The sequence below is a fragment of the Anomaloglossus baeobatrachus genome, chromosome 8 (genome assembly GCF_048569485.1).
Source record: "Anomaloglossus baeobatrachus isolate aAnoBae1 chromosome 8, aAnoBae1.hap1, whole genome shotgun sequence".
Lineage (NCBI taxonomy): Eukaryota > Metazoa > Chordata > Amphibia > Anura > Aromobatidae > Anomaloglossus > Anomaloglossus baeobatrachus.
Window position 1 is genome coordinate 106,700,514 of NC_134360.1, and position 144,179 is coordinate 106,844,692.

Below are 144,179 nucleotides of genomic sequence, written 5' to 3' on the forward strand. Positions count from 1 at the left end.
CTTAATCCTTAATCCCAAATCATTCAAACATAAAGCATTATCACCATTACCTGGGGTGGTAACCGTTTCAGATTTTTCAGTCCCTGCAAAATGCACACGCAGTCTCAACAGACGAAAATGTTTTTTTAAATCAATGTCCAAACCGAAGAAGTCAAAGTCCGTAGTGGGGCAAAATGATAATCCTTTTGAAAGTACTTGTAGCTGAATAGGTGTCAGATTTTTAGATGAGATGTTGAGGACTAGTGGAGCTAGAAATGGACATAGAGGCACCTGAAGCTCTTCCATCCACCGTCAACTGGGATACAAAGCGACAAACGCAATACCGACGGATCCAGGAGTATGTGGAGAGGAAACTGCGCCAGAGCCGAGAAAAACAGGAGCAGCGCTTCAACAAGCGGGCTCCGGCTGCCCCCTTTGAACCTGGGGATATGGTACTGAAGCGCAAGAGAAGGATGCATAAGCTCGACGATCAATGGGAAAGGACCCCATATGTCATACAGCCTACTAGATGGGAGAACGAGAAGACCTATCTGATCAGTCGCGACCAGGGGAAGACCACGGCTACCGTTTCCAGGGACCACCTGAAGAGATGCCCGGATCCCTTGAGACTGGTAGATGAGGCTCCGGTTCCCGTGCCGAGCTGGGAAAAGAGGAAAGAGGTGATTCATACCGTGTTGGGTGACTTCCCAGCGGACTGGCCTATGCAGAATGGTGCGGTGATTGTTCCCGTGATAATGTTCCCACAACCTGTGGAAGAAATGGAGATGGAGACGCCTGCCAGCGAGCTACCTGAACAAGCGCCCAGGGATGCACCTATACCACTCCCCTGTAGGACTCTACCCGCTATACCTAACACACGGGAAGAGGAACTGGCCGTCCCCTCTGTCCCATTGCCTCCCCCTGACAATGCCGGGCCCAGGAGGTCCACACGCCAAAACCTAGGTAGGCCCCCGCTTAGGTACAGAGAGACTGCCATCTAGGGGTACAACATGTTGATTGTGTAAATTGCTGAATGAGTGAGCACTAATCATCCGAGACTTTCACCTGATTGAGATGAAAAGTTAAAGGTAGCGGATACTGGCTGCCAAGTTGAAGAGTCCCCGTTGGGACGATACTGCCCGTCCCCGTTGGGACTTTGTTTTGCCCCGTTTTCTTGAAAAATAGACAAGGCCAAGAACTTGCAGTACACCCAAAAACTATTGGGTTTGTAAATAATCCCTTTCACGACCTCCAGAGAGGCAGACTGGAGGATGGACATGCGGGAAAATGATGGCCGAGGCCCCGTCAACACTGCAACCGGTGGTGATTCTCCGGGTCAGGGGTCCCCTGGACGTGGGGCATCTGAGAGACAAACGGGTGTGAAACACTGTACCTGTCCCGTAAAACAACACCTGGGCCCGTTCCTGGACTGGGGAAAAGGGGTGCTGCCCCTTTCTTAGGGGCAGCATCAAGGCTAGGTTTGTTTGGGTGGGCAAACAGAAGGACCCGGTCCTGTTCCCGTATTAATAAAAATGTTTGGTTATTGCAACGTTTAAGAATATGCCTCCCGTAAGGGAAGATTTCAAATCTGCTTAAAATTGTACAAAGTTTATTATACTTGTAACCTGTTTAAATCTTTTCCAGTTAAAGCAACAAAAATAAACCGATGGTGGACGGGCAGCCCGCGGATGGTCTGCATTAAACCAAGGGGGAATGTGATGCCCTGGACTAGCCAGGTTGTCACGGGTAGTCCCATACACACACACGTCACCCCTTAAGAAGGTGACAGCAGCCAAACTACAAAACCTTGTCACCACCCTCCGGGTTTGATGTTCACACCAGGGGGGCGGAGCCAGGTAGTTGGCTCCGCCTACCAAGGAGTTCGCAGGCCCTGAGGCGGCAAAAACAGAAGTGTAGTCTAGTCTTGACAGTGAAGTGGAGTGGAGTGAAGTTCAAGGGCAGACCTGTGCCTAGGTCTGCCATAGTCTACACCAGGTGTCTGGGTTGGAGCCCAGTCACCTTAGGCAAGGAGGCAGACGGTGGTGGCCGCCTGCAGGAGCTGGGATTACAGCTGGTGGAACCGTAGGGATCAGTGACGGGCGGTGGCCCGCCGGTACCAAACCGGGGAACCGGTTGGAAACCGGAGCACCAGGAGGGCTACTCAGACCCAGTACGAGGCCCAGAAACAACCGGGCTGAGTCAAATCAACTGACTGAGGACTGGACTTAAGGACCTTTCCCACCTAAGACCGGATTGAAGACAACAGCCCAACCATTAGGGTAAAGCCACCGCCCAGGCATAGAGACCCGAGGGGCCAGCGCCCGCAGGCAAAAAGGGCTCTCCCAGCACATACCAAGCCGGGGAGCGGACTACCGCTGCTTAGCCATAGGAGTCGACGTTTTCTACATAAGTAAGGTGCAGGAGAAAGGCGGAAACCACCAACCTGATAAGGGGAAAACTGCAGCCGGCTGCGGGCACCGTTCACCATCCCGTTTGGTTTACCAGAGACAACAGCGTGTTTGTAATAGTGAGTACAACAGTGCCTTCGGGCCACGCACTGCGCCGCACCACACCGACACGCCAGCATCATCCATTCCCCTGCCTCAGCACCTTCCCTCGGGCCCCCGGGACCATCATCCCCCTACCCACGGAGAGGTCAACACCAAGCTGCGCAACACCGTCCCCGGGAGCCTAGTCAACGGCAGCGGTGGTGTCCATCCATTCACCACATCCCGTGGTTGGCATCACAAACTCAATCGCCTACAAACAACCGCGGCCCCGGCTGTGAACCTCCCCACTGAAGTCCCTACGTGTAGCGCCAAACCCCCCTTTTCAGAGCGACGTGATCCCTGGGTCCGTGAGGTGCTTGAGCCCCCCACCGACGAGCACGGAACTAAGTGGCTCGGCAGCCGCCCGAGCCCCGGGGTGGTACACAAGCATTCCAGAAACTTAAGGATGAAGTGGAGATTAAGTACTGGTCTGTAGTTAGCAAGGCAGTCCTGGTCGAGGGATGTTTTTTTAAGTAGTGGGAGTATGCTGACATGTTTGAAGGAGGGGAAGACACCAGATGAGAGAGAGAGATTGAATATTGTAGTTAGATGGGTGTTGACGGGTGGGGAAAGGGACTGAAGGAGATGTGAGGTGATAGGGTCACTGGAACAGGTAGTAGGGCGAAAAGTTGAAAGTAGCCGGGTGACTTCATCCTCTGTGACCAAATTGAAGACCGAAAGAAAGGTGGATTGAAGTGTAGGAGGGAGGAGAATGCATGATTTTATGCGACTGGGAGGAAATGTCCTGTCGTATGTGGTCAATTAATTCTTTAAAACAAGTGACCAGGTCATGAGTTTGGAGGGAGTACAAAGTGCCAAAGAGTCGTTTGGCATTGTTGGCTAGTGAGGTAATGAGGGTGTGAAAGTAAGCTTGTTTGGAGAGGTGAAATGTTTTTAACATAAACTTACAGTAGATGAAATCTTCGGGCAGGTGAGATCTTCTCCACAGACATGTAGCATACCTGGGGCAGCGCTGGAGAAAATGGGATTGCACCTTGTGCCAGGGTTGACGCTATCGGTGCCAAGTTATTCTTTACGTAGGAAGTGCAGCTTCATCAAGGGCATTTTTCAGTGTTTCATTATAATGATTTAGGGCAGAGTAAGGACATGAGACGGAGGACATTGGGGCCAAAGAAGACTGAAAATTCTTTATAAGTTTATGGGTGTTGATAGCACTTATGTTCCTGTAGGTGTGGTGGTTGGGGGTGTCCTTTATGGGTTGAGAGTGCACGACTGAGAATGAAAGAAGGTTGTGATAAGAGAGTGGAAGAGGGGAGTTTGTAAAATCATGGATGGAGCAGAGACGGGAGAAGACAAGGTCCAGCATATTTCCATCTTATAAGTTGTGATAGGCCGACAGAGGAGGTTAAAGATAAAATATGAGAGGCAGATAAGGAGAGGGGATCATCAATAGGGATGTTAAAGTCCCCCATGATGAGAGTGGGGAGGTCACAGGCTAGAAAGTGTGGAAGTCTCTCCAGCTCACATGTTTAATTTGTCAGCATGAACCTCAAATCAAAGGCGGTCCATGGAGGAATAAGTGATCTTCCTGTCCTAGAAGCAGTAGGTCTAATAGTAGAATAAAAGAATATCCAGCATCCATTTCCCATTTAAAATTCAGGCTTTATTTCTTCTGTATTAAAAACCGACATACATGTTAAACGCGTAGGCACGTTTTGAACAATAATGCTCTTAGACTTGGCTACTGTTCGAAACGCATAGGAACGTTTCACCTTTTAACATTTATGATGGTTTGTAATATAGAAGAAATAAAGCCTGAATTTTAAATGGGAAATGGATGCTGGATATCCTTTTATGCTACTATTGGATATAATAAATGCAGTATGGAGCACAAAAGGAATAGGAGCATGTTGGCAAGTGTGGGTTACATGACTTACCCGTTTCTTGCCCTGTTTAACTGCCATGTATAACTGCTGCATGCCATTTCTAAGCTGGGCACTTATTAGATGGGCATTGGTGCAAACACCTCAACTACCTCTGAATATATAGTAAAATGTGTGCTTAGATCTGGCCCAGTTGCACTCGTTAATTAATCAATCAAACTAACTTCAGACACCAGGAGGCAATGACATGCAACATAAACAAATATTTGCAGGGCAGCAGGGATCATAAAAATTAGTGAACCCCACAGATGAACTCAACACGCTCCTGCACAAGTTAAGTAACATGACATTTTATATTTATGATATTACATAACTATTATACTACAACATTGGGTTATATGTGACGCCCTGGACTGGCCAGGTAGTCACAGTTAGGCCCCCGCACAACACCCTTCCCCTAAAAAGGGTACCATCAGCCAACCTAAAACCCTGAGTTACCCCTCTCAGGTTCTGACGTTCACACCAGGTGGGGGGAGCCAGGCGGTTGGCTCCGCCCACCTAGGAGATTGGAGGACCATGAGGCGGGAAAAACAGAGGAGTTCCCGGTGGGGAGTGAAAGGGAGAGGAAGGAGAGGAGTAGGGAGAGTGACAGAGGAGAAGAGAATGTCTGTCAGGGGTCCGGGTCGTAGCCCAGACACCCTTTGGCCAGGAGGGAGACGGTGGTGGCCTCCTGCAGGAGCTGGGATTACAGCCGGTGGAACCGTAGGGACCAAGGGTGGGCAGTGGCCCGCCGGTACAAACCGGGGAACCGATTGGAAACCAGAGCACTCAGACCCAGTACGAGGCCCAGAAACAACTGGGCTGAGTCAAATCAACTGATTGAGGACTGGACTTGAGGTCCCTTCCCATCCCAGGCCTGACTGAAGACAACAGCCCACCCCAACAAGGATAGAAAGCCACCGCCAAGGCATAGAGATCCAAAGGGCCAGCGTCTGCAGGCAAACGGGTTCCTCAGCCCACATCCAGCTGGGGAGCGGACTACCGTCGCTGAAGCGTAGGCAGTCAAACACATGCACAAAAGGTGCAGGAGAAAGGAGGCAACCACCCGCCCGAGAAAAAGGGGAGAAATGCAGCTGGCTGCGGGCACCGTCCACCATTTTGTTGGTTTACCAGAGACTCCAGCGTATCTGTGATAGTGAATACCCCAGTGCCCTCGGGCCGAGCATCGTGCCGCCCCGCATCAACACTGCCCTACACCAACAATTTACAGCGACCCCTCAGGCCCCGGGACCATCACCCCCTACCCACAGAGGGGTTAACACCAAGCTGCGTAACACCGTCCCCGGGAGCCTAGTCAACGGCAGCGGTGGTGTCCATCCATCCACCCCAACCCGTGGGTGGCATCACAAACTCAAATCCCCTAAAAATAACCATGGCTCCGGCCATGGACCTCCCCACCGAAGTCCCTACGTGTAGCGCCAACACCTTTTCAGAGCGACGTGACTCCCGGGTCCGTGAGGAGCTCGAGCCACCCACCGACGAGCAGGGATCCGAGCGGCTCGGCAGCCGGCCGAGCCCCGGGGCTGTACATATACACAGCAGATGAGATGAATGGATGAATATACCAGAGCAAGTCAGCAGGGGGAAGCTTACATACAGCACAAGAAGTTAGATACACCCAAATTAGATGATTGGATGAATATACATGTGAAAAAGAAAAAAGTATTAGATTCTTGCCATGTATATGCCATGTACAAGTGCTGCATGCTACTTCTAAGCTGGGCACCTATTAAATGTTCATTACTGCAAACCCCCATATTGATTGAGATGCACTTGTAAGTCTATTGTGTATGGCAAGCTTTAGGGTACGCTCACACGAGCGTGAAAATCGGACGAGTGCAATGCGAGAAATTCTCGCATTGCACTCTGACCAATGTTAGGCAATAAGGTTGAGCTGTTGGTCAGCTTTTCTCGCATCCAGATTCTGGATGCGAGAAAAGCGGCAGCATGCTGCGTTTTGCTGCTACCGCTGTATCTCTCGCACCTATTCAAGTGAATGGATGCGAGAGATACATCGGACTGCACTCGGGTGTTATCCCAGTGCAGTGCGATATACGCACAGGCTGACAGTGGAGGAGATGGGGGGATTAACCCCTCCCTCTCCTCGGCAGCGCCCGCACTCAGCTTCACAGCTGTGACCCGATCGCAAGATCGGGTTACAGTCGCATGACACTCGGCTCAGGCTCGCAGCAGAGCCTGAGCCAGGGGATATTAGCATATCGCATCCGATGCTCTCGCATCGGATGCCATACGCTCATGTGAGTCCAGCCTCACAGAAAGATTCTGGCGGTATGACACAGTGATTATCTGTATATAAGGCCCCTTTCACACGTCAGTGATTCTGGTACGTTTGTGCTTTTTTTTAAACGTACCAGAATCACTGACATACGCAGACCCATTATAATGAATGGGTCTGCTCACACATCAGTGATGTTTCTCTGACCATGTCTCTGTGCAGCGTTCACGCATGTCCGTGATTGCCGCACGGAGACATGTCCATTTTTTTCTGGCATCACTGATGTCCCACGGACCACGCAGTGGTGTGATCCGTGAGACACGTGCCAGAAAAAAAACGTGCTTTTCAAATAAAAATCATTTTTACTCACCCGGCTTCAGCGGCGCTCTCTGCAGCCCGTGCAGTCTGCTGCTTCTGAGCCGGCTCATTACTGTCGCGCATATTCATGATGCACGACACAGCCGACCCGGAAGCAGCTGCTGCGGGGGTCAGCGCCGGCCGGCTGCTGCACCACGGGAGCGATCAGCACCATGGAGAGCGGGAGCGCGCACAGGTGAGTTAATCTCTAAGTGCAATCACGGGCCACGGAGAACAGAGCCCGTTTTGCACTTAGACAACCCACGTGTGCCGTGATTCACGGCACACGGAGGGACATGTGCGTGTTTTACACGCCAGTGAAAAACGTCAGTGTTTTTCACTGACGTGTGAAACGGGCCTAACGGTGTAGAAACACCAATAGTTAGAGGATGAAATCCATACCACACAGGGCCACTAATAAGTATTAGATATTAAATATGAAAATCAATAAATATATTCTCAAAGTGTGGGGATATAGGATCAATAGGACCATTCGGAATTAAAGTACTATGCCAAAAAAGAAGAAAAAACCGAACTAAAGGGTCACTGAATATTATATCTTTATTAATACATGATTAACATGCACACATAATAAAAAACACAGCTATTGACTGGAAAAAGGGGCGTCAAAAAACCTGCATAGCATGTATAAATCATATACAATATGGTACAAAATATATGAGGCAAAGGGGTTAGTGTAAAAGGATTCAAAAAGGATGAATAAATAAATAAGTAAACACAATACACAACTAAAGTGTCAAGTGCTAGGAAGTTGTGGCCAGAGGTCATGCCACAAGAATTAGAGTGAAATCAGCTGATGATTCAGCTGATAGCAGCCAGCAGGGTACGTTTTTTTGACGCTGCATTTTTGTGCGGTTTTGGCCGATAAAAACGCACAAAAACGCACCTGCGTCGAAAAAAGCGTCAAAAAACGCATGCGTTTTTACCGCGATTTGGTGCGTTTTTGGCTGCGTTTTGCTGCGTTTTTGATCTCTGCGTTTTGCTGCATTTTTCTAATGCATTGCATGGGCGGAAAACGCAGAGAAACGCAGGAAAGAATTGACATGTCCATTTTTTTTTCAAGCTCAAAAACGCAGCTTAAAAAAAAAGTTGTGTGCGGACAGCAAAAATGAAAACTCATAGACTTTGCTGGGGAAGCAAAGTCATGCAGTTTTGAGGCCAAAAACGCACCCGAAAAACGTGCAAAAACGCACTGTGCACACATAGCCTAACCATCATGGTAAAAATCCACAAGACACTAAACCAGAAGCCTCAAAAGCAGGTAGGAGACAAAGAGGAGACAGCTCAAGACAGTGTCAACCAGTAGGAAAAAAAATGGTCTTGATGAGGGGGTGTGTTGGAGTCGGACTCTTGACAGTCACATGAATTTTAAAGACTCAGTAGCTGGCACCTTATTGAGCCACAGGACAAATCTTCCTGGATTAAGCTTTCTTGCTTAAGGAACCGCACAGTTTATCATGAATTACACAAACTCTGGCATCTTTCCCCAAGTCATCCTCAGCTCTGCACATATTGCAACTTTTATAAACGCAAACGTAAACAACTTCATTGGCACAAGTTGCGAATTTTGCTGCGATTTTTACTACAATCAAATCTGCAGCATGTGCACATAGCCTTAGAAGTCCCTGATAATTCAAACTGTGTGAAACGCGCAGCAGGTTGGCCGGTCATCAGGAGTCCCCCTTTACTTCAAAGAGTACATTGTTATAAGTTCTATTAGAGCAGTACTTTCAATCAGATTTATGACCAAACAATTACAAATAAACTTGAGAGTGGCAACGCACATGGTTACACTGACTGTGCCTCAAAAGTAAGTAAAACAAGATACAAAACAAAAATAAGTTGTTGTAGATTAAATATTATGCCTTAATGTAGTTTATCACCAAAATCCACATCCAAATAAAATTGTGGATTCTTCCAGGGAAGAACAAAATTATCTGTAATAAATAAAATGTATTTCATTTTTTGTCTTCAACATTGATTGATTCGAAAATAATAATTTCTTGGATGTATTTGCTTATTCTAATTTATTAGCTGTGAATACTTCATTAATCTTCAAGGCACAATTAATACATGGATGTCAGGTTTTCAAAATGACTGCAACAGAAAAGAGAAGTTTCAGCTCCTTTACATGTGCCATCCTGTTTGTAAAGGGACCACAATTGACTCAAAACCATAAAAAGTTGTCTAAGGCTATGTGCGCACGCTGCGTTCTTTGGACGCTGCATTTTTGTGCGTTTTTGGCCGCTAAAAACGCACAAAAACGCACCTGCGTCGAAAAAACGCATCAAAAAATGCATGCGTTTTTACTGCGATTTGGTGCGTTTTTGGCTGCGTTTTGCTGCGTTTTTGATCTCTGCGTTTTGCTGTGTTTTACCAATGCATTGCATGGGCGGAAAACACAGAAAAACGCAGGAAAGAATTGACATGTCCATTTTTTTTTTCAAGCTCAAAAACGCAGCTTAAAAAAACAGTTGTCTGCGGACAGCAAAAATGAAAACTCATAGGCTATGTCCGCACGTTGCTTTTTACCTGCTTTTTTGCTGCTTTTTCAACTGCAGCGTTTAATGCCAAAATGGTTGTGTTCTGCTTTTCAAGCAAAGTCTATGGGAATTTGGGTTTCTTGTCCGCACTATGCAGTTCAAACTGCAGCCTTTTTGTTGCAGAACTTTGGTCAAAAACTCAGCTTTGCAGTGCAAAACCCAAATGGCAAAAACAATTGTTTTTTCCATTTGGGTTTTGCACTGCAAAGCTGAGTTTTTGACCAAAGTTCTGCAACAAAAAGGCTGCAGTTTGAACTGCATAGTGCGGACAAGAAACCCAAATTCCCATAGACTTTGCTTGAAAAGCAGAACACAACCATTTTGGCATTAAACGCTGCAGTTGAAAAAGCAGCAAAAAAGCAGGTAAAAAGCAACGTGCGGACATAGCCATAGACTTTGCTGAGGAAGCAAAGTCATGCAGTTTTGAGGCCAAAAACGCACCCAAAAAACGCACAAAAACGCACTGTGCACACATAGCCTAAATGTTCTAAAACTTAAATAGACAGCATCATTTTGAAAGCATAAGGCTAGGTTCACACACTGCGTTTTTTTGACGCTGCGTTTTTGTGCGCTTTTGTGCACCCGCGGCAAAAAAACGGGGCAAAAAACGCGCGCGTTTTTGCCGCGATTTGGTACGTTGTTTTGCTGCGTTTTTGCTCACTGCGTCTTTATGTGTTTTTTATCAGTTAACAAAAAAAAAAGGTCTGATGTCATTTCCTTCTTCCATATGTTCTTTATTCTCAACTAGTGTATGCAGGAGAGCAGACAGCTGCAGAACTACAAGGCTCAGCATGCTCCATCCAGGACTGTATGCTGGAGGGAGAGTCAGGGGGAGCAGACCTACAAGGCTCAGCATACTCCATCCACTAGTGGATGCAGGAGAGCAGACAGCAGCTGCAGAACTACAAGGCTCAGCATCCTCCATTCAATAGTGTATGCAGGAGAGCAGACAACAGCTGTCGAACTACAAAGCTCAGCATCCTCCTTCCAGGACTGTATTCAGGATTTCTTTGCCCCCCCAAACAAAAACAATGACGTAAGCTTCGCCATATTTTTGTATGCTAGCCGGGTACAGCAGGCAGGTACGGGCTGCTCCCAACCCCCAGCTGCCTATTTGTACCCGGCTGGGAACCAAAAATATAGAGAAGCCCTTTTTTTTTTTAATTATTTCATGAATTTCATGAAATAATTAAAAAAAAAAATGACGTGAGCTTCGCCATATTTTTGTGTCCAGCCGGGTACAACTAGGCAGCTGGGGATTGGAATCCACAGTGCAGGGTGCCCATGCTTTCTGGTCACCCCTGCTGCGAATTGCAGTCCGCAGCCACCCCAGAAAATGGCGCTTTCATAGAAGCGCCATCTTCTGGCGCTGTATCCAACTCTTCCAGCTGCCCTGGTGACGGTGGCTCGCTGGGTAATAATGGGGTTAGGGCTAGCTGTGTATTATCAGCTGGCCCTAAACCCGAAATTCATGGTGTCACGCCAATATTAGACATGGCCACCATGAATTTCTAGTAAAGATAAAAAAAAACACACAGAAAAATATTTTTATTAGAAATAAAACACAACACAATTAGTGACTCCATCTTTATTGAAATAAAGAACCCCCCTCCGCAGTAATCCAAGATCATCTGATCAGTATGCTGGAAGGCAAAGCGATCAGATGATGTCAGGTTCCAGGATGTGAATCACACGACACAGCAGCTGATTGTATAAAAGCCATTTATACAATCAGGTGATGCATCGGTGCAAAAAAAATAAAATACTCACTTATGTGCTAATTACCGGCAGCTCCTGGAGCAAATCTGATCACGTCCGATCGCTGCAGGAGCTGCCGGTAATCAGGGATGAAGTCTCCTGACGGCATCCGCTGATAGGTTAAACTGGCCGGGCGCCCGCGTCACCCCGAGACTTACGATCAGCTGATGCGTCAGGTGACTGCATCAGGCGATCCATTGCCAGGTCCTGCAGGCATACGTACCCGGGGAAACTGCACACAGCTGGAGCGGCGATACCGTGAGAGGAGCTGGGAGCGGGCATGGCACCGGGAGTCTGCAGACAGGTGAGTATGACTTTTTTTTTTCTACTGTTCACTTTTGTTTTTACAGCTGCCTCCACCTCCCGCCCAGACATGACGCCGCGCGGGAGCTGACATGCACAGGACTGGAGGTGGACGCAGCGGTGACGGTACAGGGAGGATTCACGCTTCTGTGTTTACTGACAAAAGGAATCCTCTTCCTGTACATGTCACTTTACTACCCACCTCCTGCATTTATAGCTGCGTTTTTGGTCTTAGAAATGCACCAAAACGCAACAAAATGCAGCTATAATAACAATTTGCGTCTCTCATTGTGTCTTTCAACATCCCATTGCACTCAATGGATGAAAAACGCGGTGAAAAATGCGGGAATAATTGACATGCTGCGTTTTTGTGGTCCCCACAAAAACGCAGCTGAAAAAAAACACTGTGTGCAGACAGCAAAAATGAAAACTCATAGACTTTGCTGGGGGAAGCAAAGTCATGCAGTTTTCTGGGCAAAAATGCACCCGAAAAATGCGCAAAAACGCCGCAAAAAACGCACTGTGTGAACTTACCCTAAGGGTATGTGCGCAATAGGCGTTTTTTTCACGCTGCGTTTTTATGTGCGTTTTTGTCTTAAAAAACGCACCCATGGCAAAAAAACGCGTGCGTTTATACCGCGTTTTGGTGCGTTATTTGCTGCGTTTTTGCTCACTGCATTTTTAATCAGTGAACAAATGCTATTAAAGATTGTTGATGAGAAAAAAAAAAAAAGGTCTGATGTCATTTCCTTCTTCAATATACTCTTCATTGTATGCAGGAGAGCAGACAGCTGCAGAACTAGTGTATGCAGGAGAGCAGACAGCAGCTGCAGAACTACAAGGCTCAGCATCCTCCATCCAGGACTGTATGCAGGAGTTTTTTGCCCCCAAAAAAAAAAAATGACATAGGCTTTGCTATATTTTTGTATGCTAGCCAGGTACAGCGGACAGGTACGGGCTGCCCCCAACCCCCAGCTGCCTATTTGTACCCGGCTGGGAACCAAAAATATAGTGAAGCCCTTTTTTTTTTTATTTCATGAATTTCATGAAATAATTAAAAAAAAATTACATAGGCTTCGCTATATTTTTCTATGCTAGCCAGGTACAGCAGGCAGGTACGGGCTGCCCCCAACCCCCAGCTGCCTATTTGTACCCGGCTGGGAACCAAAAATATAGGGAAGCCCTTTTTTTTTTTTTTATTTCATGAATTTCATGAAATAATTAAAAAAAAAATGACGTAGGCTTCGCCCAATTTTTAAGTCCAGCCAGGTACAACTAGGCAGCTGGGGATTGGAATCCACAGTGCAGGGTGCCCATGCTTTCTGGGCACCCCCGCTGCGAATTGCAGTCCGCAGCCGCCCCAGAAAATGGCGCTTTCATAGAAGAGCCATCTTCTGGCGCTGTATCCAACTCTTCCAGCTGCCCTGGTGACGGTGGCTCGCTGGGTAATAATGGGGTTAGGGCTAGCTTTATATTATCAGCTGGCCCTAAGCCCGAAATTCATGGTGTCACGCCAATATTAGACATGGCCACCATGAATTTCTAGTAAAGATATAAAAAAAACACAACACACAGAAAAATATTTTTATTAGAAATAAAACACAACACAATTAGTGACTCCATCTTTATTGAAATAAAGAACCCTCCTCCGCAGTAATCCTGGGTCAAGGGTCCCGCGCCGTCCAATCCGGATCCAATATCATCTGATCGGTTTGCTGGAAGGCAAAGCGATCAGATGATGTGTCAGGATCAAGGACGTGAATCACATGACACAGCAGCTGATTGTATAAAAGCCGATTATACAATCAGCCGATGCATCAGTAGAAAAAAAAAAAATACTGAGTCACGTCCGTGTTGATTACCGGCAGCTCCTGGAGCGATCGGATGAGAGTCTGATCCTGTCCCATCACAGCAGGAGCTGCCGGTAATCAGCTGATGAAGTCTCCTGACGGCAGGATCAGCTGATAAGTTAAGCCGGCTGGGCGCTAAAAAGCCGGCGACACCACGAGAATTACGATCAGCTGATGCGTCAGGTGACTGCATCAGGTGATCCATCGCCAGGTCCTGCAGACTTCGTACGTGCCTGAGTGCACACAGCCGAAGCGGCGGTACAGGGACAGGAGCTGGGAGCGGACATGGCACCGGGAGTCTGCAGACAGGTGAGTATGACATTTTTTTTTTCTACTGTTCACTTTTGTTTTCGCCGCTGCCTCCACCTCCCACCCAGCCATGACGCCGCACGGGAGCTGACATGCACAGGACTGGAGGTGGAAGCGGCGGTGACAGTACCGGGAGGATTCATGCTTCTGTGTTTACCAACAGAAGGAATCCTCTTCCTGTACACGTCACTGTAGTACCCACCCCTTGCGTTTATAGCTGCCTTTTTAGTCATAGAAATGCAGCTATATGCGTTTCCCATTGCGTTTTTCAACATCTCATTGAACTCAATGGGTGAAAAAAGCAGTGAAAAACACAGAAATAATTGACATGCTGCGTTTTTGTGGTCACCACAAAAACGCAGCTACAAAAAACGCTGTGTGCAGACAGCAAAAATTAAAACTCATAGACATTGCTGGGGAAGCAATGTCACTGCGTTTTCAGCGCAAAAACGTGGTAAAAAAACGGTGCTAAAAACGCAGCAAAAACATCTAGTGCGCACAAGGCCTAAAGCAGCCGTCTCCCTATTCCTGTGTTTCTTTTGTTCTCTAAATTACTTTAGATAAAGTAGGGGGTTTGCTAAGGATTTAAAAGATTTGAGAAGGTTACCCATATGACCCCATGATCTTTCCACATAAAATAGCTTAGACTACACAGACTGTATGATCGTAGACATTAAACTACTGCACACTAAACTACAGATGAGGATGTACTAAAAAGACTGAACAAAAGGAATCAATTTAAAGAAGGAATATAACAACTTATTTGTCCAAAAATAGAGACAAGTAGAATACGATTCCTGGGCATCTTAGTCATATCTGCTATCATGCAGTCAGTGCAGACTAATAATAAGGTGTCATATAAAGAAGGTAAGACAGAACGAAAAGGGCTATGACTTTCTGAGTACAGTGGATCAATATTAGTCAAATTTATGCAAAGGAAAGTCTTTAATTGTAGACGTGAATCACAGACACAGAAAATGAGGCAACAATGAGATTGATGTTTCCGCTAGTATGGTCTTGTTCACAAAGAATGTGCTGAAGCTGGCACTCCAGTGCCTTAGTTGAAGTGAAGAGTGCCTGGAGTCATATGACAAGGCTCATTAAAGGGTCCATTTTGACTTTCGGATCGCTACTTCCAATAGGTGATACTAAAGTTAGGCTATGTGCCCACAGGGAAAGTGTCCTGCGGGTATATCCGCAGGAGCTCCCAGAAATCCGCAGCACAACTTTGTCTGTTTTCATGCTGCGGATGTATTGTGGAATGTCCTGCAGATATGCTGCGGCCATTCTGCATTGAGGATACAGTACCATGTGCCTGCACCAGCATGAAATAGACTAAAGGCGGCGTTACACGCTACGATATATCTAACAATATGTCGTCGGGGTCACGGAATTCGTGACACATATCCGGCATCGTTAGAGATGTCGTAGCGTGTGACACGTCCGAACGACTGTTAACGAGCAAAAATACTCACCTTATCATTGCTCGTTGACACGTCGTTCATTTTCATAATGTCGTTTCTCCTTCTGTGCGCCAGTTGTTCGTCGTTCCTGAGGCAGCACACTTCGCTACGTGTGACACCCCGGGAACGACGAACACAGCTTACCTGCGTCCCGACGGCAATGAGGAAGGAAGGAGGTGGGCGGGATGTTCCGGCCACTCATCTCCGCCCCTCCGCTTCTATTTATACGGCGTGACGTCGCTGTGACGCCGAACGTCCCTCCACCTTCAGGAAGAGGATGTTCGCCGCCCACAGGGACGTCGTTAGGGAGGTAAGTATGTGTGACAGGTGTTAACGACATTGTGCGCCACGGGCAATGAATTGCCCGTGACGCACAAACGACGAGGATGGGTGCGATCGCACGATATATCATAGCGTGTAACGCAGCCTTTAAGGCCGCTTTACACGCTACGATTTATCTAATGATCTGATGAGCGACGTGACACGCCCAGAACGTAGTTACGATTTGCCGAGATCGCAAGGTTGTTTATTAGCGGTCACACGTAACAATTGCACAAGCGACGCAAAATCGTTCAGCGATATATCGTGTGACCAAGGCGGTCGTGTGGATGTTGTTCGTCGTTTGCAGGGTGTCAAACGTACCAATATGTGTGCTGCAATCCAAACAACGAACAATATTTTGAAAATGAATGACGTGTTAGCGATCAACGATTTTCAACCTATTTGCGACCGTTCGGAGTCGCAGGTAGGTGTCACACGCAACGACGTCGCTAACGATGCCGGATGTGCGTCACGGAAACCGTGACCCTGCCGACATATTGTCAGATAAATCGTAGCGTATAATGCTGCCTTTAAGGCCAGGAGATGGTGTAAAACATGCGACTCCAGAATTGTTGAAAACTATTTTAACCCCTTCACCCCCGGCCACTAAAACACCCTAATGACCGGGCCATTTTTTTGCAATTCTGACCAGTGTCACTTTGACAGGTTATAACTCTGGAACGCTTCAACGGATCCTGGCGATTCTGAGATTGTTTTTTCATGACATATTGTACTTCATGTCAGTGGTAAATTTAGGCCGATATTTTTTGCGTTTATTTGTGAAAATTTAGGAAATTGTGTGAAAATTTTGAAAATTTCGCAATTTTCAAACTTTGAAAATGTATGCCCATAAATCTGAGAGATGTGTCACACAAAATAGTTACGAAATAACATTTCCCACTTGTCTACTTTACATCAGCGCAATTTTCGAAAGAAATGTTTTTTTTCGGTAGGAAGTTAGAAGGGGTCAAAGTTCATCAGCAATTTCTAATTTTTCCCATTTACAAAATATTTTTTTAAGGGACCACATCACATTTGAAGTGACTTTGAGAGGCCGAGGTGACAGAAAATACCCAAAAGTGACCCCATTCTAAAAACTGCACCCCTCACACTGCTCAAAACCACATCCAAGAAGTTTATTAACCCTTTAGGTGCTTCACAGGAACCAAAGCAATGTGGAAGGAAAAAAAGAAAATTTTACTTTTTAACACAAAAATGTTACTTTAGCCATAAAATTTTCATTTTTACAAGGGAGAAAAGAGAAAGTGCACCCTACAATTTATTGTGCATTTTCTCCTGAGTACGCTGATACCCCATATGGGGTAAAAATCAATTGTTTGGGTGCACGGCAGAGGTCAAAAGGCAAGGAGCGCCATTTGAATTTTTGAATGCAAAATTAGCTGCACTCATTAGCGGACGCCATGTCAGGTTTGAAGACCCCCTGAGGTGCCTAAGCAATGGAGCTCCCCCACAAGTGACCCCATTTTGAAAACTAGAGCCCTCAAATAATTTTTCTATATGTTTGGTGAGCACTTTGAACACCTGGGGGCTTCACAAAAGTTTATAAAGTTGAGCTGTGAAAATATTTTTTTTTTTTTTACCACAAAACTGTTGCTTCAACTAGGTAGCTTTTTTTTTTCCACAAGGGTATCAGGAAAAAATACACCATTTTTTCCTGAGTACGACGATACCTCATATGTGGTGGAAAGTAATTGTTTGGGCGCATGGCGGGGCTCAGAAGAGAAGGAGCACCATTTGACAGCAAAATTTGTTTGAATCATTAGCGGATACCATGTCACGTTTGGAGACCCCCTGAGGTGCCTAAACAGTGGAGCTCCCCCACAAGTGACCCCATTTTGGAAACTAGACCCCTCAAGGAGTTTATCTAGATGTTTGGTGAGCCCCAAGGGGCTCCACAGAAGTTGATAATGTTGAGCCATGAATACAATTTTCTTTTGTTTTACCACAGAACTGTTACTTGAACCAGGTAGCTTTTTTTCACAAGGGTATCAGGAAAAAATGCACCATAAAACGTATTGTGCAATTTCTCCTGAGTACGCAGATACCTCACATGTGGTGGAAAGTAATTGTTGGGCGCATGGCATGGCTCAGAAGAGAAGGGCACCATTTGACAGCAAAATTGGTTGGAATCATTAGCGGACGCCATGTCACGTTTTTAGACCCCCCCTATGGTGCCTAAACAGTGGAGCTACCCCACAAATTACCCCATTTTGGAACTAGACCCCTCAAGGAATTTATCTAGATGTTTAGTGAGCCCCTTGTATCCCCAGGGGCTCCACTGAAAGTTGATAACGTTGAACCGTGAAAATTATTTATTTATTTTTTAATTTTTGCAGCAACAAGGTAGCTTTTTTTTTTTCTTTTTACAACGGTATCAGGAAAAAATGCACCATAAAACGTATTGTGCAATTTTTCCCGAGTACGCAGATACCTCATATGTGGTGGAAATCAATTGTTTGGGCGCATGGCGGGGCTCAGAAGACAAGGAACGCCATTTGACTTTTCAAACGCACAGACGCAGTGCACTGATCGGCCGCTGCAGGAGGCACGGTCGGATGAGATACAAAAAGCGCTGGGGATACGGAAAAAAAAAAGTCACGCCAAAAATTGAGCAGGGATGCTGATCCGCGCTCAGCGGGATGCACGGACAGATGCGATACTTTTTTTTCCGTATCCCCGACGCTTTTTGTATCGCATCAGTCCATGCGTCCCGCCGAGCGCTGATCAGGGATGCACATAACGGATTGGCATCCCTGCTCAATTTTTGGCGTGACAAAAAGCATCGGGGATACGGAAAAAAAAGTCACGCCAAAAATTGAGCAGGGATGCCGATCCGTTATGTGCATCCCTGATCAGCGCTCGGCGGGACACATGAACTGATGCGATACAAAAAGCGTCGGGGATACGGAAAAAAAAGTATCGCATCAGTCCGTGCGTCCCGCCGAGCGCTGATCAGGGATGCAGATAACGGATCGGCATCCCTGCTCAATTTTTGGCGTGACTTTTTTTTCCGTATCCCCGATGCTTTTTGTCACGCCAAAAATTGAGCAGGGATGCCAATCCGTTATGTGCATCCCTGATCAGCGCTCGGCGGGACGCACGGACTGATGCGATACAAAAAGCGTCGGGGATACGGGAAAAAAAAAGTCCCGCCGAAAACTGACCACGGATGCAGATACGTTATCTGCATCCCTGATCAGAGCTCGGCGGGACGCACGAGGTGTAAAAATGGACAGGGGATAGAGGAAAAAAAAAGTTATACTCACAGTACCCAGATGTCACGCTCCCCGGGTCCCCTGGCCAGCTCCCCGGCTCCCCTGCCACGCTTCCCGGGTCCCCTGTCCAGCTCCCCGGCTCCCCTGCCACGCTCCCCGGCTTCCCTGGCTCGCTCCCCGGCTCCTCTGTCCGGCGTCCCCCGCTCCACAGCCTCCAGGCCTCCTCACCTAGGATCCCCAGGCGTCCCGGTCCCCGCTCCCAGCGTCCGCTGTCAGCTTCGCTCCAGCCCGGTTCCTCTGCCTCCTGTTCGCCGCTCCCTGCCCTGGCTTCTGGCACCCGGGCCTCGCGCATGCGCATTAGGGCGCGCGTGCGGTCATTGACCCTTTCTTAAAGGGCCAGCGTCCACAGACAGGATATTGAACACACAGGTACAGGGTATAAAGGGGTTTAATGTCCAAGTGGGCGGGGCCTGTTCTTCGTGTTTCCTAAGCTAGGAGTCAGGTCTCCTTGTGTCTTGCGGTATACTCACCTCTCTCTCTTCTAGAGCCGCTCCTGCCTCGCCATCCGGTCCTGCCGATTCCCGAACCCCGCACGCTGATCATCTGCCATCCCGTCAGTCCGTACCATCTTTGATCCCTGTGGTGACCCGTCCTCTCGCTCCATCAGTTCCGGACTCTGCCTGATAACATCTTGGCCTCCGAACCTGAGCTCCGTCACCCGGACTACCATCTGTGACTCCGTGGTCCCAGGGACTTCTACATTCCACTATTTTGCACGGACTATCCTGCTACCTGTAGTGCTCCGGCTACCGGACCCCTTGCCTTCAGTGAGGAGTTCGGCCCAGTGGATCCACCTCCTGGGTCTGCCCGTCCACCTGGCCCTAACAGTAAGAACAGGCCATGGATCCCGCCGAAGCACTAGCGGCCTTACAGGAGGAACTCACACGCCAGCGTGAGACCCAGACCCGCATGCTAAACTTCATGTCTTCTGTGGACGCCCGCCTGAACACGCTACAAGCGTCGGTTACATCTTCGGCATCTCGAGCTTCCACTGGACAATCCACGGCCCCAGCTCCCGTGGCAGCCTCCTCGGATGCTTCCAGGCTTCGTCTGGCCTCACCACCCCGGTACGCCGGAGATCCCAAGACCTGCAGGGGATTCATAAACCAATGCTCCCTCCATTTCAAGCTGCTGCCGCATTTGTTTGCCTCCGACCAAGCCAAGGTCGCGTTCATGATGTCCCATCTTGAGGGTGAGGCACTGGCGTGGATGAACCCCTTGTGGGAGAAGGAGGACCCTGTGACCACTAACATCCAGGAGTTCCTGCAGGCATTTCGTGGCACCTTTGATGAGCCCGGACGCGCCTCCGCGTCTGCCTCATCTCTCCTCCGGTTACGTTAGGGGACTCTGACGGTGGGTCAATATGCCATCCGTTTTCGCACCTTGGCTTCGGAACTCGGGTGGAACAATGAGGCTCTAACTGCCGCCTTCTGGGAAGGTCTCTCGGGTCGAATTAAAGATGAGCTGGCTGGTCGTGACGTGCCGTCCACCTTGGATGCCCTGATTGCCCTAGCAACTCGAGTGGACATTCGCTTCCAGGAACGATCCAAAGAGGTGTCCCGTGAGAGACGTCCGATACGGCATTCCTCTCCTCCGTAGAAGCCCGCCGTACTTCAGTCAACGGCATCTGGTGTCTCCATCCACGAGCCCATGCAGATCGACCGTTTGCGGCAGTCTGAACAACGCCGAGCAGAACGGCTCGCCAAGGGCCTCTGCTTCTACTGCGGAGAGGGCACACACCTTCTACGCTCCTGTCCAGAGAGGCCGGGAAACTCCAAAGCCTAGGGTTGGTAGGAGAGGCCACCCTAGGTGCTGGGACTCTCTCAGACCCGGTTACGTGGACTGTTCAAGTGACAACGGGAGAGACGCGGTTCACGGCCGAGGCGTACCTCGATTCCGGGGCAGCAGGCAATTTCATCCAGCAGGCTACGGTGGACAAGTACCAGGTGCCTGTTACTCCACTCGACAAACCCCTCGTGATTGCCTCTGTGGATGGGAGACCCCTCTCTGACACCATTTCGTGGATCACCAAGCCGGTGGAACTGCGTATCGGTGCCCTGCACACCGAGAACATCGCTCTCTACGTCCTCCCACACATGTCCCATCAAATCCTGCTGGGACTCCCCTGGTTACGGACACACGAATCATCAGTCAGCTGGGGCACTGGTGAAATCACCCGATGGGGCTCCTCTTGCCACGAGAACTGTCTGAAGACCATACAACCCATCCGACGACCTCCGGTTCCAGAGTCCCTACCAGGACTGCCCTCGGCCTATTGGTCCTTCGCGGACGTCTTTGACAAAAAGGAATCAGAGGTACTTCCGCCACATTGTCCTTACGATTGTGCCATCGACCTGCTCCCGGGAACTACACCACCTCGAGGACAGATATATCCGCTGTCTCCTGCCGAAACAAGGGCCATGTCTACCTACATCACAGAGAACCTGGCAAGGGGATTCATTCGGAGATCCTCCTCTCCTGCTGGAGCAGGCTTCTTCTTCGTTAAGAAGAAAGAAGGGGACCTACGCCCATGCATAGACTACCGGGGATTGAACCAAATCACCGTGAAAAATAAGTACCCCCTGCCGCTCATCCCCGAATTGTTTGATCGGCTTAGAGGAGCTCGTGTGTTCACCAAGTTGGATCTTCGGGGTGCCTACAACCTGGTCCGCATCCGCTCAGGGGACGAATGGAAGACCGCGTTCAATACTCGCGATGGGCACTATGAATACTGTGTGATGCCCTTCGGCCTGTGTAACGCACCAGCAGTCTTTCAAGAATTGGTGAACGACGTGTTCCGAGACCTTCTCTACGTCTGTGTGGTGGTGTATCTTGATGACATCCTGGTCTTTTCTCCGGACCTCCAGACCCACAGAGAGAACGTGCAGCTGGTACTACAAAGACTGAGGGAGAATCGTCTGTACGCCAAGTACGAGAAGTGTGTCTTCGAGCAGTCTTCTCTTCCCTTCCTGGGTTACGTAATCTCCGATACCGGCCTGCAGATGGATCCGGAGAAGGTCTCTGCCATTCTCAACTGGCCCCCTCCTTCTGGACTGAAGGCAATCCAACGCTTTCTGGGATTCGCAAACTATTACCGTCAGTTCATCCCTCACTTCTCTGCTCTGACTGCACCTCTCTCCGCCTTGACCAAGAAGGTGGCTAATCCAAAGGACTGGTCACCTGCGGCCGACGCCGCGTTTGGCTCCCTGAAGCGGGCATTTGCTTCCTCCCCTGTGCTCCACCGTCCGGAGTTAAACCGACAGTTCACCTTGGAGGTGGATGCCTCCTCCTCGGGAGCCGGAGCAGTGCTCATGCAGAAGTCCTCCTCCGGGAAGATGGTTACTTGCGGTTTCTTCTCCAAGAGCTTCTCTGCGCCTGAACGCAACTACACCATCGGTGACCGAGAGCTATTGGCAGTCAAACTGGCTCTGGAGGAATGGCGCTACCTTCTGGAGGGAGCAGTGTATCCCGTGATCATATACACGGACCACAAGAACCTGGAATACCTGCAGTCTGCTCAGCGACTGAACCCACGGCAAGCCAGGTGGTCCTTGTTCTTTGCCAGGTTCGATTTCCAGCTCCATTTCCGACCCGCGGACAAGAATGTACGCGCAGATGCCTTGTCCAGGTCATTCATGCCCATGGAGCAGGAGGAGGAGACATCCCAGCCCATCATCTGCCCTAGTAAAATCATTCCGGTGGCTCCTGTCACCCTGGCCCAGATACCGCCCGGGAAGACCTATGTCTCTGAAACCGACAGACAAAAAGTGTTGCACTGGGGCCATGCCTCGAAAACAGCCGGCGATGCTGGTCAGAAAAGAACATGGAGTACGATTGTACGTCATTACTGGTGGCCATCCCTTCGTACTGACGTCGCTTCTTTTGTCTCAGCCTGCTCCTCTTGTGCCAGGAACAAGACGCCCAAACATCTGCCATATGGCCGTCTTCTGCCTCTGCCTATACCCTCTGTTCCGTGGCAACACATTGCAATGGACTTTATTACGGACTTACCCCTGTCCTCCGGACACACAGTCATATGGGTCGTGGTGGATCGGTTCTCCAAAATGGCTCATTTCGTCCCTATGGCTGGACTGCCTTCAGCCCAGGAACTCGCTGACGCCTACATACAGCACATCTTCCGGTTGCACGGCTTTCCATCACACATTGTGTCCGACAGAGGAACTCAGTTTACCTCCCGCTTCTGGAGGGCTCTCTGCAAACATCTGGGAGTGACTCTGGACTTTTCTTCAGCCTACCATCCTCAGTCGAATGGCCAAGTGGAACGAGTCAATCAGATCTTGACCTCCTTCTTACGTCACTACGTCAACGCCCATCACGACGACTGGTCCACGCTTCTTCCTTGGGCTGAATTCTCCCATAACCACCACGTCAGTGAGTCCTCCTCCAGCTCACCCTTCCATGTCGTTTACGGACTTCAGCCTTCCGTCCCATTACCTGTATCCTCTTCCTCGGATGTCCCTGCTGCTGATGCTGTAGCACGTGACTTTGCAACAATTTGGAACTCTGTCAAGGCGTCCCTTGGACGTGCTTCCCTTTGGATGAAGAGACACGCAGACAAGAGACGTCTGGATCCCCCGTGTTTCTCTCCAGGAGATCTGGTCTGGCTTGCCTCCAAGTATGTCCGATTGAAGCTACCATCTTACAAGCTGGGTCCTCGCTACATCGGGCCGTTTAAAGTCCTCAGCAAAATAAATGAGGTCTCCTATAAGCTGCAGCTCCCGGCCACGATGAGGATACCCAACTCCTTCCATGTCTCCCTGCTCAAGCCGGTTGTACTTGGTCCCTTCTCCGCTGCTGCCAGTTCGGCTCCTCCTCCTATTGCCGATGACGACATCTATTCGGTAAGGGATATCGTGGCCATGAAAACCGTACGGGGCCGGCAGTTGTTCTTGGTGGAGTGGGCAGGGTATGGTCCTGAGGATAGGTCCTGGGAACCCCGGGAGAATGTGGGTACTCCTCTGATACGTGCCTTCCTGTCCCGCTTGCGGGGAGGGGGGCGTGGGGCGGGGTACTGTCACGCTCCCCGGGTCCCCTGGCCAGCTCCCCGGCTCCCCTGCCACGCTCCCCGGGTCCCCTGTCCAGCTCCCCGGCTCCCCTGCCACGCTCCCTGGCTTCCCTGGCTCGCTCCCCGGCTCCTCTGTCTGGCGTCCCCCGCTCCACAGCCTCCAGGCCTCCTCACCTAGGATCCCCAGGCGTCCCGGTCCCCGCTCCCAGCGTCCGCTGTCAGCTTCGCTCCAGCCCGGCTCCTCTGCCTCCTGTTCACCGCTCCCTGCCCTGGCTTCTGGCACCCGGGCCTCGCGCATGCGCATTAGGGCGCGCGTGCGGTCATTGACCCTTTCTTAAAGGGCCAGCGTCCACAGACAGGATATTGAACACACAGGTACAGGGTATAAAGGGGTTTAATGTCCAAGTGGGCGGGGCCTGTTCTTCGTGTTTCCTAAGCTAGGAGTCAGGTCTCCTTGTGTCTTGCGGTATACTCACCTCTCTCTCTTCTAGAGCCGCTCCTGCCTCGCCATCCGGTCCTGCCAATTCCCGAACCCCGCACGCTGATCATCTGCCATCCCGTCAGTCCGTACCATCTTTGATCCCTGTGGTGACCCGTCCTCTCGCTCCATGAGTTCCGGACTCTGCCTGATAACATCTTGGCCTCCGAACCTGAGCTCCGTCACCCGGACTACCATCTGTGACTCCGTGGTCCCAGGGACTTCTACATTCCACTATTTTGCACGGACTATCCTGCTACCTGTAGTGCTCCGGCTACCGGACCCCTTGCCTTCAGTGAGGAGTTCGGCCCAGTGGATCCACCTCCTGGGTCTGCCCGTCCACCTGGCCCTAACACCAGAGGATTAGCAGGAGGAACAGCTTTACAGCAGCAGCAGGCAGGAAGTTGGACAGCTCAGCAGAAGACCCAGGAAGAAGGACCCAGCGATGGAGGCAGATGTGATCGGCCGGTGAAGACAGGTAAGAGGACGTCGGGGGGACAGCAGAGGTCGGGGGGACAGCAGAGGGACAGGGGGAGAGGAGAGGGGGAGAGCAGAGGGGGACGGGGAGAGCAGAGGGGGAGAGCAGAGGAGGAGGGAGATACCGGAGGAGCTGCAGAATAGAGATGGCGGGGGGCAGATCGAGATGTCGGGGAGGGGGCAGATCGGGATGTCGGGGGGCAGATCGGGATGTCGGGGGGGCAGATCGGGATGTCGGGGGGGCAGATCGCAGGGGGGCACGGGCAGGGGCCATTACGGGAGCGCGCAGGAGCAATCACAAGAGCGCGCAGGGGCTGCAAGGAGAGCAGAGGAGGAAGGAGATACCAGAGGAGCTGCAGAATAGAGATGGCGGGGGGCAGATCGGGATGTCGGGGGGCAGATCGGGATGTCGGGGGGGGCAGATCGCAGGGGGGCACGGGCAGGGGCCATTACGGGAGCGCGCAGGAGCAATCACAAGAGCGCGCAGGGGCTGCAAGGAGAGCAGAGGAGGAGGGAGATACCGGAGGAGCTGCAGAATAGAGATGGCGGGGGGCAGATCGGGATGTCGGGGGGGGCAGATTGGGATGTCGGGGGGGGGCAGATCGGGATGTCGGGAGGGCAGATCGCAGGGGGGCACGAGCAGGGGCCATTACGGAAGCGCGCAGGAGCAATCACAAGAGCGCGCAGGGGCTGCAAGGTGAGCACAATACTCACCGCTCCTGCTCCTGCTCCGTGACGTGACAGCAGCGGCAGCAGCAGAGGTGGCGTGGTACCACTAGTACCAGCCAGTGCTGCACGCTGCAGACATGTTGGGGGAGGGTCCCCAGACCAGCACAGGCCTGGGGAGGGCGGCCACCGGCAGATCAGACCGCCCCACTGCACACTGATTGGAGCGATTGCGCGTCATAGCACGATCACTCCAATCAGTGCTGCAGGGGCTGGGGGCGGCATGTTTGAGATCCACCTATGATCTGCTGTACCTGTTACAGCACATCATAGCCGGATTTCATAGTATCGCACTAATTCCGGCATTATTTTTACCGAAATCAGTGCGAAAGATGTGGTTGGCGGTTCAGATTTGAACAGCCAATCACATCGATCGTCAATGGGGGGTGGCGATGCCACCCCCCCTGGGGTGAAGCAAAGGTCTCCTGCTGTAAGAAACAGCAGGGGACATCATTTGAAAGCCGTTGCTATGGCCACGGCAATCAAATGAACTTTAGGCCGTAAAATTACGTCCCTGGTCGTTAAGTCACGTTAAAATAGGACGTAATTTTACTGCCCGCGGTCGTGAAGGGGTTTAAACCTGGCATTACACATGGACACATTATTTTTGTGAGGCAAAATAATGGTACTCCAAATAACTAATAAAAAATATAAATCTGATAAAATTAAATTTATTTACACATGTGGCTGTTGTGTTATTTACAAAATTATACATTTGTATTAATCATAGCATAAAGATATTTTGTGTTAAGTAGATGATCCAAATTTTTAGGAAATAAAGATGTATATGTTAAGCCAGATCAGATACCCACACTTTGCACTGACGAGGGGCAATCAACCCGAAACATCGTGTCTGCAAATTGGGATTCTGCATATATATATTCTGGCATATATCCTAGGTCACATGATAAGGCTTGTTAAAAGGTCAATTTTGACTTTTAGGATTGCTACTTCCAATAGGTGGCGCCAGAGTTTGTCTCCTTTCCTGGAGAGACAATTTGAGTAATTCCCAGAGGGGCATTGCAGCTATAAGTCCCCTTACCACTGACAGCCAGACTGGTTTGTCAGGTCTCCATAAGGAGAATAGTCTTCCCCCGTGGTCCCCACATAGCTTCTCATAAGCCAGATCAGATACCCACACTTTGCACTGATGAGGGGCAATTACCCCAAAACACTGTGTCTGCAAATTGGGATTCTGATCTGGCATATATCCTAGGTCATATGAAAAGGCTTGTTAAAAGGCCAATTTTGACTTTTAGGATTGCTACTTCCAATAGGTGGCGCTAGAGTTTGTCTCGTTTCCTGGAGAGACAATTATGTTAATATTAGCACATATGTAAGAGATGAGTTGAGCCAATTATGTTGCTACAAAGTATGTCCCAAAAATAACCATATAATAGAAGGACAATATAGAAATAAACAGATAACTCGGCCTTAATACTCTCTACAGTGTCAGTGTGGTTCTTTCCCTTGTATGTACATGGGTACAAGCGCAACGTCTGAGGACGTCTCACACTAAATGACAATAACAATTTCTTGGCAGGAAAAATGCTGCATAAAATATATGTGTTTTTGAAGAATATTGCCCATTCATTAGTATGAGAGAAATTCTCATAGACATCCATTTTAGCTCATGCCATATCATGCTGCATCCATCCATACATATATTTTATTTTTTTTTTGCAGAGGTCAAAAAACAAGACATTACGTTTTTGAGTTAGTTAAAAATTCAGATACTGACGGATCCGGCATTCGCCTGATTCAACCTTACAGAATAATAATTTAATAAGCAAAAGCTAGACCTTAACCTGATCGCTGCTGGATCTGGTAGTAGCTCACAAACCAAATTTGTGCCTGATTGCAAAAAACACATGTGTGACACCACTTTAAGTCTTCAGACCGTAAGGCTATGTGCACAAAATGCGTTTTTGTGTGACCACAAAGATGCAGCGTTTGAGCGTTTTTGGCCACGAAAAAACGCACAAAAATGCACCTGTGGTAAAAAACGCATAAAAAACGCACAAAAACGCACCTGTGGTAAAAAACGCATAAAAAACGCATGCGTTTTTTGCTGCTTTTTGTTGCTGCTTTTTTTTCCAATACATTGCATGGGTGAAAAACGCTGTGTTGCATCTTTGTATTCACCACAAAAACGCACTAAAACAAAACTGCACTGTGCGGACAGCAAAAATGAAAACTCACAGACTTTGCTGGGGAAGCAAAGTCATGCAGTTTTTAGACCAAAAATGCATCTGAAAAACGAGCAAAAATGATGCGAAAAACACACCGTGTGCACATAGCCTAATCATGGGACCTGCATCAAGCAAAGGTGAGACCCCAAATGATCATGAAGTAAGATTTTGTGTGTAACGCATGACAAAGCTTGTCATAAATTAGAAAACCTTTGGCATCACACTTCCATTCCTCACCAGAATTGGGACTTTATGGAATCAGTGTCAAGATATTAAAATAAATACACTATGGTTGCTTTCACACATTTTGATGCCAGGAGCTAGTTTTATATAAGGCATCACTATCTGTGGCAAACCTAGATTAGTGGCCCAAAATCCTTTAAAGGGGTTGTCGGGCCTAGTGCTATAAATTTGCAGTCAGTCTATGTGACTAACTATGTTCTTGTAAAGCCAAACATCACACACTGCTCACTGTAAAGATTTCCAAAACCTGCACCAGGATCGACCTGCGTGTGCCCACAAGAATAGGATTTCCAAATTCCTGGGCTCATTCTGACTAGACATGTCTGCTCTCGCTCAAAACACGTACTGAGTAGAGTTGAGCGCGGTTTGTGGTTCTCCAGTTCGCGGTTCGAGTGATTTTGGGGGCTGTTCTAGATCGAACTAGAACTCGAGCTTTTTGCTAAAGCTCGATAGTTCTAGTTACGTTCGAGAACGGTTCTAGCAGCAAAAAGCCAAGCTAATTACTAGCTGGCTTTCCGCTGTAATAGTGTAAGTCACTCTGTGACTCACACTATTATGAAATTTCAGCGTGTAGTGTGCGGAAACAGCGCATTCAGATCACTGCTGCTGGGATAATGGCGATTGCCATTTTTTTTTTTCCTTGTCTTCCTTCCCTAAGCGCGCGCGTGTAGTGGGGCGGGCCAGCATGTCAGCCAATCCCAGACACACACACAGCTAAGTGGACTTTTAGCCAGAGAAGCAACGGCATGTGTGATAGGATGTCCATGTCACATGTCCCTGCATTATAAATACGGGCATCTGCCCGTCTGGACGCCATTATCTGCCTTCTGCGTCTGGGTGTCAGTCACCGCTGGCATAGCTCCTGTCTCCGATACTGCTGTGTACGCTCTATAAAGAATAGGGATAGAAGTTTCTATTAGCCCTTGTAAGGGCTAATACCAGCAGGCTCAGAGCCATAGGTGACAGTCAGGTCCGTGAAAACAGATTTTAACAGCTACACAAGATAACAGCGTCTGTGTAGCTAAGGTCAGGGATTTCCTGGCTGCATTTCCCCATTAAGAGGGATAGAAAGTGAGGCTTCCTTTCCTCTACCCAGACCCAAAACCCTGCCACTGTACCCTCCTGCCCTTTGCACACTCAAGCTCATTGTTACTAAGCCATTATACTAGCAAACACCGAGTAAACTTAGTGGCATCCTAAAAGTGGCTGTTGGACTTCCATTAGTGTCCCACTAGTGCAAATCTATTTGCAGAACCTCTGCATTGCACACTCAAACTCATTGTTACTAAGCCATTATACTAGCAAACACTGAGTAAACTTAGTGGCATCCTAAAAGTGGCAGTTGGACTTCCATTAGTGTCCCACTAGTGCAAAGCTATTTGCAGCACCTCTGCATTGCACACTCAAACTCATTGTTACTAAGCCATTATACTAGCAAACACTGAGTAAACTTAGTGGCATCCTAAAAGTGGCAGTTGGACTTCCATTAGTTCCCCACTAGTGCAAATCTATTTGCAGCACCTCTGCATTGCACACTCAAACTCATTGTTACTAAGCCACTATACTAGCAAACACTGAGTAAACTTTGTGGCATCGTAAAAGTGGCTGTTGGACTTCCATTAGTGTCCCACTAGTGCAAATCTATTTGCAGCACCTCTGCATTGCACACTCAAACTCATTGTTACTAAGCCATTATACTAGCAAACACTGAGTAAACTTAGTGGCATCCTAAAAGTAGCTGTTGTACTCCATTAGTGCCCCACTGGTGCAAAGCTATTTACAGCACCACTGCATTGCACACTCCTGCTCTGTTTTTAATAAGCTATAATAATAGCAAAAAATGCTGCCAGTTAGTGGCATCCAAAAAGTGGCTGTTGTACTCCATTTGTGCCCCAATGGTGCCAAGCTATTTCTAACACCTCTGCATGACACCCTCCTGCTCTGTTTTTTATAAGCTTCATAGTTTCATAGTTTCATAGTTTTAAGGTTGAAGGGAGACTCTAAAGGGGGCTTTACACGCTGCGTCATCGCTAATGCGGAGTCGTTGGGGTCACGGAATTTGTGATGCACATCCGGCCGCATTAGCGATGCCGTTGCGTGTGACACCGATAAGCGATTTTGCATCGTTGCAAAAACGTGCAAAATCGCTAATCGGCGACATGGGGGTCCATTCTTAAAAATCGTTACTGCAGCAGTAACGAAGTTGTTCCTCGTTCCTGCGGCAGCACACATCGCTGCGTGTGACGCCGCAGGAACGAGGAAGCTCCCCTTACCTGCCTCCCGGCTGCTATGCAGAAGGAAGAAGGTGGGTGGGATGTTACGTCCCGCTCATCTCCGCCCCTCCGCTGCTATTGGGCGTTTCAGTGACGTCGCTGTGACGCCGCACGGACCGCCCCCTTAGAAAGGAGGCGGTTCGCTGGTCACAGCGACGTCGCCGGACAGGTATGTATGTGTGACGGCTCTGGGCGATGTTGTGCGGCACGGGCAGCGATATGCCCGTGTCGCGCAACAGATGGGGGCGGGTACGCACGCTGGCGATATCGGGACCGATATTGCAGTGTGTAAAGTAGCCTTAAGTCCATCTAGTTCAACCCGTAGCCTAACATGTTGATCCAGAGGAAGGCAAAAAAAACCCCCAATGTGTCAAACAGCTCCAATGGCGAAAAAAATTCCTTCCTGACTCCACATACGGCAATCAGACTAGTTCCCTGGATCAACACCCTGTCATAAAATCTAATATACATACTGGTAATATTATATTTTTCAAGAAAGGCATCCAGGCTCTGCTTAAATGTTAGTAGTGAATCACTCATTACAACACCATGCGGCAGAGAGTTCCATAGTCTCACTGCTTGTACAGTAAAGAATACAGTAAAGAATCCTCGTCTGTGACCATGATTAAACCTTTTTTCCACAAGACGTAGCGGATGCTCCCGTGTTCCAGTCGCAGGCCTAGGTGTAAAGAGATCTTTGGAAAGGTCTCTGTACTGTCCCCTCATATGTTAATACATTGTGATTAGATCCCCCCTAAGCCTTTGTTTTTCCAAACTAAATAACCCCAAGTTTAATAACCTGTCTTGGTATTGCAGCCCACCAATTCCTCTAATAATCTTGGTCGCTCTTCTATCTACCTGTAAGATTATGCTATTTATAACCTTCTATACTTTTTCTATCAAGAAAAGCATCCTGTTACGGTTGCTGTGGCTCTGGAGACTATGTCCGGATTTCTTGCTACTGCACATGTGCAAGCGCTGGAGACTAAGTCCTATCTTGGAGCCATTGCACATGTGCGGGTGACATCATCGCTGTCACGAGGTCACATGTCTCTGACACCTTATAAGCTGATTGGCCACTGGTCATGTGCTTGTGACACGTGGTCACATGTCTCTGACACCTTCTATGCCGATTGGTCGCTGGTCATGTGCTTGTGACGCTTTGCTCGGTGATAGGCCAGCGTGACGTCATTGCTGTCATTCTGGCAGCGGATTGGCTCTGGTGTCCTCCATCTTGGATGAGGCACAGAGTCTATATAAGACCCTGACACACGCCGGCCGGTGCTCAGTCCTCTTGGTTCATGCATGAGGGTAGACGCCCTGTGCACGTCCCTCTAGGCATCTCTCTGTCTATGTTAGGTGAGCGCTACCGGCAGGGTAGCGTTCTTATACCTTACAGCTTCGGCTGCAGTCCGTATCCTTACCTGTTAGTGGAGCGGACATAGGCAGGTGCCTGAGGCACATGGTCCGGCTGGGCCTTGTGATTCTACTCGTAGGTGGACGTTGCCGCTAGGGTAACGTTCCTTGACTCGCCCACCCCAGGGCTATGGGACACCCGGTGCCGGGCCGGACTAGTCCGGGGGTCGTCAGTGGTGGCGGGGCCCGACTCCGTGGCCCTGGTGTGTGTCAGTTAAAATGGCTGGTGACTTGGGAGTAATTAAAGTTTTTATTTCGTGACGCCACCTGTGGTTTGCGGCTATTAAGCCGCCGCTGCTGTGTGAGGCCTCCGGGGTGATGTTATGGCAGCAATGGTGGTACTGCTCCCCACAGGTGGAGCGGTGCCCCGGGGACACTGTTGGTGCTCGTGAGAGTCTATGGTGTTGTGTGGATGACACGGTGCAGGGCCGACAGGCAACGAAAGAAACAGGCACAAACAACAGTCTCTTTGCCTTCTCCTCTTTTACTTAACAACCGGTTAGTCCTGGGAGACCGTTACAGGTGGTAGAGGGCTCCGGCCGGCCTGGAAGTAACTGAGATGTCGTTTTGGCCAGATGAGTATGAGGCCTACTCCTGTTCTTTTCCTTACTGTGATAGGACCCTGCTCTGTGAATTTAGCAATGGCCCTCTTGCTGCTGGAACCGGTGGTACGTCCCTTTCCCCCTGTGGTAGGCCGCCCAGGCCCTCTCTGGTGCTTCTCTGCTGGAGTCCACACCGGGCCCTGTTGATGCAGCTGTACCTTCGGGCTGTTTATGGGCCAGGTGCTTGCAGCTCTCCTGCCCTTCGGATTCGGCTACCAGGGAGTATTTTAGGCCCTGGTGGCCACAGACTCCGATGTCCGAGTCTCTTCTGTGCCTCTCTGCTCCTCCTGCTTCACTGGGCCAAGCTGCTCCAGCTCTCGGCCCCAGTTCCACAGGACAGCACTACTCTCTGTCTGCTTGCTATGACTTCTCTCTACAGACTGACCACTAACTCCTCCCTCAGGTCAAGCTTAAGGAATGTGTGACGCCCTGGGCAAGCCAGGGGTCACAGGTCACAACACCACCACACCCCACACCCCAGGTAGGCACATCACAGCTAAACTACAAATCCTTGTTGCCTTCCTCCAGGGGCTGATGACTCACACCAGGGGGTGGGCCAGGCGGTTGGCTCCGCCCACCGAGGAGATCACAGCTCTGGAGGCGGGAGAAACCAGGCAGTCAGCTCAGGGACGAGCTTGAGTAAACAACAGCTAAGTGAAAGTGAAGGAAGCAAAGTGGAAAAGGAGGAAAGCAAGTGAGGTGACAGTAAAGAAAGAAAGCCTGAAGGGTCCAGCTTTGTGTAGGGCCAGGACAGCAAGGTCAGCGACGGCGGTGACTGTCTGGAGGGGGACCGTTTGGAAGTTCCTGGAAGGACCCCGTTGGCTGTGTGCCCGGTGGTCTGGAGCAGTGTTCCGAAGGACAGTCAGCACCAGGGCAGGGGCCTCTCGGACCCCGGCAAGGCTAGGAGTCGCCAAATTTGCCAAATCCGTCAGTGAAGGGGACGTAGATCCCCCAACAACCAAGTCCCGATTGAAGGCAACAGCTCAACCGTTACAGGGGAGACACCGCCACCGCCAGGGCACCAGTTTCCCCCGGGCCAGCGCCTGCGGGCAAAGCGTAGGGCTCCTCCGGCCCAGATTGAAGCCGGGGAGCGGGTAACCGGAGGGAATCCACCGCTACCACAAGTCAACCAAAGGTGCAAGGAAGAGGGACATCACCGTCACCTACCGGGAGTGCAGGTGCAGCCGTCCGTGGGACCGTCCTACCAGCCGTTTGGTTTACCGTAAAACTGTGTCCACGTCTCAGGCTGAGTGAGTACCACAGTGCCGCAAGGCACAGCGCTGCCCCCGCGTCCCTGCGCCCACCAGGCCCTGCACCTCCCAAACCATCACCGGGCCCCGGGATCACCAACCCCTACCCACGGAGGGGCAACACAACACCTGGCTGCTCCGCATCACCATCCCCGGGACCCCCGTATTGAGCAGCGGTGGTGAAATCACCACAACCGTGGGTGGCGTCACGGACAATAATCATCCCCACACCCAACAACCCCCTTTCACTCACGGGCGAGGAGTGCCGCTCGAGAAACCCCCGGGATCCGGCCTACGGCTCGAGCCACCACTGAGCAGCGGCCGCCGGACCCGAGCAGAAGGGGGCGAGCGTAGTGTGCTGACACCCTCCTCCCCGCCCGCGACAACTTGGCGTCACGAACAGGATCTTACCGCTCTGCCGTCTGGTAGAGGTGCGCCTTGTTACCGCCGGAGGCATCCGGCAGAAAAATTTCAGAAGCCGCCATCTTTGGCGCGAAAAGTTCCCGCTCGAGCGTCTTCTCGAGCAGTAGAGGCGCGAAGGCCAAAACCCCGCCCCGGGAGAGGAGGGGCCGGAAAGAGCTAAGGGGGACGCGATGGCGGCTGGACGCATGTAGTAGCGGCTATAAAAGCAGGGACGCCAGGACCCTGCAAGCATACCGTTCCTGGAAGAAAGAGAGAAAGACACCATGTGGATGCCGTCCCGAAACACCGTGGCCTCCGCGCCGGGAACCGCAGCGTGGGTGGAAATCCGGACCGCGCAGCTCCATCTAAGGCTGCAGGTCAAGATGCAGCTCCTCTTGGAGGAGTGGGAGACCGACATGGCGGACGTTATAGCCACCGTGCGGAGACGCGAGGCGGAAGCGGAGGAAGGGAGGGTGAGTGACCCACGCCCCTATGTCCCGGAGGGACCGGTCGCTGCGGCTGAGGGACCCGGTCCAAGCCCTCTCCCCCCGTTGCCTCCCTCGCCACCCGTCTCGGGGGCCGTGACCCCGCCACTAGGCCCGCTACCACCGCAATCGGTAGCGATACCCAGCCCGTCCGCCCCAGCGGACCGACCTGTAGCCGGAGCCCGTAGCAAACCGGAGGTGTTGCCATGGAAGGCCCCGAAGATCGCGCCAGAGGCAGTCCCCGAGCAGTTTCCCGAGCCGGAGCCGATGACCCGCTCCGAGCCGAAAGCCCAGCTGCGGAAAGCCCCTGTGCCCATCCCCCACACCTCGGCTGAGGTAGCGCCGGGTTGTTGCTGCAAGGCAGCGCCCAAGGCCACGACACCGCGGTATACGCCGCCCACCTTCCTGACAGTGGGTAACGTTCTGGATGTCCCGCGGGGCCCGACCCGTGCGCCGGCGCTGGCAGCAGCGCCGTATTGGGATAGGGAGCCGACATCGCTGGGCCTGGAGATCGCGGAGAGGGAGAGAAGGAAAGCCGAGCTGGTGGCCCGAGCCATTCGGGAGAAAGAAAATCTTCGGCAAGCGACCTTCCGTGTCCGGGGCCCGTTGTACGAAGGGCAGGTGAGGCGGTTTGATGTCCGCCAGGGCTACGGATTTATATATGAACCGGGCCTGGAGGCCGAAGTGTTTGTAGCCCGGCGGGATGTGAATGCCCATCTGCCCAAGGAGCATCCTGGCCGTAATCTCATGCCGGGGGACATGGTGCGGTACACCCGACACTGCGGAGAGAGGGGGTGGTTTGCCCTGGATGTGAAGCTCAGGGGCAGCAACGAGAGCAGGGTGAGCTCTGCACCCCCTCCCTCGGATGAAGCAGCAGAAGGACTGGAGTAGGGCAGCGGATGCCCGTCGCACCGTCCCCGTTGGGACCACCATTCTGTTGTTGTTTAAAAGTTGAAAATGAAAAAAATGATTGATCCAAGAAGAAGTTACCTGATTGTCTGTAGTGATTGCAACCGGCTGGAGCCGGCACCGTTGTCCCTGTGAGGACCGTTTAAAATTGCATGGGAACTATCCATGGACAAGCCCGTGAACTTGCAGGGCAACCACAAACGTTAGTGGCTTGTAAATAAGTTGTTTACCGTTACCGTTTTCCGCAATGCCGCCTCCGGAGAGGCAGGTTGGAGGGAGGGCCCTCAGCAGAGCAGGCTGGGGCCCAGCCACCAAAGGAACCGGTGGCTACCCTCTGGAGGGAAGGACAGATCCCGCTCGGGTAACTTGTGCTGGACTGTGGGTCAAGGGGTGCTGCCTGGGCTTTAGGGGCAGCATCAGGGCCAGGTTGCTTGGGTGGGAGAGAGCGGAAACTGTAACCGTAAACCGTTATGCAACGTTTAAGCAATGTGCCTCCCGTCTTGGGAAGAGTTATTATTAAAAATGTATATATGTTAATTTCCAAATGTTATCTTTTTCAGAAAAATAAAACCGATGTAGGACGGCAGCCCGCGGACGGTCTGCATTTTGCTAAGGGGGAATGTGACGCCCTGGGCAAGCCAGGGGTCACAGGTCACAACACCACCACACCCCACACCCCAGGTAGGCACATCACAGCTAAACTACAAATCCTTGTTGCCTTCCTCCAGGGGCTGATGATTCACACCAGGGGGTGGGCCAGGCGGTTGGCTCCGCCCACCGAGGAGATCACAGCTCTGGAGGCGGGAGAAACCAGGCAGTCAGCTCAGGGACGAGCTTGAGTAAACAACAGCTAAGTGAAAGTGAAGGAAGCAAAGTGGAAAAGGAGGAAAGCAAGTGAGGTGACAGTAAAGAAAGAAAGCCTGAAGGGTCCAGCTTTGTGTAGGGCCAGGACAGCAAGGTCAGCGACGGCGGTGACTGTCTGGAGGGGGACCGTTTGGAAGTTCCTGGAAGGACCCTGTTGGCTGTGTGCCCGGTGGTCTGGAGCAGTGTTCCGAAGGACAGTCAGCACCAGGGCAGGGGCCTCTCGGACACCGGCAAGGCTAGGAGTCGCCAAATTTGCCAAATCCGTCAGTGAAGGGGACGTAGATCCCCCAACAACCAAGTCCCGATTGAAGGCAACAGCTCAACCGTTACAGGGGAGACACCGCCACCGCCAGGGCACCAGTTTCCCCCGGGCCAGCGCCTGCGGGCAAAGCGTAGGGCTCCTCCGGCCCAGATTGAAGCCGGGGAGCGGGTAACCGGAGGGAATCCACCGCTACCACAAGTCAACCAAAGGTGCAAGGAAGAGGGACATCACCGTCACCTACCGGGAGTGCAGGTGCAGCCGTCCGTGGGACCGTCCTACCAGCCGTTTGGTTTACCGTAAAACTGTGTCCACGTCTCAGGCTGAGTGAGTACCACAGTGCCGCAAGGCAGAGCGCTGCCCCCGCGTCCCTGCGCCCACCAGGCCCTGCACCTCCCAAACCATCACCGGGCCCCGGGATCACCAACCCCTACCCACGGAGGGGCAACACAACACCTGGCTGCTCCGCATCACCATCCCCGGGACCCCCGTATTGAGCAGCGGTGGTGAAATCACCACAACCGTGGGTGGCGTCACGGACAATAATCATCCCCACACCCAACAACCCCCTTTCACTCACGGGCGAGGAGTGCCGCTCGAGAAACCCCCGGGATCCGGCCTACGGCTCGAGCCACCACTGAGCAGCGGCCGCCGGACCCGAGCAGAAGGGGGTGAGCGTAGTGTGCTGACACCCTCCTCCCTGCCCGCGACAAATGCTCCCTGGAATTCCAGGTTCAGAGCTCCCCCTGCTGGCCCGAGGGAGGAACTGCGTTGTATGTTAAACTTACTGGCCAATAGACCTCCCAATTACCTCCAGGCTCAGCATTAACCCTTTGAAGGGGCAATGCTGTTGTGGCGGCCAGGTCCTGGGGCGCCACATCCTTATACTGCGTCTGGCAGTTGTTCGTATCCTCGCACACTAGGGGAGCGAACAGAGGTAGGAGCTTTGTGCGGCTTATGCTGCTGTCCGTCTCTTTTTCACCACTAGAAGAGTGGACCTAGGCAGGTGCCATATCTAGTGGTTCGTGTCCTCGCACACTAGTGGAGCGAACGCAGGTAGGAGCTTTGTGCGGCTTACGCTGCTGTCCGTCTCCTGGCACCACTAGAGGAACGGACCTAGGTAGGTGCCATTTCCCACACACTGCTTTTGTCTCTGTGATCTTTAACAGAGATCATTCCACACACCCTCCAAGTAAGGGAGGAATTGCTTTATTTTCTAATTATATTCCACTGTGAGTTTAACAGAGGTATTGCACTCTGCACTTGTGCTATTATTTTTTACAGTGGCACACTTATATACCCCTTATCCTCTGCCATAGTCTGCAGCAGAGTCTTTGCACGGTGGACCCTGACTGTCTGACATTCCTTTAGGTTTTATTATCAGACAGCCCCCCATAACATTAGGACTGAGCCAAAGGTCTGGCAGTTATGGCAGCATATCAGCAGTTACACCGTTACATACAAGTACTTGAGTCGCGGCTCAAGAGTATAGAGGATAAACCTCAGACCATGGTGACATCTGGACATGATCCTCGACTTGCTCTGCCAAACAGATATTCTGGCGATGCCAGATCATGTCGTGGTTTCATTAGTCAGTGTCAGATACACCTAGAGGTCAACTCTTCTCGCTTCTCTATGGAGAGGTCCAGAGTAGGCTTTATCATCTCCTTACTTCAGGACAAAGCCTTAGAATGGGCGACTCCCTTATGGGAGCGCTCTGATGTGGTTACTCTGAGACATCAAGACTTTCTTGATGCTCTTAAAGCGGTATTCATGGGTCCGCAGGTTACCCATGATGCGGCCCTGAGACTCTTAGATCTATCTCAGGGTTCGTTATCCACTAGTTCTTATGCCATTGCTTTTAGAACTCTGGTGGCAGAACTAGATTGGCCAGAGAAGGTGTTGATTCCTATCTTCTGGAGAGGGTTGGCAGGCTGTCAAGGATGCCCTTGCTACTCGTGAGGTTCCTGCTTCTCTGGAGAACTTGATTACAGTAGCAACGAGGATCGATGTACGCCATAAGGAACGTAGACTCGAGGTCTCTTCCTCACGCCCTAAGCATCGGGCTATTCCAGTTGTTGAGGGTCCACTACCATCTTCCTCAGCATTTGAAACATCTCCCACTCCTATGGAGTTAGGTCATACGTCCTCCAGACTATGCAAGTCTGGTCCTCCTATATGTTACGTATGTCGTCAGGCTGGGCCCTATGCCAAAAGGTGTTCTAGTCGTCAGGGAAACTCCCAGGCCTAGTAACCATTAGAGGGGGGTTACTAGAGACATCTTCTGCACCCTCTAAGTGTAGTTTCCCAGGTCAGCTCTCATTCTCTGAGAATACATGGCCTATTATGGCTTTTGTGGATTCCGGAGCTGACGGGACTTTTGTGTCCTCAGGATTTGTAAAAAGACACAATATTCCCTCTATCATGTTAGAGGCGCCTATTCCTGTCCATGTTGTTAATGGGACTATGTTGTCTGACTCCATTACATTGAGCATACAAATCAGAGTGAAGAGGGGGTTAATGCCGCGCATCAGCCAAAATGAAGATGTAGCACGTTGATGTTATAAACGTATTCTTTTATTCCATCGGTCTACGCGTTTCGAGGATACACCTCTTCTTCAGGACCAGTGCATCAACATAGTTACTATGTTGATGCACTGGTCCTGAAGAAGAGGTGTATCCTCGAAACGCGTAGACCGATGGAATAAAAGAATACGTTTATAACATCAACGTGCTACATCTTCATTTTGGCTGATGCGCGGCATTAACCCCCTCTTCACTCTGATTTGTATGCACATCCTTGTGGGGCTGCAGCAGACGCCTTCATCCTATGCTCTATCAGTGGTTGTGACTATCTCACAACCTTTTCAGGTGAGTGTATTTTTCCTGATCTACCTCACTGATCTGTTGGTATTACACTATCAGCGCTCCTTATTTTTCAGTCCATTACATTGAGGACAGTTCCCTTGCGCCTTTCCCTCAGGGTCATATAGAGGAGATTTCTTTTTTTGTTTTGCCTGAGGGTATAGACAACGTCCTTCTGGGTCTCCCATTGCTTCGGACTCATGCTCCTCACATTGACTGGGAGTCCGACAGCATTAATAGTTGGGGTTCGAAATGTCAGTCCCGATGTCTTCCCTTACCACCTAAGGTCGTTACGGTTGCATCAACTGATCTCTCTCCCATACCTACACCCTATTTGGATTTCGCTGACGTGTTCTCCAAACAGGGTGCTGAGGTACTTCCACCTCATAGGCCTTATGACTGTGCCATAGACCTTATCCCAGGTTCGGTTCCACCTAAGGGCAGGGTTTACCCCCTGTCGATACCTGAGTCGGAGGCCATGTCGACCTATATAAGAGAGAGTTTAGAGAAGGGGTTCATGCGTAAGTCTGTCTCTCCCGCGGGAGCTGGGTTTTTCTTTGTTCGGAAGAAAGAGGGTGATTTGCGTCCCTGCATAGATTACAGGGGTCTCAACGCAATCACAATAAAGAACAAATACCCGTTACCTTTAATTTCGGAGCTCTTTGACAGACTGAGGGGAGCTCAGGTTTTTACGAAGTTGGATCTGCGGGGTGCGTATAACTTGGTACGAATTCGAGAGGGTGACGAATGGAAGACCGCTTTTAACACCCGAGACGGTCACTATGAATACCTCGTCATGCCTTTTGGTTTATGTAATGCACCTGCAGTATTTCAGGACTTCGTAAATGATGTGTTCAGGGATTTACTGTTATCCTTCGTCGTGGTGTATCTGGACGACATCCTGATTTTTTCTCCTGATCTGGAGACTCATCGTCAGGATGTCATTCGTGTCCTTTCCCGTTTAAGGGAGCACTCTTTGTTTGCTAAACTCGAAAAATGTGTATTCCAGCAGTCATCCTTGCCTTTTTTGGGCTACATTATCTCACAAGAGGGTCTGGCTATGGATCCTGCGAAGCTCTCTGCTGTCCTGGAATAGTCCGAACCTCATTCCTTGAAGGCGGTGCAACGCTTCTTAGGATTCATAAATTATTACAGGCAGTTCATACCCCATTTCTCTACTTTGGTGGCCCCTTTGGTGGCCTTGAGTAAGAAAGGTGCTAATCCAAAAGTCTGGTCTACTGAGACATCCCAGGCTTTTGAGGCAGTAAAAAGACACTTTTCAACTGCTCCCGTTCTTCAAAGACCCGATGAGAATAAGCCCTTCCTCTTGGAGGTTGATGCCTCTTCAGTGGGTGCTGGTGCGGTCTTGTATCAAAAGAACGGTGCAGGTAGAAAAAGGCCGTGTTTCTTCTTTGCTAAAACCTTTTCACCGGCAGAGAGAAACTATACCATTGGGGATAGGGAACTGCTCACCCTGAGATTAGCCTTGGAGGAGTGGCATCACTTGCTGGAAGGAGCGAAACATCCTTTCCAGGTCTATACAGACCATAAGAATCTGACGTACTTACAAACCGCTCAACGTCTGAATCCTTGCCAAGCCCGCTGGTCCTTGTTTTTCTCCCGCTTTCACTTCTCCATCAACTATCTGTCTGGGAGTAAGAATAACAAGGCAGATGCTCTGTCTCGGTCTATGGTTTCTACCCAGGAAGAGATTGACGAACCTCGTCTTATCCTTCCCTCCAGGGTTTTTCATACGCTCTCCCCTGTGACGTTAGACCAAATCCCACCGGGCAAGACCTTTGTGCCGCCTGATCGACAGAATGATATACTGTCGTGGGCCCACACCTCAAAGGTGGGTGGGCATTTTGGTATTAGGCGGACACGAGAGTTACTGGAGAGGTGGTATTGGTGGCCACACTTAGCCAGCCACGTCAAGAGATATGTCGGTTCCTGCTACTCGTGTGCTCGCAACCGTCCATTAAGGCAGAGACCGGCTGGGCTCTTGAATCCTTTACCAGTGCCAGATAGACCATGGGAGGTGGTAGGCATGGACTTTGTGGGTGATCTTCCGTGTTCACAGGGACATAGATTTGTGTGGGTCATTACGGACCATTTCTCCCGGATGGTTCATCTCGTACCGTTATCGAGAATCCCGTCTTCAAGGGTACTAGCCAAACTATTCCTCAAGCATGTCTTTAGGCTTCACGGGATGCCAGATCGTATCATTTGTGATAGAGGCCCGCAATTTGCTTCCCGTTTCTGGCGAGATCTTTGTAGCCTTATGCAAATTGAGTTGAATCTCTCTTTGGCATACCATCCAGAGTCCAATGGTTTGGTTGAGCGTACCAATCAATCCATGATTATATACCTTCGACACTTTGTTGCTGAGAACCACGATAACTGGTCCTCCCTCCTACCCTGGGCAGAATTTGCCCTTAACAATTCGCTGGCTGAGGCCACTGGGCAGACACCATTCGTACTCAATAATGGGCAACACCCTAGGGTACCGGTACCGTTTCCCGCTGCTGCACCTTCTCCTCTTGTGGCCGACTGGGTAACTAATGCCAGAGAGGTTTGGGATCGGACTCAAGAGTCGATCCAAGCAGCTAAGGACCGTATGAAGACGGTGTCCGATCGGTTTCGTCGCCCGGCTCCTGTCTTTTCTCCAGGGGATTTTGTGTGGCTCTCTGCAAAACACGTGAAACTTAGAGTGAGCTCTCTCAAATTTGCTCCTCGCTTCCTGGGTCCTTATGAGGTTCTTCGACAGGTAAATCCTGTAGTCTACCAATTGAAGTTACCAGTCCATCTTAGGATCCATGACAAATTCCATGTTTCACTGCTAAAGCCGGCTATTTTGCCTCACGCTCGTGAAGTGCACTCTCCTGCCTCTGATTCCTCTCGCTCTAGCTATGAGGTATGAGCCATAGTTGGTTCTAAGATGGTTAGAGGGCGCAGGTTCTTCTTGATAGATTGGGAGGGCTATGGCCCGGAACATCGCTCTTGGGAGCATGAGGAGGCTGTCCATGCTCCCGACTTAGTTGCCGATTACCTGCGTCGCCGGGAGGGGGACCCTTGAGGGGGAGGTACTGTTATGGTTGCTGTGGCTCTGGAGACTATGTCCGAATTTCTTGCTACTGCACATGTGCAAGCGCTGGAGACTAAGTCCTATCTTGGAGCCATTGCACATGTGCGGGTGACATCATCGCTGACACGAGGTCACATGTCTCTGACACCTTCTAAGCTGATTGGCCACTGGTCATGTGCTTGTGACACGTGGTCACATGTCTCTGACACCTTCTATGCCGATTGGTCACTGGTCATGTGCTTGTGACGCTTTGCTCGGTGATAGGCCAGCGTGACGTCATTGCTGTCATTCTGGCAGCGGATTGGGTCTGGTGTCCTCCATCTTGGATGAGGCACAGAGTCTATATAAGACCCTGACGCACGCCGGCCGGCGCTCAGTCCTCTTGGTTCATGCATGAGGGTAGACGCCCTGTGCACGTCCCTCTAGGCATCTCTCTGTCTATGTTAGGTGAGCGCTACCGGCAGGGTAGCGTTCTTATACCTTACAGCTTCGGCTGCAGTCTGTATCCTTACCTGTTAGTGGAGTGGACATAGGCAGATGCCTGAGGCACATGGTCCGGCTGGGCCTTGTGATTCTACTCGTAGGTGGACGTTGCCGCTAGGGTAACGTTCCTTATACTGCGTCTGGCAGTTGTTCGTATCCTCGCACACTAGGGGAGCGAACAGAGGTAGGAGCTTTGTGCGACTTATGCTGGTGTCCGTCTCTTTTGCACCACTAGAAGAGCGGACCTAGGCAGGTGCCATATCTAGTGGTTCGTGTCCTCGCACACTAGTGGAGCGAACGCAGGTAGGAGCTTTGTGCGGCTTACGCTACTGTCCGTCTCTTTTGCACCACTAGAAGAGCGGACCTAGGCAGGTGCCATATCTAGTGGTTCGTGTCCTCGCACACTAGTGGAGCGAACACAGGTAGGAGCTTTGTGCGGCTTACGCTGCTGTCCGTCTCCTGGCACCACTAGAGGAACGGACCTAGGTAGGTGCCATTTCCCACTCACTGCTTTTGTCTCTGTGATCTTTAACAGAGATCATTCCACACACGCTCCAAGTAAGGGAGGAATTGCTTTATTTTCTAATTATATTCCTTTGTGAGTTTAACAGAGATATTGCACTCTGCACTTGTGCTATTATTTTTTACAGTGGCACACTTATATACCCCTTATCCTCTGCCATAGTCTGCAGCAGAGTCTTTGCACGGTGGACCCTGACTGTCTGACATTCCTTTAGGTATATTATCAGACAGCCCCCCGTAACACATCCATTCCTCTCTTAAATTCATTCAGTGAGTTGGCCATCACCACTTCCTCAGGAAGAGAGTTCCAGAGCCTCACTGCTCTTACCGTGAAGAACCCTCTTCTATGCTAATGTAGGAATTTTCTTTCCTCCAATCGAAGAGAATGCCTCCTTGTTCTTGTCATAGTCCTTGGTACAAACAGATCATGGGAGAGATTTCTATATGGCCCTCTGATATATTTGTACATATTTATTAGGTCTCCCCTAAGTCTTCTCTTTTCTAGAGTAAATAGACCTAATTTTGATAACCTTTCTGTGTATTGTAATGCACCCACTCCATTTATTATTTTAGTAGCCCGACCTCTGAACCCTTTTAAGTTCAGTAATGTCTTTCTTGAGCACCGGTGCCCACACTTGCACACAATACTCCAAGTGTGGTCTGACGAGTGATTTGTACAGAGGGGGAATGATGTTTTCATCTCGTGCCCCCAGACCTCTTCTAATGCATCCCATCACCCTATTTGCTTTGGTGGCTGCTGCCTGACACTGGGCACTCCAATTTAGCTTCTTATTGACTAAGATGCCTAAGTCTTTTTCCATGTCTGATTTCCCCAGCAGTTTCCCATTTAGTAGGTAATCGTAGCATCTGTTTCTCCTTCCCATGTGCATAACCTTACACTTATCTGTGTTAAACCTCATTTGCCATTTTTCAGCCCAATTCTCCAATTTACTCAAATCCATCTGTAGTTGCAAACTGTCCTCCTTTGTGTTAACTACCTTACATAGTTTTGTATCATCTGCAAATACTGATATTTTACTCTGTAAACCATCCACCAGATCATTAATAAATATATTAAATAGTAGGGGGCCCAATACAGACCCCTGCGGCACCCCACTAGTAACCCTGGCCCAATCTGAATATGCGCCATTAATAACCACTCTTTGTTTTCTATCACTAAGCCAGCTACCTACCCATCTATACACATTTTTCCCGAGCCCAAGCTTTCTCATTTTACTTAGCAGTCTTTTATGTGGGACAGTGTCAAATGCTTTACCGAAGTCGAGATAAATGACATCCAATGATTCTCCTCAGTCCATGTGAGAGCTTACATCCTCATAGAAGCTGATCAGGTTAGTTTGACAGGAGCGATCCTTCATAAATCCATGTTGATATGGAGTTAAACAATTATTAACATTGAGACATTCCATAATAGTATCCCTTAAAAACCCTTCAAACATTTTACCCACTACAGATGTTAAGCTTACCGGCCTATAGTTTCCAGGTTCCCTTTTACACCCTTTTTTGAATATTGGTACCATATTTGCTAGCCGCCAATCCAGTGGAACAGACCCAGTTTCTATAGAGTCTTTAAATATAAGGAATAGAGGCCTGTCTATCACATTACTTAACTCCCTTAATACCCGAGGGTGAATGCCATCAGGCCCTGGTGATTTGTCAATTTTAATGTTACTAAGTCGGTTCTGCACTTCTTCATGGGTTAGGCAGGTCATACTTAATGAAGCGTTTACATTATCACTCTGCATTTCCCGTGGCATATGCTTTTCCTGTGTGAACACAGTTGAGAAAAAAGTATTTAAAACATTTGCTTTTCCCACATCGCTTTCTATGATTTTACCCTCATTGTTCTTTAAAGGGCCAACACCATCAATTTTAATATTTTTTCTGTTTATATAATTAAAGAATAGTTTGGGATTTATTTTTCTTTCCTTAGCAATGAGTCTCTCAGTTTCTACTTTTGCTAAATGTATTTGTTTTTTACACATTTTATTTTTTTCTCTATATCTTTTTAATGCTTCTTCGCCGCCTTCTTGTTTTAGCTTTGTAAATGCCTTTTTCTTATTATTCAGTGCCCCTTTTACATCCTTATTTAGCCACCTTGGTTTTCCCCTGTTCCTAGCCCTTTTATTTCCGTATGGTATGGCTAGCTCGCAGTGGGTGTTTAATACCGATTTAAAAATGTCCCACTTATTTTCTGTGCTCCCATTTTTGAGGACATTGTCCCAATCAATTTGGCAAAGGTCTTCTCTAAGCTGATCAAACTTTGCTTTCCTGAAATTCAGCGTTTTTGTAACCCCCCTCCAAGGCACCTTACTGAAGGACAAGTGGAATTGTGTTATATTGTGGTCACTATTCCCTAGGTGCCCATCCACTCGTACGTCTGTTATTCTATTTGGCCTGTTGCTTAAAATTAAGTCTAGAAGGGCTGCCCCTCTAGTTGGGCCCGACACAAGTTGGGACAGATAATTATCCTTAGTTACTGACAGAAGCCGGTTTCCTTTCAGAGATACACAGGTTTCAGTTTCCCAGTCTATATCGGGGTAGTTGAAGTCCCCCATAATAATCACCTCATTGTGCTTTGCTGCTTTGTCTATTTGTTTCAATAATACATTTTCAGTAGTTTCTGTTATATTTGGAGCCTTATAACAAACCTCTATGAGGATTTTATTAGTTTTCCCTCCTTGTATCTCCACCCATAGAGACTCCACCTCTTCATATCCTTCTTGGATATCTTCTCTTAGTCTGGGCTTTAAACTGGACTTTATATATAGACAGACTCCACCCCCTTTCCTTTTTTTACGATCCCTCCTAAACAATTCATATCCTTGCAGGTTAGCCGCCCAGTCATAACTGTCATCAAGCTATAATAATAGCAAAAAATGCTGCCAGTTAGTGGCATCCAAAAAGTGGCTGTTGTACTCCATTTGTGCCCCAATGGTGCCAAGCTATTTCTAACACCTCTGCATGACACCCTCCTGCTCTGTTTTTAATAAGCTATAATAATAGCAAAAAATGCTGCCAGTCAGTGGCATCCAAAAAGTGGCTGTTGTACTGCATTTGTGCCCCAATGGTGCCAAGCTATTTCTAGCCCCTCTGCATGACACCCTCCTGCTCTGTTTTTAATAAGCTATAATAATAGCAAAAAATGCTGCCAGTTAGTGGCATCCAAAAAGTGGCTGTTGTACTCCATTTGTGCCCCAATGGTGCCAAGCTATTTCTAACACCTCTGCATGACACCCTCCTGCACATTTTGCAACGCTATTTTTATAGCAAACTCATGGAATTCCTTGCTGCATTTCACCATTAGGAGGGATAGAAAGTGAGGCTTCCTTTGCTGTCCTGGTACACACAGAACACGGCCACTGTACCCACCTGCCCACTTTTGCCACACTATTTAATTTGCCCAAAGAGCTGACACTTTTTCTGCCATCCTAAAATTGTCTGGAATACTAAGTTATTGTTCCTTTGCTGCCAAGCAAGGTACAACACATGTGCGTTTTACACTCCTTTCCATTTGTGGAACGCAATAATTAACTGCAGGTAGTCCAGCCAATCTTTCACGAAGGTGCAGGCGTGGATATAATGTTGCCTTCATCCAATGGTGGTTCTCTCGATGTCTGACAGCTCAACAATACCATCTGTTTCCACTTCCAAAACAAGTGACGACCTGGCAATCACACTCCCGCTTACGGGTAAAGGGGTGGAAGTTCATCGTGAAAAAGCATGTGTGACTGCTGTCCCCACAGTCACAGAAGATGAAGAGCACGCAGATGCACTTGATGGGGCAGGCGGTAGTTGCACAGCCCCGCTAGGCCGCATTGTAGCACAGTGAAATTCCCTTTGCGACTTATGCTTCATTTTAAGTCTTGTATTTGGTGGGATCGACAGTATGCAGCAAAACCACGCAACATGAAAAGCACTGTTTGCAGTTGGGTTCATAAATGATTCTTTCACTTTCCCAAAACAAACAATAAGAACCATGCATTAAATGAAATAATAGAACAATCTAATAAGTTGCCTACTGCTTGCTAAGCCCTCTGCGTAGCAGCAGTAATTGTGTGTTTGTGCGTGTGTGTGTGTGTGTGTGTGTGCGAAGAAAACTAGATAGTGGCGCATCACAAGAGCTTCCCAGTTAGCTACCTAAACATAGACAAAACACATCACCCACCCTGAATACCATTGTTAGCTGAAGCCTCACAGATAAGGCAGATGATAACAGTGTGAATGCAAACCACACAGCTCTGCAGCACAGTCATGTAAATATTGAAAAGCAACATTCAATGCAAACATGTGTCGCTGTCCCTCTATGATTTAAACTGTACATGACAATTTGACAGTGCAGAGGTAGCAAGTATGATTGTCTATATAGTCATCCTACCCAGAACAGATATGTGTTTTCATAATAAAACAAAGTGTTGCGTGCACGCATTACTGTCTGGGCACAGCCTACTGTACCCGGGTAATGTGATGTCCAGTTGCCATAAATACAGACTTTACCTATCCAGTGGCGTAACTACCGCGGTCGCAGCGGTCGCGATCGCGACCGGGCCCGGGCGGTTTGGGGCCCGCGGGGACCCAGCAGATCAGCAGCCAGCTCCTCTCAGTGAGAGACAAGCTGCGCTGATCTATCACAGTGCACGCGCCCACTATATGACCCGCTGCCGCCCCCGACACCGGGCCCTCCTGCCCGATGTCAGCGGCGGCACCGGGGCCCCCCTCCCCCGTCACCGCGCACAGTAATAATGAAGCAAAGAGCGGCCGGCGCCGCTCTGCATCATCATTCTGCCCCTGTGCCTGTGCGGTGACGTCACTCCTGTGCGACTGCTGTGCTGAGTGCACAGAGCGCAGGGAGGGAGGACGCCGCCGACCGCAGCACCGGGAGGACGAGCAGCAGTGGAAGGAGGAGAGCAGGGACTCGGGAGTACAGCATCAGTGGAACAAGGAGACGTCAGGACAGAGCAGCAGTGGAAGGAGGAGAGCGGTGAGTACTTGGTTTTTTTTTTTATATATATATATGAGTACACGGTGGTCAGAGGCCTGGAGTGGGGAGGCTGCATTATACTGTGCATGGAGGCCTGGGGTGGGGAGGCTGCATCTGTACATGGAGGCCTGGGGTGGGGAGGCTGCCTGATACTGTACAAGGAGGCCTGGGGTGGGGAGGCTGCCTGATACTGTACAAGGAGGCCTGGGGTGGGGAGGCTGCATGATACTGTACATGGAGGCCTGGGGTGGGGAGGCTGCCTGATACTGTACATGGAGGCCTGGGGTGGGGAGGCTGCATGATACTGTACATGGAGGCCTGGGGTGGGGAGGCTGCCTGATACTGTACAAGGAGGCCTGGGGTGGGGAGGCTGCCTGATACTGTACATGGAGGCCTGGGGTGGGGAGGCTGCCTGATACTGTACATGGAGGCCTGGGGTGGGGAGGCTGCATGATACTGTACATGGAGGCCTGGGGTGGGGAGGCTGCCTGATACTGTACAAGGAGGCCTGGGGTGGGGAGGCTGCATGATACTGTGCATGGAGGCCTGGGGAGGCTGCATTATACTGTACATGGAGGCCTGGGGAGACTCCATTATACTGTACATGGAGGCCTGGGGAGGCTGGCAGCATTATTATACATGGAGGCCTGGGGAGGCTGGCTGCATTATTATACATGGAGGCCTGGGGAGGCTGGCTGCATTATTATACATGGAGGTCTGGGGAGGCTGGCTGCATTATTATACATGGAGGCCTGGGGAGGCTGGCTGCATTATTATACATGGAGGCCTGGGGAGGCTGGCTGCATTATTATACATGGAGGCCTGGGGAGGCTGGCTGCATTATTATACATGGAGGCCTGGGGAGGCTGGCTGCATTATTATACATGGAGGCCTGGGGAGGCTGGCTGCTATATTATACATGGAGGCCTGGGAGGCTGGCTGCTATATTATACATGGAGGCCTGGAGAGGTTGGCTGCATTATTATATATGGAGGCCTGGTGAGGCTGCATAATAAACATGAAGGACACCTTATACATTGAATATAGAGGTGTAATATACATAGAGGTCTATGAGGCTGCATTATACTGGAGGTCTATAGGGCTGCATTAAAATGGAGGTGGGGGGGGCTGTATAATACAAAATGAAGGGACACCTTATACATGGAATATAGGGGTGAATTATACATGGAGGAGTATGGGGCTGCATAATACCATCTGAAGTTTTATGGGGTTGTGTTATAATACATATAGGACTATGGGGGCTGCATTATAATATATGGAGGACTATGGAGGCTACCTTATACATGGACTATGGAAGTGCATTATAAAACATGGAGGACTATGTGGTGCAGTATAATATATGGAGAACTATGGGGTGAATTTTAATACATGGAGAACTATGGGAAATGCATTATAATTGAAGGGCTACTTTATACATGGAGGATTATGGGGGTGCATTATAATATATGGAGGGCTATGTATCTGCATTCTAATATATGAAGGGTTATGTGAGACCCTTTATACAATTATTTGGAAGGCTATGTGGGGGCTGTTATAGTATTTTGAGAACTTTATACAGGGGGGACAAAGATACAAGTATGGGATGGAAATGTTTTGTGCTGAGGGAAAAAGGCTCTTTCCCTCAGCAGCCAACTTTCCCATGCTCTGCTATACATCTCTCAGCACCCAGCTTTCCCATGTTCTGCTATACATCTCTCAGCACCCAGCTTTCCCATGTTCTGATATACATCTCTCAGCACCCAGCTTTCTCATGCTCTGATATACATCTCTCAGCACCCAGCTTTCCCATGTTCTGATATACATCTCTCAGCACCCAGCTTTCCCATGCTCTGCTATACATCTCTCAGCACCCAGCTTTCCCATGTTCTGATATACATCTCTCAGCACCCAGCTTTCCCATGCTCTGCTGTACATCTCTCAGCACCCAGCTTTCCCATGCTCTGCTATACATCTCTCAGCACCCAGCTTTCCCATGCTCTGCTGTACATCTCTCAGTACCCAGCTTTCCCATGCTCTGCTATACATCTCTCAGCACCCAGCTTTCCCATGCTCTGATATACATCTCTCAGCACCCAGCTTTCCCATGTTCTGATATACATCTCTCAGCACCCAGCTTTCCCATGCTCTGCTATACATCTCTCAGCACCCAGCTTTCCCATGTTCTGATATACATCTCTCAGCACCCAGCTTTCCCATGTTCTGATATACATCTCTCAGCACCCAGCTTTCTCATGCTCTGATATGGGAAAGCTGGGTGCTGAGGACAAGATAAATATCAGAACATAGGAAAGCTGGGTGCTGATAGAGGGATTTCAGGGTGCTGTGGGTGAGAGCCAAGTGTCAGCGTCATTATCCTGTACCCCGAGTGTCAGTATCATTATCCCTTACCCCATACCTCCCAACCGTCCCGGATACAGCGGGACTTTCACGCTTTACGTTGTTTGTCCCGTTGCCACGATCGGGACGGCCGGCTCCCGGGCTCCGCCCACCCACTCTCTCTCCGCCTCCCTGCTTTTCCCTCCTACCATCCCAGTAGACGTGGCATAACAGAGAGGAGCGCTGCCTGTGCTGCTGCTGGTACAGTAAAATCTCCCCAGCGCTGATTTCCCTCCCTCCCCCCCCCTCACCCCCGGCCGGAGCCTCTCTGTGCGGTCGGCCGGCCGCCTGTCTGTGCGGTCGGCCGGCCGCCTTTCTGTGCGGGCGCCCCCCGGCCGCCTGTCTGTGCGGGCGCCCCCCGGCCGCCTGTCTGTGCGGGCGCCCCCCGGCCGCCTGTCTGTGCGGGCGCCCCCCGGCCGCCTGTCTGTGCGGGCGCTCCCCTGCCGCCTGTCTGTGCGGGCGCCCCCCTGCCGCCTGTCTGTGCGGGCGCCCCCCTGCCGCCTGTCTGTGAAGGCGACCGGCCACCTCACTGTGTGGGCGACCGGCCGCCTCACTGTGGCTCCCTGCGTGTCCATGCTGGAGGCCCGCCGGCTGCCTGCGTGTCCATGCTGGAGGCCCGCCGGCTGCCTGCGTGTCCATGCTGGAGGCCCGCCGGCTGCCTGCGTGTCCATGCTGGAGGCCCGCCGGCTGCCTGCGTGTCCATGCTGAATGGGTGTGGATGGGGAGTGGATATGGGCGTGACTGTGAAATGGGTGTGGTTAGGGGGCGTGGCCTAAAAATTTGCCGCGGCGCGCGTAGCGCGCCGCAAACTTTGTCCTTCTTTTCCTTCTTTAAAAGTTGGGAGGTATGCCTTACCCCAAGTGTCTGTGTATGTGGAGGGGGGGCCCAGGTCTAAACTTTGCACCGGGGCCCATCCAACTCTAGTTACGCCACTGCTCCTATCATGGTTAACAGTATAGACAGCACCGGAAGAATGTTGGTCTGTGGCACAGGATGCTGCTCACTGGCGTTACGGTACTCCTCACAAAACTCCAAAATGACTCCCCTCACAATTGAATGAAGTGTTTCCGCGGTTGCTCCTTCCTGTGTGCCGATTTACCCCAGCCGAAGCCTAACTCCAGTGTTTCGCCAACTGAGTATGCTCTGCCTGACTGTGTCATTCCTGAGGCAAAGTCTTAATTTTGGGCTACAGCGCATGCTCGTTTGGACTGTGCCTGAGTCATTCTGCGACCTGCGGCTCAACACACTTACACAGGGCCCTGGTGCTTGACTCACTCTCGGGAGGCCACTAAAACTAACTGCACCCAACATCAGCCCCAGGTGTCCCCTTACACTGCAGTGGCAGTTCCCACTGACAGCAATACCGAGAGTGGCGTCACGAAAATACATATAAAGAAGCAACCTACGTTTTACCAGACTCTTCCTCCACGTGGAGTCCCTGAAGGTAATGCACCAACACAACACCTGTGGGACTTCACACTGACTGAGAAAAGCCTCTTTGCACAGGTACTTGCACTCCGTGCCGGGTTTAAGTCCTGTGTTGTGCCTAGACAGCATGCTGAAGCTGATAGTCTTTTTTTCAGAAACTGTATTTCATGCTACTGAGCATGTTCAGGCACTTACTGCATCAGAGGCTAGGTCGGGTAATGAACTCTTTGGCCCTGCCCCTGATGTGGGGAGCCCATATAGACCACAGGGCATCAGGTGTCCTGACAATTTGGCCAGGCCACACCCAACAGGCTTGCAGAGGGCCGCCCCTATGACTTGTCATCTCATTGTTGTTGGTGAGACGATGACTGTTGAGGTGTTTTGGTTGTGGCAGCCATGAGGTCATCATTCAAGTGGCGGTTCAAAATAGGATGCTAGTTATGCCACTCATGACGTGTCACTCTGCTTTTGTCTCCAGGAGGTGCATTGTGGTCCACCCTGGTTTCGGGCGGACCCAGGTTATAAAAGGGGCTGGAGCCAAGAAGAAGGTGCCCAGTCTTCTATTATGCTCCTGTGGCGCCCCTGACCTGGTCAGGCACCACAGAGTATTGCACCCATGCGGGAACAATGCTTCCAGGTAATCTCCAAAGGCCAGGATGAGGTGCACACACAAACATATAGTGACCAGGCCTCCCACATCACCAGAGGGGACCCTTGGGTAGCCAGAAGGGGTTAACTTTCAATTCCCGGCTGGGGGTGTGTTCAGGGGCTAGTTGCTAGGAAGCAGGGCAGAGAGAGAGAGGAAGGAGGGAAGTCTAGAGGAAGAAGTTGAAGTGTGTGGAAGGGAGCAGAGGAGCTCTCGTGTCAGACAGGTCCTGAGGAGTGCAGTAGCTGAAAGCGGGGGAGAAAGGAGTACCGTGGGTCGGCCTGAAAATCATCCAGAGAGAAGGGTGGCTGAGTACGGAGATCCCGGTATCCGAGCACACAAGGGGAACTAGATCCCCAGTACAGGCAGCAGATCATCCAGAGCTGCTTAACCTACAGGTGGGGGGGGTACTTCATGCCCTCACCACGACTACACAGAGCTTGAGCCAAGCAGCAATCACCAGGCCCATAAGGGGACAGGGCCAGAAGCCATCCCACCAAGGCCACGCTGCCGGCAGACGAGCCAGAGAGAGAGGGGAGCAGGGTGGTAACAGCTTCCCTGGAGGGGTCCTACCACGCTTCAAGCAAAGGATCCTCCTAAAACAGAAAGAGTGCAAGGAAGGCGAGTGGACAGCTACCCTCAGAACGGCCTCCTGGAATTCCTGGTTCAACCTGGTTATCACAGTGTCGCCCGGGCATCTCACCGTGACCTCCAAACAGTGAGTAAACACGTTGAAAGACTTCTTGGACTGTGTTTGAGTCATTCTGCGACCTGTGGTCCCACACACATACACCGGGGCCTGGGGCTTGCCTCACTCTCAGGGGGCTAATATACTGACTGCACCCACCATCAGCCCCAGGCATCCCTTAATCTGCAGTGGCGGTCCCCGCTGACCGCAATACTGAGAGTGGCGTCACGACAATCCCAAATAGAAGATTTCCTACCTGTGACCAGACTGTTCCATCCACGTGGAGTCCCTGAAGGTAATGCACAGACCCATACTAGCGGGGCTTCACACTCCGAAAGAGCACACCTGCATGTGTTGAACCCATTGCGGCTTTAGGCCAGAGGTGGGCAGGGATAGGTCATCGATGCAGGCCGCCACCACAGTTGGTAACGCAGAACGTTTAAGAACAGCTCCTGTCTTATAAGTCCTGCTAGTGCAGCCCAGTGGCATAAACAGGCCTGCTGCTGCTGATACGCCTGCTGTCCACAGGTGTGTCCCCTACGCACACGGACTGCATAACCAATGGTCCCTGTGTTGTTAACAGGGAGTTCCGGGGCTGGGTGGTCGTGTGGACCCTGTCACGCTAACAGGGCTCCAAGTCTCCAGATACGAGTTGCGTCTAACTCGGTTCAGGCTACTATTTGTTTGAGAGTCAACCTGCTCTGTATCCTCCACCTAACCTTCCAGCTGCCAACCTCTCCTTTTCCATCTGTGAACACGGTGGACACCGAATGGTGATTGGGATATCTACCTTTCTCTTTCTTTTCTTCTTAATATTTTTGATATAGTGGTAACATAGTATATACCACCTTATCCAAATCTGCCAGTCCCACCATACCAGATGTTGTTTCTTCAGCAAATGTTAATGTTGCTTAACCACCAAACCCACGGACACAAACTTTTTTACCCTTTCCAACACACCTGTTCCCCTTTCCACCAACATCTGTCCTTTTTCAACTCAGTTTGTACTCAACGCCGTCTCAGCACAGCAGCCATCCCTTGGTCCCTCAGATGTGGACAAGTAAGACCATTTCCTCCTATCGATGAAAAAGCGTTGAGATTCACTCTGTGCACCACTGGTGTTTAGTGGAAAAGCAGATGTACGATTGCGTACCACCTTCTGCTGATACTCCTGCATACGTGCGTCCCTTTCTATGGCAAGAGTTATTTCGCAAAATTTTGTGTTGTACCAGGGATCTAACAGTGTGGCAACCCAGTAGTCAGCATGACTTGGAATTCGTACAATCCGAGGGTCATGTTGTAGGTAGTGCAGCAAGAAGGCGCTCATGTGTCTTGAGCATCAAGGAGGACCAAGTCCTTGGTGTGTTGGTGGCGGAGAGGTGAGAATCGTGCCTCCTTCCTCTGCCCTCTCCCCACAACCTCGCACAACCAAAATGTGAGCAAGCTCTCACAAATCTGATGAGTCTTCCATGCCCATCGCCAGTTCGTCCTCCATTTCTTCCTGGGCCTCCTGCACCTTCCTCAACTGTTTTGCTGATACTATGCTCCCTTGATAATCCCTCTCCCCCACCGTACCATGACTGCCGTCAAGGTGCCGCTGACCGTCTGGACTTTGTAGATCTTGTTATCCTTTCCGCATATGACTCCTCCAGTACTTCCTCCCTTCCTCTTGGACCAACACCTGACTCCGAATAATACTTACAGTGTGTTCCATCATGTAGATGACCAAAATTGTCACGCTGAGAATGTCATCGCCAGTGTTAAACATCTGCGTCGACATTTGTAAACTGTGTAGAACGGTGCATATGTCCTTGATCTGACACCACTCCAGCAGCGTGATCTGCACCACCTCTGGATCAAGTTAGCCCAGGGTATACGTCATAACGTATTTCAGCTGGGCTCTGCGGTGCTGCCACAGACGCGCTGCAACATGTGCAGATTAAAATTCCTCCGTGTCGGAACATCGCATTTCTAACGTTTAACCGCCAGACCTTAAGACTTCAGGAGCGATGAAAGTTGTTGAGCTACTGGGTGCGAATGATGGAAGTGAGCACATAGTGAGTGTGCCCGCTGTACAAGGCCATGTAGGCCGGGATGTTGTTTTAAAAATTACTGGAGAATCAGATTAAACACGTGAGCCATACAAGTCACGTGTGTCACATGGGCCTGCCGAAGGCACGCTGCCATGTTTGCATTATTGCCGCACACGGCTGTTAAGTCACCACCGTAGTCCGCTACGTCAATTTGTACTCCTGTCGCAAGGTGACAACGTGCTCCTTTCATGCATAGTGCTGATGATGGAAGAGGAGTCAACGCCAGCGGCGCAGGTGGACACAGGTTATGCTCACCCACTGGGATGCGTTACCTTGACAGATGCAGAACCACAGGCTGAATGCAGGTGGTGGGTATCTCACAGATGAAGTACCATCATTCAGGTACAACCAATGGGAAGACACAATACCCTTTTTAGGCCCCTCCTGTCTGAAGACCACTGCCAGACATAGCTATGAACCTCTGGTTACTGTTACCCCCAGTTTAGTTTTATGAGTTTGTGTGCTTGTTACCTGACTACTTTTCCTGCTTGCTGTTTAGGTACCTCGTTGGCCGATTTGCATTTCACCTCTGCTTGTTTTCTGATTAAGCCCTGTCCCTCCCATTCTGTTCCTCTTCCTCAATTAATGTTTTGACCCTGCATGACTACTATTCTCTGGAACTGCAGCCTTCCACAGGTATTGATCAACTTGGGCCCTGTGTCATTCAACATCACTGCATAGGGATTAAAGGGTTTCAGGGTTCTGGGGGTCCAGCTTGGTGAGTTGGTTCCCTCTAGCCTATCCTTTACAGCTCGTCTGAGTGTGTCGATCCAGGCAGGTGTTACACCGTGCCCTCGACAGAAGGACATGTAGGCCGGGATAGTGTTTTAAAAATTGCTGGAGATTCGGATTCAACACGTGAGCCATACAAGGCACGTGTGTCACATTGCCCTGAAGAAGGGCCGCAGACTGTTTAGCATCATTGTCGCACCCGGCATTCTTTGGCTGCTGGTTGAGTGGAGACAACCATTGATGAAACTCGGTCTCACTCTACAGAGCTAACCGTCCACAACTCCTCAGCGGTGTCTCACATTTCCCCTACATTTCAAAGTAAACATTTGACCGCCTGATGGCCTTGAGCTCTGCTGCCAGCATAGTAAGGAGGTGTGTGGGATTCCTTGGGCGCAGTTACAAGGAAGGGTGGCCTGACCACACAGGGTTTGGGCTGAGGTGCAGGAACAACACGAGGTTGATGAGGCAGAAGCAGTGGAGGAACTTGTACATACAGAGGAAGGATTGAAACACACAACTCGTGGGGACGGAAAGACTTGTACAGCAGACACTTCTCCATCTATCACCATAGTTACCCAGTGCCCAGTCAGCGACATGTAACGCCCCTGTCCATGCTTACTGTTCCAAGTATCTGTGGTGAAATGCACTCTGTCACACACAGAGTTTCTTAAGGAAGCGGTGATGTTGTGTGCGACCTGCTGTGTTAGCGCGGGCACCCCTTTCTTGGAGAAGGAGTGGCAAATGGCCATCGGCTCTTGGGGCACTGCAATGGGCATAAGGTCTCTAAAATCTTCGGTGACAAAAGGGTGTAAAGGCAGCCTTTCTGTAGCCAACAAGTTTGAGATGCCGAAACTAAACCTCTTAGGCATGTCATGCACTTCGAAAATCATGTAAAAAACAGCGAGGGGACCAACCACAGTCTCCCTCGTTGCCACTAATTGGGCCACACACACCCCACTTGACTGTCATCAGTTGATCCAACTTTTCAAAATGAAAAAGATGCTTTGCATGAAGCACTCTCAAAAACACGCGTGCCTTTTGCGTCCCCTGGCTGACCCAGGGGAAGAAAAGTCCTCTGAGAGCCATGTCCACATTATCAGTGGACAGACGCGTGTGCTTATCTGTCAGCAGACCCCCAGCAGCACTGAAGACAGGTTCCGAGAGAACGCTGGCTGCAGGACACAACAAGATCCCCAAGGCGTACGTGGCAAGCTCAGGCAATTTATCCAGATTGGAAGCCTAAAATGAGCAGGGCTCAAGTTGTACAGTAATGGCATCGATGTTTCCTTGCATATACTGATATATCTTTGTCTCCTCCTCTTTTTCCTTGTCCAGCTATTTTGTTTTCGCATATGTCCTTGTCACTTTCCCATGTGTTTGTGTTGTGTTGTGAGTTGTTTGTCACCTTTTGGACACCTTTGAGGGTGTTTTCTAGGAGTTTTTATGTTTGTGATTGCCTCCCATTGTTTCCTATGCGGTTCGAGTGGTTCGCCAAACCGGTTCGCCAAACCGAACTCGAACGAGACCTCCGTTCGGCGAACCGAACTCGAGCTGAACCGCGACCGGTTCGCTCATCTCTAGTACTGAGCAATGCTGCAACCATTTAGTTGGCACATGCCAGCATGACTGCAAATCACATCCTTGTAGTCAACCACCTGAAGCTCACGTCACAGGCACATAAAATCCTTACAGTGAGCAGTGTGTGTGATGTGAAGAGTCTCAAGTTTATTGTCACATAGACTGACGCAGATTTCTTGTCTAAGGCTGGACAACACCTTTAATTCTAAAACATTTCAGTAACGTATTCAAATAAGTAGAAAGTAGCAAGTTGCTCACTTTGATTAAAGTGTTTTTGATTGTTAAAGGCAGGCACACTACAATATTTAGATCTGCCCTGCTCAGGACAGATAAACGTGCACCTGCGCAGGACCTGAATGCCGGCGAGTATGGATGATGTAGGACGCGTCATGCACCCCGGCTTCAAAAGGACGACAGAGGCAGGGACAAAGATGGCCGAAAGAGGAGGCGCAGGCACGGGAGGACAAAGTAGCCCATTTGAGCCACATCCACCGCAGCAACCATTTAGGTGAGTATTATAAAGTGTTTATGTTCTACTCAGCGGCCTGGGCTCTTACAGTGCTGGCCAAAAGTATTGGCACCCCTGCAATTCTGTCAGATAATACTCAGTTTATTCTTGAAAATGATTGCAATCACAAATTCTTTGGTATTATTATCTTCATTTAATTTGTCTTCAATGAAAAAAAAATTTAAAAAATTGTCATAAAGCCAAATTGGATATAATTCCACACCAAACATAAAAAAGGGGTGGACAAAAGTATTGGCACTGTTAGAAAAATCATGTGATGCTTCTCTAATTTGTGTAATTAACAGCACCTGTAACTTACCTGTGGCACCTAACAGGTGTTGGAAATAACTAAATCACACTTGCAGCCAGTTGACATGGATTAAAGTTGACTCAACCTCTGTCCTGTGTCCTTGTGTGTACCACATTGAGCATGGAGAAAAGAAAGAAGACCAAAGAACTGTCTGAGGACTTGAGAATCCAAATTGTGAGGAAGCATGAGCAATCTCAAGGCTACAAGTCCATCTCCAAAGACCTGAAGGTTCCTGTGTCTACAGTGCGCAGTGTCATCAAGAAGTTTAAAACCCATGGCACTGTGGCTAACCTCCCTAGATGTGGAAGGAAAAGAAAAATTGACGAGAGATTTCAACGCAAGATTGTGCGGATGGTGGATAAAGAACCTCGACTAACATCCAAACAAGTTCAAGCTTCCCTGCAGTCCGAGGGTACAACAGTATCAACCCGTACTATCCGTCGGCGTCTGAATGAAAAGGGACTGTATGGTAGGATACCCAGGAAGACCCCACTTTTTACCCCGAGACATAAAAAAGCCAGGCTGGAGTTTGCCAAAACTTACCTGAGAAAGCCTAAAAAGTTATGGAAGAATGTTCTCTGGTCAGATGAGACAAAAGTAGAGCTTTTTGGGAAAAGCCTTCAACATAGAGTTTACAGGAAAAAAAAAGAGGCATTCAAAGAAAAGAACACGGTCCCTACAGTCAAACATGGCGGAGGTTCCCTGATGTTTTGGGGTTGCTTTGCTGCCTTTGGCACTGGACTGCTTGACCGTGTGCATGGCATTATGAAGTCTGAAGACTACCAACAAATTTTGCAGCATAATCTAGGGCCCAGTGTATGAAAGCTGGGTCTCCCTCAGAGGTCATGGGTCTTCCAGCAGGACAATGACCCAAAACACACTTCAAAAAGCACTAGAAAATGGTTTGAGAGAAAGCACTGGAGACTACTAAAGTGGCCAGCAATGAGTTCAGATCTGAATCCCATAGAACACCTGTGGAGAGATCTCAAAATGGCAGTTTGGAGAAGACACCCTTCACATCTCAGGGACCTGGAGCAGTTTGCCAAAGAAGAATGGTTTAAAATTCCAGGAGAGCATTGTAAGAAACTCATTGATGGTTACCGGAAGCGGTTGTTCAGTTATTTTGGCTAAAGGTTGTGCAACCAAGTATTAGGCTAAAGGCTACTTTACACACTGCGATATCGGTCCCGATATCGCTAGTGTGGGTACCCGCCCCCATCTGTTGCGCGACACGGGCATATCGCTGCCCGTGCCGCACAACATCGCCCAGACCCGTCACACATACTTACCTGTCCGGTGACGTCGCTGTGACCGGCGAACCGCCTCCTTTCTAAGGGGGCGGTCCGTGCAGCGTCACAGCGACGTCACTGAAACGTCACTGAACCGCCGCCCAATAGCAGCGGAGGGGCGGAGATGAGCGGGACGTAACATCCTGCCCACCTCCTTCCTTCCTCATAGCGGCCGGGAGGCTGGTAGGGAGAGCTTCCTCGCTCCTGCGGCGTCACACGCAGCGATGTGTGCTGCTGCAGGAGCGACGAACAACCTCGTTACTGCTGCAGTAACGATAATTGGGAATGGACCCCCGTGTCGCCGATTAGCGATTTTCCACGGTTTTGCAACGATGCAAAATCGCTTATCGATGTCACACGCAACGGCATCGCTAATGCGGCCGGATGTGCGTCACAAAATCCGTGACCCCAACGACTCCGCATTAGCGATGTCGTAGCGTGTAAAGCCCGCTTTAGGGTGCCAATACTTTTGTCTGGCCCATTTTTGGAGTTTTGTGTGAAATGATCAATGATTTAATTTTTGTTTCATTCTCTCTTGTGTTTTTTCATTGGAAGCAAAATAAATGAAGATAATAATACCAAAGAATTTGTGATTGCAATCATTTTTAAGAAGAAACTGAGTATTATCTGACAGAATTGCAGGGGTGCCAATACTTTTGGCCAGCACTGTATATACAGCATGTTAGAATGCTGTATGTAAGAGCCCACTGGTGATGGCCGCAGCTTATAGGGCAAAAAACTCGTGACAGGTTCCCTTTAACTACTCCAGACAGCAAAAAAAAAAAAAAGTGACTTTTATGTAGATTTATTTTGTGCTTGTGCTATAAGACCAGTGGCAAAAGGTAATTTAATCCTGTAAAAAACAACAGTTAAGCAGGGTTTACACGCTGCAACATCGCTAGCATCGGCTAGCAATGTCGCGTGGGATAGCACCCGCCTCCGTCGGTGGCATGATATGTGGTGATCGCTGCCGTAGCGAACATTATCGCTACAGCAGCGTCACACGCACATACCTGTGCAGCGACGTTGCTGTGACGGCCAAACAATCTTTCCCTCAAGGGGGAGGTGCGTTCGGCGTCATAGCGACGTCACCGCAACGTCACTAAGCGGCCGCCCAATAGAAGCGGAGGGGCGGAGATGAGCGAGACAAAACATCCCGCCCACCTCCTTCCCAGTCGAGGCAGGTAAGGAGATGTTTGTCGCTCCTGCGGTGTCACACACAGCGATGTCGTGCCGCAGGAGCGACAAACAACATCGTACCTGTTGCAGCAACGATATTAACCCCTTAACGACCGCGGGCCGTAAAATTACGTCCTTGCGGTCATAATGTTACTGCCCGCGGTCTGCCGGCGGCAGCATGCCGCGATCGGCACACATCTCAGCTGATTTTCACAGCTGAGATGTGTGCCTGCTAGGCACGAGCAGAATCGTTATCTGCTCGTGCCGTTTAACCCCTTATATAGCGCTGTCAATATGTGACAGCACCATTATAAGCGCGATCGCGGTAAACATTTACTTACCGCCCGATACCGGAAGTCACGTGACGCAATCACGTGACTCCCGATAGTTGTCATGGTAGCACAGGGTCATGTGATGACTCCTGTACTACACCTGACTTGCTTTCACTTTCGCTGTGCCAGCGGCACAGCAAAAGAGAAAGAGAGCGTATCTGCTGTTTACAGCCTTGTAGCTGTGATCAGCAGATACTGCAGAGCGATCAGATTGCTGATCGCAATAGCCCCCTAGGGGGACTAGTAAAATATAAAAAAAAAAGTTAAAAAAAAGTTTTAAAAAATTAAAAAAAAACAAAAAAACCTAAAAGTTCAAATCACCCCCTATTCGCCCCATTGAAAATTAAAGGGTTAAAAAAATAAAAAAATATACACACATTTGGTATTGCCGCGTTCAGAAACGCCCGATCTATCAAAATATAAAATCAATTAATCTGATCAGTACACGGCGTAGCGGAAAAAAAAATTCCAAACGCCAAAACAATGTTTTTTTGTCGCCACAACTTTTGCGCAAAATGCAATAAGAGGCGATCAAAACGTAGCATCTGCGCAAAAATGGTACCGTTAAAAACGTCAGCTCGAGACGCAAAAAATAAGCTGTCATTGAGCCATAGATCCCGAAAAATGAGAACGCTACGGGTCACGGAATATGGCGTAAAACGTGCGCCCCTTTTTTCGGACAAACGTCCGATTTTTTTTAACCCCTTATATAAAAGTAAACCTATACATGTTTGGTGTCTACGAACTCGCACTGACCTGAGGCATCAGACCCACACATCAGTTTTACCATATAGTGAACACAGTGAATAAAATATCTCAAAAACCATAGTGCTATGGAGCTTTTTTTGCAATTTTTCTGCATTTGGAATTTTTTTGCCGTTTTCTAGCACACTATATGGTAAAACTGATGGTTTCATTTAAAAGTACAGCTCGTTCCGCAAAAAATGAGCCCTCACATGACCATATTGACTGAAAAATAAAAAAGTTACGTCTCTCAGAAAAAGAATGGCAAAAAAAAAAAACGGAAAGCGAAAAATCGGCCGGTCGTGAAGGGGTTAAGGAAATGAGCGACGTGTCAACGAGCAACGATTTTTCACGTTTTTGTGCTCGTTAATCGTCACTCATTTGTGTTACACGCTGCAATGTCGGTAACGGCGCCGGATATGCGTCACTACAGACGTTACCCCGACGATATTTTGTTACCGATATCGCAGCGTGTAAATGTGGCACCCCTAGGAGTATTAGCCACAATAAAACCATCATTAGTTACTCAATACAAGCACTAGAGCAGACACCGCACTACCACCTCTGGCCAGAAGGGGGAGCTCAAGAGACTCCCCTAGATATATTCTGATCTGAGGTAAAATTGACAGTTTAGTTTTTCAGTTGGAGCCAGGACGCTCAGAGGAGTAGTTACAGAGAAATTGCTCTGAGGTCCTTAGGAGAGACTGACAATTTCCAGGCCCAAGCCATTGGTCTGAGGAGAAGGAGACAGAGAAGAGGAACATTTCAGGAACCGGGTAGCCATTAATCTCTACCCCTGAAAAGGCGCAAATACGGACACCGGATCCGTGGCTGCATTAGTTTTACACAATACAGCAACCAGGAAAAGTGAAGGCGATTCAAGCTTCATCAGGGTCAGACACAGCAGCATCCAGAGAGTTCAGCGGTACTCCCGGAAGGGGTAAGCAGAGGAAAAGGACTCAAGATGCCTGTTGAAATAGGACCCGGGAGGGACAGTTTGGGCCGGCAGCTAGTTCACACAGAGCAGCAGGCCACACACAGATAGCGCAAAGAAGGAGGCCAAGGACCCGGCAGGGCAGAGTAACTTAGTCCTCCTGATACAGACTCTGGGACTTGTTGTTATGCAGTTTTTGTTAAAGTAAACCGGTTAAACGTTGCCTGCGCCTCAGTCTCTCATTTGGGCAGTAGCCACCTATCCAGGATTGGGACCATCGAAGCTGAAAAAACCTATTGCTGATCAAGTAAGTGTCTGCGCCCCTAAAGTCTCCTCACAATACCATTATCTATAACCACCATTGACTTTTACCTCACCTGCCTGGGACCCACAGCCCTACCCGGAAAGGGCTTTCCACCTCAGCTGCCCCACATCATCATCCCCGGCCAGCTACTGGCAGCGGTGGCCATAAATAGCCACATTTATTCCGGGTGGCGTGACGAAAAACTCTTATAAACTTTTATTTATCCCTTGTAAATACCCCCCCATTGCACTGTGCATCGCCTGAGACCACAGCCCGGGTCGAGCCACCCGTGACATCCCCTCAAGAAATAGACCCTGATCCGGTGCTGGGTACCCCGGTCTCCAGGGCGTCACAAATTGGCGTCACGAACAGGATCTACCGTGCCAAGCTAAACTGGGTATTGTGTGCCGTGATTTCCAGTAAAATTGGTCAAAAACTGTGTGAAAAAGATCAAAAATTGACTTTATTAAAGAAAATTTATTTTCCCCATTGAAAACCATTGATATTGACTTTTTCCCATTGAAAGACATGGGGACAAAATGGCCGCCATCCTCTGAGGTAATCACCTTATAACTGCCTGTGTTATTTGAACTGCGCCACAGCCTGAGCTCTGACTAAAGAAAAAAAAAAAACAAAACAAATCCTGCTGCACCACAGAACTATTGTGCGCCATCCCGACGGGAGCAGAGGACCGGAAGGGTCCAGATTAACTAAGGGGGCGCAACATGTCGCACCACGGAGATGCTGATGCACCAGGTGATGCGACCGCAGCAGAAGGACAAAATATGAATAGAGCGTCTGGCAGCCCAGCGGTGCAAGGAGCAGCGCCCATCATGCCATGTCTGATGCCCTATACTCCGGGTGCCCCGTGGCTACCACACTATGAAGGTAAGCCAAATACTCTTGATAACTTTAATGAGAAGCTGCAAGCCTACTTCAACATGTACCCTGCCCTGACAGAGATTCAGCGTGTTGGTCATCTTATGGGACAATTAGCTGGCAGTGCCCTGCGGGAAGTCACAGCCTGGCCAGTAGATGCAAAAGACACTGTTGAACATGTAATAGCCGGATTGAAAGCAGCTTTTGAAATCACTGCCAGCAGTAAGGCTAAAACAAGATTCTTTAATTGTAAACAGAAATCCAATGAGAGCGTGAGAGACTTTGCTTTAAATCTACAGGAGGCGCTGAAAGCACTTACATTAGCAGAACCTGTTTTTACCACCGGAGCAGATAAGTTATTGAAAGATCAATTTATTGAGGGACTCTTAACCCCTTCTCACAGGGGGCATTTAAGCATGCTGGCCTTTAAGGATCCCGAACTGACATTTGCTCAATTAAAGGAAAGTGCCATTCGTCTCCAGCAGGCAGAGGCGCCCCGGGATCTGGATTTCTCTCAAACTATTGCAGAGGCACCTCAGCAGCAGGGAGTGCCAGTGACCTCAGCCATGTCAGGGGCTATTGCTAAATCTCTGGAGCCTATTACCAATGAGGCTCTCCTTCAAAAGCTTGCTGCCCTGACAGACACCGTTGCTTCAATGGCTAAAATCATTCAGGAGTTGCGTGGATCCCAGACTGCACCCAAGATCGAGTTGGCGACCAGCAAAGAGGACGTTCCATGGATGAGGCCCAGGAGATACTCACCGTGGAGAGGACGAAACAGCGACCGCTACCAGCCGGATGGACAGCCCATTTGCCATCGTTGCAAGGAGCCAGGCCACTTTGCCCGGGAATGTGCTTTAAACAAGGATCCCCTGGGAAGGCGGGTCGCTTCGCAGGAATGAACTTTCAAGGTCCAACACCCTGGCATGACAAGTACGTAGGAGGGCGTCCCGTTATCCCTATCGTGCTGGACGGTATTCCCCTCAACGCCCTGCTGGACACCGGTTCTCAAATATCATCGATTCCGCATATCCTTTATAAGAGGTACTGGGCTGATACAGACATTGATAAAGGACCATCTAACGTTGCATTGAGTATATGGGCTAGTAATGGTGAGATAATACCGCAAGTAGGTTTTAGGGAAATGACTGTCAAAATTGGTAGAGTAGAATTACAGAAGCGAGGTATTATTGTTGTTGATGTTGACCGGCGAGATCGTGAACCAACTATATTGATAGGAATGAATGTAATAGAAAATTGTTTTTCCGAGGTCCTTACTGTCTTACAGCAACTCGCCAAGACTGCTAGATGTGACCAGCAAAGAATTCTACAGAGAGAGATAAAAGCTTTGGTGTTAAAGCAACAGTTAGAAGTTGCAGGTGGAGAAATTGGCAGTGTGAGGGTAAGTGATCCAACCCCTATTGTAATTCCGCCTAAAACCGAAATGTTGGTATGGTGCAGAGCCGCAATAGGCATAAAAGGGCGAGATTATCAGGCTTTGGTAGAACCCGTGTACACTGATAGTAGGTTCACTATACTGACAGCCAGGGGAGTAGTCGAGGTACACCGGGGAAGGGTGCCAATACGTCTTTTAAATTGTGGAGAAGAAGAGGTCACTTTACCGAGGTATGCTACTATGGCGAAACTATATACCGTTGACAACAATGCCATCACAGCCATTGAGCCCTTGGATCCTTCATGTCAGGCGGACGACAATGGTTCACATGGAGAATTGGAGGATTGGTGTCAACAGTTGTACGTAGGAACAGATTTAACACCTACCCATCAAAAACAAGGGGTGTACAGGCTAGTGAGAGAATATGAACAAGTCTTCAGTAAACACCCACTAGATTTTGGGCAGATCAAAGGGGTAGAACACACAATACCCACCGGTAACCACCCACCAATAAAAGAGAGATATAGACCCGTACCGCCTGCTCACTACCAATGTGCAAAAGGTATGCTAAGGGATATGAAACAAGCCGGGGTAATAAGAGACAGCTGTAGCCCCTGGGCGGCCCCTCTAGTGATGGTTAAAAAGAAAGACGGAACCATGAGAATGTGTGTGGACTACCGGCAGATTAATCACATTACCCATAAAGACGCGTACCCCCTACCTAGAATAGAGGAATCATTAGCAGCATTAAGATCTGCTAACTATTTTTCCACCTTAGACTTAACAAGTGGGTATTGGCAGGTCCCTGTGGCGGAGAGAGACAAGGAAAAAAACAGCATTCACCACACCAATGGGTCTCTGTGAATTTAATTGTATGCCGTTCGGACTCTGCAATGCACCCGGTACCTTCCAGCGACTGATGGAGTGCTGTCTAGGACACAAGAATTTTGAAACCGTCCTCCTGTACCTAGATGACGTAATAGTCTACTCCAAGACTTATGAGCAACACCTACAAGACTTGGCACAAGTATTTGAAGCCTTATCCAAATATGGCATGAAGATCAAGCCATCCAAATGTCACCTTCTTAAGCCAAAGGTACAGTACCTGGGACACGTTGTAAGTTCAGAAGGAGTAGCACCGGATCCCGAGAAAGTAACCGTGATAAGGGATTGGCCAAGACCCACCAGCGTGAAAGAGGTGAGGCAATTCCTGGGACTGGTTGGCTACTATCGCAGATTCATAAAAGGGTTCACAAAGTTAGCAGCACCCATACAAGACATCCTGGTAGGGCAGTCAAGGAAGCCCTCAGCCCGGAATCCTCCTTTCCAGTGGACTGACGAGAGGGAAGAGTCCTTTGAGAAGCTAAAGAAGGCACTGACAGGAGAAGAGGTTCTAGCATACCCAGATTACCATCAACCCTTCATCCTCTACACAGATGCCAGTAATGTGGGACTAGGAGCAGTACTGTCACAAAAGCAGGGAGGCAGGGAGAAAGTCATCGCCTTTGCAAGTAGAAAGCTCCGGCCTACTGAAAGAAATCCGGAAAATTACAGCTCCTTCAAGTTAGAACTATTGGCAGTAGTCTGGGCTGTAACCGAGCGTTTCAAGCACTATCTGGCAGCTGCAGAATTCACCATCTATACTGATAACAACCCGTTGACCCACCTGGATACAGCAAAATTAGGTGCGCTGGAACAACGATGGATAGCCCGGCTGTCTAATTACAACTTTGTGATCAAGTATAGAGCAGGCCGCAAGAATGGAAATGCAGATGCCTTATCCCGGATGCCACACTTGGAAAATGTGGAAGAGGAACCGGAGGAGCTTGAAGAAATTGAACTACCGGCCTTCCATAGTCCCAAGATAGGACAGTATCAGTCAGGTGCCTATCAGAAACAACAACAAGCGACTCTTAACCCATTAGCACACCACAGATGGGCTGACACGCAAGACAGCAATCCGGCTGTGAAGTTGGTAAAGGAACTGCTGACGGAACAAGGTGCATTTCCCAACCAGAATGCCCCGGAAGAGACGCATCAACTCTGGAAAGAGAGAGGCAGAATGTTCTTGTATCAAGGGAAGCTCTGCAGAAGGTACACTAATCCAAAGACACATGAATTAGTCTGGCAAATAATAGTGCCTAAACAGGATGTAAAGATGGTCCTGGAAGCTTACCACAATGGTGCCGGTCATTTTGGATGGAAGAAACTAGAAATACTCTTGAGAGAAAGATTCTACTGGGTTGGTATGAGAAGATCAATTGAAGAATGGTGCAGAAACTGTGGCCCGTGCAACCTCAGAAGGAAAGATCAACAAAACCAAAGAGCACCACTCCAGCCCATAGTCACCAAGCAACCACTTGAGATTGTCGCCATAGACCATGTGAAGTTGACACCAAGCCGGTCTGGCTATGTCTATGCCTTAACCATTGTGGACCATTACTCACGCTTCTTAGTGGTGGTACCCGTGAAAGATCTCACAGCAAAAACAGCAGCTAAGGCGTTCCAAACATACTTTTGCAGACCCCATGGTTACCCTGAGCAAGTACTTGCAGACCAAGGTACAGCTTTTGAATCGGAGATCTTCAGAGAGTTTTGCAATATGTATGGTTGCAAGAAGATCCGGACAACAGCATATCATCCTCAAACAAATGGCTTATGCGAAAAGATGAACCATATTGTAATTGACTTATTGAAGACCTTGCCGGAGTCAGAAAGAAATCAATGGCCAGAGAAATTGCCCGACTTGGTAGACCTATATAACAATGTCCCAGTAAGCTCTACAAATTGCACCCCAGCTTACCTTATGCATGCAAGACCCGGTAGGCTACCAATTGATCTAGAAATGGGAATTCTGAAACCGGATGCAGAAGTGCAAGATTCCAATTGGGATACCGTACGTCAACAGCAGTATCGCCAAGTACAAGAGTGTGTGGAAAGAAGTCTCCAGCAAGCTAGAGAAAGACAAGAACGAACTTATAATCAGCATGCTCTAGCAACCCCGTTAAAACCTGGTGACCAAGTACTAAAGAGAAATCGTCGCACCAATAAACTGGATAATCAGTGGAAAACCATCCCGTACACAGTTTTACCAGCAACAGTGAACAATCCTAAAATGTGCCTTATCAGCAAAAACGGAGGGCTAACATCAGTACTAGTGTCAAGAAACAATCTGAAACTATGCCCTGAAACCTTGAAAGAGCCAGAATTTATCCAACCGGAACCTGAAGTAATCCAACCCGTACAGGTTCAACCAGTAAAGGAAGAGGAAAAATTCATACAGTCTTAGGAGACTTTCCTAAAACCTGGCCCATGTACCAAGGTGCAGTGGTAGTACCAATGATGGACTTTTACCAAGTACCAGAACTAACACCAGAGCCCGTACAACCAGAAGCTCCAAGACAAACAGAATCAGAAGTTGACCCTGTACCACAAGAAGTCCCAAGACAGGAAGAACAGATTCCTAGTTATAGTGATCCCGGTCACGGTGGACTTGCCAACCCCACAAATGTGGAATCACCCTTAGCAGAACCAGAAGCACCCGGTAGGTACACATCCACTCATACCATCACGCTAAGTACGCCTAGTACACTAGCCTTACATAGGTCCCAGCGTAGTACTCAAGGTCAACTACCGGCAAAATATGCAGATTATCAAATGTGAATGAGTTAAAATGTGAGTTGTGTATATGTTATGTAGTACATTTAACGGAATTTAGAAAAATTTAGTTTAGTCATTAGTAATTAGTTTTCAACGTTTAAGCCCAGTACCTACAGAGACTTTCCTGTATGAACTACTTACATATTCTTGAACTTTTCTTCATTATTAACTATGAACCATGCCACAGGACTGGTTGTGGTAAAACTACTTGTAAATAGTTACCAGCCCAGAGGCGATAGACTAAAACTCCGGAAAGACTGCTTTTGCTTTTTGATCTTTTTCGACTTTCTTTTAGACTCTGTTGGAAAAATGGAACCGAGTTCCAGGACGCTAATTGCAGTGCCTTTTCTAGCGGATAGTTAGTTATTTCAATATCTTCAAGAATAGAACTGTATTAATGGATGCTGTTTGAAGTGACTTTTTACAGAACTCTATTTTTGCCCTTTTAGTGGTTTTTGTAATTTTTTTATTTTTACGACTCTGTAAATATTAATTGTTATATCATTTGTTTATTGTATCACAGTCCCGGAGTACTGTTATTCACTAAGGGGGAATGTGGCACCCCTAGGGGTATTAGCCACAATAAAACCATCATTAGTTACTCAACACAAGCACTAGAGCAGACACCGCACTACCACCTCTGGCCAGAAGGGGGAGCTCAAGAGACTCCCCTAGATATATTCTGATCTGAGGTAAAATTGACAGTTTAGTTTTTCAGTTGGAGCCAGGACGCTCAGAGGAGTAGTTACAGAGAAATTGCTCTGAGGTCCTTAGGAGAGACTGACAATTTCCAGGCCCAAGCCATTGGTCTGAGGAGAAGGAGACAGAGAAGAGGAACATTTCAGGAACCGGGTAGCCATTAATCTCTACCACTGAAAAGGTGCTAATACGGACACCGGATCCGTGGCTGCATTAGTTTTACACAATACAGCAACCAGGAAAAGTGAAGGCGATTCAAGCTTCATCAGGGTCAGACACAGCAGCATCCAGAGAGTTCAGCGGTACTCCCGGAAGGGGTAAGCAGAGGAAAAGGACTCAAGTTGCCTGTTGAAATAGGACCCGGGAGGGACAGTTTGGGCCGGCAGCTAGTTCACACACAGCAGCAGGCCACACACAGACAGCGCAAAGAAGGAGGCCAAGGACCCGGCAGGGCAGAGTAACTTAGTCCTCCTGATACAGACTCCGGTGATGGGACTTGTTGTTATGCAGTTTTTGTTAAAGTAAACCGGTTAAACCTTGCCTGCGCCTCAGTCTCTCATTTGGGCAGTAGCCACCTATCCAGGATTGGGACCATCGAAGCTGAAAAAACCTATTGCTGATCAAGTAAGTGTCTGCGCCCCTAAAGTCTCCTCACAATACCATTATCTATAACCACCATTGACTTTTACCTCACCTGCCTGGGACCCACAGCCCTACCCGGAAAGGGCTTTCCACCTCAGCTGCCCCACATCATCATCCCCGGCCAGCTACTGGCAGCGGTGGCCATAAATAGCCACATGTATTCCGGGTGGCGTCACGAAAAACTCTTATAAACTTTTATTTATCCCTTGTAAATACCCCCCCATTGCACTGTGCATCGCCTGAGACCACAGCCCGGGTCGAGCCACCCGTGACATCCCCTCAAGAAATAGACCCCGATCCGGTGCTGGGTACCCCGGTCTCCAGGGCGTCACATAAAGCACCCTATACTTTGTCAAATCTGTAAAATATGTCCATTTGCACACTTTGATGCCAGTTCTGATGCCCAGAACTTGTTTGGGCCAGGCTGGAGTGAACTGAATTTGATGTGTAGCATCACTAGGTATGTAAATGTGGTGTTAGATCAGTGGCCCAAAGCCATTTAACCCCTCAAAAACACCAGTTACTTATTCAAATCTGTGAAAACTGGGGTTTTGCCCACTTTGATGCCAGTTCTGATGCCCAGAACCCCTTTGGACCAGGATGGAGTGATCTGAATTTGATGTGTGGCATCACTAGGTATGTAAATGTGGTGTGAGACCCAAAGCCATTTAACCCCTCAAAAACAACACTTATTCAAATCTGTGAACATTGGCTGTGTGCCCACTTTGATGCCGGTTTTGATGCCCAGAACCCCTTTGGGCCAGACTGGAGCCACTTGAGTTTGATTAGGGGCGTCACTAGATATGCAATTGTGGTGTTAGATTAGTATCCCAAAGCCATTTAACCTTTTCACTAACATACTTCGGTGCCCACTTTGATGCCCATTTTTTGCCAGTTTTATAAGTTTTGCAGCTGATTTTGAGTGTTTTTATATTAGGGCACATCAGTGCATTGTATTTTATTATTGTGATGTGTTATTTTTGTTGTTATACCTGTAAGAAACTGAAAATACTACATTGCCGAATAAGAAACTGAATAAGAAACCAACTTTAGCATCGTTAATGGAGGCCTCATACACAGTAGAAAAAACAAAAAGCCAGCACTAAATGTGCAATTCAGCACTAAAAATTCCAAACTGTACTTATTATAAAAAAAATTTGAGATTTTTGGCAAAAAATTGCAATTTGTTGAGCTACCTCGCCACGTCATGGCAAATCTCATTTGAGGCAGTCCTACACTAAAATATTTTTATAAAAGGTGCCATACGGCCTCACATATGAATAGTAGAACTGCTCTTGGCAGCACTCACCTGGTCTATTTCAATCCCGTACCCATACGGGATTGAAATGGACCAGGTGAGTGCTGCCAAGAGCAGTTCTACTATTCATATGTGAGGCCGTATGGCACATTTTATAAAAATATTTTAGTGTAGGACTGCCTCAAATGAGATTTGCCGTGACGTGGCGAGGTAGCTCAAGAGGTTGCAATTTTTTGCCAAAGATCTCAAAGTTTTTATAATAAGTACAGTTTGGAATTTTTAGTGCTGAAGTCAGGGCCGTATTTACCATTAGGCACCCGTGGTCCCGTGCCTAGGGCGGCAGGATGCAGGGGGCGGCACCTTCTAGCAGGAAAAAAAAAAATTTTTTTTTTTACACATTCATTAAATCCGCTGTATTTTCGGAGGGGGGAGAGGCGCACCTTTATTTATTTGTATCCGCGTCAATTAAGACGCGAATGCAGACAAACTGCGGCAGCCGGGCACAGAGAGCTGATTGACCCCGGAACTGCCGGCGCCTGCACTTCCGGGGTCACAGGCGCGCCAATCAGCTCCTTCCTCTGTGCTGCGTCCAATGCTGTGTGGATTTCACATGCAGAGCTCACAGCAGGACACCGCAGAGGACGCCGCGATGGAAGCCGGTGTCAGAAGAGGATACTCACGTGAGCCAGGAAGATGACGGCGGGCCCTGGAGCAGGTAAGTGCTCGCAGAGCTGAAGATTCATAAGGAGCGTGAGGGTGTCTCTAATGCAGACTGGAGATCTGCGTATGGGGTGGGAGGAGAGAGGCTGATACTGGGGGAGACTTGGGGGAAGAGAAACTGATACTGGGGGAGGCTGGGAGGAGAAAGTATGATGCTGGGAGGGGGGAGGCTGATGTTGCGGAAGGCTGGGATGGGGGGAGGCTGACGCTGGGGGAGGCTGGGAGGTGGGAGGCTGATGCTGGGGGAGGCTGGGAGGAGAGAGGCTGATGCTGGGGGAGGCTGGGAGGAGAGAGCCTGATGCTGGGGGAGGCTGGGAGGAGAGAGGCTGATGCTGGGGGAGGCTGATGCTGGGGGAGGCTGGGAGGAGGGAGGCTGATGCTGAGGGAGGCTGATGCTGGGGGAGGCTGGGAGGAGAGAGTCTGATGCTGAGGGAGGCTGATGCTGGGGGAGGCTGGGAGGAGAGAGGGGGAGGCTGGGAGGAGAAAGGCTGATGCTGGGGGAGGCTGATGCTGGGAGAATTTGGGAGGAGAGAGGCTGATGCTGGGGGAGGCTGGGAGGAGAGAGGCTGGTGCTGGGGGAGGCTGATGCTGGGGGAGGCTGGGAGGAGGGAGGCTGATGCTGAGGGAGGCTGGGAGGGGGGAGGCTGGGAGGAGAGAGGCTGATGCTGGGGGAGGCTGGGAGGAGGGAGGCTGATGCTGGGGGAGGCTGGGAGGAGAGAGGCTGATGCTGGGAGAGGCTGGGAGGAGAGAGGCTGATGCTGCGGGAGGCTCAGAGGAGAGAGGCTGATGCTGAGGGAGGCTGATGCTGGGGGAGGCTGGGAGGAGAGAGGCTGATGCTGGGGGCGGCTAGGAGGGGGGAGGCTGATGCTGGGGGAGGCTGGGAGGAGGGAGGCTGATGCTGAGGGAGGCTGATGCTGGGGGAGGCTGATGCTGGGGGAGGCTGGGAGGAGAGAGGCTGATGCTGGGGGAGGCTGGGAGGAGGGAGGCTGATGCTGAGGGAGGCTGATGCTGGGGGAGGCTGAGAGGAGAGAGGCTGATGCTGGGGGAGGCTGGGAGGGTGGAGGCTGATGCTGGGGGGGCTGATGCTGGGGGAGGCTGGGAGGAGTGAGGCTGATGCTGGGGGAAGCTGGGAGAAGAGAGGCTGATGCTGGGGGCAGAGAGGCTGATGCTGGGGGCAGAGAGGCTGATGCTGGGGGAAGCTGGGGGAGAGAGACTGATGCTGGGGGAAAATGGGGGAGAGAGGCTGATGCTGGGGGAAGCTGGGGGAGAGAGGCTGATGCTGGGGGAAGCTGGGGGAGAGAGGCTGAAGCTGGGGGAGGCTGGGGGGAGAGAGGCTGAAGCTGGGGGACGCTGGGGGGAGAGAGGTTGATGCTGGGGGGGCTGGGGGGAGAGAGGCTGATGCTGGGGGAGGCTGATACTGGGAGAGTCTGTGAGGGGGAGGCTGGGAGGGGGGAGGCTGATGCTGGGGGAGGCTGGGAGGGTGGAGGCTGATGCTGGTGGAGGCTGGGAGGAGTGAGGCTGATGCTGGGGGAGGCTGGGAGAAGAGAGGCTGATGCTGGGGACAGAGAGGCTGATGCTGTGGGAAGCTGGGGGAGAGAGGCTTATGCTGGGGCAAACGGGGAGAGAGGCTGATGCTGGGGGAAGCTGGGGGAGAGAGGCTGAAGCTGGGGGAGGCTGGGGGGGAGAGAGGCTGAAGCTGGGGGACGCTGGGGGGAGAGAGGTTGATGCTGGGGGGGCTGGGGGGAGAGAGGCTGATGCTGGGGGAGAGGCTGCTGGTGAAGGCGGGGGAGAGCGGCTGCTGCTGGGGGAATGGGAGAGAGGGGCCAATCCTAGAGACAGAGGACAAGGGTTGAGGGATAGTGCAATGACAAAATCGATGGCGGGGGAGTGTAAGGACTCAGAATGAGAGGGGGGCAGCATTGGGCGCTCATTATGGAGAAGGGGCAGCATGTGTGGGCTCAGTATGGAGTGGAGCAATGTAGGGGAGTCAATATCAAGAGTGGGGTAGTGTGTGTGTGTGTGTGTGTGTGTGTGTGTGTGTGTGTGTGTGGGGGGGGGAGGGGTGTCTCAGCATAAGCGTTAGTGTGGTGGTCTTAGTATGATGAATGGGGCAGCATGGAGGTGTCATTATGAAAAAGAGGAAGGCAGCATTAGGAGCTCATGGACAGGGGCAGCATGCACGGGACACTGTGAGGAGGGAACAGTATGCATGGGACATTGTGAGGAGGGAGCAGCATGCATGGGACATTGTGAGGAGGGAGCAGCATGCATGGGACATTGTGAGGAGGGGCTGCATGCATGGGACATTGTGAGGAGAGGGCAGTATGCATGGGACATTGTGAGGAGGGGGCAGCATGCATGGGACACTGTGAGGAGGGGGCAGCATGCATGGGACATTGTGAGGAGGGGGCAGCATGCATGGGACACTGTGAGGAGGGGGCAGCATGCATGGGACATTGTGAGGAGGGGGCAGCATGCATGGGACACTGTGAGGAGGGGGCAGCATGCATGGGACATTGTGAGGAGGGGGCAGCATGCATGGGACATTGTGAGGAGGGGGCAGCATGATGTGAGGTCAATGTGCAGATCATATTTCATAATTGAGGAAGGTGTGGTGGGTATAATTTATAAGGGAGGGCAGTGTGTAGTTTATTAGGGGCAGTGTGACAGTCACAGTATATAAGTGGGGACGGTGTGGTGGTGTGGTGGGAATATTTTATACTCATGCTATGTTTTGATGTGCCTGTGGTGATCCCCATTGGGGGGGGGGGGGGGGTTAGTGCCCTTTGTTTCTCATTGATACTTTTTCAAGTGTTTTACAGAGTAGATCTGCCTTAAACAGGTGTTGTGTGCGAAAACTCAGTGTTACGTTGTCACTAAGGGGCGCGACCACTTAAAGTGTCTAGGGCAGCATGAAGGCAAAATACAGCCCTGGCTGAAGTGCAGATTTAGTGCTGGCTTTTTGTTTTTTCTTCGCCTCATACAGTGTTGCAGTCCTACAGATCCATATTATTATGACCATATGCAGGAAGTTACTGTGAATAAGCTGAGCCCACTCGTGGTTGTGTTATGGGTGGTGTTTGTAGCACCCGCTCTGGCCTCTGTGTGTGGTGCTGCAGTCCGCCGCACTGATCACAGCCCACATTACACATAGAATCATACTGCTGTGTCACATTCCTACCAGCAGGTGGCGCTGGAACTCCCCGTCTCCGGTAACCGGCCTGATTTTTTCGCCGCTTTTTATTGCCCTCCTCAAGAATGTGACAATGGAAGAAGACAGCTCTGCAGAGGTGTCCTCCGCTACACCACGGCTTTCATCACTAGTAAGTATAGCAGTACGGCCTCAGGTCTCTGACAGGATGCCAGCTCGGGAGTTTTACACTTTGGAAATCAGAAGTAAAGTTATTAACTGGCGGGATCAGTGCTCTGTGCCACTTTTATGAGCGACCCTGCTAGTTCTGGTGTGAGAGAGCGGGGCCGGTCCTGCCGCCGGAGAGGGCACCACTGTATAGGGGCTCCAGGGTAGGCAGGACGAGTATGGACGTCACAAGTGTCTTCCTATGGTTTATAGACGAATTTTAGCATGGACGGGGATCAGCAGCGCCGGTTATAGAGCAGCCTTTGTTTATATTGATGCGAGGGAAGTATACATGTATATACAGTGTATGTATATGCAGACCTTGTGTATATACATGTGTGTGTATATATATATATATATATATATATATATATATATATATATACACACACACATATATACAGTGTGTACATGTAAATACAGCGTGTGTATACATGTTTATATAGTGCGTTTATGCATGTATATACAGAGTGTGTACATCATGTGTGTGTATATATATATAATATATATAATATACAGTATGTGTATACAGTGCATATGTGTATACATCTATATGCAGTGTGTGTATATACAGTGTGTATATACAGTGTGTGTGACTACATGTATATGTCACGGGCGGGGAGGACGCTGTCGCTGCTGCGCTATCGCTAACGCTCGGGTCCGGCGCTGCTGCGAGGGCTGCTCGGTGGCTCGAGCAGTGGGCCGGATCCGGGGACTCGAGCGGCGCTCCTCGCCCGTGAGTGAAAGGGGTGGTTGATTTGGGGAATTTAGTCCGTGACGACACCCACGGGTCGTGGTGAAGATGGGCACCACCGCTGCTGATGACAGGGATCCCGGGAGCGATGGTAGGGAGCAGCTGGGATGTTATTTTCCCCCTCCGTGGGTAGGGGTCGGTGGTCCCGGGGCCTGATGATGTGACGGGGAGGCAGGGTTGGTGAGGTGCAGGGTTGCAGGGGCAGCGCGACACGGTGCCGGATGGCACGGGTGTACTCACTCAGCAAGAAAGGTACAAAGTCCTCGGTAAACCAAACGGCTGGATGGACGGGTCCCGCAGCCGGCTGCAGTGTCTATCCCCAGACAGGTGATGGCGGCTGTCTTTCCCTGCACCTTGATGTTTTTCTTCTGACTACTATGGATTCCCAACGGTAGTCCGCTCCCCGGTGTATGGGTACCGGAGGAGCCCGTTTGCCCGCAGGCGCTGGCCCTTGGGTCTCTAGCCTTAGGCGGTAGCTGTATACCCTCACGGTGTGGGCGGTTACCTTCAATCGGGACTTTTGCTGTTGTGAAACCCCTGGGGTTCCAGTCACATTCGGATCTGACTATTGTCGGCGGCTCCAAGCCTGGTCGGGGTCCGATGGCCCTGCCTGTGTGTGCTGGCTTCACTTCGCTCCCCGGTCGGTACCGGCGGGCCGTCGCCCGACTCCGGTCCTACGGTTCCGCGTTGCTCCACCACTCCTGCAGACTACCGTCTGCCAACCTTGCTGTCAGTGCCTGGGCCACAAACCCAGACACCCAAGTGTTCACTCCTCTCACTTCAACCTCCAAGACTAAACTCCAACTTCTAACTGACACTTTTCCCGTCTCCAGGCCTGTGAACTCCTCGGTGGGTGGAGCCAACCGCTTAGCCCCGCCCCACCTGGTGTGGACATCAGACACTGGAGGGAGGCAACAAGGGTTTTGTGTTTGGCTGGTGTCCCTGTCTAATGGGGGTGGGGTGTTTGTGTGTTATCTGTGACGACCTGGCTAGGCCAGGGCGCCACATATATACAGTGTGTGTATATACATGTACAGTATATACAGTGCATGTGTGTACATGTATATACAGTGCATGCGTGTATACATGTATATACAGTACGTTTATACATGTACAGTGTATGTGTGAATATACAGTATGTGATATATCTATATCCCAGTCTCAGGTCTTTTGCAGACTCCAACAGGTTTTCTTCAAGAATGGTCCTGTATTTGGTACCATCCATCTTGCCATCAATTTTAACCATCTTCCCTGCCCCTGCTGAAGAAAAGCAGGCCTAAACCATGATGCTGCCACCACCATGTTTGACAGTGGGGATGGTGTGTTCAGGGTGATGAGCTGTGTTCCTTTTACGTCAAACATATCGTTTGGCATTGTGCCCAAAAAGTTCGAGTTTGGTTTCATCTGACCATAGCACCTTCTTCCACGTTTGGTGTGTCTCCCAGGTGGCTTGTGGCAAACTTTAAACGACACTTTTTATGGATATGTTTGACAAATGGCTTTCCCCTTGCCACTCTTCCATAAAGGCCAGATTTGTGCAGTGTATGACTGATTGTTGTCCTATGGACAGACTCTCCCACCTCAGCTGTAGATCTCTGCAGTTCATCCAGAGTGATCATGGGCTTCTTGGCTGCATCTCTGATCAGTCTTCTCCTTGTTTGAGATGAAAGTTTGGATGGACGGCCGCATCTTGTTAGATTTGCAGTGGTATGATGCTCCTTCCATTTCAATATGATCGCTTGCACAGTGTTTCTTGGGATATTTAATGTTTTGGAAATCTTTTTGTAACCAAATCCGGCTTTAAACTTCTCCACAACAGTATCACGGACCTGCCTGTTGTGTTCCTTGGTCTTCATGATGCTATCTGTGCTTTAAACAGAACACTGAGTCTATCATAGAGCAGGTGCATTTATACAGAGACTTGATTACACACAGGTGGTTTATATTTATCATCAGTTAGGACAACACTGGATCATTCAGGGATCCTCAATGAACTTCTGGAGTGAGTTTTGCTGCAAGGGGCCGCATAATATTACACGCCCCAATTTTCAATTATTTACTTTTTAAAAAGGCTTAAAATAAGCAATAAATTTTGTTCAACTTCACAATTGTGTCCCACTTGTTGCTGATTCTTCACCATAACATTAAACATTAAGATTTTTATCTTTATCTTTGAAGTCCGAAATGTGGGTAAAGGTTGAAAAATTCAAGGTGGCCGAATACTTTCGCAAGGTGTGTATATCTTGTGTATATATATATATATATATATATATATATATATATATATATACGTGTATACAGTGTGTGTGTGTGTGTATACATGTATATATAGTGTAAAACAAAACAAAAAGGAAATTTCAGCTCACCCTAGTATTCCATATCCACTGAATTCAATCAAAGTCGGGAGGTGCACGGAAGGCGGGACATCGGAGATCCACGATGCAGTCACAAACACAAGTAAGGAAAATCCAGCAGCTCATCTGGTGTTATATTAAAATTCATAGAAATTTATTTAGACTTCATTAAAAGCGACAAGGGGTTAAAATCAAGCAATCCATTGTTAGCTCGCTTACGCGTTTCAGACTAATAAGTTCTTACTCAGCATGTTGTAATCAAAATGAGAAACCCCTATAAACTAATGAACAGGAAATCCAAGTAAGGAAGTGACATAATAATTAGAATAATCAGCATGTGGGTTTCATATTAGTATATAAATGAGTGTTCAAGGAGAGGGAGAGAGAGAGAAAAAAAAAAAAAAGGAAGAGATTTTATCATGAGTGAATTGTACTGACAAGAATTACAAGGGTAATATAGCAAAAAATTAGACCAATATATATATAACTAGAAGGTAGCCCAATTCTAACGTATCGGGTAGTCTAGAATGTGTATGTAGGTTAGCAGATTGAATAAGGTAATGAATGGACTGGATGGGTTAGGTTTAATTTAGTATATTCTTATAATTGTTTATTGATTTATAGGCTCTTTAGCACACGTGGTGTGGCAACAGTTGTCACTGTAATGATGTCATTTTGGAGCAAGACAGAGAGACAGAATAAGGCAATTATATATATATATATATATATATATATATATATAGATATATATATATATATATATATATATATATATATATATATAGATATATATATATATACTAGATTAATTGGTATACTATGAATCCCAAAGCAGATATGGATATATATATGAATTGCATTAACAATATCCATGTTTGTATTCAACTTTATCCACTAATAAATCGAACACTACTAATCTTTGTTATTTACTCATAGAATATATTAATTTAATAAATGTATGAAAGGTCTGATTTTATATTCATACTTGTCGGGTATCTAGTATCTAATTTTAAAATCCACATGGATTCTCGTCTATGTAATAATTTAATTCTATCTCCTCCCCTTTTAGGTTGACACACTGTCTCCATTGCTATTACTCTGAGTGCACTAGTATCTCCTTTATATATGTTAGCAAAATGTTGGGATACACCCGATGGACTTCTGGTACTTTTTTTTTACTGGAGTCATAAATGTGATCTACTATGCGTCTTCTTAATTCTCTAGTGCAGTGATGGTGAACCTGTGGCACGCGCGCTGTCGCCTCATCCTGCAGCTTTGCACTGCTGGCAGTTCAAAGTTGTGTTGGATTGGAGGAGACATTTCTCCTCGCTCTGACACTCCTCCTCTGCTAGGTCGCAAGTCTGTTGCCTACGAGGAATGTCAGTAAGCGGCGCTGGTGTAATGACGTCTTCTGGCCGCATGGGAACTGAGGACCCAGCAGCACGCAGCGGTGGAGTGGGTGCTGGAAGGTTGTTGTGTGTTTGCTTTATTTATTTTTTAACTTGTGTGTGGCTGTGCCAAGGGGGGGGGGGGCAGTGCCAGGATGGAGGAAACATGCATGTTAGGATGGAGGAAACATACATGCCAGCATGGGGAAAACATGCATGCCAAGATGGGGAAAACATGCATGCCAAGATGAGGGAAACATGCATGCCAGGATGGGGTAAACATGCATGCCAAGATGAGGGAAACATGCATGCCAGGATGGAGGAAACATACATGCCAGGATAGAGAAATTTTACATGCCAGGATAGGGGAAACATGCATGCCAGGATAGGGGAAAACTTGCATGCCAGGATGTGGGAAACATGCATGCCAGGATGGGGAAAACATGCATGCCAGGATGGGGAAAACATGCATGCTAGGATGGGGAAAACATGCATGCCAGGATGGGGAAAACATGCATGCCACGATGGGGGAAACATGCATGCCAGAATGGGGTAAACATGCATGCCAAGATGAGGGAAACATGCATGCCAGGATGGAGGAAACATACATGCCAGGATAGAGAAATTTTACATGCCAGGATAGGGGAAACATGCATGCCAGGATAGGGGAAAACTTGCATGCCAGGATGTGGGAAACATGCATGCCAGGATGGGGAAAACATGCATGCCAGGATGGGGAAAACATGCATGCTAGGATGGGGAAAACATGCATGCCAGGATGGGGAAAACATGCATGCCACGATGGGGGAAACATGCATGCCAGAATGGGTTAAACATCCATGCCTGGATGGGGAAAACGTACATGCCAAGATGGGGAAAACATACATGCCAGGACGGGGAAAACATACATGCCAGGATGCATGACAGGGTACATTTACCAGGAAGGGGAACATTTACCAGGATGGGGGAACATGTCGGGATGGGGAAACATGTCGGGATGGGGTACATTTACCAGGATGGGGGAACATGTCGGGATGGGGAATATTTACCAGGATGGGGGAACGTGTAGGGATGGGGAACATTTACCAGGAAGGGGAACATGCCAGGAAGGGGTACATTTACCTGCATGGGGGTACATTTACCAGGATTGGGGAACATGTACCAAGATGGGGGAACATTTACCAGGATGGGGAACATGCCAGGAAGGGGTACATTTACCTGGATGGGGGTACATTTACCAGGATTGGGGAACATGTACCAAGATGGGGAAACATTTACCAGGATGAGGGAGCATTTACCAGGATTGGGGAACATTTACCAGGATGGGGGAACATTTGGGATGGGGTACATTTACCAGGATGGGGGAACATGTCGGAATGGGGTACATTTACCAGGAAGGGGAACATGCGAGGAAGGGGGGCATTTAGCAGGAAGGGGGAACATGCTAGGAATGGGGACATTTACTAGGATGGAGGTAAATTTACCTGAATGGGGTACATTTACCTGGATGGGGTACATTTACCTGGATGGGGTACATTTACCTGGATGGGGGTACATTTACCAGGAATGGGGAACATTTACCAGGATGGGGAACATATACCAGGATGAGGGAACATTTACTAGGAATGGTTACATTTACCAGGATGAGATACATGCCGCGGATGGGGGAACATTTACCAGGATGATAAATATTTACCAGGATGGGGAATATGCTGGGATGGGGTACATTTACCAGGATGGGGCCATGATGGGGACAAATATACCAGAATGTAGGAAATATATATATCAGGATGTAGGACATGTTTATGAGGAAGTGGCCCAGGAAGGGAGACATAACTACACAATGAAGGGGGAGGGTAGCAACTCATACGTCTTAATGGGATTTCAAGATGTTCAGACTTTGAAATGTAGATGTGGATTACAGGGTGAAATCTAATTGCATTCCATGCTAAAATCGCTGTCTAATATTCTGGAATTTTTTCCAGAAAGATCAATCCAACTGCTGTGTCTGGAAAGGGCAGTGGCTCAGCTTCAATGTGTGGTAAGCATACATGAGCGTGATGCCCCCTGCTGAAGAGAAGACTGCAAAGGTAAGATTAAAATCAATTATTTACATAATAGGATTGGTTGGCACTTCGGAAAAAAAATTGGGTTTAGGTCTACAGTTTGGGCACTCAGCCTGTGAAAGGTTCGCCATGACTGCTCTAGTGGTGCTCCCCACATATTGAACATGACATATTTCACAGGAGACAAGATATATGACGAATGAGCTCCCACAATTGATAAAGGAGCTCAAAAAATATGTCTTGTTAGTTTTAAAACTAGAAAATTTTTTAGTATTTGTCATATGATTGCAGAGACCACATAGCCTTTGACCACATTTATGTGATCCAGTAACAGACAACCAATTCTGTGACCTTGGTTTCTTTTTGTTCGTGTGATCACTAGGTGATAAGATGTAACCTAGGGTAACACCTCTTTTAGGAACAAATTTGCATCTTTTATCCAGTATTATTTTTAGTATAGGATCTGTTTCTAATATAGGAAGGCATTCTTTTATTATCCTTATAATTCCCCCATAATCATCACTAAATTGTGTAGAAAAAGTCACTGGAAAAAAATCTTTTGTATTTTTCTTCTTATCAGATGAATCCTGAAGATATATATGTCTGTTGATTTTAAAAGGGCAATATTTCTCCCTCTGTCCAGAAGTCGTCTGGGATACCCTCTATAAAACAGTCTCTGATCAATAATATGGCATTCTTTTTCAAAGAGATCCTCTGTAGTACATCTCCTTCTGGCTCTGATATACTCCCCCACTGGAAGATTATTAATTACATGTTTCGGTTGATTGCTGGTAGCATGTAACAGGGAGTTATCAGAGACAGATTTATGATAAATCTTTGTGTGAATACGAGATGTGACAGCATCACCCATTAGAGCAGGGGTGGGGACATTCCAGGCTACCCCAGTGCTCCAGCCGCCAGCCCTTTAAAATCCCAGTACGTTCTGGGTAGGAGCCAGAATGTACGGGCTTTTTCCAGATCCTGATTGCAGCCCGTACTAGAATATATGGGCTCTTTTCGGGACCTGACTACAGCCTGTACATTCTAGACTGAACCCGGGACTGTGCTCGAGTGCTGAGGGTTTACCTTGTAGGCGGGGTCACAGCAGAAGAGGTGCAGCAGATGCCTCCCTGCTGTACTTGCCTCCTGGACCTGTGCTGTGTGACTCCTCCTCCCCTTGTACTGTGAGTATGCAACCCATCGCTGCCCCCCATCCAGTGCTGTGTACCCCCTAGTACTGTGTGAAGCCCCAAGTGCTGTGTACCCCCTCAGTGCTGTGTACCCCCTAGTACTGGGTGTTGTCCCAAGTGCTGTGTACCCCCTAGTACTGTGTGTAACCCCTCAGTGCTGTGTAATCTGTGCAGCCTCCTAGTGCTGTCAGTGCTGCCACATAGTGCTCTCCCTGCTGCCTTCTAGTACTGTCACCTAGTGCTCTCCGTGCTGCCTTCTAGTGCTGTCACTGTTAGTGCTCTTTGTGCTGGCACCTAGTGCTCTCTGTGCTGCCACCTAGAGCTCTCTGTGCTGCCACCTAGAGCTCTCTGTGCTGCCACCTAGTGCTTTTTGTGCTGTCACCTAGTGCTTTTTGTGCTGTCACCTAGTGCTCTTTGTGCTGCCACTTAGTGCTCTCTGTGCTGCCACCTAGTGCTCCCTGTGCTGCCACCTAGTTCTCCCTGTGCTGCCACCTAGTGCTCCCTGTGCTGCCACCTAGTGCTCACTGTGCTGCCACCTAGTACTCCCTGTGCTGCCACCTAGTTCTGTCCATGCTGCCACCTAGTTCTGTCCGTGCTGCCACCTAGTGCTCTTTATGCTGCCACCTAGTGCTCTCTGTGCTGTCACTGTCAGTGCTCTTTGTGCTGTCACCTAGTGCTCTTTGTGCTGCCACCTAGAGCTCTTTGTGCTGCCACCTAGTGCTCTTTGTGCTGCCACCTAGTGCTCTTTGTGCTGCCACCTAGTGCTCTCTGTGCTGCCACCTAGTGCTCCCTGTGCTGCTACCTAGTGCTCCCTGTGCTGCCACCTAGTGCTCCCTGTGCTGCCACCTAGTGCTCTCTGTGCTGCCACCTAGTGCTCTCTGTGCTGCCACCTAGTTCTGTCCGTGCTGCCACCTAGTTCTGTCCGTGCTGCCACCTAGTGCTCTCTGTGCTGCCACCTAGTGCTCTCTGTACTGCCACCCAGTGCTGTCTGTTGTGCTGCATAGTGCTGTTCGTGCTGCCACCTAGTGCGGTCTGTGCCCGCCACTAGTGCTGTCCATGCTCAGCATCTCCTGTGACGTATACACCCCTACTGTGATCTATATGCTCCTCCTGTGATGTATATGCCCCAGCCTCTCCTGTGATTTATATGCCCCAGCCTTTTCTGGAATGTATAAGCCTCAGTGTCTCCTGTGATGTATATGCCCCAGCCTTTTCTGGAATGTATATGCCTCAGTGTCTCCTGTGATGTATTTGCCTCAGTGTCTCCTGTGATGTGTATGCCCCCAGGCTCTCCAGACCAAGACAAACCTGGAAAGCAGTTGTGAGAAACAAAATGATCAATATCACCGAACATCACAGCCGCTCCAGCCACCACATTAAGGGTGAATTAATTGTTTGACCAAATATAGCCTGGTCGTTTTCAAGTTGATAATTTGGTGCGGCCCCCGAAGGTTGTTAGAAATTTCCAAATGGCCCCCCGGCAGTAAAAAGGTTCCCCACCCCTGCATTAGAGAAATGTCCAAAAAGGAAATATTGCAAGGATGTACTTGATAGGTAATGTTTAGATTTTCTCTATTATTATTGAGATATTCCATGAATGGGTTAATTTCTGTAGGATCCCCTTTCCATATTAGTAAGCAGTCATCAATATGTCTTCCAAAATATTCTATATTATGAACATAGGGGCTATCAACATTATAAATTTTCCTTTCTTCCCACCATGTCATAAAAATATTTGCCAGCGAAGGGGAAAATTTTGCCCCCATCGCACAGCCTTGTAGTTGCAGGAACATATTGGATCTGCTCCCAAACATAAAGTAATTGTTCCGGAGTAGAAATTCAGTAACTAAAAGTAAATATTCCTGGAACTCAGATGAATATTTTGTATATTGTTGTAATTGGCTGCTCAAAGCTGTTAAAGCTAAATCATAGGGGATCGAGGAGTATAGCGCTGTTATATCGCATTTTACCCAAGTGTAATCCTTGCGCCACGTAATGTTTTTCATAGTTTTTCGGACATGTTTGGTATCCTTGATAAAACTCGGGGATCTAATCATTAATGGCTGTAAACGAACATAAAGCCATTCAGAGTCTTTCCAATAAAGAATCAACACCTGAGACTATTGGTCTAAAACTTGGAGGAAAAGTCTCCTTATGCACTTTGGCTAACACATGGAATAATGGTATTTTGGGACTTTCCGGATTAAAATACTCCACTTGTTTTTTGTCTAATGCATTAATCGCCAAACCTTCATTTAACAATATCTCCAAGTTATTGCGAATATTTTCAGTAGGATCTCTAGAAAGTTTTTTATATAATTTCGTGTCACTCAACAAAGTTAATTCCTGTTTTGTACAGACCAACATCAAGTATGGTGACTACTCCACCTTTATCAGAGTCCTGTATCAATATATTTGGGTTATTTCACAATTCCTCCAATGCAATTAGATGTTTTTTGTTCAGATTCTTTTTAGGACTATTTCAGTCCTGGATTTTTTTCTCTTGAAGTTCTTTCAACTGAATTTCTACAAGGGACTGAAAATTATCCATCTGTGAACATCTTGCATGAAAAGGATAATAATCAGGATTAGGAGTTCGTTTAGAAAAAAGTTCCTCATTAATATTAAGATGTTCCTTTTCTTCGCCAGAAAGGGAAAATAGGTTTTTCAAAATAATTTGGTCCTGCAAATTATGATTAACATATTCATTAGTACAAGAACATTCAATAGTGGTGTTATCAATCTGATTTTCTTCTCCAAAAAAAATGTTTTCTCAAGGTAAGTCTTCTTATGAATTTATTTTAATCCATAATGGTTTCAAAAAAGTTAAAATCTTGATTAGGCACAAAGCCAAACCCTTTTTCTAATAGTTTAATTTGATCCTCGGGCAAAATAGAGGCTGATAAATTCATTACCGCATATTCCATTGTTGCTTCTTCCTTGTGTTGTGTCTCTTTATGTTTCCTCCATGCGCGTTGGAATTTTTTCTTATTGGATTTTTTTGTGTTGAATTCTCCCCGTTTATTGGAGGTATATCATCGTTGCTATGAGATCCCACAATACTATCTGAATCTAAAGCTGATACAGTGGAACCTTGCTTAACGAGTAACCCACTTAACGAGAATTTCGCTTAACAACCCGGTTTACGAGAAAACTTTGCTATACAAGCAAAATCCTCACTGCACACACTTCCGGTTCCGTACATCCACCGCGCTCTGACCCGCACTTGCAGTCCACACAAACACACAAACACATACAAACACACACGCACACACATACAGTATTATGCTCACCTTACCTTCCGTTCCACCGCCGGTTTCCTGGTTCTTGTAGTCTGCATTGATCAATTCAGTAGCTAAATTTCTCTTTATTCATATATTCATGGCAGTAATGCAGGTTCCATTTTTCACATTTCATTCTTACAAATAGCTATTGAATTTTTCATGTCAGTATTCACACAGCAGTTTCTGCTATTCCATGTATTCCCCTTCCATAGTCACTGGTGTGCATACCTTATCTCCCCATAGTGATGTTTTTTAGGTTTTTTGCACCCAGTTCAGACATAGAATGGAGTTCCAAACGTTATTCCTTAATGTTAGTAGTTTTTCGTTTGTGAACCCTCCCCATACACACCTATTGCCAATCCACATTATACGCATATATAGCCTGGGTCTCAGCGTCCCATACACGGTAAGTTTTTTAACTGCATGAGAGGACACACACAAGCTAGGGACCCCAACGTAGAGAAATACTTTGGCGTAGTGTTGGGGCTCTTCTGCATTGATCAATTCAGTAGCTAAATTTCTCTTTATTCATATATTCATGGCAGTAATGCAGGTTCCATTTTTCACATTTCATTCTTACAAATAGCTATTGAATTTTTCATGTCAGTATTCACACAGCAGTTTCTGCTATTCCATGTATTCCCCTTCCATAGTCACTGGTGTGCATACCTTATCTCCCCATAGTGATGTTTTTTAGGTTTTTTGCACCCAGTTCAGACATAGAATGGAGTTCCAAACGTTATTCCTTAATGTTAGTAGTTTTTCGTTTGTGAACCCTCCCCATACACACCTATTGCCAATCCACATTATACGCATATATAGCCTGGGTCTCAGCGTCCCATACACGGTAAGTTTTTTAACTGCATGAGAGGACACACACAAGCTAGGGACCCCAACGTAGAGAAATACTTTGGCGTAGTGTTGGGGCTCTTCTGCATTGATCAATTCAGTAGCTAAATTTCTCTTTATTCATATATTCATGGCAGTAATGCAGGTTCCATTTTTCACATTTCATTCTTACAAATAGCTATTGAATTTTTCATGTCAGTATTCACACAGCAGTTTCTGCTATTCCATGTATTCCCCTTCCATAGTCACTGGTGTGCATACCTTATCTCCCCATAGTGATGTTTTTTAGGTTTTTTGCACCCAGTTCAGACATAGAATGGAGTTCCAAACGTTATTCCTTAATGTTAGTAGTTTTTCGTTTGTGAACCCTCCCCATACACACCTATTGCCAATCCACATTATACGCATATATAGCCTGGGTCTCAGCGTCCCATACACGGTAAGTTTTTTAACTGCATGAGAGGACACACACAAGCTAGGGACCCCAACGTAGAGAAATACTTTGGCGTAGTGTTGGGTCTCTTCTGCATTGATCAATTCAGTAGCTAAATTTCTCTTTATTCATATATTCATGGCAGTAATGCAGGTTCCATTTTTCACATTTCATTCTTACAAATAGCTATTGAATTTTTCATGTCAGTATTCACACAGCGGTTTCTGCTATTCCATGTATTCCCCTTCCATAGTCACTGGTGTGCATACCTTATCTCCCCATAGTGATGTTTTTTAGGTTTTTTGCACCCAGTTCAGACATAGAATGGAGTTCCAAACGTTATTCCTTAATGTTAGTAGTTTTTCGTTTGTGAACCCTTCCCATACACACCTATTGCCAATCCACATTATACGCATATATAGCCTGGGTCTCAGCGTCCCATACACGGTAAGTTTTTTAACTGCATGAGAGGACACACACAAGCTAGGGACCCCAACGTAGAGAAATACTTTGGCGTAGTGTTGGGGCTCTTCTGCATTGATCAATTCAGTAGCTAAATTTCTCTTTATTCATATATTCATGGCAGTAATGCAGGTTCCATTTTTCACATTTCATTCTTACAAATAGCTATTGAATTTTTCATGTCAGTATTCACACAGCAGTTTCTGCTATTCCATGTATTCCCCTTCCATAGTCACTGGTGTGCATACCTTATCTCCCCATAGTGATGTTTTTTAGGTTTTTTGCACCCAGTTCAGACATAGAATGGAGTTCCAAACGTTATTCCTTAATGTTAGTAGTTTTTCGTTTGTGAACCCTCCCCATACACACCTATTGCCAATCCACATTATACGCATATATAGCCTGGGTCTCAGCGTCCCATACACGGTAAGTTTTTTAACTGCATGAGAGGACACACACAAGCTAGGGACCCCAACGTAGAGAAATACTTTGGCGTAGTGTTGGGGCTCTTCTGCATTGATCAATTCAGTAGCTAAATTTCTCTTTATTCATATATTCATGGCAGTAATGCAGGTTCCATTTTTCACATTTCATTCTTACAAATAGCTATTGAATTTTTCATGTCAGTATTCACACAGCAGTTTCTGCTATTCCATGTATTCCCCTTCCATAGTCACTGGTGTGCATACCTTATCTCCCCATAGTGATGTTTTTTAGGTTTTTGCACCCAGTTCAGACATAGAATGGAGTTCCAAACGTTATTCCTTAATGTTAGTAGTTTTTCGTTTGTGAACCCTCCCCATACACACCTATTGCCAATCCACATTATACGCATATATAGCCTGGGTCTCAGCGTCCCATACACGGTAAGTTTTTTAACTGCATGAGAGGACACACACAAGCTAGGGACCCCAACGTAGAGAAATACTTTGGCGTAGTGTTGGGGCTCTTCTGCATTGATCAATTCAGTAGCTAAATTTCTCTTTATTCATATATTCATGGCAGTAATGCAGGTTCCATTTTTCACATTTCATTCTTACAAATAGCTATTGAATTTTTCATGTCAGTATTCACACAGCAGTTTCTGCTATTCCATGTATTCCCCTTCCATAGTCACTGGTGTGCATACCTTATCTCCCCATAGTGATGTTTTTTAGGTTTTTTGCACCCAGTTCAGACATAGAATGGAGTTCCAAACGTTATTCCTTAATGTTAGTAGTTTTTCGTTTGTGAACCCTCCCCATACACACCTATTGCCAATCCACATTATACGCATATATAGCCTGGGTCTCAGCGTCCCATACACGGTAAGTTTTTTAACTGCATGAGAGGACACACACAAGCTAGGGACCCCAACGTAGAGAAATACTTTGGCGTAGTGTTGGGGCTCTTCTGCATTGATCAATTCAGTAGCTAAATTTCTCTTTATTCATATATTCATGGCAGTAATGCAGGTTCCATTTTTCACATTTCATTCTTACAAATAGCTATTGAATTTTTCATGTCAGTATTCACACAGCAGTTTCTGCTATTCCATGTATTCCCCTTCCATAGTCACTGGTGTGCATACCTTATCTCCCCATCCTGGTTCTTGTAGTCTGCAGGCTCATTGCGACGTTCTCGCGGCGAACTACAAGTCCCAGCAGGCCGGCGATGGAACGGAAGGTAAGGTAAGCATAATATGTGTACCTTCAGTTCCATCGCCGGTCATCTGGGTCCTTTAGTTCGCCGCTCCACTCCAGGCTGTGCATCGGCAACCATAGCGACGAAGCAGGAAGTTCCAGTGTCACCGCTACTCAAAGGCAGTGCGCTGGCGAATCAGGCGCAAGCAACTCCTGTCTTTGACGTCAGCGCTCTGGCAGTGGAAGTTCCTCCCTCGCCGTTATGGTAACCCGATACACAGCCCGTACCGGAGAACAGCAAGTCCCAGGAGACCGGCGATGGAACGAAAGGTAAGGTGAGCATAATATGTGTGTGTGCGTGCTTGTGTGTGTTTGTGTGTGTTTGTACATGTTTGTGCATGTGAAAATGTAGCCAAAGACAATACAAAAGTAAAATATGAAATTTTATTAAAGATCATAATAAAACCAATAAACTGCAAGGGATAGTAATGAAAAAAAGTGCCGAGGCACCACAAGACTCAAACAGTGAATTGCAAACAGACAATAGATAGATTATATAAAGATATAAATATGTATCACATTCCAATTATCTGTCCCCATCAAGGGTATAGCAGTAATTGAAATAGATGTAAAACTTCAAAAAGCGTATACTCTAATTAACTGTTTGCATATCGCTAAAGGGCATGTATACAGGCAAAAGGAGCCAAGGACAAATACCCAGGAGATCCCATCATAGGGGTTAATTACCTGTCGCCATTAGCCACTGCTGAGCCACACCAACACGTGTTTCGGCCGTAGCCTTCGTCAGATGTAATCGCGAAATACCAGGGGTATACCGCAGGTAGTACAGTCATATGAAAAAGTTTGGGCACTCCTATTAATGTTAACCTTTTTTCTTTATAACAATTTGGGGGTTTGCAACAGCTATTTCAGTTTCATATATCTAATAACTGATGGACTGAGTAATATTTCTGGATTGAAATGAGGTTTATTGTACTAACAGAAAATGTGCAATCCGCATTTAAACAAAATTTGACTGGTGCAACAGTATGGGCACTCTTATCAATTTCTTGATTTGAACACTCCTAACTACTTTTTACTGACTTACTAAAGCACTCAATTGGTTTTGTAACCTCATTGAGCTTTGAACTTCATAGGCAGGTGTATCCAATCATGAGAAAAGGTATTTAAGGTGGCCACTTGCAAGTTGTTCTCCTATTTGAATCTCCTATGAAGAGTGGCATCATGGGCTCCTCAAAACAACTCTCAAATGATCTGAAAACAAAGATTATTCAACATAGTTGTTCAGGGGAAGAATACAAAAAGTTGTCTCAGAGATTTAAACTGTCAGTTTCCACTGTGAGGAACATAGTAAGGAAATGGAAGAACACAGGTACAGTTCTTGTTAAGCCCAGAAGTGACAGGCCAAGAAAAATATCAGAAAGGCAGAGAAGAAGAATGGTGAGAACAGTCAAGGACAATCCACAGACCACCTCCAAAGACCTGCAGCATCATCTTGCTGCAGATGGTGTCAATGTGCATCGGTCAACAATACAGCGCATGTTGCACAAGGAGAAGCTGTATGGGAGAGTGATGCGAAAGAAGCCGTTTCTGCAAGCACACCACAAACCAAGGCGCCTGAGGTATGCAAAAGCACATTTGGACAAGCCAGTTACATTTTGGAAGAAGGTCCTGTGGACTGATGAAACAAAGATTGAGTTGTTTGGTCATACAAAAAGGCGTTATGCATGGAGGCAAAAAAACACGGCATTCCAAGAAAAGCACTTGCTACCCACAGTAAAATTTGGTGGAGGTTCCATCATGCTTTGGGGCTGTGTGGCCAATGCCGGCACCGGGAATCTTGTTAAAGTTGAGGGTCGAATGGATTCAACTCAGTATCAGCAGATTCTTGACAATAATGTGCAAGACTCAGTGATGAAGTTGAAGTTACGCAGGGAATGGATATTTCAGCAAGACAATGATCCAAAACACCGCTCCAAATCTACTCAGGCATTCATGCAGAGGAACAATTACAATGTTCTGGAATGGCCATCCCAGTCTCCAGACCTGAATATCATTGAACATCTGTGGGATGATTTGAAGCGTGCTGTCCATGCTCGGCGACCATCAAACTTAACTGAACTGGAATTGTTTTGTAAACAGGAATAGTCAAATATACCTTCATCCAGGATCCAGGAACTCATTAAAAGCTCCAGGAAGTGACTAGAGGCTATTATTTTTGCAAAAGGAGGATCTACAAAATATTAATGTCACTTTTATGTTGAGGTGCCCATACTTTTGCACCGGTCAACTTTTTTTAAATGGAGATTGCACATTTTCTGTTAGTACAATAAACCTCATTTCAATCCAGAAATATTACTGAGTCCATCAGTTATTAGATATATGAAACTGAAATAGCTGTTGCAACAACCCAAATTGTTATAAAGAAAAAAGGTTAACATTAATAGGGGTGCCCAAACCTTTTCATATGACTGTAAATGATGTGCGGTATACCCCCGGTATAGCCACGATTTACCTGCGGTAATGCTCATCGCTGCCTGCGGTTTTACAGGAAGTGATGTCATTATGACAGAAGAGGAAGTGGAACAGAGTAAACACACACGTCACACTCCCTGGAGGCCGCACAGAAGCACTTCCGTGTGACCTCCAGGAGCCCGTGCAGTCTGTGTCCCGCTCCCTGCCAGCCCCACAGCTGCCCGCCCTGCAGTGTCAGTGACTGCCCGCAGTATCAGCAGCTTGTCACCCTGCAGTGCGTGCAGCCACGGGCATGCCGAGCGCTGCTGTCAGGAGGTGAGATGAAATCATTACCTGCTGTGACGATCTCCTGCCTCCTGACGTCGCCGCTGTCACTGCCGTCTATGCCCGCGGCCCGAGACTGTCACTAGCGGTGACGTCATGGGCTCTCACGATACTGCTGAGAACGCGGCGGGCATAGAAGGCAGTGACAGCACTGATTGCAGGACTTCAGGAGATCATCACAGCAGGTAATGATCTCATCTAACCTCCTGACAGCAGCACTTGTCATCCCCTGCAGTGACCTGGGCTGACCTATTGATGTTAGCTCAAGTCACTGCATTGCTCTCCCAGCCAATGGGGAACATTCTGTTCTTCATTGACTGGGACAGTGACTATGGTATGGATCGTCATGGGAACCCCTTATTGGATTACGCCGGACCTGGATTTGATTGTTCTTGTCAATAAATTGGTGAAAGAGGGAATGTGGGGAGTGTTTTTTCAAATAAAACTTTTTTGTTGTCTATTTTTTATTTCTTACTGACTGGGTTGTGATGTCGGGTATCTGATAGACGCGTGACATCACTAACCCCAGGGCCTGATGCCAGGTGACATTACACATCTGGCATCAACCCCATATATTACCCCGTTTGCCACCGCACTAGGGCAACGGGATGAGTTGGGGGGAAGCGCCAGGATTGGCACGTCTAATGGATGCGCCACTTCTGGGGCGGCTGTAGCCTGCTATTTTTAGGCTGGGGAGTGTCCAATAACAGTGGACCTCTCTAGTCTGCGAATATCAGACCCCAGCTGTCCGCTTTACCTTGGCTGGTGATCCAATTTGGGGGGGGCCCCACGTTTTTTGTTTTAAATTATTTATTTAATGTAAAATAACAGCGTGGGGTGCCCTCTATTTTGGATTACCAGCCAAGGTGAAGCTGCCAGCTGTGGTATGCAGGCTGCAGCCGTCTGCTTTACCCTAGCTGGCTACAAAAAATGGAGGGACCTCACGTCATTTTTTTTTTAATTATTTATTTTTTGGCTAAATACAAGGCTAAGCACCCCTTAGTACCACATGAAAGTCACTAAAGGGTGCCAGCTTAGAATATGCAGGGGGGGTGGGGCATTATATAGGTCTTTCTCATCTATCTATCTATCTATCTATCTATCTATCTATCTATTCATCAATTCATCTTTCCCTCTACCCATTATCTGTCTATCTATCGATTATCTATCTATTATCTATATTATTTATTGCAGTTCAGTATAAAAAAACCGCAGGGACCAACCTGCGGAAAAAACGCGGCAAAAACGCATGCATTTTTCCCGCAGTTTTGGTGTGGTTTTTTACCGCAGGTGTGGTAATCTTCAACTCCCAGAAGTTTCTCAAAAAATTTTCTTGAGAAAAATCACTTTTCTAGTGCGCACATAGCCTTATAGAACATTCTGAGAGGATATTATCCTATTTAGGCTGGGGCCACACGGGGCAATACTGCGATGTTCGCATAAGACTCTGCTCGCGCTGGCAGCACAGCAGGAGCCGAGTGTGATACGAGTGTGCCTGCATCTGAGGTCCGATCATGTGAGCAGACCTCAGCTGCGGGGGGCGGGCTGGCACTGAGGAGGGGCGGGTGGGATTTCTCTCCCTCTCTCCTCCGTAGTCGGCTATTGCTATTTTCGCACTGCACTGGCAGTACACCGGTGTACCGCGAGTGCAGTGCGATTTTTCTCTCGCCCCATTCACTTGAATGGGTGCGAGAGAAAGAGTCTCAGCTTACAATCGCAGCATGCTGCGATTGTTTTCTCGGTCCGATTAGGGCTGAGAAAATAATCGCTCATGTGTGCTGACACACAGGCTAGAATTGGTCCGAGTGGAATGCGATGTTTTATCGCACTCCACTCGCACCGATTTTCTCGCCGTGTGGCTTAGGCCTTAGTCACAAATTCTTCACTGTATAGAGTGGTAGGTCTTTTATGAAATCGTAAACCTCTAGGTATCATAGTTTTTTCAATATAGTTCTGGAGAGTAATTTGATCCCACCAGACTGTCAGCCTGGTACTCATGTTTTTCCAATTCAATCATATAGTCGTTGATGTTGCTGTGTTCATTAGAAAAAGATTTGGGATCACTAGAAAAAAGTGCTGCAACCCTATTTAACCACATTCAATTCAAAAAAGTCCATGTCCTTAATTGTGATTTCCTGATCCATTATAATTTCCTGATTTGTTGTATCCTAAAGAATTGTTTTTTCTCTCTCTCTCTCCCTCTCCTTGAACACTCATTTATATACTAATATGAAACCCACATGCTGATTATTCTAATTATGACACTTGCTTACTTGGATTTCCTGTTCATTAGTTTAAAGGGGTTTCTCATTTTGATTACAAAATGCTATGAGTAAGGACTTATTAGTCTGAAACGCGTAAATGGATTGCTTGATTTTTAACCCCTTGTCGCTTTTAATGAAGTCTAAATAAATTTCTATGAATTTTAATATATATTTAGTGTGTATTGTATATACAGTGTGTATATACGGTATATATATATATATATATATATATATATATATATACACACACAGTATATATATATATATATATATATACGGTATATGTATAGATTTGTATGCAGTGCGTGTGTGTACATGCATATACAGTCCATGTGTTTATACCTGTATTTACATTGGTTTGTGTATATACATGTATGCACTAGCACTGTATATACAGTACATGTGTGTATACATGAATATAGTGTGTGTGTGTGTGTGTGTATATATACAGTGTGTGTATGTAGATGTATATAAAGTGTGTCTGTGTACAAGTACTGTATATACAGTGTACAAATGTAAGAGAAAGGAATTGCTGTATAATAGAGATCAACCAAGCAACTCCGTGTATATAGACAAAACATATATATTTTATTGGTTTAAAAATAAACATACATAAATAGATGTCACATGAAGAGAAAAAAGTGCGGTATTAAAAACATTTAAAAAACGTCACAGATTGACCGTTAACAAACACCCCAGATCTAGTACTATAATAAAATACTAGTGTGCTGATAATAAATGGCAAACTTGATACAAAAGGTAAACATGCAAGCACGTCCACAATTAAACCTGCATGAATATAACCCATGCCATATTAATAGACCACTTTATATGACACCACCAACCCTGTCTCAGTGTAGGATAAGTAGTGAGCCTGGGTGGAGTACACTTAGGGGTACTTTGCACGATGCTAGCCGATGATAGCAATGCCGAGTGCGATAGTACCCGCCCCGTCGCACATGCGATATCTTGTGATAGCTGCCGTAGCGAACATTATCGCTACGGCAGCTTCACACGCACTTACCTGCCCTGCGATGTCGCTCTGGCCGGCGACCCGCCTCCTTCCTAAGGGGGCGGGTCGTGCGGCGTCACAGCGACATCACACGGCAGGCGGCCAATAGAAGTGGAGGGGCGGAGATGAGCGGGATGTAAACATCCCGCCGACCTCCTTCCTTACGCATAGCCGGTGGAAGCAGGTAAGGAGATGTTCCTCGCTCCTGTGACTTTACACACAGCGATGTATGCTGCCGCAGGAACGAGGAGCAACATCGTAGTTCCTATTGGTGCGACATTATGAAAATGGCCGACGCTAAACAGATCACCGATTTTCGTCGCTTTTGCGATCGTTTATCGATGCATCTAGGCTTTGCATGTTGCGACGTCGTTACCGGCGCCGGATGTGCGTCACTTTCGATTTGACCCAGACGATATCGCAGTAGCGATATCGCAGCGTGCAAAGTACCCCTTAGAGTAAAGAACTATGGTGAAAACACTATCGGTATAAATCAGTAAGTCAGAACAAATAATTCCACCCTAGGTCCAGACCACAAAAAAAAAAGAAGCATTTTGTTCTATCTAACAACCCACTGCCATGCAGGGAGAGCGGTGCGTGTTCCACAGATCAGCTTACATACGGGGCGTTCCCCCACGCGTTCTGTCACCAGAGATGTGACTTCTGCAAGGGCCAAAAGGAAAGTGTGTATATACAGTGTGTGTGTGTGTGTACATGTATATACAGTGAGTCAAGTCTTTTGCTGCCTCCAACAGATTTCCCTCAAGGATTGCCTTGTATTTAGCTGCATCTTCCTATCAACTCTGAGCTGCTTCCCTGTCCTTGCTAAAGAGAAGGCTCCCCACAGCATGAGACTGTCACCACCATGTGTGACGGTGGGGATGGTGTTTTCAGGGATAACGTTTTGCATTTAGCCCAAAAAGTTCTACTTTGCTCTTATCTGACGAGAGCACCTTCTTCCACATACTAGCTGTGGCCCTTACATGGCTCTTTGCAAACTGCAAACAGGACGTCTGTTGGCTTACTTTCAAAAATAGATTTTGCTGTGTGATCCATAATGTTCTCAAAGAGCTGTAGTTATACAGAGAATAAGTTACAGGTGGACTCAGTATACAGTATATAGGTGACGTCTGGAGGCAATTGGTTACTCAGGATATTATTTAGGGGTATCAATATCAGACTAAAGTGGGCTGAATACATATGCATGTCCCAATTTTTATATTTTAATTTTTTCAATATTTACAAAAATGTATCATTTTTTTTACACTTCACAAATAATAATTGTTCACTTATATAGCGCCATTATTCCACAGTGCTTTGTATACATTGGCAACACTATCCCCACTGGGGCTCACAATCTAAATTCCTTATCAGTATGTCAGAGTTAACTCACGCAAACACATGGAGAACATACAAACTCCATGCATATGTTGTCCTTGAGAGGATTTCAACCCAGGACCCCAGTGCTGCAAGATTGCAGTGCTAACCTCTGAGCCACCACACAACCACAACCTAAGAATACTTTCTTCTTAGTTGGTATATCATTACTAGGTAAATAGAATGGAAACTTCAGCTCACCTGCTGCCCAGACTGCTCAGCCTTGCGGGTGCCTAGGATCCTTTGGTTTATCCCAACCGGTAACAGGCAACGTGGAGTGTAGAAGGAAATGATCCGGCTTAAAATCTCCTTAGGTAAAAACATCCAAAATTTATTGAAACATCATTAAAAACAGCGTGAAGACCAAGTATCCACTCAGATGGTAGGCATGGGGATCATGATAACTTAACGTGTTTCGGACTGTTATAAAAGCAAAAAAAGTCCTTAATCATAAGTGTCTCATGAACACTGCAGAGCTACTAAAATAGACTGATCTGAAGAGTAAGTAAGAGGGAGGAGTGGAGGTATGCTAATTACATGCAAACATCAGGTGGAAATCAGGATTGATGGAGTCACCCTTCAATTGGGAATATGTGATAAATATGTGAAATTAATTGTATATAAAGAAAAACAGAAAGGGGGGAAAAACAGATATGTAAAAATAAAAATAAATATGAATATAAATATGAAAATGAAATGAAAATAAATGTAAATATAAAAGTGGGAATAAAGGTAAAAATAACAACGAAATGGTATCAATTGGTTAGATGGGTTTTAATGTTCCAAATAGTGAGATTTATATGTCCAATGTATCAAATCTGTATTAAATCATTCACATAATCTAATATGAATATATATATATAATCAACACCCATACGGGGATCGACACTATTCATATGTGTGTGCATAAATCTCCCTTTGATCCGTATGGGGGGGGGGAACAGGGGGAATGTGGGTAGGGAATAACCTGGAAAAATGATCAGATTAATCATATCCTTATATTGGGGAGGATTAGGAGGGCCCATCAAAAACTACCCTGTAAATATCTATATATCCCCTATAATACGAGCAGATCGGGCAGATTTCTGATTACTGCTGAAATGAGAGTATATACATCCTCTGTAATACGAGCAGATCGGGCACATTTCGGATAGCTGCTGAAGTGGGAGTTTATACATCCTTTATAATATGAGCAGATTGAGCAGATTTCTGATTGCTACTGAAGTGGGGGTATATATATCTCCTATAATACGAGCAGATCGGGCAGATATCTGATTGTTGTTGTACCATGCTGTGTATGTGGATCGTACATTTTGAGAGCAGACACTCGGCGCTTGTGAATGACAGGTATAGACTAGAGAAATACAGGGAATAATCTAGAAAAATGGTCAGATCAATCATGTCCATATATTTTGGGGAGGATTAGGAGGGCCCATCGAAAACCACCCTGTGAATATCTATATATCCCCTATAATATGAGCAGATCGGGCAGATTTCTGATTACTGCAGAAGTGGGGGTATATGTATCCCCTATAATACGAGCAGATCGGGCAGATTTCTGATTGCTGCTGAAGTGAGAGTATATATATCCCCTATAATACGAGTAAATCGGGCAGATTTCGGATAGCTGCTAAAGTGGGAGTTTATACATCCCCTATAATACGAGCAGATTGAGCAGATTTCTGATTACTGCTGAAGTGGGGGTATATATATTCCCTATAATATGAGCAGATCGGGCAGATTTCTGATTGTTGCTGTACCATGCTGTGTATGTGGATCGTGCATTCTGGGGGTAGACACTCGGCGCTTGTGAATGATAGGTGTAGACCAGAGAAATACAGGGAATAACCTGGAAAAATGATCAGATTAATCTTATCCTTATATTGGGGAGGATTAGGAGGGCCCATCAAAAACTACCCTGTAAATATCTATATATCCCCTATAATACGAGCAGATCGGGCAGATTTCTGATTACTGCTGAAATGAGAGTATATACATCCTCTGTAATACGAGCAGATCGGGCACATTTCGGATAGCTGCTGAAGTGGGAGTTTATACATCCCTTATAATACGAGCAGATTGAGCAGATTTCTGATTGCTACTGAAGTGGGGGTATATATATCTCCTATGATACGGGCAGATCGGGCAGATATCTGATTGTTGTTGTACCATACTGTGTATGTGGATCGTACATTTTGAGAGCAGACACTCGGCGCTTGTGAATGACAGGTATAGACTAGAGAAATACAGGGAATAATCTAGAAAAATGGTCAGATCAATCATGTCCATATATTTTGGGGAGGATTAGGAGGGCCCATCGAAAACCACCCTATGAATATCTATATATCCCCTATAATATGAGCAGATCGGGCAGATTTCTGATTACTGCAGAAGTGGGGGTATATGTATCCCCTATAATATGAGCAGATCGGGCAGATTTCTGATTGCTGCTAAAGTGGGAGTTTATACATCCCCTATAATACGAGCAGATTGAGCAGATTTCTGATTACTGCTGAAGTGGGGGTATATATATTCCCTATAATATGAGCAGATCGGGCAGATTTCTGATTGTTGCCGTACCATGCTGTGTATGTGGATCGTGCATTCTGGGGGTAGACACTCGACGCTTGTGAATGATAGGTGTAGACCAGAGAAATACAGGGAATAATCTGGAAAAATGATCAGATCAATCATATCCATACGTTGGGAAAGATTAGGAGGGCCCATCAAAAACTACCCCGTAAATCTGATGAGTATAAATAGTAAAAACTTTTATAATAATTATTCCCGACTAAACGGTTTAAGCCAGTAGAAATAAAATGCCACTCTTTGAAGGAAAAAGATAAACAGATGGCTCATCGGTAATATGAATATGTATATAGATGAAGTCCCTTGGGAAAGAAGAGAGAGAAAGAGGGGGGGGGGGGGGAAAGGAGAGAGAGAGGAGGAGAAAATGGGGGGTGAAGAGGCATAAATCATGTAACTATATAAATATGTATGTAGCTCATATTAAACTCAAAAAATATATATATAAATATATCAAAAATATGCCAAAGAGATGCGTGTGTATATCGTAACTAGCAAAAAAACATACACTCAAATCAATTATAATCCCCATGATTATAACACCCCATAACTCCAGGACCATAAGCGCTTGGGCATATCTGTCAATCAAAAAATGAATCTCAGGTCGGAGCGATAATTAAACCCGTTAGGGTATCTGGAATTCAACTTAAGAATCCACTTGGCCTCTGCCAGTAGTAAGGCTTTAAACCAATCACCTCCACACGGAGGTCTAGGAATATGTTCTATGCCCGTAATTCTAAGTGTAGAAAAATCTCCTGCATGGTTTTCAATATAGTGTCTAGTCAATCCTGATAAGGAACGCTTCCTGACAAGTGTAGCATAGCTCAAAGAAGTTTTGTCCTGGGCAGCTATGGGGATGCGTAAATGTTCTGAAATTCTCGTCCTCAGAGCACGTGAGGTACAACCCACATAGTTTTTACAACATAAAGTACATGTTTCTACATAAATAATGTGTGTAGAAGAGCAATTGATGAAAGTCCTGATTTCAAATTTCTCCCCATTGCTACCCAAAATGAATTTATTATTCAGCATAAACTTGCAGGGTCCGCAGCGATTGGATCCACATTTAAAGGAACCCTGGACACTAAGCCAGTTCTTGCCCGATTTACTGGATTTATTGGGGGCATATCTACTGGGCGCAACTGAGTTGCCTATAGTATTTTCCTTCCTGGCTACTATATTTACACCTGATCGAAGGATGTGATTCAAGGTAATATCCTGACAAAGTAGGGGGACAAAACGTAGAATGGTTTGTTTAATTTTAAAAAAATCTGTGCTGAAGGGTGTGGAAAATGTTACACGGTCTCCAATCCTAGGGGATGTAGGATGGTCAATCAATAGTGTGGCCCTGGATCGACTAGCAGCAATGGAGGAAGCCCTCGTAAGGGTTAAGTCTGAGTATCCTCTCCTACCAAGTCTCCCCTTGATGTTACTAGCTTCTTTACGGTAGGAAGCTTCAGTAGAGCACAAACGTTTGGCTCGTAGAAGTTCCCCCACAGGTAAGTTATTAATGGTGTGGGGTGCGTGGCAGCTGGTGGCATAAAGGGTAGAATTTCCACTAATGGGCTTCCTGAATAAGGTGGACTGTATCGAGCCTGTGGCTGGTTCTCCAGATAGTAGGACATCCAAAAAAGGAGATGTTTCCATATATAAATTCATATCGAATTTTAGATTGAGAGAATTATTGTCAAAATATGTCTTGATATTATTCATGGCCTCCTGGGGGGTGTCAAATTGACCAGTTTTGCAAATTAAAATCTGGTCGTCTATATATCTAGCATACCAAACGAGGGTATCCATAAAGGGATTATTATCCGTGTAGATGTACTGTTCCTCCCAGTAGGCCATGTAGATGTTCGCCAAGGCACAGGAGAAACTTGCTCCCATCGGACAACCCGCTATCTGGAGATAAAAATCGCCATTGAATTCAAAAAAATTGTGAGTTAATAAAAAACCTGTCACCGTGAGAATGTACTCTTTCACTACATCATCCAATGGACTATATTTCTCAAGGTGAAAATAAAGGGCTTGGATGGCTTCCCTGTGTGGAATACTGGGGTATAGTGAAATGACATCACTCATAATCCAATAGGAGTCCTCCGTCCAAGGAATTTTCTCTAAACTCTGTAGTAGATTTTTAGTGTCCCTGATGTAGCCTACAGTGCGCTTCATTAATGGTTGGATCTGATGATCCAACCAGTTGCTCAGATTACTCAATAGGGATCCTGTACTGGCCACTATAGGTCTAAGTGGGGGGGGAAATAGATTCTTGTGGACCTTGGGAAGGCCTTGAAATATGGGGCAAATAGGGGATTCCACAAAAAGGTACTCCTGGATTTTCTTAGTAAAAATGCCCCATTCAAAGCCTCTTAATAAAAGGGCTTGTAGTTTAGATGAAATATCTGATGTGGGGTCACATGGGAGTTTTTTGTATGTAGATTCATCCCTCAAAGTCGCATTAATCCCTTTAACATATAAGCCACTATCGAGCACCACCACTGCCCCTCCTTTATCAGCCCTACGTATCACAATATTGTCATTATTTTTCAGATCTTTAAGGGCTTTCCTCTCCCCAAATGTAAGGTTGTTACAAGTCTGAGATTTTCTAGACAGTATGCTCCTAACCTCTGTTTCCATAAGGTCCTGGAAAGTATCCATTAGGGGGGTTCTAGATGCAATTGGATAAAAACTGGGATTTTTGGTGGAAAAACTAGGGGGAATTGGTGTTTTGATATGAAAATTGCCCAATTCCTGCAACTGAGTGATCGCAATTTGTTCCTTGAGGCTCAAATGTAAAGGTATGTTATTAAGATTGGTAGTGGCTGGATCCGATGGTTCATGCTCTATGCCTTCTCTAACTTCATTATTGAAGAAATGCCTTTTTACTGTAAGATTTCTCATAAATTTATTAATGTCAGTAATAGTTTGAAATAAATCCGCTCTATTGGTTGGAGCAAAATTAAGCCCCTTTTGGAGGACATTGATTTGAGTAGAGTCCAAGATAGAAGCAGAAAGGTTTAAAACAATAATCTCCGGGGAATCATGTTGTTCTAATTTCTCCAGTATCGACGCTTCCTGGATCTGAGGTAGTATCTCTTTTCCCCTCCATTTATGTTTTCTTCCACCTCTCCGCGATTTATGTTTCTTGCCAGCGAGTTTTTTGAAGCGCTGGAGGGGTGATTACTCCCATGGGAATCGTATGAACTGGTGCTGTCATTTGCTGATTCGTTCTCCGTAGAAGAAAAATAGACATTCCTTCCTTTCTGCTGGGTTTGATTTTGCTTTCTCAGGATGGATTTGGATTTAGTGTGGAGATGCCAGGTATAAACCTGGTTAGACTCGTAGTCTCTGGTGTCCCTTCTATATTTATTCTGCTTCAAATCCATAATGTCCGACTCAGCTTTATCAATAGCACTCCTGAGTCGTATGTTAAGTCTATCAAAGTCTGTAGGATCATATGTTTCCACCAAATAGGTGTGTACTTTTTTGATCTGTCCATCAAGATTTTGAATGCGTTTCTGTTCCTCAGTAACGATTAAGTCCATTAACTTCAAAGAGCAAGAGGAGAGGACTGAATTCCAGCTGACCATGAATTCATCCGAAAAGGTGAAAGTAGGGGATTTTTTGATTCGTAAACCTCTTGGGATCATACTTTTATCCATATATTTGTGTAAGGTCATAGAATCCCACCATGTTTTGAGGCGCTGGATGGAAAGTTTTTCTAAGTCCCAAAAGGTAAATGTCGGCTCACTCTGCTGGCGATTAGTTTGTGTATTGCCAGGATTGATCTGATCAGAAAAAACATCCTCCAATCTTTTTCTCCGTTCCTCGCAGTCAAGGAAACCCAGGGTATCCATATTTGGAGATATATGCTCTCCTAGGATCACCTGATGTAGCTCGTAGAAAAAACAAAGTATGTGATCATAAAAATGTGGTACTATAAACTGGTCTTCACTTTGAAATATGCCAATAAGGAGGGAGATCCAGTATAATAAACTGTATTAGCCGCAATAGAGGCTTCCGATGTATCGTATATTAGATATTAGACACAGTCTGTAATGAGGGCTGCATGGAGCACGTAAGTAAGGGATAAGCAAAGTTCAAATGGAGAGGTAAATAGAATGGAAACTTCAGCTCACCTGCTGCCCAGACTGCTCAGCCTTGCGGGTGCCTAGGATCCTTCGGTTTATCCCAACCGGTAACAGGAAACGTGGAGTGTAGAAGGAAATGATCCGGCACAAAATCTCCTTAGGTAAAAACATCCAAAATTTATTGAAACATCATTAAAAACAGCGTGAAGACCAAGTATCCACTCAGATGGTAGGCATGGGGATCATGATAACTTAACGCGTTTCGGACTGTTATAAAAGCAAAAAAAGTCCTTAATCATAAGTGTCTCATGAACACTGCAGAGCTACTAAAATAGACTGATCTGAAGAGTAAGTAAGAGGGAGGAGTGGAGGTATGCTAATTACATGCAAACATCAGGTGGAAATCAGGATTGATGGAGTCACCCTTCAATTGGGAATATGTGATAAATATGTGAAATTAATTGTATATAAAGAAAAACAGAAAGGGGGGAAAAACAGATATGTAAAAATAAAAATAAATATGAATATAAATATGAAAATGAAATGAAAATAAATGTAAATATAAAAGTGGGAATAAAGGTAAAAATAACAACAAAATGGTATCAATTGGTTAGATGGGTTTTAATGTTCCAAATAGTGAGATTTATATGTCCAATGTATCAAATCTGTATTAAATCATTCACATAATCTAATATGAATATATATATATATAATCAACACCCATACGGGGATCGACACTATTCATATGTGTGTGCATAAATCTCCCTTTGATCCGTATGGGGGGGGGGGGTGAGGGAAGAGGGGGTGGGGGGAGGGGGGGGAACAGGGGGAATGTGGGTAGGGAATAACCTGGAAAGATGATCAGATTAATCATATCCTTATATTGGGGAGGATTAGGAGGGCCCATCAAAAACTACACTGTAAATATCTATATATCCCCTATAATACGAGCAGATCGGGCAGATTTCTGATTACTGCTGAAATGAGAGTATATACATCCTCTGTAATACGAGCAGATCGGGCACATTTCGGATAGCTGCTGAAGTGGGAGTTTATACATCCTTTATAATACGAGCAGATTGAGCAGGATCATTTTGTGTCGGATCATTTCCTTCTACACTCCACGTTGCCTGTTACCGGTTGGGATAAACCGAAGGATCCTAGGCACCCGCAAGGCTGAGCAGTCTGGGCAGCAGGTGAGCTGAAGTTTCCATTCTATTTACCTCTCCATTTGAACTTTGCTTATCCCTTACTTACGTGCTCCCTGCAGCCCTCATTACAGACTGTGTCTAATATCTAATATACGATACATCGGAAGCCTCTATTGCGGCTAATACAGTTTATTATACTGGATCTACCTCCTTATTGGCATATTTCAAAGTGAAGACCAGTTTATAGTACCACATTTTTATGATCACATACTTTGTTTTTTCTATGAGCTACATCAGGTGATCCTAGGAGAGCATATCTCTCCAAATATGGATACCCTGGGTTTCCTTGACTGCGAGGAACGGAGAAAAAGATTGGAGGATGTTTTTTCTGATCAGATCAATCCTGGCAATACACAAACTAATCGCCAGCAGAGTGAGCCGACATTTACCTTTTGGGACTTAGAAAAACTTTCCATCCAGCGCCTCAAAACATGGTGGGATTCTATGACCTTACACAAATATATGGATAAAAGTATGATCCCAAGAGGTTTACGAATCAAAAAAATCCCCTACTTTCACCTTTTCGGATGAATTCATGGTCAGCTGGAATTCAGTCCTCTCCTCTTGCTCTTTGAAGTTAATGGACTTAATCGTTACTGAGGAACAGAAACGCATTCAAAATCTTGATGGACAGATCAAAAAAGTACACACCTATTTGGTGGAAACATATGATCCTACAGACTTTGATAGACTTAACATACGACTCAGGAGTGCTATTGATAAAGCTGAGTCAGACATTATGGATTTGAAGCAGAATAAATATAGAAGGGACACCAGAGACTACGAGTCTAACCAGGTTTATACCTGGCATCTCCACACTAAATCCAAATCCATCCTGAGAAAGCAAAATCAAACCCAGCAGAAAGGAAGGAATGTCTATTTTTCTTCTATGGAGAACGAATCAGCAAATGACAGCACCAGTTCATACGATTCCCATGGGAGTAATCACCCCTCCAGCGCTTCAAAAAACTCGCTGGCAAGAAACATAAATCGCGGAGAGGTGGAAGAAAACATAAATGGAGGGGAAAAGAGATACTACCTCAGATCCAGGAAGCGTCGATACTGGAGAAATTAGAACAACATGATTCCCCGGAGATTATTGTTTTAAACCTTTCTGCTTCTATCTTGGACTCTACTCAAATCAATGTCCTCCAAAAGGGGCTTAATTTTGCTCCAACCAATAGAGCGGATTTATTTCAAACTATTATTGACATTAATAAATTTATGAGAAATCTTACAGTAAAAAGGCATTTCTTCAATAATGAAGTTAGAGAAGGCATAGAGCATGAACCATCGGATCCAGCCACTACCAATCTTAATAACATACCTTTACATTTGAGCCTCAAGGAACAAATTGCGATCACTCAGTTGCAGGAATTGGGCAATTTTCATATCAAAACACCAATTCCCCCTAGTTTTTCCACCAAAAATCCCAGTTTTTATCCAATTGCATCTAGAACCCCCCTAATGGATACTTTCCAGGACCTTATGGAAACAGAGGTTAGGAGCATACTGTCTAGAAAATCTCAGACTTGTAACAACCTTACATTTGGGGAGAGGAAAGCCCTTAAGGATCTGAAAAATAATGACAATATTGTGATACGTAGGGCTGATAAAGGAGGGGCAGTGGTGGTGCTCGATAGTGGCTTATATGTTAAAGGGATTAATGCGACTTTGAGGGATGAATCTACATACAAAAAACTCCCATGTGACCCCACATCAGATATTTCATCTAAACTACAAGCCCTTTTATTAAGAGGCTTTGAATGGGGCATTTTTACTAAGAAAATCCAGGAGTACCTTTTTGTGGAATCCCCTATTTGCCCCATATTTCAAGGCCTTCACAAAGTCCACAAGAATCTATTCCCCCCCCCCACTTAGACCTATAGTGGCCAGTACAGGATCCCTATTGAGTAATCTGAGCAACTGGTTGGATCATCAGATCCAACCATTAATGAAGCGCACTGTAGGCTACATCAGGTACACTAAAAATCTACTACAGAGTGTAGAGAAAATTCCTTGGACGGAGGACTCCTATTGGATTATGAGTGATGTCATTTCACTATACCCCAGTATTCCACACAGGGAAGCCATCCAAGCCCTTTATTTTCACCTTGAGAAATATAGTCCATTGGATGATGTAGTGAAAGAGTACATTCTCATGGTGACAGGTTTTTTATTAACTCACAATTTTTTTGAATTCAATGGCGATTTTTATCTCCAGATAGCGGGTTGTCCGATGGGAGCAAGTTTCTCCTGTGCCTTGGCGAACATCTACATGGCCTACTGGGAGGAACAGTACATCTACACGGATAATAATCCCTTTATGGATACCCTCGTTTTGTATGCTAGATATATAGACGACCAGATTTTAATTTGCAAAACTGGTCAATTTGACACCCCCCAGGAGGCCATGAATAATATCAAGACATATTTTGACAATAATTCTCTCAATCTAAAATTCGATATGAATTTATATATGGAAACAGCTCCTTTTTTGGATGTCCTACTATCTGGAGAACCAGCCACAGGCTCGATACAGTCCACCTTATTCAGGAAGCCCATTAGTGTAAATTCTACCCTTTATGCCACCAGCTGCCACGCACCCCACACCATTAATAACTTACCTGTGGGGGAACTTCTACGAGCCAAACGTTTGTGCTCTACTGAAGCTTCCTACCGTAAAGAAGCTAGTAACATCAAGGGGAGACTTGGTAGGAGAGGATACTCAGACTTAACCCTTAGGAGGGCTTCCTCCATTGCTGCTAGTCGATCCAGGGCCACACTATTGATTGACCATCCTACATCCCCTAGGATTGGAGACCGTGTATCATTTTCCACACCCTTCAGCACAGATTTTTTTAAAATTAAACAAACCATTCTACGTTTTGTCCCCCTACTTTGTCAGGATATTACCTTGAATCACATCCTTCGATCAGGTGTAAATATAGTAGCCAGGAAGGCAAATACTATAGGCAACTCAGTTGCGCCCAGTAGATATGCCCCCAATAAATCTAGTAAATCGGGCAAGAACTGGCTTAGTGTCCAGGGTTCCTTTAAATGTGGATCCAATCGCTGCGGACCCTGCAAGTTTATGCTGAATAATAAATTCATTTTGGGTAGCAATGGGGAGAAATTTGAAATCAGGACTTTCATCAATTGCTCTTCTACACACATTATTTATGTAGCAACATGTACTTTATGTTGTAAAAACTATGTGGGTTGTACCTCACGTGCTCTGAGGACGAGAATTTCAGAACATTTACGCATCCCCATAGCTGCCCAGGACAAAACTTCTTTGAGCTATGCTACACTTGTCAGGAAGCGTTCCTTATCAGGATTGACTAGACACTATATTGAAAACCATGCAGGAGATTTTTCTACACTTAGAATTACGGGCATAGAACATATTCCTAGACCTCCGCGTGGAGGTGATTGGTTTAAAGCCTTACTACTGGCAGAGGCCAAGTGGATTCTTAAGTTGAATTCCAGATACCCTAACGGGTTTAATTATCGCTCCGACCTGAGATTCATTTTTTGATTGACAGATATGCCCAAGCGCTTATGGTCCTGGAGTTATGGGGTGTTATAATCATGGGGATTATAATTGATTTGAGTGTATGTTTTTTTGCTAGTTACGATATACACACGCATCTCTTTGGCATATTTTTGATATATTTATATATATATTTTTTGAGTTTAATATGAGCTACATACATATTTATATAGTTACATGATTTATGCCTCTTCACCCCCCATTTTCTCCTCCTCTCTCTCTCCTTTCTCCCCCCCCCCCTCTTTCTCTCTCTTCTTTCGCAAGGGACTTCATCTATATACATATTCATATTACTGATGAGCCATCTGTTTATCTTTTTCCTTCAAAGAGTGGCATTTTATTTCTACTGGCTTAAACCGTTTAGTCGGGAATTATTATTATAAAAGTTTTTACTATTTATACTAATCAGATTTACGGGGTAGTTTTTGATGGGCCCTCCTAATCTTTCCCAACGTATGGATATGATTGATCTGATCATTTTTCCAGATTATTCCCTGTATTTCTCTGGTCTACACCTATCATTCACAAGCGTCGAGTGTCTACCCCCAGAATGCACGATCCACATACACAGCATGGTACAGCAACAATCAGAAATCTGCCCGATCTGCTCATATTATAGGGAATATATATACCCCCACTTCAGCAGTAATCAGAAATCTGCTCAATCTGCTCGTATTATAGGGGATGTATAAACTCCCACTTTAGCAGCTATCCGAAATCTGCCCGATTTACTCGTATTATAGGGGATATATATACTCTCACCTCAGCAGCAATCAGAAATCTGCCCGATCTGCTCGTATTATAGGGGATACATATACCCCCACTTCTGCAGTAATCAGAAATCTGCCCGATCTGCTCATATTATAGGGGATATATAGATATTCATAGGGTGGTTTTCGATGGGCCCTCCTAATCCTCCCCAAAATATATGGACATGATTGATCTGACCATTTTTCTAGATTATTCCCTGTATTTCTCTAGTCTATACCTGTCATTCACAAGCGCCGAGTGTCTGCTCTCAAAATGTACGATCCACATACACAGTATGGTACAACAACAATCAGATATCTGCCCGATCTGCTCGTATCATAGGAGATATATATTCCCCCACTTCAGTAGCAATCAGAAATCTGCTCAATCTGCTCGTATTATAAGGGATGTATAAACTCCCACTTCAGAAGCTATCCGAAATGTGCCCGATCTGCTCGTATTACAGAGGATGTATATACTCTCATTTCAGCAGTAATCAGAAATCTGCCCAATCTGCTCGTATTATAGGGGATATATAGATATTTACAGGGTAGTTTTTGATGGGCCCTCCTAATCCTCCCCAATATAAGGATATGATTAATCTGATCATTTTTCCAGGTTATTCCCTACCCACATTCCCCCTGTTCCCCCCCCTCCACCCCCCTCTTCCCTCCCCCCCCCCCCATACGGATCAAAGGGAGATTTATGCACACACATATGAATAGTGTCGATCCCCGTATGGGTGTTGATTATATATATATTCATATTAGATTATGTGAATGATTTAATACAGATTTGATACATTGGACATATAAATCTCACTATTTGGAACATTAAAACCCATCTAACCATGATGTTTGCATGTAATTAGCATACCTCCACTCCTCCCTCTTACTTACTCTTCAGATCAGTCTATTTTAGTAGCTCTGCAGTGTTCATGAGACACTTATGATTAAGGACTTTTTTTGCTTTTATAACAGTCCGAAACGCGTTAAGTTATCATGATCCCCATGCCTACCATCTGAGTGGATACTTGGTCTTCACGCTGTTTTTAATGATGTTTCAATAAATTTTGGATGTTTTTACCTAAGGAGATTTTGTGCCGGATCATTTCCTTCTACACTCCACGTTGCCTGGTATATCATTACTCACAGCAAAGATGGGCTGCAGTTGTACATCGCCCAGGCCAAAAACTAGTACTCTAGCAGGATAAAGCTAAGCTCCCACTAGTGGAGGCATCACAGGTGCAGGAGGAGCAAATCACACTCACACTTCCAAAAAATGGAGGGGGCTATTGCTGGATGATAAAACTGTACACTGATGGCTACATAGAGCGCTGTTCACACATGCAGATGCACAGTCACAAGCCCGCAGCCTATTAGGTGACGCCAATACTCAGTGGCGTACCTAGAGTTTGATGGGTCCCGGTGCAAAGTTCGGACCTGGGCCCCCCCTCTACGTACACCGACACTTGGGGTATGGGATAATGATGCTGACACTTGGCTCTTTCCCTCAGAACCTAGCTTTCCTATGTTCTGATATCCATCTTGTCATCGACACCCAGCTTCCCCATGCTCTGCTATATGCACATCAGAGCATGGGAAAGCTGGATGCTGAGAGATGTATAGCAGAGCATGGGAAAGCTGGGTGCTGAGGGAAAGAGCCCTTTGCCCTCAGCACAAAACGTTCCCATCCCCTGCTTGTATCTTTGTCCCACCTTGTATATAGTTCTCCAAATACTATAATGGCCCCCACATAGCCTTCCATATAGTATAAAGGGTCCCACACAACCCTTCATATATTAGAATGCAGCTCCATTGGCCTCCATGTATTATAATGCATTTCCCATAGTTCTCCATGTATTATAATTCACCCCATAGTTCTCCATATATTATACTGCACCACAGTCCTCCATATATTATACTGCACCACAGTCCTCCATGTATTATAATGCACCACGGTCCTCCATGTATTATAATGCATTTCCCATAGTCCTCCATGTATTATAATGCATTTCCCATAGTTCTCCATGTATTATAATTCACCCCATAGTCCTCCATATATTATAATTCACCACAGGCCTCCATGTATGATGCAGCCAGCCCTCCATGTATAATGCAGCCAGCCCCCCATGTTCAATGTATAATGCAGCCAGCCGCCCATGCTCCATGTATAATGCAAGCCCCCCCACACTCCATGTATAATGCAAGCCCTCCCCCCCATGCTCCATGTATAATGCTGGCAGCCCCCCATGCCTTTATGTATAATGCAGCCAGCCCCCCATGCTCCATGTATAATGCAAGCCCACCATGTTCCATGTATACTGCTGGCAGCCTCTCCATGCTCCCTGTATACTGCTGGCAGCTCCCCTATGCTCCATGTATACTGCTGGCAGCTCCCTCATGCTCCCTGTATACTGCTGGCAGCTCCCCCATGCTCCCTGTATACTGCTGGCAGCCTCCCCATGCTCCCTGTATACTGCTGGCAGCCTCCCCATGCTCAATGTATACTGCTGGCAGCTCCCCCATGCTCCCTGTATACTGCTGGCAGCTCCCCCTTGCTCCCTGTATACTGCTGGCAGCTCCCCCATACTCCCTGTATACTGCTGGCAGCTCCCCTATGCTCCCTGTGTACTGCTGGCAGCTCCTCCATGCTCCCTGTATACTGCTGGCAGCTCCCCCATGCTCCCTGTATACTGCTGGCAGCTCCCCCATGCTCCATGTATACTGCTGGCAGCTCCCCCATGCTCCCTGTATACTGCTGGCAGCTCCCCCATGCTCCCTGTATACTGCTGGCAGCTCCTCCATGCTCCCTGTATACTGCTGGCAGCTCCCCCATGCTCCATGTATACTGCTGGCAGCTCCCCCATGCTCCCAGTATACTCCTGGCAGCCTCCCCATGCTCCCTGTATACTGCTGGCAGCCTCCCCATGCTCCCTGTATACTGCTGGCAGTTCCCTGTATACTGCTGGCAGCTCCCCCATGCTCCCTGTATACTGCTGGCAGCTCCCCCTTGCTCCCTGTATACTGCTGGCAGCTCCCCCATGCTCCATGTATACTGCTGGCAGCTCCCTCATGCTCCCTGTATACTGCTGGCAGCTCCCTCATGCTCCCTGTATACTGCTGGCAGCTCCCCCATGCTCCCTGTATACTGCTGGCAGCTCCCCCATGCTCCCTGTATACTGCTGGCAGCTCCCTCATGCTCCCTGTATACTGCTGGCAGCTCCCCCATGCTCCCTGTATACTGCTGGCAGCTCCCCCATGCTCTCTGTATACTGCTGGCAGCTCCCCTATGCTCCCTGTATACTGCTGGCAGCTCCCCCATGCTCCCCAGGTATGCACTGATTTAAAAAAAAACCCAAACAAACAAATGTTTACCGATCTCCGCGTTCCCCCGATTGCTGTCCTCACGTGTCCTCGTTTCCCCGCTGCTGTCCTCACGTGTCCTCGTTTCCCTGCCGCTCCGTCCTCATCTCTCCTCCGCTCCCCTGCAGCTGCGGTCGGCGTCCTCCCGCCCTGCGCTCTGAGTCTGAGCACAGCGGACGCACAGGATTGACGTCACCACGCAGGCACAGAGGGAGAATGAAGGAGCGTGGAGCTGCACGGGCCACCCCACGCTTCTTCATTGTTGCTTTGCGTGATGACGGGGAAGGGAAGGGGGGCCCGGTGCCGCTGCCGCTGACAACGGGCAGGGGGGCCCACTGTCAGCAGCGGAGGCATCGGGTCATACAGCGGCCGCGTGGTCAGCGCCATATCAGCGCAGCTCCTCTCACAGAAAGGAGCTGCTTGCTGATCCTCGGAGCGGGCCCCTAAAAGCTGCCGGGCCTGGTCGCAGTCGCGACCGCGGTAGTTACGCCCCTGCCCATACTATTAGATCAGGCGGGCTGCCAAGCTGTACACCATCTGTGCACCATACAGGGACAGAACTCTAATATGCAAGGCTTAACATAAAGGGGCCTGGCTGTTTCCTGTACAAAAAAATATGAGGCCAGAATATGGAAGCCTACAACCCTCGTCATGGGAACCTCATGCTTGTATGTCCCTACACTACATATAAAAATAGCAACAACAAACAGCAATAGCCCCCTCCATTTTTTGGAAGTGTGTGTGTGATTTGCTCCTGCACCTGTGATGCCTCCACTAGTGGGGGCTTAGCTGTATCCTGCTAGAGTACTAGTTTTTGGCCTGGGCGATGTACAACTGCAGCCCATCTTTGCTGTAAGTAAGGCTGGGGCCACACGGGGACTACTGCGATCCCCTTGCATGACACTCGGCTCCTGCTGGCAGTACAGCAGAGCCGAGTGTCATGCGTGTGTCCTTGCTAATGAGGTCCGTTCGTGCGAGCAGACCTCAGCTGCGGGGGGTGGGCCGCCACTCAGGAGGGGAGGGAGGGATTTCTCTCCCTCTCTCCTGCATAGCCGGCTATTGCCATTCTCGCACTGCACTAGCGGTACACTGGTGTACCGCGAGTGCAGTGCGATTTTTCTCTCGCCCCATTCACTTGAATGGGGTGCGAGAGAAAGAGTCTCGCATTACAATCGCAGCATACTGCGATTGTTTTCTCAGTCCAATTAGGGCTGAGAAAATAATCGCTCATGTGTGCTCACACACAGGCTAGAATTGGTCCGAGTGGAATGCGATGTTTTATAGCACTCCACTCGCACTGTTTTTCTCGCCGTGTGGCTTAGGCCTCATGCTTCATTTTTGGAGGATATTTATTCCTCTTTTTGTTGCTATTTTTTTAGTTGGTATATCACATAAAATCTCAATAAAATACACTCACAAACTTAAGTGTAACTTGAAAAAAAATATGGAAAAGTTCAGAAAGTGTGAATACTTTTTCCAGGTGCTGTACTGTTATCTTTGTCATAATTTATTAAAGCGGTTGTCCAGTCTAAATCCAAATCTGCAGTCACTCTGTATGACTGCAGACTCGTAAATCCTCACATCTCACACACTGTATGCTGTGAGGATTCGTTGGTGTCCGAGCTGAGAATGGCAGTCACAAGACCTCGAGTATGTGATATGCATTCTCGTGGTCCCATTTCGTCTACAATGCCACTGTCTCGCTCAATACACTTTTATTGTTTGAGGTCGCCCTCATGTACTCGGAATGTGGTATAGAGAATGCATATTGCATACTCGTGGCCTTGTGACCGTCGTTCTCGGCTCCGACACCAATGAATCTTCATAGCATACAGTGTGTGTGATGTGAGGATTCATAAGTCTACAGTCATACAGAGTGACACAGAGTTACTGTAGACTTGTGAATTTTCGCGTTTTTGTCTCGTTTTACACTGCACTGTGTTAATGACAAATTGCATGCTTTTGCTTCCCCAGGAAAGTCTATGAGAAATCAGAATTTCCATGTGCACGTTGCAGTTTTTTTGTCAGCGTTTTATTTGTCAAATATTTGTCAAAATCTTGGACTAAAAAGAAATCAGCATGTTACTTCTCTTTGCGTTTGTCACATTTTGTCACCCCTAGAACTCAATGAGGGTATGAAAAATGGATGGCAAAACGCATGGTAACAAATGGGTTATGTTTTGTTTGCGATATACCTGCATTCTTGTCACACACTTTGTTCCAGAATAAAAAAAACATTGCTGAAGTGAAAATCTCTCTCTCTGCTTCATACTCACCACTGGCACGGCTGTCAGACTGCTCCCGCGGCCTCTCATTCTTTTTCCCGACCCGCTCTTTAGCTTCATTACATACTGCTTCCCCCGTCTGTGATTGGTTGCCGTCACATGAACCCCCACACTGAGTGACAGCTGTCTGACTGCAACCAATCACAGCCGCCTGAGGGCAGGTCTATATCGTACAGAGAAATAATTAAATAATTAAAAAAACAGAGTGCGGTCCCCCTCCAATTATGATACCCAGTCAAGATAAAGCCTCACAGTTAAGGGCTGGTATTCTCAGGCTGGGGAGACCCACGTTATTGGGAGCCCCGCAGCCTAAAAATATCAGCCAGCAGCCGCCCAGAATTGCTGCATCCATTAGGTGCGACAGTCCCAGGACTTTACCCAGCTCTTCCCAATTACCCTGGTGCGGTGGTAATCAGGATAATAAGGGGTTAATGGCCGCCCATAGTAGTCACTAAGCCCTAGGTTAGTGATGACAGGCGTCTACGAGACAGCCCACATTACTAATCTGTAAGTGAAAGTAAATAACCACAAACAACCATAAAATCCTTTATTTGAAACAAAATAAAAAGTACCCTTTTTCACCATTTTATTAACCCCCAAACACCCCTCCAGATCCCACGATGACTCAGCTCTGCTACATCTCTGTCCTGTCACAGCGAGCGTCATAGAGCATGAGTGCAGACAGAGCCGCGTGACCAGAATGAACTCAGGTGAACCCCTGACGTCACAGCTGCGAGGCCCGCAGTACGGTGTGTGTCGTGGCAGTGATGTCACGGGTTCACCGTTGTGAAGTTCAGGCCATAACTGAAGTTAGCCATGCGATCAGCGATGATGTCACTCAGGTGAGTCCTCCACCTGCGGCTCACTTCAGTTACGGTCTGATTTGCGGTCAGAGGTGTAGGACTTACCTTTGACCGGAAATCACTTGAGTGATGGCACCGCTGATCACGTAGGTCACTTCAGTAAATCAGGTAATTTACTCTCATAGGTGAAGGACTCCAGCTGTGGCTACGGCTAACCTGAGTGACATCACTGCTGATAGTGCGACTCACTTCAGTTGCTGCGTGGAGCTCACAGTGGGTAGTCACGCTCGCTGTGAGTGAGATGTAGCAGAGATGGAATCGTCGTGGGACCTCATGTGGATTACGTTGGACCTCAGGGGTGTTTGGAGATTAATAAAGTGGTGATTTTTTTTTTTTTTGCATATTATTCCAAATAAATGATGTTTATGTTTATTTACTTTCACTTACAGATTAGTGATGTGGGTGTCATAGACGCCTGTCATCACTAATCCATGGCTTAGTGGCTGCTGTGGGCTGCCATTAACTCCTTTTTACTCCGATTGCCACCGCACAGGGGCAACGGAAAGAGCCAGGCCCAGTGCCAGAATTGGGGCATCTTATGGATGCGCCACTTCTGGGGAGGCTGTGGGCTGCTTTTTTTAGGCTGGAAAGGGCCAAAAAACGATGACCCCTCCCACCCTAATAATATCAGACCCCAGTTGTCTGCTGTACCCTGGCTGGTTTTAGAAAAATGGGGGGACACCACGTCAATGTTTTTTTTTTAAATCAAATAATTAATTAAAAAAAAAAAAAAAGCGCTTCGGATCCCATCAATTTTTTTTATAACTAGCCAAGATAAAGAGCAGACAGCTGAGAGTTACAGCCTACAGCTTCTGCTTTTCCAGTTGGGATATGAAAAACAGGAGGAGCCCTCGTAATTTTTTTACACCCCCCCCAAATATAAAAAAAACAGCTCACCAAGCTTGTGTTATTTCTTTTTATTTATTCTTACATATTATATATTCTATATGTTATTTCTTTCTATCTATTCATCTATTCTTGCTAATTTTCTATCTATCCATCTATTTTAGCTATCAAATATCATATCCTATCATATTTTTTTCCTCCTTTAAAAAATGCATTAACAAAAATGCATGCGTTTTTAACATGTTTGTTTTGTCAAACACAGTGTATTTACAGTTGTCAAAGTCTGGCAGAGGGTGTAGTTTTGTTGTCAAACCTGCAGTGTGCGCATATACCCTTAGATCGGACAACTCCTTTAACCCCTTAGTAACCACCAGGGCTGTGGAGTCGGTAAGCCAAACGTCCAACTGCTCAATTTTTCTGCTTCCGACTCCAACTCCGATTCCGACTCCATGACTCTGACACCGACTCCTTCATACAGTTGAAACCAGAAGTTTCCATCCACTATCTATAAAGACACATCTGCATGTTTTTCTCACTATCTGACATGAAATCAGAATAAACCTTTCCCATTTTATGTGAATTAGAAACCAAAATCTAATATATAAAGCTGAATGTGTGTGTGTATGTGTGTGTGTGTGTGTGTGTGTGTGTGTGTGTGTATGTGTGTGTGTATGTCCGGGATTGGCATCCGCACCGTCGCAGCTACAGCCACAAAATTTTGCACAATCACACTTCTGGACCCCGGGAGCGTCATAGGCTATGTTTTGAGGGGAAATTTTAATCCCGCTCTTTACAGTTATTCGCCAAAAAACCTGCCTCCATTAAAGCGAATGGAGCTCGGAGCCACAGTGCAGCCAGAACTTCAGAAGAATGCGCAGCCACGCCCTTATATGGAATGTTGGCGTGTCACAATGCAACCAGGGAAAGAGGCAGACACAGACAGGGAAAGAGGTAGACACAGACAGGGTAAGAAACAGACATAGACAAGGTAAGAGACAGACACAAAGAGATAGACACAGACAAAGATACAGACAGACAGGGAAAGTGACAGACAGGGAAAGTGACAGACAGGGAAAGTGACAGAGATAGAAAGACAGGGAAAGAGATTGAGACAGATGGAGAAAGAGACAGACAGACAAAGAGATACAGAGAGATATATACAGAGGGGGAGACAGACAGAGAATGGGATAGAAACAGAGAGACAGTTACTATCTCGGGCAGCGCTGGGTGCTATGTTGTGAGGCGAAATTTTAACCCCGCGCGTTCCAATTTACCAATCAATTTTGCCCCTATCTACATAATGGGGAAAAAGTGAAACGAAAAGTGTTGGGGGCAAATTGACAGCTGCCAGATGTGAACTAGGGGGACTTAAAGAATGAGAGCGATGGCGCCAAAGAGTATATACCGTACAGTTGCTAAGGTAGGGCCCCGACATGGGATACTCACCACACTCGGGGATATGAACACACACACAAAATGCGCCACACACTACCACGTGCTTGAACACACATCTCACCACACATACACCAACCTCACCACATAATCGCCCTAAACACACACAAGTCTGGTATTATCCTTCAAAAATAAAAATCTGATTAATAAGCAGCCAAACTACAAGAACAACAAATGTACCATATAGGAAATACGGCAGCTGTCAGTCACATGACCTGTCTATTATGTGTATGTGTGAGTGTGAGGTAAATCCGGAGATATGACGATAAATCATGATATTCAAGTTATGTCAGGAAGCCCTCTCCTGGTGTCACCCCCCCTTTCCTTCACACAACTCCTTCAATCAGAAAATTTACCACAGGGATAAACGGTTTGTTTAGCAGATAGGTGTCAAAGGAACTGGTCTGTGTTCCACTTACACCTCCAACAGCCATCTCCTCTGATATGGAGATTAGATGACTTGGGAACAATGGACGCAGGATGACCCCCTGCCGTCACCCTGTAACAAGAGTTGTATCTCATTATAAGGCTATGGAACTATCCAGACAGAACGACTCCAGTAAAAAATGGTTCATATCTCGCAAGCCATATTTCCGATAAATATGGCAACCATAAAAATGGTGTCTCCGCATGCGGACGATGCTGGCACACCCTTTTTATGGGAGCAGGACCTGGGGAAATACCCCAGGCGTGATATCAGCCAATGGGGAACTAGTAGACAAGTCATGAGTCCTCTCGTTCTGTAGCTAAATTCCTAACTGTCACAATGAGAGCGTTGGCGTCTGCCTACGACGCTCCCAGGCCAAGTTATGGCCATATCCCCTGTTGTGGATATTGTCCATAACTCCAGCCAGGGGTGGAGCAGTGCTCCCTCTGAGGTCACTAAGGTAGGAGGGGACCTGGATTTGCCCAGGTTGATAACCCTACTTCGGCCATTTTCCAGTGTTCTTTCGCTGGGGGTCACGTGTAGGAAACATCTGTGGGAAGGATCCTAGAAACCTGGTCTACAGCGCCCCCCTGTGGCCAGACGCACAAGGTAACTGCTGGAACTGTGTATGCCTGTTTGTAAACCATGCTTTATCTGTAACTGTACTCTGACCTATGTATATTCTGTAGATCCCCTATTGTATATATTGTAGTTTCTAGTGTGCTTTAGGCTGATTAAATTATATAATTAATCTTGGGCTGTTCTGTTATCTCGATCTTGAATCCCACGTCTGTGTGTTCGGCTAATAGTTACCGTGAAGCGGTTGGTGGCAGCGAGTTTGTGCCAAGGATTATTGTGGGGAGGCCAGTGAGATTCGGGGAGGTTTTATATATTCCGCCCGCGGAGGTCGGGGGAATATATACCCTACTCTCACCGGGGACCCTTCAATAATCGGCATAAGTAGTATAGCGGCCTCCTTGCTTATTGTCGGGCAATTCCATAATTGGCCTGACTATAAGAGGGGCGCTAGAGAGCGCGTCACGTGCTCTGTCTGTCGGTCGGGAGGTATAAAGGAGGGGTGACCCCCACTTGTTACCCCCCGATTGTGACGTACTGGTAGCCAGCGCGGGGGATTTCTGAGTGACCCCCCCGGTGGTTCGTGACATATTGGTGGCAAGCGGTGGGATCGAGATAATAGTGTGTGTGAGTGTGAGACCCATACTCCCAGACACTAAAGACTGCCTGCAGCAGCTGTGGCTGCTGGGGTCTTCAGACTAGCTCAACACTAGAGTGTCAGAGTGCAGATACTGTAAGGTGTGTGGGTGCATCAGGTGTCAGTTCTGTGTCAGTGACCAAAAGTCTGCAAGAATGGCTGATGGCACCAGGAGCAGAGCTATGCAACTGGCCAATGCTAAAGCAGGAGCCGAAGAGAGGGAGGACGGTGCTGTGGACAGTAATGAGGAGGTTGCCCACGAGTCCTCCAGGAGCTCGACGCCAGAAAACCGTTCTGCAGAGGACAGCGCACAACCTGGCAATTATGGACAAGATGAGGAGCAGCTCACCCAAGGGTCCTCAACGAGCCAGATGCCAGCCCTCCGCTCTGCAATGGACAGTGAATCACCAGGCTCCGCAGCGGGCCGCAGATCACCATGTGCCATTCCACCGAGCCTGGGAGGCTCGGATAGCCTTCTTCAAATGGCTATGGCCCTTCTCCAGGCTGGAGACCAGGAGGGCTACAAGGAACTCCTGGCAGAGCGCAGGGCAGAGCGGCAGGCAGCGCGTGAAGAGCGCCAGGCAGAGCGTGAGGCTGCGGAGCGACGGCAACAGGCAGACCGTGACCACCAGCTGCAGCTAGCTCAGCTCCGGCCCTCATCAGCCACACGTGACCTTCAAGACACCAAACTTCCAAAGGTCCGTGTTGAGGACTTCCCAGTGCTGGAGAAGGATGGAGACTTGGACTCTTTCTTGACTGCTTTTGAACGGACTTGCCTGCAGCACCATCTGGACAAGGACCAGTGGGCCAAATACCTGACCCCCCGTTTAAGGGGTAAGGCCCTGGATATCCTTGGGGACTTGCCTGCTGAGGCAGATCAGGGCTACGACACCATCAAGCGGGCCCTGATCCAACAGTACAACCTCACTCCAGAGTCCTACCGCAAGAAGTTCCGGAGCCTACAGAAGGGACCAAAGGACTCCTGGGCTGACCACCGGCGGGCACTTGCCCGAGCTGCCGACCACTGGACCCAAGGCCTGCAGCTTTCCACCGGACCGGAGATCCTGGACTTGTTCATCACGGAGCAACTCTTGTGGAACTGCCCTGAGGATCTCCGCCAGTTCATCCGAGACCAGAAGCCAAAGGGGTCCACGGCTACAGCTGCCCTGGCCGATGACTACACCAACAATCGGGCTCCTGAGGCCAGGAGAGCAGCCACCAGCAGCACCTGGAGAGGGGGTAAGATGAACTCTGCGACTGCCCCACCTGCCCCTAGACTGCAGGGGGTGTCCCCCTCACCTCCCCTCTCCAGGCCCGTGGCAGAACCAAGACGGTGCCACCAGTGCAACTTACCTGGACACTTCAAGGCCATGTGCCCTCAGCGTCCCAAGGCCCCGGCTCCGTCCCCGTCCCAAGGGCCGCCCAAGGTGTATTGTGTGGGTGGGGGTGGTGGTAGGTCCCTGGACAGCTTACAACCTGTCACCGTCGGCCAGTCTGTGACCATAGGACTGCGAGACAGCGCCTCGGAGGTGACTCTGGTGCGGCCTGAGATGGTGTCCCCCCAAGACTTGATCCCTGGAAAAACCCTCGCTGTCTCCGGGATTGGAGGCATTGACCCGGCGCTGCCTGTTGCTGGCATTTATGTGGACTGGGGCGCGGGGCGAGGGGTGAGGGAGGTGGGGGTAACTGATCGGATCCCCGCAAACGTGCTACTTGGGACAGATTTGGGGCAGATAACCTCCCAGTTTGGGCCCCCCCCAAGGGCTGAACCTTCAGCCAGTACTGACGTGCCTCCGGACAATGTTAATGTGTTATCTATGAATGATGTGAGAGAGGGGGGAGTGAACTCTGATTTTTCTGCTTGCATAGACACCATAGACACACACACAGCTGCAGCTGTGACAGGGGGGGGGGTCAGAGAAAGGTGTGACAATGCCTCTACAAGTAATCAGCCTGTGAGCTGGGATCTGTTGCCCTCTGCAGGGATAAGCAGAGAGCAGGGTGCTGCAGGGGGAGGACCAGTGTGTGGGGTGGGGGCTACCACAGCAAATGTGGGGTCCCCAGAGATTTCACAGCGGGGTTCTGTTGCTGCAGGGGGGGAACAGGCAGGTGAGATTGGGGCCGGTCCCGGAGCGGAAGTGCTCCCAGGTAAGATCTCGGTACATGGTTCCCCCACAACCGGGGTGTCAGGAAGCCAGGTAGGTCTGCCTGAACCGGCGACTTGGTCAGGAACGGAGGAGGAGCAGGCACGACCCACGGTCGCAGCGGCTGTGGCCGCTGTCACCCGCAGTGGGAGTGCTGGAAGCCAAGGGGCCTCCCGGAGGTCCGATAGCTCTTCCCCTTCTGACCAAGTGGCAGCCGAGTCAGGTGGAGGCCAGGACACAGGTCCCGGGGTACTGACCGAAGATGTGACAGTCTCGTCGATTCTGGCCACATCTAGTCAGGGGTTTCAGGCAGCGTTAGAAGCTGACGACAGCCTGAAAGCTCTTAAGGAGCAGGCGGCACAGCCTCCCTCGGACTCGGACCCGGAGCGAGTGGTCTGGGACCAAGGACGGCTGTAGCGGGCCACGGTCCAGCAGGGTTCACCGGAGGCGTGGCCCAGGGACCGACAGTTGGTGGTACCCTATCCGTTCCGGACGGAGTTGTTGCGGATCGCACATGAGATTCCGATGGCCGGACACCTAGGGATCGCTAAGACCAAGGCCAGGTTAAACCAGCATTTCTACTGGCCAAAAATGGGGGCCGATGTGGCTGCCTACTGCCGTTCGTGTGAAACCTGTCAGAGAGTGGGGAAGGCGGGGCCACACCCCAAAGCCCCACTAGTATCTCTGCCAATCATCGATGAGCCTTTCAGGAGGGTGGCTGTGGATCTGGTCGGCCCGCTGGCCATCCCCAGCAGCTCCGGGAAACGCTTCATACTGACGGTAGTGGACTATGCCACCCGGTACCCAGAAGCAGTGGCCTTGTCGTCCATTCGGGCTGACAAGGTGGCCACCGCATTGCTGGAGATTTTCTCCCGAGTGGGTTTTCCCCAGGAAATGCTCACTGACCGGGGGACCCAATTCATGTCCCAGCTGATGGAGGCCCTCTGTAAGCAAGTCCAGGTGCGACATCTGGTGGCCAGCCCGTACCATCCACAGACTAATGGCCTGTGCGAGCGGTTCAATGGCACCTTAAAGCAGATGCTTAAGATGTTGGTCGACTCCCATGGGCGTGACTGGGAGCGGTATCTCCCACACCTGTTATTTGCTTACCGGGAGGTTCCACAGGCCTCAACAGGATTCTCACCGTTTGAGCTCCTGTACGGGCGACGTGTGCGGGGCCCCCTGGCTCTGGTGAAAGAGGCTTGGGAAGGGGATTTGGCCACCCCTGGAGTGTCGGTTATCGAGTATGTCATGCGCTTCCGGGACAAAATGCAGGCCTTGACGCAACTGGTACACGACAATATGGCTCAAGCCCAGGCCGATCAGAAGCGTTGGTACGACCAGAACGCTTGTGAGAGGACCTACCAAGTGGGTCAAAAGGTGTGGGTACTGGTCCCCGTACCACAGGACAAGCTTCAGGCAGCCTGGGAAGGCCCATACCTCGTGTACCAGCAGCTCAACCCTGTAACGTACCTGGTCACCCTGGACCCTGCCCGTGGAAGGCGGAAGCCCTTCCATGTGAACATGATGAAGGCACATCATGAGCGGGAGGCGTGTGCGCTCCCCGTGTGCAACCTGCCCGAGGAGGGAGAAGCGGAAACCCTCTTGGATATGCTAGCCCAGGTTAGGGCAGGCGGATCCATTGAGGATGTGGAGGTTGGCCACCAGCTCTTGGAGGACCAGCGGTCCCAGCTGTGGGCCACCCTACACCCCTTCCGGGGGTTGTTTACCAACCAGCCCGGAAGGACTGACTTGGCTGTCCATCACGTGGACACTGGGGATCATCCCCCGATCCGGCGTTCAGCATATCGGGTCTCCCTGGAGGTGCAGCAACACATGCGCCAGGAAATTGACGAGATGCTGAAGCTGGGGGTGATCCAGGCATCCAACAGCGCTTGGGCCTCGCCTGTAGTCCTCGTCCCTAAGAAGGACCGAACCACTCGGTTCTGCGTGGACTACAGGGGGCTCAATGCTGTCACGGTCGCCGATGCGTACCCAATGCCACGCATCGATGACCTGCTCGATCAGTTGGCCGGGGCTCAGTACCTGACCATCATGGATCTGAGCCGGGGATATTGGCAGATCCCCCTGACTCGCAAGGCCAGGGAACGCTCTGCCTTTATTACCCCATTTGGACTGTACGAGTCCACGGTGATGCCATTCGGGATGAGGAATGCCCCTGCCACTTTCCAGCGGATGGTCAACACCCTGCTCAAGGGACTTGAAGGGTACGCGGCCGCGTACCTGGATGACATTGCCGTCTTCAGTCCCACCTGGGAAGATCACCTAGAGCATCTAGCACAGGTGCTCAGGCGGATCCACCAGGCAGGTTTGACCATCAAGCCGGGAAAGTGTCAGCTGGCCATGAGCGAGGTCCAGTACCTCGGTCACCGGGTAGGCGGGAGAACACTGAAGCCCGAGCCTGAGAAAGTGGAAGCCATCGCATCCTGGCCCACCCCCAGGACCAAGAAGCAGGTGATGTCCTTCTTGGGGACCGCTGGGTACTATAGGAGGTTTGTTCCATGCTATAGTAGCCTGGCAAAGCCCTTGACGGACCTCACCAAGAAGAAGCTGCCCTCTGCAGTCGATTGGACAATGGACTGCGAGACAGCCTTCCGGGCCCTAAAGGACGCCCTGTCCAGCCCGCCCGTGCTACAGGCAGCCGACTTCACGCGGCCGTTTGTAGTACAGACCGACGCCAGTGACTTCGGCCTCGGTGCGGTGCTCAGCCAGGTGGACTCTGCGAGCCAAGAGCACCCAGTCTTGTACCTGAGCAGGAAGCTGTTACCAAGGGAAGTGGCCTATTCCACGATGGAAAAGGAGTGCCTGGCCATAGTGTGGGCCCTGCAGCGTCTGCAACCCTATCTATACGGGCGCCACTTCATCGTGGAGACGGACCACAATCCCCTCAGCTGGTTACACACTGTCTCCGGGACGAATGGCAGGTTGTTGCGATGGAGCCTGGCGCTCCAGCAATACAACTTCACCATTCGACACAAAAGGGGCCGTGACCACGGTAACGCAGACGGGCTGTCCCGACAAGGAGAGGTCGCGGACAGGCGCACGGGGGAACACCGGAGTGTGCTGCCCCCTAGCGCCCTCAAAAGGGGGGAGGTGTGAGGTAAATCCGGAGATATGACGATAAATCATGATATTCAAGTTATGTCAGGAAGCCCTCTCCTGGTGTCACCCCCCCTTTCCTTCACACAACTCCTTCAATCAGAAAATTTACCACAGGGATAAACGGTTTGTTTAGCAGATAGGTGTCAAAGGAACTGGTCTGTGTTCCACTTACACCTCCAACAGCCATCTCCTCTGATATGGAGATTAGATGACTTGGGAACAATGGACGCAGGATGACCCCCTGCCGTCACCCTGTAACAAGAGTTGTATCTCATTATAAGGCTATGGAACTATCTAGACAGAACGACTCCAGTAAAAAATGGTTCATATCTCGCAAGCCATATTTCCGATAAATATGGCAACCATAAAAATGGTGTCTCCGCATGCGGACGATGCTGGCACACCCTTTTTATGGGAGCAGGACCTGGGGAAATACCCCAGGCGTGATATCAGCCAATGGGGAACTAGTAGACAAGTCATGAGTCCTCTCGTTCTGTAGCTAAATTCCTAACTGTCACAATGAGAGCGTTGGCGTCTGCCTACGACGCTCCCAGGCCAAGTTATGGCCATATCCCCTGTTGTGGATATTGTCCATAACTCCAGCCAGGGGTGGAGCAGTGCTCCCTCTGAGGTCACTAAGGTAGGAGGGGACCTGGATTTGCCCAGGTTGATAACCCTACTTCGGCCATTTTCCAGTGTTCTTTCGCTGGGGGTCACGTGTAGGAAACATCTGTGGGAAGGATCCTAGAAACCTGGTCTACAGCGCCCCCCTGTGGCCAGACGCACAAGGTAACTGCTGGAACTGTGTATGCCTGTTTGTAAACCATGCTTTATCTGTAACTGTACTCTGACCTATGTATATTCTGTAGATCCCCTATTGTATATATTGTAGTTTCTAGTGTGCTTTAGGCTGATTAAATTATATAATTAATCTTGGGCTGTTCTGTTATCTCGATCTTGAATCCCACGTCTGTGTGTTCGGCTAATAGTTACCGTGAAGCGGTTGGTGGCAGCGAGTTTGTGCCAAGGATTATTGTGGGGAGGCCAGTGAGATTCGGGGAGGTTTTATATATTCCGCCCGCGGAGGTCGGGGGAATATATACCCTACTCTCACCGGGGACCCTTCAATAATCGGCATAAGTAGTATAGCGGCCTCCTTGCTTATTGTCGGGCAATTCCATAATTGGCCTGACTATAAGAGGGGCGCTAGAGAGCGCGTCACGTGCTCTGTCTGTCGGTCGGGAGGTATAAAGGAGGGGTGACCCCCACTTGTTACCCCCCGATTGTGACGTACTGGTAGCCAGCGCGGGGGATTTCTGAGTGACCCCCCCGGTGGTTCGTGACAGTGAGCTAATATATACTGTCAGGGGGGAGGGCTTTCTGTTTTCTGGAGATTTATCAGGCTGCCAATAGCAACCAATCACAGCTTAGCTTCTATTTTCCTACAGTTAATTAATCTGAGCTCTGATTGGTTAATATAGGCAACAATTTAATAATTACATTTATATCTATTTGTTTTGTGTTTTTTGTGTGCAGAATACATTTTTGTTAATACATTCTATTTTGTTAACACCAGTTATTAACCCGAGCGAAGCTGGGTAGTACAGCTAGTCATTTATATTTGTCAAATGCCAGAATAATGAGAGACAGAATGTTTTCTGGCATTTTTATTAATTTCTGCATAGTCACAAGTTTCCTTCAATTTCATTAGTATTTGGTACCATTGCCCTTACACTGTATGACTTGGGTGAAACGTTTTGCATATCCTTCCACAAGCTTCTCACAATAGTTGGTAGGAATTTCCTCCTCACAGAACTGGTATAACTGAGCCATATTTGTAGGTCGCCGCTGTCACCTTCCTTTTCAGCTTTGCCCATACATTTTCAAAAGGACTGAGATCAGGACTTTGTGATGGCCGCTGCAAAACATTGACTTTGTTATCCTTAAGACACTTTGTAACCAGTCTGTCAGTATGCTTCGGGTCATTGTCCATTTGGAAGACCCATTTCTGCCCAAGCTTTATGTTCCTGGCTGATGTCGTGAGATGTTGCTTCAGTATTTTCACATAATCTTCTCTCCTTATGATGCCATCTATTTTGTGAAGTGCACCAGTCCCTCCTGCAGCAAAACAACCCCACAACATGATGCTGCCTACCCCGTGTTTCACAGTTGTGAGGGTGGTCTGAGGCTTCAAAGCTTCTCCCTTTTTCCTCCAACGGTAACAATGGTCATTATGGCCAAACAGTTCAATTTTAGTTTTGTTAGATCACAACACAGGTCTCCAAAAATTATGGCTTTTATTCCTGTGTGCATTTGCAAACATTAATCTCTATTTCTTTATGCTTCTTTTGGAGTAGTGGCTTCTTCCTTGCAGAGTGGCCTTTTAACCCATGTTGATTAGAGTATTAATTTCTCTTTGGATAATGACACAATCTTACCAGCTTCCACCAGCATCTTCACATCATCTTTTGCTGTTGTTCTTGGGTTGGTATACACATGTCTGACCAAAGCACATGTGTCCCTGGTATACAGAACCCGTTTCCTTTCTGAGCGGTATAATTGCTGGACATTCCCATCTTGTTTGTACTTGCAAATAATTGTTTGTACAGATGAACGAGGCACCTTCAGATATTTGGAAATTGCATCCAAGTGTGAACCACACTTCTGCAAGTCCACAATTCTCTTCCTGAGATCTTGGCTAATTTCTTTTGACTTTCCCGTGATGCTACACAAAGAAGCAGTGTGATTAAGGTGTGCATTAGAATACATCCACAGGTGTGTGTCTCTATTTAGCACACATGTTGCCAATAAACCTATCAGAAGTTTCCAAAGACATGACATCATCATATGGGCTGTCCCATATTGTTTAAAGGCATAGTATTCTCAGGGTATTTAAACTTTTGATTTTGCAGACAGTAATAAAAATGCATTAAAGCATTCTCTCTCATTATTCTGGCATTTGGCAAATATAAATAATATTTGTTCCTAATTGATGTAAAACGGGAAAAGTTTCTTCTGATTTCACACCAGATAGTGAGAAAAACCTTCAGATGTGTCTTTTTTTATAGTCCATGAAAACTTCTGATTTTAGCTGTACATGACTCATGTTTGTGATAAATTTACTGTAGTAAAATGGTAATATCACTGCTTATATCATGTAGCTGAAGTGCAGCACAGATTCATCTCAACTAAAAGCCAAGGTCCTCAGATCAGGAATAGAACAGACATTTATAGGACATTTCATAACTTTCCCAAAATCTTTTGAAAAAACATTCAGCACATACTGCATTTAACCACTTTATTACCGTATTTTTCGCTTTATAAGACGCACTTTTCCAACCAAAAATTTGGGAGGAAAATGGGGGGGTGCTTCTTATAATCTGAATATAGTGGTACCTGGGTGTCCTGTCTGTGCGGCGATCGGGCGGCTGGGTGCCTGTGGCTGCGAGCAAGCGGCCGGGTACCTGTGCTTGCGTGCGGTGGCAGCCGGGTACCTGTGGCTGTGTGCGGGCGGCAGCCGGGTGCTATGTGCGGGCAGCAGCCGGGTGCTGTATGCGGGCGGCAGCCTGGTGCTGTGTGCGGGTGTCAGCCGGGTCCTGTGTGCGGGCGGCAGTCGGGTGCTGTGTGCGGGCGGCATTCGGGTGCCCGTGCGGGTGTCAGCCGGGTCCTGCGTGCGGGCGGCAGCTGGGTGCTGCGTGCAGGCGGCAGCCGGGTGCCCGTGCGGGCGGCAGCCGGGTGCTGTGTGCGGGCGGCAGCCGGGTGCTGTGTGCGGGCGGCAGCCGGGTGCTGTGTGCAGGCGGCAGTCGGGTGCCCGTGCGGGCATCAGCCGGGTGCTGTGTGCGGGCGGCAGCCGGGTGCTGTGTGCGGGCGGCAGCCGGGTGCTGTGTGCGGGCGGCAGCCGGGTGCTGTGTGCGGGTGGCAGCCACACAGGCACCCGCACGCAAGCACAGGTACCCGGCCGCTTGCACGCAGGGTGGGCGGGCAGCCTGCTGGCTGCCACTCTGTGCGTGCGGGGCGGGCGGCTGTGCAGCAAGTTACGCAGTTTGTCCGCGATCCCAGTTTCAAATGATGGCTCCGGGAGCGAGCGCGTGCGCAGATGGAGCCCTTGGATGAGAGCTCCATCTGCGCATGCACCGCTCCAGGCGCCATAATTTGAACCGGGACCACGGACACTGGGACACTCACTGCACCGGCCTTCTGCACGACTCGCCCGCCACCGCTGCTGCTGCTACCACCGCCGCCACCACCACGGACCCCGCGGCTCCTGCCACCACAGTGTCCCGTGGCTCCTGTCACCCCGGACGCCACCGCGCCTGCCACCACCGCACCTGCAACCATGGACGCCACCGCTTCACCACCACTGCTGCCCCCTTTTTTCTTTTTTTTACCTTTTTTATGTCTAAATTTGGGGTGCGTCTTATAATCCGGTGCGTCTTATAAAGCGAAAAATACGGTATATATTTTAGGAATTGGAGTTGGTCCATTTTTTTACTGACTTTGACTCCTCCAAAATGGACACAAGTCCGACTCCATAGCCCTGGTAACCAAGCCAATTTTGCTTTAACCCCTTTCCGACCTTGGACATACTAGGTACATCCTGCTTGTCTGGATTTTCCTGACCATGGCTGTACCCAGTACGTCTTGGCGATCGTGCAAGCACAGGAGCATGCTGGTGCATTGCAATACATTACATCAGCAATCAGGTAATAAAAAGCAATAAAAGATAATGTCCCATGTAGGGACTAAGTAAAAAAAAAGTAAAAACAAAAATTGTAAGAATATTTAAAAATAAATAAAAAACAAAAAAATGGATAACAAAAAAAATATATTATTCCAATAAATATGTATATTTCTGTGAAAACAATAAACATAAAAAGTACACATATTTGCTATTGCCTCGTCCATAATAACATGATCTATAAAACTGTAACACTAGTTAACCCTTTTAGTAAACACTAGAGATGAGCGAACCAGCCACGGTTCGGCTCGAGCTCGGTTCGCCGAACCGACGTCCCGTTTGAGTTCGGTATGGCAAACCGGTTCGGTGAACCACTCGAACCAATAGGAAACAATGGGAGGCAATCACAAACGCATTATAAATGTACACATACAGTTAATAAACATTGCCATAACACTTACCGGTGCCCGCGATGCGTCCTGCACTCTGTCTCCTGTCACTATTCCTTCCGATGATCACTGCGTCCTCCCGATAACCAGCACTGACAGGACCTTCCGTGACGTCGTCAAAATAGCCATGTGACCAGTCACGTGGCTATTATCTCATTGGCTACAGACTGGTCACATGGCTTTGACGTCAAGTCCTGTCCTAGGTCCTGTCATTGCACTCTCCGGTACACGGTGCACGTTTGTGTATCGCCGTGTACCGGCGACATGCTCTAGCACACGGTCGACTCCCCGTTCTGATTCCCCGTTCCGTTAGGGACCGGCTGACACAACTGGTCATTAACGGAGATCACCGTTGCCATAGCAACGCAGTTAGCAGTGACGTCACCGCTAACCGCGGCTCCGGGAATCACATGATCGGAGCACCGTTGCTATGGTAACGCATCTGTCAGCGTTACCGCTGTTACCGCTAACAGCCAGCAGCACTGATCACTCACGGAGTGAAGGCTGCACGGGAAGCAGCGTCTTCCCCCATGCAGCAGTGATGGAGCAGAGCTGCATTTGTTGAACGAGAAAGACAGAAGACCATAGATCGTGGAGGGCTGACAGTGAGTAATAAACATGGAGTCTCTAATGTGTCTGTGTATTTATTTTTATTAAAGTATTTTTTCTCTGTGTGGTGTCTTTTTTTTAACCCTTTATTGGACATTCTTAATGGCTGGGTCAAACGTGCCTGACATTAAGAATCTCTGGCTTAATACTAGCTAGTAAAGCAAAGCTAGTATTAACTCATTATTACCCAGCAAGCCACCGTCACCAGGGCTGATGGAAGAGTTGGATACAGCGCCAGATGATGGCACTTCTATGAAAGCGCCATTTTCTGGGGCGGCTGCGGACTGCAATTCGCAGCAGAGGCGCCCAGAAACCTCGGGCTAACCTGTGCTGCGGATTCCAATCCCCAGCTGTTTAGTTGTACCTGGCTGGACACAAATATGGGGCGAAGCCCACGTCATTTGTTTTTTAATTATTTCATGAAATAAGTGAAATAATTAAAAAAAACGGGCTTCCCTATATTTTTGGTTCCCAGCCGGGTACAAATAGGCAACTGGGGGTTGGGGGCAGTCGTACCTGCCTGCTGTACCTGGCTAGCATACAAAAATATGGCGAATCCCACGTCATTTTTTTGGTGGGCAAAAAACTCCTGCATACAGTCCTGGATGGACAAGGAGAAGAGTTTTTCCAGCAATTGGTCCACGCAAAATTTTCCTTAAAATCCAGTATTCTTTATTTAAGACATATTAAAAAGTCCATAACATGGTCAGGAAACCCATAGATGAGAGGACGCGTTTCGATCGACCTGATCTTAGTCTGTCTCTAAACCATATGGTCACAGGACTGTTTAAAAAGGGGCTGAGACCCACCATGTGATTAAATGGACAGAGAGAGTTTGGCAGACAAAGGTTTTAACCCATTATGGGAAAGGCTAAATTTAAACACTAAAAGAAACATCATTTTATACATATATATTTCTTTACAAAATTCTGAATATATTTCTTTACAAAATTCTGAATATTTTTTTACAAAAAACTAAATACATATTTTTTCAAGAACTATATACAGTGCCTACAAGTAGTCTTCAACCCCCTGCAGATTTAGCAGGTTTGATAAGATGCAAATAAGTTAGAGCCTGCAAACTTCAAACAAGAGCAGGATTTATTAACAGATGCATAAATCTTACAAACCAACAAGTTATGTTGCTCAGTTAAATTTTAATACATTTTCAACATAAAAGTGTGGGTCAATTATTATTCAACCCCTAGGTTTAATATTTTGTGGAATAACCCTTGTTTGCAATTACAGCTAATAATCGTCTTTTATAAGACCTGATCAGGCCGGCACAGGTCTCTGGAGTTATCTTGGCCCACTCCTCCATGCAGATTTTCTCCAAGTTATCTAGGTTGTTTGGGTGTCTCATGTGGACTTTAATCTTGAGCTCCTTCCACAAGTTTTCAATTGGGTTAAGGTCAGGAGACTGACTAGGCCACTGCAACACCTTGATTTTTTCCCTGTTGAACCAGGCCTTGGTTTTCTTGGCTGTGTGCTTTGGGTCGTTGTCTTGTTGGAAGATGAAATGACGACCCATCTTAAGATCCTTGATGGAGGAGCGGAGGTTCTTGGCCAAAATCTCCAGGTAGGCCGTGATATCCATCTTCCCATGGATGCGGACCAGATGGCCAGGCCCCTTGGCTGAGAAACAGCCCCACAGCATGATGCTGCCACCACCATGCTTGACTGTAGGGATGGTATTCTTGGGGTCGTATGCAGTGCCATCCAGTCTCCAAATGTCACGTGTGTGGTTGGCACCAAAGATCTCGATCTTGGTCTCATCAGACCAGAGAACCTTGAACCAGTCTGTTTCAGAGTCCTCCAAGTGATCATGAGCAAACTGTAGACGAGCCTTGACATGACGCTTTGAAAGTAAAGGTACCTTACGGGCTCGTCTGGAACGGAGACCATTGCGGTGGAGTACGTAAACTTATGGTATTGACTGAAACCAATGTCCCCACTGACATGAGATCTTCCCGGAGCTCCTTCCTTGTAGTCCCTGGGTTAGCCTTGACTCTTCGGACAAGCCTGGCCTCGGCACGTGTGGAAACTTTCAAAGGCTGTCCAGGCCGTGGAAGGCTAACAGTAGTTCCATAAGCCTTCCACTTCCGGATGATGTTCCCAACAGTGGAGACAGGTAGGCCCAACTCCTTGGAAAGGGTTTTGTACCCCTTGCCAGTCTTGTGACCCTCCACGATCTTGTCTCTGATGGCCTTGGAATGCTCCTTTGTCTTTCCCATGTTGACCAAGTATGAGTGCTGTTCACAAGTTTGGGGAGGGTCTTAATTAGTCAGAAAAGGCTGGAAAAAGAGATAATTAATCCAAACATGTGAAGCTCATTGTTATTTGTGCCTGAAATACTTCTTAATACTTTTGGGGAACCCACCAGAATTCTGGTGGTTTGAGGGGTTGAATAATAAATGACCCTCTAAATAAACTTTTCAGAATGTAAAAAAAAAAAAGAAAAAGAAAAACAGAAATAACATTCTTCTTTGCTGCAGTGCATTTCACACTTCCAGGCTGATCTACAGTCCAAATGTCACAATGCCATGTTAAATCCGAATGTGTAAACCAGCTAAATCTGCAGGGGGTTGAATACTACTTGTAGGCACTATATATATATATATATATATATATATATATATATATAAAAAAAAAATCTGTACAAAAGATTATTCAATAAGCAAACAATAGTTAATTTCTTTTGTTAAGACCAGCAGGGAATCTTGTGCCCATAGAAAAAAATCCATTTTATTTCTTTTTGAAAGAGAATTTCTTTTAAATTTCCTCCTCTTTTTGGTAACTTTAGTTTTTCAATAGCGTTTGCTTTCATACTGTTCAAGTTACCCACATGAGCGTCACGAAAATGCTGTGACGCTCCAGATAATTTTGTACAGGAGGTATTATTTACATCATAGATGTGTTCAGAAATTCTCTTTCTTAAAGAACGCGAAGTGCTGCCTATATACTGCAGCTGACAAGCTGTCCAGGAAATCAAATAGACTACGTATTCAGAACCACAATTGATCATGGAGGTAATTTCATAGGATTTTTTATCCACATACGAAGAGAATTTTTTAACATTTAACATATAACCGCATAGCCACAGGTTTTATGACCACACTTATATGACCCCGTAGTCGGTAACCAATATCCAGTACTTTTTTCTTTATTTACAGAGACGCATCTACTGGTGTGATCACTGGGTGATAAAATCGAACTTAATGTACTGTTTCTTTTAGAAACAAACCTCACACCATCTTTTAGAATTTGATTTAATATATCATCAGTAGATAATATTGGTAAATATTTTTTGATCACTTGGATTACGTCATAATAATTATTACTAAACTTGGTAGAAAAAACTACAGGTAATGAACTTTGTAAATAATTTTTATTTTAATTTTGATTAATGTCCAGATATTGATTTGTATCCTTGGAATTGGTTTTAACTTTTGCCCTTTCAAGATTTTTATACTTATATCCTCTGGCTAAAAACCTTCTATCAATGTTGTTACATTCAGCTTCAAAACTTTCCTTGCTGGTACAACATCTTTTTGCTCGTATATATTCGCCCACAGGGATGTTTTCGATCACATGTCTGGGATGGCAGCTTTTAGCATGCAACAACGAGTTGCCAGCTATGGGCTTTCGATATAGGGCACAATCAATGTTACCACTATTATTGTTTCCATAAAAGGACATATCCAGAAAATTAATTTTTGAAAGATGGTGAAAAAACAAACGCTAGATTATGAGCGTTATTGCTGATGTAGGAAATGAAATGATCAATATTTTCATCAGGATTCTGCCATATAATAAGTATATCATCTATATAACGTAAATATATGGCAATATCTGAGGAAAAGGGATTGTTTTGGGTAAAAATAAATTGCTCCTCCCACCAGAACATAAAAATGCACGCTAATGAAGGAGAAAATCGCGCGCCCATTGAACATCCCTGTAGTTGAACATATGTATTACCAAGAAATGTAAAATAGTTGTTTTTTAAGAGAAAAAAAGTTACAAGCAAAAAATTTTGGAGATCCAAAGAATAATTGGAATATTTTTGAAGCTGATCTCTAAGGGCCAGGATTGCAAGTGAATGGGGGATGGATGTGTACAATGTCTGAACATCACAGGTGAGCCAGCTGAAATTGCTCTGCCATTTAACCTGTGAGATAATGTTCAATACATGCTTACTATCCAAAACATGTCAGGGGGACATCTTTGGAAGAAATTGAAGATGGGTGTCTAACCATTTAGACAAATGTTCTGTAACAGAATTAATCCCCGACACTATTGGTCTAAATTTTGGTGGAAAAAAATCCTTATGGGCTTTTGGTAGTGCATGTAATAAAGGCGTGAGTGAACAAACCGGATTAAGATAATCCCTCTGTTTTTCATCAATTAAACCAAGGTGGAAACCTTCATTTAAAATTCTTTCCAAAGATTTTTTAATCTCCAAGGAGGGATCAAATTCAACCCTCCTGTAGATATTATCATCCTCTAACATATTTAATATTTCTTTTTCATATAAGCCCACATCTAAAACCACCACTGCACTGCCTTTATCCGCGTTTTTTATAATGATATTAGGATTATCACGTAGAGCAGTGAGGGCATTTTTATCTTTTTTAGATAGATTGTGAATTGAGGGCTCCTGTTTATGAAAGAGGACTGTGAGTTCTTTTTCTACTATGTTTTGAAAGTCTGTCATTTGATCACACCTGGAGGGGATGGGATAAAACTGAGGATTGGGAGTATTGAAATGAGGAATCGTAGAACCAGTGTTCACACCAATACCATTATCAATAGAAAGATCACGCAAATCCTGCAAAACCATTTGTTCAAGGAATGAATTAGGAGAAAAAAGTGTGTCAGCTTTTCTCCTACATTAGCGTGCATTTTTATGTTCTGGTGGGAGGAGCAATTTAATTTTTACCCAAAACAATCCCTTTTCCTCAGATATTGCCATATATTTACGTTATATAGATGATATACTTATTATATGGCAGAATCCTGATGAAAATATTGATCAATTCATTTCCTACATAAGCAATAACGCTCATAATCTAGCGTTTACGTTTTCTTCGGCGCTCTATTGGGAGACCCAGATGATTGGGTGTATAGCACTGCCTCCGGAGGCCACACAAAGCAATTACACTTAAAAGTGTAAGGCCCCTCCCCTTCTGGCTATACACCCCCAGTGGGATCACTGGCTCACCAGTTTTCGGCTTTGTGCGAAGGAGGTCAGACATCCACGCATAGCTCCACTGTTTGTAGTCAGCAGTAGCTGCTGACTATATCGGATGGAAGAAAAGAGGGCCCATATGGGGCCCCCAGCATGCTCCCTTCTCACCCCACTGGTGGTTTGTAAGGTTGAGGTACCTATTGCTGGTACGGCGGCTGGAGCCCACATGCTGTTTTCCTTCCCCATCCCCCTGAGGGGCTCTGAGGAAGTGGGATCTTACCGGCCCCAAAGCCCTGAGGCCGGGCTCCATCCACAGACCCATTGAACCTGCTGGATGTGGAGCGGGAGTGCCGTTCAGGGACATGGCCCTGCACCATTCAGGTACTCTGTGTCCCCGTACACACAGGCACAGCACACTCCAGACTTGCTGGGTGTGCTAGTGCGCCGGGGACAGTAAAGGGTTACAGTCACTGCAGCCTAGCTGAGTGACTTTATTTATTGGGAACTACCGCGCCGGACGCTCCGTGAGCGGCGGCGCGGCTGGGACTTGTAGTGCGCCGGGGACTTAGCGCCGACCGCGCTTTTACGGCGGCGGCGCTCATAAATCCAGTCCCCGGCTTTTGCGGCCTAACTCAGCTTCGTTCCCGCCCCCACCCTGTCAATCAGGGTAGGGGAGAGACGCTGTACAATCAGCAGCGCCGAGGGCTGGAGCCTTATTTACATGCTCCAGCCCTCTCACTAGACACTGTGGGACGCCGGTTTCCCGCTCTGACTTAGGGCACGCCCACGGCCCGCCCCTACTCACACGAGCTGGGGAAGGACGCCGGCAGCCATTCCTGCAGCCCGAGCTGGGAGAACGGACTCTGGGCAACCAACAGGAATGGGGCGACCACACACCCGCTTATAGGCGGGCGGTAAGCGGCACCTGGGGTGCTGACACTAAATACCGCAGTTTTGTCTATTTGTATTTAAGTGCACTGCATTGGTCGCTATTTCGGGCTATATGCCCTCTTAGATGGCGACACATCAGCAGCAGGAAAGCATGGGTGCTACGGCACAGGCTTTCTATGCTGCTTGTATTGCACGTACTGAAGTGTTCAGGTGTATTTATGCTTGTATGCTGTACACTGCACTGTACGGTCACTAGTCTTGGCTATATTCGCCATAGAATGGCTAGACTACAGCAGCAGAAAAGCAAGGGTGCTGAGGCACAGGTTTTTTTCTATGCTGCTTGTATTGCAGGGGTTGCAGTGTTCATTTGTACTTATGCTTGTATGCTATACATTGCACTGTATGGTCGCTATTCTGGGCTCTATTCCCCTAGATGGCTAGTCTACAGCAGCAGAAAAGCAGGCTTTCTATGCTGCTTGTATTGCATGTGCTGCAGTGTTCATTTGTACTTTATGCTTGTATGATATACATTGCACTGTACGGTCGCCATTCTTGGCTCTATAAGTCGGCAGCAGCATATAAGCAACACAGGCTTTCGATGCTGTTTTTGCTGCATGTGATACTGTTCCACGGCACTGCTCCCCATTGGGTGCAATGCTCCCCTGTAGCACTTGGTCAGCCGGGGTCTCTACTTGACGTGGCCAAAAGAATCACCTCTCAACCCTGTCCAAGGACAGGGACGGAGTCGCAATGGGATAGAGACTTGCAGTCCGGACAGGCCATGGGCAATCTGGATCATTGCTCCCTGGCCACCCTCACTTGGATTAAAAATCGGTGCTCCGGGGGGGTCCCAGGAGGCTCTCTGTATGATGAGGTAGACGTAGCTCATCAGGACTTTGATCCTGACACCGCTCTCACTCCGGATACACCGGATGGTGACGCCATAAGGAATGATCCTATAGCGTCCATCAATGGAATGTTGGATCTTTTCTCCCTCAGCTCCCCCAGCGGAGGAGTCAGCTTCACAGCAGGAGAAGTCCCATTTCAAACTCAAACGTATATTGAGTAGTGTTCTGGCCACGCTGACTTCAGAGAAGCAGTCCAGAAACACCACGCTTACCAGATAAGCGTTTTCTCCAAACGTATTAAGGATACACGTTATCACTTTCCCCCTGACGTGGTCAGGCGTTGGACCCAGGGTCCAAAGGTGGATTCTCCAATCTCCAGGCTTGCGGCTAGAGCCACAGTTGCAGTGGAGATGGGACTTCACTTACAGATGCCATTGACAGACAGATGGACTCTGGTTGAAATCTGTCTGTGAGGCTATCGGCGTGTCGGTTGCTCCGGCATTCACAGCCGTATGGGCACCCTAAGCTTTTCAGCTGTTCTTGTGCAGCTGGTCTTGAGCACAAGTACATCTGTGCCGCAGGGGCGTCCGTAACCTCGCAATGTCTGCATTGCGACTTACCCTATTAATGCTGTCCTGGAAGGACAGCCGAGGTTTCGGTCCTTCCCAGGCTCGGGCAGGTCCCAATTGTCCTCGTCCAAAAGGGCTGAAAAGCCTCAGAGGGGCTCAGCTGCCGGCCGGGCTCAATCACGCCCAAGGAAGGCAGCCGGAGGAACCGCTACCAAGGCGGTCTCCTCATGACTCCCAGCTCTCTCATCTTTCCGCATCCGCGGTTGATGGCAGACTCGCTCGCCTTTGGCGACATTTAGCTGCCACAGGTCACAGACCGGTGGGTGAGGGACAGTGTGCCCACGTGCACAGGACAGAGTTCTGTTCTCGTCCTCCGACTCGATTCTTCAGAACGTCCCCACATCCCCACCGAGCAGATGCTCTTCTGCAGGCAGAAGGAGTGGTAATCCCGGTTCCTCTTCAGGAACAAGACACGGTTTTCCTCCAATCTGGTTGTGGTGCCAAACAAGGATGGCTCTTTCCGTTCCGTTCTGGACCTAAAACTGCTCAACAAGCACGTGGAGGCCAGGCGGTTCCGGATGATACCCTCCGCTCCGTCATTGCCTCAATGTCTCAAGGAAATTTCCTAGCATCAATAGACATCTAAGATGCTTATCTCCACGTGCCGATTGCTACAGAGCACCAATGTTTTTCTACATTTCGTGATAGGAAACGACCAGCTTCAGTTCGTAGCTCTGCCATTCGGGCTGGCGACAGCCCCACGGGGGTTCGCCAAGGTCATGACGGCAGTGGTAGCAGTCTTGCACTCACAGGGACACTCTGTGATCCCTTACTTGGACGATATACTTGTCAAGGCACCCTCTCAACAGGCATGCCAACTCAGCCTGAATGTTGCGCTGGAGACTCTCCAGACATTCGGGTGGATCATCAACTTCTCAAAGTCAAACCTGTCACGACCCAATCACTAACGTATCTTGGCATGGAGTTTCATACCCTCTCAGCGGTAGTGAAGCTTCCGCTGGACAAGCAGCGGTCACTACAGACTGGGGTGCAGACTCTCCTTAAAGGTCAGTCGCACTTCTTAAGACGCCTCATGCACTTCCTCGGGAAGATAGTGGCGGCAATGGAGGCGGGTCCGTTTGCGCAGTTTCATCTGCGTTCACTTCAATGGGACATTCTCCGCCAATGAGACGGGAAGTCAACATCCCTGTACAGGAAAGTATCCCTTTCACAGACGGCAAGGACTCTCTGCAATGGTGGCTTCTTCCCACCTCATTATCACAGGGAAGATCCTTCCTACCACCGTCTTGGGCGGTGGTCACGACAGACGCGAGTCTGTCAGGGTGGGGAGCGTTTTTCTCCACCACAGGGCTCAGGGTCCGTGGACTCAGCAGGAGTCCACCCTTCAGATCAATGTTCTGGTAATCAGAGCAGTGTATCTTGCCCTACTAGCCTTCCAGCAGTGGCTGGAAAGAAAGCAGATCCGAATTCAATCGGACAAGTCCACAGCGGTGGCATACATCAATCACCAAGGGGGGACACGCAGTCGGCAAGCCTTCCAGGAAGTCCGGCGGATTCTGATGTGGGTGGATGCCACGGCCTCCACCATATCCGCAGTTCACATCCCCGGCGTAGAAAACTGGGAAGCAGACTTCCTCAGTCGCCAGGGCATGGACGCAGGGGAATGGTCCCTTCACCCGGACGTGTTTCAGAAAATCTGTCGCCGCTGGGGAAGGCCGGACGTCGACCTAATGGCGCCCCGGCACAACAACAAGGTCCCAACCTTCATGGCACGGTCTCGCGATCAAAGAGCGCTGGCGGCAGACGCCCTAGCGCAAGATTGGTCGCAGTTCCGGCTCCCTTATGTGTTTCCACCTCTGGCACCCTTGCCTAGAGTGCTACGCAAGATCAGATCCGATTGCAGCCGCGTCATACTCGTCGCCCCAGACTGGCCGAGGAGGGCGTGGTATCCGGATCTGTGGCAGCTCACGGTCGGCCAACCGTGGGCACTACCAGACCGACCAGACTTGCTGTCCCAAGGGCCGTTTTTTCCATCGGAATTCCGCGGCCCTGAATCTGACTGTGTGGCCATTGAGTCCTGGATCCTAGCGTCTTCAGGATTATTCCACGGGGTCGTTGCCACCATGAGACAGGCTAGGAAGCCCACGTCCGCTAAGAACCACAGAACGTGGAGGATATTCTTATCCTGGTGCTCTGCTCAGGGAGTGTCTCCCTGGCCATTTGCATTGCCTACCTTTCTTTCTTTCCTGCTATCTGGGTTAGAAAAAGGTTTGGCGCTCGGCTCCCTTAAAGGTCAGGTATCGGCGCTATTCGTCTTTTTTCAAGAGGCGTTTGGCACGCCTTCCTATGGTGCGCACGTTCCTACAGGGGGTTTGCCATATCGTTCCCCCGTGCAAGCGGCCGTTAGATCCATGGGATCTGAACAGGGTACTATGCCCTCCAGAAGCCGCCCTTCGAGCCTCTGAGGGAGGTTTCACTTTCTAGACTATCCCAGAACGTGGCTTTTCTGGTAGCGATCACATCTCTTCGGAGAGTGTCTGAGCTGGCAGCGCTGTCATCCAAGACTCCCTTCCTGGTCTTCCACCAGGACAAGGTAGTGCTGCGCCCCATTCAGGAGTTTCTCCCGAAGGTGGTATCCTCTTTTCATCTTAATCAGGATATCTCTTTGCCTTCGTTTTGTCCTCATGCAGTTCATCGGTATGAGAAGGATTTACATTTGTTAGATCTGGTGAGAGCACTCAGAATCTACATTTCCCGCACGGCGCCCTTGCGCCGTTCGGATGCACTCTTTGTCCTTGTCGCTGGTAAGCGCAAAGGGTCGCAGGCTTCTAAGGCCACCCTGGCTCGATGGATCAAGGAACCAATTCTTGAAGCCTACCGTTCTGCTGGGCTTCCGGTTCCATCAGGGCTGAAGGCCCATTCTACCAGAGCCGTGGGTGCATCCTGGGCATTACGACACCAGGCTACGGCTCAACAGGTGTGCCAGGCAGCTACCTGGTCGAGTCTGCACACTTTCACCAAACATTATCAGGTGCATACCTATGCTTCGGCGGACGCCAGCCTAGGTAGAAGAGTCCTGCAGGCGGCAGTTGCCTCCCCGTAGGGGAGGGCTGTCTTGCAGCTCTAACATGAGGTATTTCTTTACCCACCCAGGGACAGCTTTTGGACGTCCCAATCGTCTGGGTCTCCCAATAGAGCGCCGAAGAAGAAGGGAATTTTGTTACTTACCGTAAATTCCTTTTCTTCTAGCTCTTATTGGGAGACCCAGCACCCGCCCTGTTGTCCTTCGGGATTTTTGGTTTGTTTGCGGGTACACATGTTGTTCATGTTGAACGGTTTTCAGTTCTCCGATGTTACTCGGAGTGAATTTGTTTAAACCAGTTATTGGCTTTCCTCCTTCTTGCTTTTGCACTAAAACTGGTGAGCCAGTGATCCCACTGGGGGTGTATAGCCAGAAGGGGAGGGGCCTTACACTTTTAAGTGTAATTGCTTTGTGTGGCCTCCGGAGGCAGTGCTATACACCCAATCGTCTGGGTCTCCCAATAAGAGCTAGAAGAAAAGGAATTTACGGTAAGTAACAAAATTCCCTTCTTTTCACCATCTTTCAAAAATTAATTTTCTGGATATGTCCTTTTATGGAAACAATAATAGTGGTAACATAGATTGTGCCCTATATCGAAAGCCCATAGCTGGCAACTCTTTGTTGCATGCTAAAAGCTGCAATCCCAGACATGTGATTGCAAACATCCCTGTGGGCGAATATATACGAGCAAAAAGATGTTGTACCAGCAAGGAAAGTTTTGAAGCTGAATGTAACAACATTGATAGAAGGTTTTTAGCCAGAGGATATAAGTATAAAAATCTTGAAAGGGCAAAAGTTAAAACCAATTCCAAGGATAGAAATCAATATCTGGACATTAATCAAAATTAAAATAAAAATTATTTACAAAGTTCATTACCTGTAGTTTTTTCTACCAAGTTTAGTAATAATTATTATGACATAATCCAAGTGATCAAAAAATATTTACCAATATTATCTACTGATGATATATTAAATCAAATTCTAAAAGATGGTGTGAGGTTTTTTTCTAAAAGAAACAGTACGTTAAGTTCGATTTTATCACCCAGTGATCACACCAGTAGATGCGTCTCTGTAAATAAAGAAAAAAATACTGGAAATTGGTTACCGACTACGGGGTCATATAAGTGTGGTCATAAAACCTGTGGACTATGCGATTATATGTTAAATGTTAAAAAATTCTCTTCGTATGTGGATAAAAAATCCTATGAAATTACCTCCATGATCAATTGTGGTTCTGAATACGTAGTCTATTTGATTTTCTGCACAGGTTGTCAGCTGCAGTATATAGGCAGCACGTCGCGTTCTTTAAGAAAGAGATTTTCTGAACACATCTATGATGTAAATAATACCTCCTCTAGAAAATTATCTGGAGCGTCACAGCATTTTCGTGACGCTCATGCGGGTAACTTGAACAGTATGAAAACAAACGCTATTGAAAAAATAAAGTTACCAAAAAGAGGAGGAAATTTAAAAGAAATTCTCTTTCAAAAAGAAATAAAATGGATTTTTTCTATGGGCACAAGATTCCCTGCTGGTCTTAACAAAAGAAATGAACTATTGTTTGCTTATTGAATAATCTTTTGTACATATATATATATATATATATATATATATATATATATATATATATATATACATATATTAGTTGTTGAAAAAATATGTATTTAGTTTTTTGTAAAAAAATATTCAGAATTTTGTAAAGAAATATATATGTATAAAATGATTTTCTTTTAGTGTTTAAATTTAGCCTTTCCCATAATGGGTTAAAACCTTTGTCTGCCAAACTCTCTCTGTCCATTTAATCACATGGTGGGTCTCAGCCCCTTTTTAAACAG